This window comes from Amaranthus tricolor, chromosome 17 (assembly GCF_026212465.1).
Source record: "Amaranthus tricolor cultivar Red isolate AtriRed21 chromosome 17, ASM2621246v1, whole genome shotgun sequence".
Lineage (NCBI taxonomy): Eukaryota > Viridiplantae > Streptophyta > Magnoliopsida > Caryophyllales > Amaranthaceae > Amaranthus > Amaranthus tricolor.
The window spans coordinates 12,788,647-12,916,887 of NC_080063.1; the positions used below are offsets into that span (position 1 = coordinate 12,788,647).

The window sequence follows — 128,241 nt, forward strand, 5'->3', positions numbered from 1 at the left end:
TGGCTAAATCATATATATATATATATATATATATATATATATATATATATATATATATATATATATATATATATATATATATATATATATATATATATAACCCATTATTTGTATCTTTTGTTCAAATCAAAGATACAAATAACTGTTATTTGTATTTTTGGTTTACAAAAGATATAAATAATGTGTTATTTGTAACCCTCTTATTAGAAACTCTCAATATAAGATATAAATAAGCTTGAAACCAAGGTACAGATAAGGATTTTTTTACTAGTGCGCACATCCACCTCAACATACGCATTGATGTAACTTTTATATAATGTTCAAAAGTCTTTTTTACAGGCCAATATTCCGTCACATACAGCAAAGCAAACCTGATTGTAATTCAGTAACATCAATGTACCCCAGTGACTGCTCACCACTTGAGTCAACCTGCTTGTATTCGATGAGTAAGATTTTCATCAATCTCTCCATTATCGTGTATAATCCATCCCAAGTACTTGAACTTGAACGTACTTACAACAACTTTTTCACCATTAGTTATGCTTTTAAAACCTCATAAATTCAAGAATTACATGAACCTATAAATTCTTTCACCTACAAAACCCCATTCAAAATACAAAATATTGAAAAAGATTAAAACCTTTTCAAAGTTTATTATTGAAAAAAATTAAACTTACAACAACTAATGCCGAAAGACAAAAAATGAAGAACAATGGAATGCCACCCACTTTTTGCCCCTCAATTAGCAAGAAATGACCAAAAGTTTTATGTTTATTATTGGAAAAATAATCTAGAAAAATCTAGAAATTGGTATTCCAAGCAAAAAAATATAAATAAAGTAAGAGTTATGTAATGGAATATAAATGAAAGAAACTATAAAAAAGTTGGCGATACATGTGCCGACCAAGCAAGTTTATAAATACTACTTGAAATGCTTGTGAGGTATGTGCTCACAAAAAGTAAGTGTGTGAGTATACACAAAAACTTAATAGATTGGTGAGATATGATACGGAATAAGCGTTTCATAAAATATAAATGTACAATATATCATATATTTATACGTATGTAATAATTATATTATTGTTATTTTGGGTTTAATATAAGTTCTGTGTGCCACTAAAACTAAGATTTCTGATTAGGGTTTTTCTATGTTTCTTACAATCAATCAATGAGTAGGCCTCCTATATATACACGTTTAACCACTAAACTAATTATGGAAGAATAGTAAAAATGGCTAACAATCAGCCTAGAATAATTCTGTTGCCTAAGATAAGAGATCTCCTAAATATTCTATGATATTCATATATTCAGTTTCCTACACTCCCCCTCAAGTTAGGTCATAGGGTCTCCAATGCCTAACTTGCATAGAGCTTCTTCAAATGCTTCGGTTGTAACAGCTTTTGTGAGGATATCTGCAAGTTGATCTTTAGATCGGACCAGAGGGAGGCTGATGATCTGATTTTCAAGTTTCTCTTTGATAAAGTGTCGATCGACCTCACATGTTTTGTTCGATCATGTTGTACTGGATTATTGGAATTGCTGACAGATGCCTGGTTATCACAAATCAATTTGCATGCTCCTCTAGGTGGAAAGCCTAGTTCACATAGAAGTTTTCTGAGCCATAGGATTTATGTTACCCCTTTAGCTATTCCTCTGAACTCTGCTTCAGCACTTGATAGAGCCACTACATTTTGTTTTTTGCTTCTCCAAGTAACCAAGTTCCCTCTTACCAGAGTGAAGTAACCAGATGTAGACTTTCTGCTATCTTTGTCTCCTGCCCAGTCTGCATCAGTATAAGCCATGAGATTCAGGTGACCATTATTTCTAAACAATACTCCTCGATTACTTGTTCCTTTCAGATATCGGAGAATTCTCATTACAGCTTCCATATGTTGTACTTGTGGACAATGCATGAATCTACTAACGACGCCTACCGCATATGAAATGCCAGGGCGAGTGTGAGCGAGATATATGAGTTTTCCCACAAGCTTCTGATATTGTTCTTTTTCTGCCATTTCTCCTCCTAGTTCAGTCTGTAACCCATGATTGACTGTTATTGGAGTTTCTGCTGGCTTGCAGTCAATCATCCCAGTTTCTGCCAAAAGATCAAGAATATATTTTTTCTGGTTAATGAAGATCCCTTTCCTTGATCTTAGGACTTCAATTCCAAAAAAATATTTTAGGTTTCCCAGATCCTTCATTTCAAATTCCAAGAACAACCTCCCTTTTAGATTTTTAATCTCTTGTTCATCGTTCCCTGTGATAACCATATCATCTACACATATTATGAGACAAGTGATCTGATTTTCCCTTCTTTTGAGGAACAAGGTGTGATCTGAATTACTCTACTTGTACCCGAACTTTTTCATTGCAGCCGTGAACCTCCCAAACCAAGCTCTAGGTGACTGTTTTAGACCATATAAAGCCTTCCTAAGTTTGCACCCCTCATTTTGTCCAAAATCATCTGCAAACCCTGGAGGAGCCCTCATATAAACTTCTTCCTCGATCTCCCCATGAAGAAAGGCATTCTTTACATCAAACTGGTACAAAGGTCATTCTTTGTTAGCAGCTATAGACAGCAGGACCCTAATAGTGTCAATCTTCGCAACTGGAGAGAAGGTTTCAGAGTAGTCTATCCCGTATGTTTGAGTATATCCTTTCGCAACAAGACGAGCTTTGTATCTTTCAATTTTCCCATTAGCATGATACTTAATGGAGAACACCCACTTACAGCCCACAGTGTTCTTTCCTCTAGGCAAAACACATTTTTCCCAAGTATTGTTTCTATTAAGTGCTGTAATTTCATCCTCCATGGCTTTTCGCCACTTTGGATCTTGGAGAGCTTCATCAACGTTTCGGGGAATTGTATTGTAGTAGAGGGAGGCTTTAAAGGCAACAGCAGATTCTGACAAAATTCTATTTTCACCTTGACTTACTGGATATCGGGAGCGGTGTGCCTCATACTCTGGATCATATCTTTTGGGGGGAATTCCCCTGGTTCTCCTGGGAGGTAGTTCATATCTGCAATTCTCACTGGAGGAAGGCATACTAGAGGAAGATACATTTTCATTAGTAACAATAGGAACATCACAAATTGGATCAGAGTTTACCTCTATCTCGGGAGAGTCACGGGACGACTCAGACAGGACAGGAATGATAGGAGAAGAAGGTGGTATTAATGTGTCAGTGGAGACATCGGTGGGATTACCTACTTCCTCTTTGTAGTCTTTAGCAAAAGGATGTATTAACCAGCTTAAGTCTTCACCCTTAGTCTCCCCCTGAAGACTAAGCTGGGAATAGTAATAGGGTTCCTCAAAGAAGTCACAATCAAGGGTAGTATACATTTTGTTATGAATGGGGTCAAAACATCGATATCCCTTTTGTGTAGCCCCGTACCCAAGGAAAACACATTTGATTGCTCGTGGTTCGAGTTTGTGTCGAGTATGAGTGGGTAAGTGCACATACACAACACATCCAAAAATGCGAGGAGGAAGAGAATGAGAAGGGGGAATGGTAGTATGGATCGAAGGGTTTCAAGGGGAGTTTTAAACTGGAGAGTTTTGGTAGGGAGACGATTGGTGAGGTAAGCGGCAGTAGAGATAGCTTTGGGCCAGACATGTGCAGGGGTTTTGGCCTCGAACATTAAGGCTCGGGAGATTTCAAGAAGGGTACGGTTCTTCCGTTCCGCAACTCCGTTTTGTTGTGGAGTGTACGGGCAGGAAGATTGATGGATAAGGCCATGGGTGGAAAAAAAAATCCTAAAACTTTTGGTTTATGTACTCCCTCCCATTATTTGACCGAAGAGTTTTTGGTTGTGTTTGGAATTGAGTTTGAAGCATATTATAAAATTTGACAAAGGTATCAAAAACTTCAGTTTTATGTTTGAGAAAATAAACCCAACACATACGAGTGCAATCATCCACAAAGGTAATAAAATAAGAGAAACCATGAGTATGAAATGTAGGAGCTGGACCCCAAACATCAGAATGGATCAAATCAAAAGGTTTACTACTACGAGACATACTGGGAAAATACGACTGTTTGTGACTTTTAGCTAGCACACAGGATTCACAGTTCAAAGTTTTATTAGAATTATTAAACAATGGAAAAAGACGTTTTAAGTACCCTTGTGAAGGGTGACCTAGACGCCTATGCCACATCCACATTTGCTGTTCATTCGACCCATGAGTAAGCAAAGTATGACCCTTGTGAGTCTCCTCGTCCACATAATACAAGCCTCCTCGCTCAGTACCACGCCCAAGGATCTTCCCTGTCCGAGTGTCCTGCACAATACATGCAGTAGATGTCATAAGAACAGTACAATTAAGTTCTTTTGTTAATTGACTGATCGATAATAATTTATGAGATAAACTAGGGATTAGGAGACAATTCTCTAAATGTAAGGATGATGAAACATGAACCGGGCCGGCTTGGTGGACTTCTACACTCTCCCCATTGGCAGTTTGTATATGAGTTCGGGTTTTGTCCCCAATAGATACAAGATCGTGAGGATCAAATGTCATTGTGTCTGTTGCCCCGCAATCGAATATCCATTGTGATGAAGGGGGGTTACAAAGAAGCCCAAAACCAGTTGGGCTTGGGATATTGGGTTGAGTTTTTTTCGTGGGTGGGTAATTTAGGGTTTGGTTAAGTTTGTGAGTATAAATACTCACTTTTGGCAAGTTTTGAAACCCTCCCTCCCCTGTTTCTCTCTCTTCCGTCCCGGTTTCTGTTTCTCCCTCTTCCGTTTTTTCTCCTGTTTCCTCCATTGTTGTTTTACCTGTGTTACCTTCCATGGCTTTTTCTCCCTTAGTGTAGTGGGTAGTGTCAGGCGCCGTGGTGGTGGAGACGCCAGTAGTTGCATGTGCCTTGCCGCCGGTTCGTGGCTGAGCCTTGGTGGCGGCCTTCCTTTGCTTGTGTTCGTCCCACCACTCCGGAAAGCCTATGAGTTTAAAGCAACCCTTCTTTGTGTGTCTTGTTCCACCACAGTGGCTGCATTTGAGGTGAGATTTATCTTCATCCTGCCGGTATGATGGTCTTCCGGACCGGTTTCTTGCCACTAGCCCACTACCTATTTCTGAGGAACCTGGTCCCAGTGATGAAACGTGGGTCATGATCTCACGTCTGTTGATTTCTCTCCGGATGGTGGCGTAGGCTGCTTCCACGCTTGGTAGTGGGTCTTGATTGAGTAAGTCTCTCCTTTATTTGTCGAATGTGTTGTTAATTCCGGCCAGGAATTGAAACAACCTTTGTTTTTGTATAAAGGTGTTGAATATGGTTATGTCTTCAGCACATTTCATAGGGTTCGGCATACGACGGTCAATTTCTTTCCACAAAGTGTCTAGGCAGCCATAATACTCTTCTATGGTCCCTTGATTTTGTTTGACTGAACTTGCTTTCGAACTCAGATCGAAGATCTGAAGTTCGTCATGACCACTCGCCAAAAGAACAGAAATCCCATTCCATAAGTCATACGCTGTTGTGTAATCAAGGAATTGGTTTATGAGTTCTGATTCGATGTTCGATATGATCCAGGACAACACCATTGAGTCATGTTGCTTCCATTTCTGGTAATTTGCATCAGTTGATGAAGGAGGGGTTTTGATGATGTGCTTGAGACGCCCTCTTCCTTCAAGTGCAATTTTCATTAGACGACACCATTTAGAGTAATTCTGGTAATTCAATTTTTCAGTGACCCTCAGATCTGAGGTTGATTGTTCATTGGCTGTATTGAGTTTTTGCATTTTTTGAAACAGTTGGAACATTTGTTCCAATTGTTCCATGTTCATCAATTGTTGGTCTGTGTTTGATTTTGATTCTGATTCAGACATATTTGGGGTTTGTGTTTAGTTTGGGGTTTGTGTTTAGTAGGTAAATGATGATAACCAACAGTGTCGCCGGTCCCCGGAAAACACCTTATGGCTCTGATACCATGATTAAATTTATTATAAGCAAACAACTAAGATTTTTGATTAGGGTTTTTCTATGTTTCTTACAATCAATCAATGAGTAGGCCTTCTATATATACACGTTTAACCACTAAACTAATTATGGAAGAATAGTAAAAATGGCTAACAATCAACCTAGAATAATTCTGTTGCCTAAGATAAGAGATCTCCTAAATATTCTATGATATTCATATATTCAGTTTCCTACAACTTTTATCATTTTATTGCTTTATAATTACTTAGGAAACAAATGTCATCTTTATCGAAATTGGATTAGGAAGTTATAATCAAAATTCCGTACTTCTCCTTACTAATCCACCTCCCTAGTCAAAATGTGATCAAATTACTTTTTACACTTTTAATGTTCAATCCAGATACAAATTTATGTCTAAATCCTAAGTACATTAATAATGATGATCTAATTGTGGGTCATGTCATATGACCAAAATAGAGGAATAATAATAATAATAATAATAATAATAATAATAATAATAATAATAATAATGATCTAATATTGGTTGGGTTGAGAAATAGGTCGGCCAAAATGGTCTTCACGTGACTTGTTTAGGTGAACGATCACTCAATTTTTTTTCAAAAAATTTGGCACCAGTTGCGATTTGATTGGGCCTTGAAAAAACCAGTCTGCTGCCCCCTGCATGCCCCTGACACGCGTGTTGTACCAAAGCCAGCTGGCCGCTTGTGATTCGCTGCAAAAAAATATTCGTTTTTTGTAATTAACGGCTATTTTTGTATTTAAATAATTTTTTTTAAAAAAATTATACCCACGGACATATTTTTTTCGAGATCTATAAAATGAGACCCATATTGATATTTTTTGACATAATTTTATGTTTACATATTTTCTTCTTATTTTCGTACTTTTTTTGTTAAAAAATACCAAAATAATCATTTCAATAATTCCAAAATAAAATATGAATTCAAATAACCCAAATTATGGAAGAAATCAAAGTAAAAAAAAAAACAAGAAAAAAATCTTCTAACAATCAAAGTGCTCAAATTGAGTATCAAAATCCTCCATTCAATCCTCCATTTTCTCAAAATACTCCAAATTCTTCTTACTATATTTCTCAAAGTATCCCAAATTCATCTTATTATGTTCCTAAAAAAATACCTAAAATTCTCAAACTATGTTTCACCACCACCATCAATCTTACAATGTCAACTCTAATATTGATAACTATTCAACTCCGATAAGGGATGAAAGTTTAGACGAAAATGAGTTGGAGTATGATGATGATGATGATGATGAGGAAAATGAAGGAAATGATCAAGATGATCAATACGGTGAAGATGAAGGAAATTATGTTCATCATGTTGATGCTAGTCTCTACACCCAACCATCATTTCAAGATCTACTTTCACAATTTTGTTCAACACCGAGCTTCACTCAATTAGTTCAATTATCTTAACAACATCCTAATGATGAAGCCCCTATACCTTCAAAGAAAAGTTGGGATTTGATTGAACATATTGCTCTCGTATGCTCAGTCATGAACACAAGTACAGATCCAATTGTGAGCACCAACCAAAAGATAAGAGTGAGGTGGCAAAAAGATAAGGAAGCTTATGAAGCAGCGAGGATGGAACGACCCCATCTGATCGCACGAAGAACCGCCAACATGCTTAAATGTCATTGGGATAGAGTTGCTCCCGCATGTTTGAAGTGGTATGGAAGTTATGACGAGGCTCTTAGGAAGAAGAAGAGTGACATGAGTGACGAAGATGTGCTTAAAGAAGCACATTTACTCCATCAAAGAAAACACGGTAACTTTAACTTGATTGAGCAATGGAAAATTTTAGGAAAGTATAACAAGTGGTAAAAAGTAATCAAGAAAAACGATTGGATCAACAACCAACTGGTGGTGTTAGTAGTGAAAGTAGTGGGAAAAGATCAAGGACGAAAGAAGATTCTGAACCACTAACAAGTGAACCTCAAGGAGGATCATCTACTCGCCTTGAGGGTTTGAAGAAGGCTAAGGCTCGCATGACTGGGAAAATGGTTGTAGATCAATCAATTCAAGCTTTGAGTGCATTTGGAGAGAGTCTTCGACTTAATTCAGAAATAATGGAGAAGACAGAACTTCAAAAACAAAAAGAAGCTCGAAAAAAAAACAACTTCAAATGGAAGAATATCGAATGAATTGGGAGATCTATCAAACATTAAGCAAAAAGGAAAATCTTCAGCCATGGGAAGCTGATATGATGGTTCAATTTGGACATTACTTTCAAAATTACAATCGTCAGTAGATGGTTTGATTATTTAATGTCTTAATTATGTATTGTTTTTAATTTGTATATTTATTATATGTATGCGCATTGTAATCTTTTTATAAATTTAACAAATTTTCCTTAATTATTATTCATGTCTACATTTATATTTATTAAAAAATATTTGTTTTATTGAAAGAATAATTTTTTTAATTAATAAAAAAGTAGATCTATTTTAATCAAATAAAAAATTATATTACCTTTGTACATAAAAATATTATTAAAAAAAAATAAAGATAAATGTTAGATAAATTAAGGGAAAGAAATTATAGTGGGGTTGAAAAAAAGTAAGAAAGAGAGGATGATGACCCTTTAAAAAAGGTTATTGTTAATAAAATTAGGTTGAAAGATAAATTTTTAGGAGGGAGAAAAGTTGTGAAATAGTAAGATGACCTTTTTTTTAGGTTATGAGTAAGGATGCTCTGAGCAATAAAATTTTATTTTATTGCTGTCGATATCATTTAAATCTCAAGAAATAAACTTTTAAATTAAATTTCACCTCTATAAACCAATAACATAGCATTTGATATTTTTACAAAATAATATTTAGTCTGATCAGATAACAAAAACTAATATTAATATAACAAATTTTACGATCCCTCTTATATGAGACCGTCTCACCGTGTGACGAGTCTATATAAAAGGTTATTAAGCTAAAAATTTCTATTATTGGCCTATTTAGCTCAAGTATGAGGCACGTCTCACGATAAGACCGTGTCATTTAAGAAACAGCTAGTCTCTTGAGAGATCGTCTCTTTGAGAGACGTATCTCAAACCCAATTAATTAAAGATTAATGTCTACTTATCGTATTTTTAATGCCTACTTACATTATCCTTGATGCTACTTACGTATCCTTAATGCTACTTTCAATATCTTAAATGTCTACTTACATCATTTTTAATGTATACTTATAATACTTTAAAAAATATATAATAAACCGACCTAATTATAAATAGTCTCTCAAAAAGACCGTTTCTCATGAGAATTTGTGTTTAAAAATTTGTATAACTTAATCGTTAAATCAAGAAAAATCAAACTGAGAAATAAGTGTTGGTTACAAAGGGAGATGAAATTGAGCCTATGCTCAACATTTTGCAATGCCAAATCAACAAAGTTTGTTCTCGAAATATAATTTGTCTTGTAATACTCTCATGTCAGAACCACAAACAATTCGTATAGATCGTAGTCTATATAACATATTTGAAATATAATTTTAAAATAAAAAAATTATCAAAATTAATACAATCTTTTGCTTATTTTTCTATAATAATATTAATTTTTGATTAACCATAAATAATATCAGCTTAGGAATAATATTAAGTTTTGATTAAACATAAATAATAACTTAGAAGAGTATTTTTTTAGAATTCTTAACATATTAAAAATCAAATTATAAGAGATTATATGACAAAAAAATTGATAAATTATATTAAATTAAAGTTGGTATTATTGTAGGAAAAAACTCCCTTAAATTGGTGTTATTCATGATTAATAAAAATTTAATATCATTATAAAAAAATTAACAAAAAATTATATTATTTACCATAAATTTTTCTTTTTATTTTACCTAGAGTCTTAATCATGAATCTTAATTTATGACTATTTAAAAAAATATATATAATTGGAGCTATATTCCAAACTTATATGAAAATACATTAGACAGTTGGAAAAATCGTCAATGTCGGCCAATAAACAAATAAAAAAATAGGTAATTATTTTATTTATTTGAAAAAATCAAAGAAGAAAATTCTAATTGGTTTTACATACAAGCGCCTTCCTTGTAAACTTCCTACAGCCTTTCGTTTCACACATTCGCTGGCATTTGCAAATCAGGAACATTCTAGAATTGTAATTTTTTCCCCTTATAAATGCTCGCTCTTTCTCACACTACCAATAACTCATTATTCTTTCCAAATTTTCGGAAACCCTATTTCCAAAACCCATTCCTCTCATTCTTTCTCTAGATTCCTTCTCTTAAATCAAGTCTATAATGGCTGGTAAAGGTGAAGGTCCAGCGATCGGTATCGATCTTGGTACTACATACTCTTGTGTAGGAGTATGGCAACACGATCGTGTCGAGATCATTGCTAATGACCAGGGTAACAGGACGACGCCGTCTTACGTTGCTTTTACCGACTCCGAAAGGTTGATCGGTGATGCAGCTAAGAATCAAGTCGCTATGAACCCTATTAACACCGTTTTTGGTGAGTTTTCTGGTTCCTCTTTTCTCATTTTAATCGTTGCGAGTTTAGATCTGTTATTTTTGTTTTGGTTCTGATTTTTGTTAGCCTGCATTATTGGATTTCTGTTTGTATCTTTTTAGACGGCTTGGATCTCGATTGTTACAAGATCTATGTTTGTGATCTGAAGTTGTAGTTTCAGATCTAGTACTGCTGCTATGTCTGCGATCTAGTTAAGGTTCATTATATAAAATTAACCTAGATCTGAATTTTGAATTGATATTTACATTTACTTTTTTGTTTTGAGGTTGAGTTTCCTGGATCTACATTGATATTGGTTGTTACATGATTATAAATTGGAAGTAGTCTTAACTCTTGATGTATCGTACTTCTTATGTGGTTAAGTAAATAATTGGTTTGCGTTGGTTGCATATAGAAGAGTAAATGAGCTTATATTATGCGATGATGCTATGTTTTGTGATACTTTTGTGCTGAACTCGTAAGTTTTGAAAGTCTTTCATACTGAATGAATCATTGAAACTTGATGGACAATTTGGTGTGAGACCTCCTGTAGTTGACAATTTGGTGATGCTTTTGTAAACATATCCTTTTTATGTGGAAATATAAGTTAAGATTTTTCGTGAGACCTCCTTATGTTGATTTGGTTAGGCTTTTTAGTTTTCATTACATCAAATTATGTATCTACAATCTCTTATATGATCGATTATGTAGTCAAGTAGCGGTTGTTTCTATTAGAAATCGTGTTCATCAATTTTAAAGCTTAGATCTAACGTTATAAAGTATTATAGTGTTCTGTTAGTGGATGTTTGATTCATGCAACTGTCATTATCTTACGTCTATTTGGGCCATGATTTAAACAGATGCCAAGCGGTTGATTGGAAGGAGATTCAGTGATTCCTCTGTTCAGGGTGACATGAAACATTGGCCGTTTAAGGTTGTTTCAGGTCCTGGTGACAAGCCCATGATTGTTGTCAACTACAAGGGTGAGGAGAAGCAGTTTGCTGCTGAGGAAATCTCCTCCATGGTTCTTACCAAGATGAAGGAGATTGCCGAGGCTTACCTTGGTTCAACTGTGAAGAATGCTGTTGTCACTGTTCCAGCATACTTCAATGATTCTCAGCGTCAGGCTACCAAGGATGCTGGAGTCATCTCTGGCTTGAATGTTATGCGTATCATCAATGAGCCCACTGCTGCTGCTATTGCTTATGGTCTTGACAAGAAGGCCACAAGTGTCGGTGAAAAGAATGTTCTTATCTTTGACCTTGGTGGTGGAACTTTTGATGTTTCTCTCCTTACCATTGAGGAGGGTATCTTTGAAGTGAAGGCCACCGCTGGAGACACACATCTTGGTGGTGAGGACTTTGACAACAGAATGGTCAACCACTTTGTCCAGGAATTCAAGAGGAAGCACAAGAAGGATATTAGTGGTAACCCTAGGGCTCTTAGGAGGTTGAGGACAGCTTGTGAGAGGGCAAAGAGAACCCTTTCATCCACTGCTCAAACCACAATTGAAATTGATTCTCTTTACGAAGGAGTTGATTTCTACACAACAATTACTCGTGCTCGTTTTGAGGAATTGAACATGGATTTGTTCAGAAAGTGTATGGAGCCAGTTGAGAAGTGTTTGAGAGATGCCAAGATGGACAAGAGCTCTGTCCATGATGTCGTTCTTGTTGGTGGATCCACTAGAATTCCCAAGGTTCAACAGTTGTTGCAAGATTTCTTCAATGGTAAGGAGCTTTGCAAAAGTATCAACCCGGATGAGGCTGTTGCTTATGGTGCCGCTGTCCAAGCCGCTATCTTGAGTGGTGAAGGAAACGAAAAGGTCCAAGACCTCTTGCTTCTTGATGTCACTCCTCTCTCTCTTGGTCTTGAGACTGCAGGTGGTGTTATGACTGTCCTTATCCCTAGGAACACCACTATCCCTACCAAGAAGGAGCAGGTCTTCTCAACTTACTCTGACAACCAGCCTGGTGTGTTGATCCAAGTCTATGAAGGAGAAAGAACCAGGACCAGGGACAACAACTTGTTGGGTAAATTTGAGCTCTCTGGCATTCCTCCAGCCCCTAGAGGTGTCCCTCAGATTACTGTGTGCTTTGACATTGATGCCAATGGTATCTTGAACGTCTCTGCTGAGGACAAAACCACAGGGCAGAAGAACAAGATTACCATTACGAACGACAAGGGTAGACTCTCAAAGGAAGAGATTGAGAAGATGGTTCAAGAGGCAGAGAAGTACAAGTCTGAAGACGAAGAGCACAAAAAGAAGGTTGAGGCAAAGAACGCTTTAGAGAACTATGCCTACAACATGAGAAATACCGTAAGAGATGAAAAGATCAGCTCTAAGCTTGGAGAAGACGACAAGAAGAAGATTGACGAAGCCATTGACAATGCAATCCAATGGCTCGACAGCAACCAACTTGCTGAGGCTGATGAGTTTGAAGACAAGATGAAGGAGCTCGAGAGTATCTGCAACCCCATCATTGCAAAGATGTACCAGGGTGCGGGAGGTGAGGCTGGTGTTCCCATGGATGATGAAGTACCCCCTGCTGCATCTGGCCCTGGTCCCAAGATCGAGGAAGTCGATTAAGTTTCTGTATGTCCATTTCCGGAAGGTTTTTCTGGGATTCTTGATTTTTGTTTTACTATTAAGCATTTAAAACTACTTTCTATTTAGAATTGTAACACAATGCAGCCATGTTTGTTTTTATGATGAGCGTTGTGCTGCATTATCCCCGATGGATTGATTAATATGAAGACAGATTTTTGTATTTGCTTCTGTTATGCTTCTGTTTTTTGGCTCGAGTCTATTGATGTTTCCTCTTGTGATTAGGGTTATCTTTTAAAATTTTTATTCGATTTTGTGTGCATTCCATCATTTCTTTGATTTGGCAACATACTATTTGCTCAATGGACCAATATTGCTTGACATGGTGTAAACATACATGTGAATTCTGAAGACCTTAGTAAAAATTTTAATTTTTATGAGTCTTTTTTTTCTAAATAGAACTTATATTGTTAAATTTGATTTTAAGTTGACCTTAATTCAACTTTTGAATCTGGAGTTAAGTATAGAAGGTTGATAAATAAAGTGTGTCCAATTGACTATTTTTTGAGAAGCGAAGAATAATGTGATTTATTTGATCATTTAGTCAACTAACAGTTTAATTTACTACATTAACATTTTACAATCCAATCTGGGGTGATCTTAGGCGACCAACTCCTTAATGTTTCTGCTTTAAAGCTGGTGTTTTGATGTGAACTCGAGTGGACTGATTGTTGAATGAGATGGTTTGATCGAGAGATCCGCATAAGGGTTAAAATAGGTCATCCAATAGATATTATAAGAACATAAACTTTTTTTTTGAGATCGTTTAACAGAAAGATAGTTTCGTTTAACAGAAAGATAGTTTCTTACAAGTGTATCTCTTTATAAGAATTTTGGGAAAGTTAACGTAAAATTTATATATTTGGACCTAATGCCAGCCAAAATAAAGCTATCTCAAAGTTCAAACCAAAGGAGAAGGCGTAAGACAATCTTCGACTTCATGCTCATCAAGTATATGTTGTTTCGGGACAATGATTTCAAGGACGGTTTCCTTTTCGTCACAATAAGCTTCAATCTTCGCATCATCGGGAATTCGTGTAGACAAAGGAAACTAGCTGTTTGAATTCTGCAGGAGTGTAGTGCACAGTCATAGGGTAAGTTAGCTCGAACATGCTTTACTAACACAAGCAACGTTCACAATGCCAAGATAAGAGTATTCTTCTATGTAACTCTGGCCCTATGAAGATCAGCAAAAGTCACACCTACAATAAACAAGTACCCTTTACATCCAAAAAGTATGAGTTGCCCAAACTGGTTCGACCAAATGGGATTCCGCATCTAAATAGGAAGTAATGGAAAACAAACTTAATTAGATAGATGATAAAGCGATCAGTTAGCAAGTAATGAAAATTGGATAAAATAGCAATTAGTTCCAGATGAGGGAAATATTCCTTTATATTCATCTTTTGTAGTTTACTCTCATTCTATCTCTTAAACAACTATTTGAATTATTTTATTTGTATCTCTAATTAACTTTGTTTGATTAATTTGACTTTTTTCCTTCTTAAATATTTACATTTAATTCGAGCGAGCCATAATAGTTGTGTTCTTAGGTTAACTTTTACTTCTCTCATAAAATTTACTTTCAATACAACTATGCCCCACTATAAATTTATTTATACCCCACTTGATACATAAAACATAGATCCACTATTAATGATAAGCATATAAAAAAACCAAAATTTGGAGGACCAAGCAACATAGATAAAATTCACTTAGGCACATCATGATCCAGCCCAATCCTTCGAATTGAAGAAAATTTGAAATGAATAAGATTAGTTATATATAAAAAAAGCATTAAATAAAAGCAAAATTAATTTATTTTCAAATATAAGCGCCTAAATCTTAAACTTGAGGTATGGGTCTGTTCGCACTTACGAACTGCAAACAAGTGATTTGATTCAAAAAAAGCCAAAGAAGCTATTCGCACTTATTAACTGCGAACAAGATTATTGACTTTTTTTGACCAAATCACATGTTCGCAGTTAGTAAGTGCGAACAAGTATGTCTCTAACTACAGTAGCTTCTTCCTAAGTTCGAACTGAGGAGCCTAATTAAACAGAGTCAACCTTCTGTTTGACCAAGGAGTTGACCCTGGTTGACCCTGTTTGACCAGGTTTTCCTTTGTTCGCACTTAGTAAGTGAGAACAATTTAGTTGACTTTTTTTGACCAATTTGCCTCTGTTTGCAGTTACTAACTGCGAGCAGCACCGAACCTGAACTCTTGGACTGAAGGTGCTTATATTTGGAAATAAGTTAATTTTGCTCTTATTTTGTGTTTTTTTTTATTATTAATCTTATATATTTCAAATTTTTCGAACTGAACTAGTTCAAGACCCTGTTGTATTTAACAACCACAAGCCACGACAAAAAGATTTGAACAAAATAAGCATTTTTTCTAAAAATATTCTCAAATTATGTATGAGAAAAACATATTTCCCAAAATAAGCACTTCCAGTACATTTCTAAATAAGGAATTTGTTTGTTGTTAGTAACAGTGGGCAATTACTAAAACTGATCAGGAGATAAGTCAGCCAAACAGTCACCCGCTCTTACAAATAGGGGACAATCGGGTTGACTTTTTTTAATTTTTTGATCGTTGTTGACTTTTTTCATGTATAATAATCTACTATTACTAATAGCGAACGATTGTTTTCCCATATACCTTAAAAAAATTTTGGGTTTGGAGATCAAAAAGTTAAAAAGTTAGACTAAAAATCACCAACTATTAGTTATAGCGAACAATCCCTAATTTAGTTTTGGAGATTATTTTGGAAAGTAAGTTTACCTATTTTGGGATTTTTTAGTACTTTTTTGTCATTTTGTTCAAATTTTCCCTTGACTAGCTTTATTCAATAATAGAAATGTGGACAAAATAAGTTTCTTTTTCTTAAAAAAATTTCCAAAGTGAATTTAGAAAAATTTTATTTCTCAAAATAAGTGTCTCCAGGTCTGAGCCTAGGGAATGATATTGTTCACTGTTATTAGGCGATTATTGATTCCAAGTTAAAAAATCAGCCCAATAATCACCCGCTTGTGGTGACTACCCTTGACTTAGATTCAATGATCCGCTATTACTAACAACAGGCTATTGTTTTTCTATATACCTTAATCCTCTATATATATATATATATATATATATATATATATATATATATATATATATATATATATATATATATATTAAAAAAAGGGGCGACCAAACAGCTATGAAAATGTGGTCGCCATGCTGGCGACGTAACAGCTACGAATGGGTGGTCGCCAAACAGCTAGGAGGAGGTGGTCGCCAGCGTGGCGACGGGTAATGGTCGCCGATATTTTTGGCGAGGAAAGCGCGTCCACTTTGAGATTAGCGACGAAAGAAATAGCGACCACCTCGGATCCCGTCGCCAGCCTGTCGCCCGGCCTACTTTTTGACCGTTTAGCTATGAAATGGCGACGAAATGCGTTGTCGCCAATTCGATGGTTATTTGTAGTGTGTATATATATATATATATATATATATATATATATATATATATATATATATATATATATATATATATATATATATATATATATATATATATATATATATATATATATATATATATATATATATATATATATATATATATATAAGGTTTTGACGTGACGTTCTTGCAATGGGGTGATTGCATTGCACAATTGGTTATGATGGTCCTGCATTGTCCTGTGGAAATGAGGATACATCAAACTCATTTAGAAAATGCATGTCCATTAGTGAGGATGAGCTCGGCTTCTCATTAGTCAGGCTGAGCAGCGGACTCCTCGACATTAGGTGGGATTGTTTTTGCAGGTTGCTGTAAAAGTTATGGAACGCTATATCATCAAATAAGAACATATAGGAATGTAATGTATTGCTTATATTTGATGGGTTTTCTAATTTGTACTTGGCTTATCAAATCGGGGAATATGGTGATCATTAAGGAAGTGTAGATGACTAGATGTTTTTTATGTTAAGATTTTGTTGGGAAGCTAAGGAAATCTGTAATGCAAACTCAACTTTGATGAACACAAACCTTATAATATTTTTTGCTAGTTTGGCTCAATATCTATTTATAGAAGGCCAAGCTTAGAGTATGTTATTAGGTGAACCGTCCTTATAGTAGACTTAGTATATTTGGGTTTGTCGCGCTGTTTTAAAGGTTATTATGTAATTAAAGAAAAATTCTAAAACCAAGACAGCAAAACCTGAACACTATATTCTAAATTATATCTAAAATATGATTAAAATCAAACGTAAATATCAGCTTAATGCTAAGCTCAATTAATAAAGCAAAAATTATGCCTAAAACAATAATTAACAACATCAACCAACAATTTGTAGATGAATAAACAAGCAAAAAATTGATTGCCCTAAAACAAGTTATTATAAATTTTTTTCCCTTAAACAAGCAAGCATGAAATTGATAAATCAGTTAACTACTAGCAATATGCATATGCCCAAAACTAATCTAGTCTTCCAAAACATAGCTTCAGAATCTATAGAGGAGTATGGAATGGAAATAATTTGCCCTAACTTTTAAAACTAATAAAAAAATTATACCTTTAAACAATCAAAGTTTATCCCAAATGAATTTACAAGGATTAAATTGAAAGGAGATGTTTGAGAACTATATGAAGTTATTTAATGAAAGAAATGTCGATTTTAATTTAGGTAGAAAATGAATAAACTAAATTGGAGAAGAACTAGCAAAATATTTTGTTTGCATATGTGCCGTTAGCAGCAAGACGTAGGTCATTATTAAATAGAGTCAAAAAATCAACGTAGCAATCGCCTGCTATTAGTAACAACAAACAATCTCATTTTTTAGATTCGAGTTGAGAGAAACTTATTTGGAAAATAAATAATCCCAAACTCTTTTACGAAATTTTTAAGAGATTAAACTTATTTTGTCAAATTTTCTTAAGTTATCCACCGTAGATAAATTGCATCTTCCATGAAAACAAACAAAAGGAAAGGTCTTGTACTCTTGTTTCCGCGTACACTTTCCTATAGCCAACAGCTACAATAATTATTAGTACAGCATGTCAACAACTGTAGACCGCACAAATCTCTAATAGTTTACGCTTCGCTTTAGGATTTCTCCATTTCATATTATTTTTAATTTCTGATTAGTTTTTAATTTATAAGTTAAAACATATTCAAATGAAATCTTGTTTTATTCATCTTATTGTAAAAGTTACTATTCAAATTTTTATAATTTTTTATTACACATAACTAGAAATATTAATATTAAGGATTGAATTAGTGCATTGAACTGGGTGAAAGAGGAAGTACTACCCGGCCCTGAGTTCTCTTTAATTAATGTTTTTAGATATAATTAGAAGATAAAATCTATAATATTCATACGAGATATCATTAAATTGTCTTAATATATAATTTCTCCGTTCTTTTAAGTTTGTCCACTTTACTATAACGGGTAGTTTTAAAAATTTGTCCACTTTAGAATACTTTTTATTGTTGGAAATTTTTTTCCCTAATATACCCTCATTTCTCTCTCTCTCACTCCCTTATTTCTCTAGTATATTCACTCTCTCACTCATTTTTTTGTTTTTTAAATTTTATTTATTTTAATTGTCTCCCTCATACTTTCAATACAATCATTATTTTACACCACCATCTAATTAAAATAATATCCACTATAATAAAAGATTCTGTTTTTTCTTAATAAGTGTGAAAAACTTAAATTAGACAAATTTAAAAGAACGGAGGGAGTACTATACTTCAATGTTCCATTTGGATTGAATTAAAGAGAAAATGGCGGTTTTTAAAGAAAAAAGTTAGATAAATGTAATATATGAGATAATAAATTGTGTTGATGGAATTAAAAGAAAGTTAAATAGTATGAATGAAATTTAAAGAAAGTAATGGGTCATGGACTAAAAATAATAATAATGCAAGTAAGGTGAGAGGGACTAAAATGATAAATAATACAAATTAATGGAACAGAGGGAGCACATTGTGACCAATTCAAAATAGAGGAGGAAATAGTAATTTAAGGAAAAATCAGAGAAATGTACTTCATATTGTAATCAAAAACAAGTTTATTGTATGAATGAGATTTGAAATAAGATTTTGAGTTATGATCAAAATAAAATATAAGAATTTTTGTGACAGAAACATATGTTCACATAAAAAAGCCTTTTAATATCTAAGATGTCAATTTTAATATTTTATCTAAAACTGATATTTTAATATTAATAAAGTGCAAATTTAAATATTTAGATCAATTTATTGTCAAATACTTTTATATTAATGTGGAAGAGAGAGACAAAGTGAACATTAGGAACCCAAGATTGAAGGATCTTCCAACTTCACCGACCTGTTTTGAAGTGCTAATTATGACGGAAATTGATTACAACTTCAACATAGCTGTTTTACACTAAGCAGTTAGCAGAACTATGCAACTCTTAAAGCAAGACAGGCAGTTGAAAATATTAACCGTATTTTGTTGGTTTTTAACTAAGTCGAAAAAGTCAATTGTTAATGAAGATGTTTGGTAAATTCAGATATTAGTAATTGGCTATTTATTAGAGGAAAAGTTGTTCAATAAGCCAAAAGCAAGAAAAACTAATTGAAGTAGTTTATTTAAATATTTTTCTTGTTGTTTGACCAACCAACAAAATAACAGTCAAAAGCAAATTAAAAAACTAATATAAAAGCTAACATCAAAACACCCCTATACTTTAACTTTCAACCTTTAATTCATAAATTATAGGAGTATATCAACTATAAATTCACATTTTTTGATATTAAGAATTAGATAATACTCAAAGATAATATATATTTTAATTAAAAGAATATCATTTTGAGTGATTAACTTGTAAAAATTTTAATTTTTTCTTAAAAAAACCAGACCTCTGAAACTTGGAATAGTAGTGAATTTATGAAGTTTGGGTGCCAAGTGCCGACAACAAAAAATCTTAAATACACAATTCCTTATAGTTTTCACTTTTCAACCTCTTGTTCAAAAATTAGTTATTAACTAAATTCACATTTTTTGGTATTAATCATCTCATTTAAATAATTTTATTTTAAAAAAATTACTAAATAATTTATTTTCTTATCTACATTATTTAACTCTTGAACAAAGCTGGTTAATTGTGTTCATTAATGCTCTTTAACATATTGACATGTGGCATAGCCAAGCAAATGCTTTCGATATCAAATATTTAGAATTTTAGATACAATATTAAATTTAATTTATAAAATCCCACGTTGAGTAATTACGTTGTATATAATATATATCTCATTTATAGTTCAATGAAAACTTAATCTTTGTTGTCATTTAGAGCGTATAATGGTCATCGAAAATAATAATTAATTAAATTAAATTAATTTATTAATTAAGTTAAATATCCCAGTATTTCAAAATTGTTATTTTGTGCAAAAGTATTTTTGCGGATTGCGAGATTTCAAGACAAAGTTTCTGTTTTGGAATATGTTCAGGTCGCGGCCCGTGACTTTCGCGCTGGTTTTTGCAATGTTCGTTTCATTCGGTTTTGTTAGTTATGCAATAACTACCTATAGTTATATTAACTGAATTATTGGGATGAATTAATTTAATATCGACATTGATTCGTGAATCGATGTTGCGGTTCATGAAGTAACATATTACTTCATGAATGGTTGTATACCTTTCTATAAATATAGAAGGCATGTGTAAGTTATTTTTAGCATGAGATGTACATGGAATATACATGTAATTTCTGATTTCTTTTCTTGTCTAACACTTTACATAGAGAATTTGCAATCCTCAATTGTAAATTTTCGTTTCTTCTTCCACTTAAGTTTTCTCATTTCGTTCTAAATTCCTTATGCTAGGAATATAGTGTAATTCTTTGTATTTCAAAATATATTTCCGGTTTCTATTTCCAAGCATCGTAGTAGGGAGGAAATGATGTTTTAGAAAAGAGCATGTCGCCTAGATTTAATATCAAGTTCACATACAAAACCTTCTTGTTATTATGTTCGATATATGGTGTTCCCGATGATGAAGTTTAAATTTGATGTATGTAAAACAAAGGTTTGAACCTGTCATATGTTTTGTAACCTTCTAAGTTTATGTAACTTTATTTTACATGTTTGATTAATAAAATTAAAATCACATTTATTTTTGAAAGAATTTAACGTCATTTTTCCTATTAAAATCTAATCAATATAATTCACAAAGTCTTTAATGAGAAAAATAATACAAATACCTTATTTTTTTAAAGATCAATAAAAAAGAGATTTCTTAAAATCTAGGCATGTAAAAGTAAGATTTTTAGTATTAATTTTCGTAGATTTTATCAACATAAATAGACAAAAATTTAGGAAAATCAGGAGTTCATGGGGTCACGCCTTTATGAAATTTGTGCCCATGAGTCAAATTTTGAATTAGAGTTTACATATATCAAATTTTGTTCAAATGTACAAATAAGCAACAAATAAATAAACACAAATACACAATTTCTTTTTATTTCTATTGAATTTAAATAAATACAAAAATTATAAATTAAAAGAACGTTAATTGCAAAGTGAAGCAATGATAAATAATCAGTGTACATTAATCTTTGCTGTAATAACAATGCGAATACACACATAGATTCCATTCACTACTATCTAATACAAATACTAGTATAAACAATACCCAGAAACAAATTAAATTTCCCAGATCAAAAAATAAACATAATAATATCTTCAAAAATGTAATAATAAATTATTACAAATTATCATCAACTCTTTGTTTATACTTAATTTTGTAAACTATTTGAATTTTTATTTTTGATCAAGTTTTAATTATTAAAAGCATCACATCTTCGCCTAATCTCACCATGTCTTCCAGTTTTAACCCCAACAAGACTCAATTTCTGCATAGCTTTAACAAAATCATTGAAAAACGCGTTCTGATCTTGTGCATACAAATCTACAAATGGTCTAGTTCTTGCATCACTATACAATACTCTGTCTGAAGCCAAGATCCCCAATCCTTTAGGTATGTTCTGAAAATAAACATTGTCGAATTTACTAGGCGTCATTATATCATTGAACACAGATAAACTCGGATCCTTTTTGTAATTTGCACAAGCATTTTTCAATCCTTGAGCCAATCTAGGGTTATAAGTCGGGTCAAATTCCTGAGTTGAGCTATAATTATAGATCCCGGAAGCAAACTCGGAGCAATGAGAAAAACCTATTGAGTGGCCCCCGCTAAGAGCAACCATCTCTCTTGCAGAGAAATTATGACGCTCAAAAATAGAGAGCATTTCATCTATTGACATAGTAGGTTTAGGCAAAGTGTTAGGATAAACTAACGACGCTTTTGAAATGAGACTATCTTTGCGACCTAGAAGTAGAGTGTAGTACGGACCACCGACGATTGAGACGAGGTTTCGAGTTGCGACGGCGAGGATATCGGCGCAAGAAACGACACCGGGACAAGACAGCTCAAGTGCCGCTTTAGCGCGTACAACGACGTCAAAGCCGTCGCCGGGAAGAGAGAGGTTGATGTCGGCGTCACGCTCGGCTTTGTTGAAGGGAGTGGACGAGATTAACGCCGAAGCATCGCAGCCGGTGACGAAACAGTCATGGAAAAAGAGCCGGAGTGCGGCGCCGGCGGTGGCTGGGGATTTGATTTGTTTGGTTTTTGTGGTATGTTGCATGATTTCTTCGAATTTGGGGCATGATTTGGAGTAGTAATTTGTAGATAGGCGAGATTCTGAGGAAGGGATAGTGAAGAGGAGAGAGAGTAAGACAATGAGTATGAAATTGGAAGCCATTGAAGAGGAGGAGAGAGAAAAAAGAGGAGATTGGGTGGAGTGAAAAGGAAGGAGAGATAAGGATATGATGGGGATTTTAAAGTAAAGAGTGGGGGAGGTGGTGGGTGTTTTTTGCTTTTTAGGTTGTCGTGTGTGGAGGAGAGAATAATAAGACTTAGTTTGAAAATTTGCTATTGAAAATGATATTTTTTATTATAATATATATTTTATTTGTTTACTTATTTGTGTCAAAATAAAATTTTAAATTATTTATTATATTATGACATTTTACATATATTTTACAAGAAAATATATATCATGTGAGATTTTATTTTGTTCATCTTGTTGCATATTTTCTTAATATTAAATTTTTATAATTTTTTAATTGTGTGTTACTCTAAATAGAAATAATCCTACAGACGCATTAGACTGCGTAATGAACTGTTTGAAAGAAAATTTAAAAAGACAAAGAATTAATGAATATGATACATATTGAGATTTTGAGAACTATTTTAATTATTTAGCCTTATTGCAAAATGATATAAAAGTTCAAAATTAAATATAATAAATTGAAGTAGCGAGATAATAAAAAAGAAAGGAGAATATAAATAGTAAATGTTATGAGGATATATAAAAAAAATATGATAAATTCTATATTAGAAAATAGATCAAATGGCAAAAATTCCTAATTAATAACTGTGATTTGTAAATCACAATAAAAAGACAAAAAGAATTATATTAAAATAAACAAAATAAAAAATATAATTTTAAAAAATAAAACTTTCATCTTATCACATCTTACCACATGAGAGTAATTTATTAAATTTACAAATAATCGTTATTTACTAAGATTTTCTCGATTAATTACAACTATGATTGGTGATAGTATATGTTGTTATGAAGTGCATTTGAATTGAAAAAAAAATATCTTACTTTTTAAAAATAAAAGTTGAGGTTGTGAATTTGTATACTACTCGGAGGCAATTCACCATTGCAAGTTTTGATTGATCATATGTCGAAATTGAAGGCAATGAACAATACCTAACGTTAATGGAACAATTTCTTAAAACCTTGTTGTGGAATATGCTAAGAAATCTTAATATCCAATGATAAATTTAATGTTGAGCTTGTAAGATCGAGTATACAAGATAAGATTTGACTCCACATAAATCCGAAGAGATTGATCAAAATTTTATTCTATACTATGATAGTTCTGATAATCAGAAGAGTAGTCCATCAAACACTTAACTAATTCTAATTATTTATTTATTAAATGTGAGTTATTTTTCAATAGAGAGATCTATTCAAAACCGACTGCTATTGTAGGTATGTATTAATAAAGTTGTTTTCATTGCTTCTATTCAAACCTTAAATATTAAAAAATGTAAAATTGTGGGATTTTGCTATCATCATTTATACATGTTGTAGTAAAAAATTTCTTTGTATCATTTCAACTTTCAAGTTCGAATGACCTATTATTTTATTACAAATTCTTTTAAAACCCTATTATTATTAGATAAATTCAAATTAAATTAAATACTCTTATTAAATTAATTAAAACATTCAAATTTGATATATAATACTCATTTGTTGAATTTGAATTTTTTTATAAATCTTATAATAAAACGGTCTCATATATTACCTGAAAATCATATTAATTTCATAAAATTGGTTACTTTATTATCCCATTGAATGACCGGGAAGAATACAATTTGGTTATGAGTGGTGCAGCGGATCATAATTCATGGACAAGAATATTGCCATGGTGAAGAAATGATACTCAAACTTTAATAACAAGCTGAGAATCTAAAAAACTGAGTTATGAGTTATTGTAGTTATTGAGGATTTTCTTTTTTATTCGTATGATATATGTTCTTCCTTTTCTCCAAATCTTGATTGAATAAAACTATAGATAGAGTAAAAAGGGCTTAGAAATCACGATTTATAAGCTTATTAAACGAATTACGAGTCAATATATGAGCTTAGAAAGTCTATTAAAAAGTTAATATTGATTTTTAAGGAGAATATCGAACCCACCGAGTTCGAGGGAGTAGTCTAAATAGACCCGTGTAACGGGTTGGGTCAAGGGCTTGTTAGAGATTCAAATTCGTCTTTTAATTGTGTACACTTTAAATGGGTCGAGTTTTAAAGGAATTAGTCTTCAAATAGACCTTTTATTTACATAATGAAGTGAACTAAAAACGAGTTCTATACGAACCCTAAATAGGCCTTGATTATCATTGATTTTGGCATTGTTATATATCGCCACCCTTTTCATTTTATCGCCACCCTCCTAATGAAATTACGAATTTGCCCTTGGACTTAAAACTTGGTTAACAAATGTAAATCGCACTTAATAACACTATTATCACTTAAAAAACATTAAACTTAAAGTTTAAACGTAATTTCGAATATTTTTATCGCAACCCTATATATATTGAATTTTCAGTAGCGCCCTTGTATGATATACGAATTCAAACACCGTACTATCTCTCTAAAAACGTTATTCGATTTTAAACAAGCTGTTAGTTGGAATCGATTAACTATGGCTAACGAAAGCGACTATGAATCGAATCCGGTACATACTTTAATCGATTTGAATCGGTGTAATTTTTATAAAAAAAAAATTGCAGTCGCAAAAACTGGGCGACTGGACCACGGAGGAGTCGAACATTTGCGACTTCTTCGTGGTCCAGTCGCCCATTTTGTGCAAGTCCTCCATGGTCCCGTCGCACGTTTTGTGCGACTCCTCCGTGGTCCACTCCCCAAGTTTTTGCGTACTCCGTTTTTTTAAAAAAAAATTATTATTATTATTATTATGTAAATTATATAAATAGTTTTTTATTTATTTAGTAATTTATATTGTTGTTATGTTTTAATATACGTTGTAGTAAATTATTATTATTAATATTATTATTACTACTACTACTACTAATAATAATAATAATAATAATAATAATAATAATAATAATAATAATAATATTATTATTATTATTATTATTATTATTAATATAAGTAATTTGTATTATTAACATTATTATTATTTTGTTATTGTTTATTTAAATAATTTATAATTATATATTTTTATTATTATTTTCTTATTATTTAATATTAATATGTTTTATTATTATTACAATTATTTATATTGTTATTATTTTAATATTATTTATTGAAGTATATTATAAATTTTAATTAATGGTAATTTTTATTACTATTATTTTAATATTAATTATTAAAGTAAATTATAATTTTTATTTATTATTGAATATTTTTATTATTAATGCTTGTATGTATAATTTTTTAATAATCTAATGTATGATTTATTTCATATTTCAAATTTGCATGACTTTGAAAATTTAGAAGACAATGTAGATTACTCTGGTAGATTTGTTACGGATAGGAAATTTGATTCCATAGATGAATTACATAGTTGGGCCGATGAGATAGCATTGACAATTGGTTTTCAATTTACAAGTGCTTCTTATAAACAAAAAGAAGGACGTTCTAGAGTTAGTTTGTATTTAAGATGTCACCGCTATAGTAATATTAGGGGTGATTTGCATAACCTAGATAATGCTGCCCAACCTGATTTTAAAAGTAGAACATGTCAGTGTAAATTTATGATTGTAGCAAGTAGTCGTAAATCAGGAGAAAGACCTTGGACGGTGAGGGTTTGTCCGGGGGAAAAAGGTAGACATAACCACTCGTTTTTAGTGTACAGAGATGGTCATGTAAGGGCAAATAGGATGAATGTAGATATTCGGGAGCACATACGACAGCTTAGTGCAACCTGCCTTTATCATGACTTCAATTAGGGAAAATTTTTCTGGGTGTTTTTTACTAGTATGAATCAAATATACAATGCTAGACAATCAATAAGGAGAGAAGAGATGGACGGTAGTACTCCCCTTCAACACTGTCTTTATATGGCCATAGAGCTTTATTACGTGGTCTGGATAGACTTGGATAGTGAAGGGGGATTGTGCAGATTATTAGTTGCAAATCTTACCTCTATCCAAATGATACGTACGTGGTCGTATGTTTTGTTGATAGATACAACGTATAAAAAAAACAAACAAAAGTGGCCACTGTGTGAAGTAATAGGAATGACGCCAACCAATCACATCTTGGTTGCGTTCTGTTTGATGCGAGATGAGGCGACTGTGTCATATTCGTGGGTGTTACAGGGATTGAGAGATATTTTAGGCACAGCTCAGACTCCTAGAGTCATCGTCACTGATCGAGATGAGGGTTTATCTGCAGCTATTCGTGATGTCTTCCCAGGTAAAAAAGTTTTGTTGATTAATTATTGTCGTTCTCTTTATTGAATATGTCTTAATTACGTTCAATGTTGTGTTTAATGTAGATGTGCGACATTTGTTATGCATTTGGCATATTGCCAACGACGTTGATAATATGGTGGACAAGTCGTGTGGCGGGAAAAAAAATCAACAAGGCAAAGTATTCAGGAAAAGTCAATGGAAACCCCTGGTTGAAAGTTCTACACTCGACGAATTCGAACAAAGATGGTAATCGATTGTGACTACCTGGTCGGTTAGAAACAGAAAGGTCGTTCGATATTTGGCTGGAACATAGATTCCACTTAAAGAGAACTTTGTGCGTGCATGGACGAATGAATGTTTACACATGGGTAACCAGACTACCAGCAGAGTTGAAAGTCAACACTCGTCTTTCAAGTATTATCTTGGTAGTGGTAATAGCTCATTTGACACCCTGTTTAAAAGGGCACACGCACAGATAACAAACAGCAAGCTAGGATCCGACAAGCGCTACAGCAATCTATGAATTCTTTTTCAAGGTTGTTGCGACATCATTTCTTTAGACCTTTATATCACCATGTATCTATTTTTGCCTTGGAGAAGTTGCAGCTTGAGCATAACCGTATGTTAGATTTGGGTGATTATGTATTTATATCGACATCATTTCAAGGTCGTCCCCTCTGGGCAGGGTAGGCCTAGAACTATTCCCGCTCAACAAGTTTCTAAAAAAAGTCTTTCCTTTCCCGTGAGTACCAGCCATTCACTACAATTTATGATAATTTAATTAACTATTGTTAATAAATAAAAATCATCAAACATTACGTTAAATTAACCACATGAACAACAATATATATAAATTAACTACTCATTATCAACATATATAAATTAGCAACAACAATATTAGCTAATCATTATCAACAAATATAATTTAACAAAATATTTATTATTAATATTATTGTAATTACTTTTCTAAATTAACAACAATCATTATAATAATAATAATATTAACAAAAATAATAATCATAACAATAATAACAAAAACAATAATAATAATCATAACACTAATAACAAAAACAATATTAAAAAATAAAATTAAAGAAAAATTTACTAACAATAACAATAACAACATCACCAACAAAAATAATAAAATAATTTTAAAAGAATAAAAAAAAGTTAATAATAATAATAATAATCACAGTAGTAATAATGATAATAATAATAATAATAATAATAATAATAATAATAATAATAATAATAATAATAATAACAATAATAATAATAATAATAATAATAATAATAATAATAATCATAATAATAAAAATATTTAAAAAAATAAATTAAATATAATAATTAAAACAAAAATAAAAATTTAATAATAATAATAATAACAATCACAATAATAATAATAACAACAACAACAACAATAATAATAATAATAATAATAATAATAATAATAATAATAATAATAATATAAACAAAATTAATAATAATTATTTTTAATTAAAAAAAGAAAAAAATAAAATTGGGTGAGTCGCACGAAATCCGCGACTCGACCACCGGTCAGTCGCGCGAAACCCGCGACTCGGCGCGGCTCAGTCGCCCAAAACGTGCGACTGAGCTGCGGTCGAGTCGCGGGTTTCGTGCGACTGACCCGCGGTCGTGTCGCGGATTTCTTGCGTCTCACCCAATTTTTATTTTATTTTTTTCCTTTTTTTTAATAAAAATATACGATTCGAATAAAAATTACCTCGATTATTTGTTTGCGGATTGAATTTCTTAGCTTTAGCTCCAAAAATTTTATGTTGTAATTTTGTTTTTTAAGTGTGGTAAAGGAGTTATTTAGTGAGGTTAGAGTATAAATAAGAAATTTGAAGTCCAGTGGCAAATTCGTAATTTTTTAAAATTCAAGGGCAAATTCATAATTTCAATGGAGGGTGGCGATAAAATGAAAAGGGTGGCGATGTTTAAGAATCGAGTTGATTTTTTGATTAAACTATGATACAAAACTTCTAGTAAAACCAGTAATGAAATTATAGGACATTTTAGTTGATTTAACATGCTTATTTCGATCATAATTTAAAAGAACAAAATTTTAAATGGATCAAGTGTGGTTGGAGCGAGTTGAGAGGGACTGTTCCGTTAGAGCTCGTTTAATTTTTAACAAGGGTCGTCCGAACTTAATTTGTTTTGATTTAAGCTCGGTCTAATCCATTATACAGGTCTAATTCTAAACACCTGCCGAACAACATTTTTCATATCACAAATTCTTGTGAGAAACGGTCTCTTTGAGAGATCATTTCTAATTGAATCGGTCCATTATATATTTTTTTAAAATAATATAAGTAGGATTAAAAATTATGTAAATAGATATTTAAGATATTAAAAACAGATATTAAAAATACGATAAGTAAGCATTAAGGATAATATAAATAGGCATTAAAAATATAATAAATAAACATTGATATTTAATGAAATGGATTTGAAATACATCTATTAAAGAGTGTAGCAGTTTTCACATAAACATGGAGGACCCCAAAATGGTTGGTGCATGAAATTGGTTCTAGCTATCTAGACTTTTAGCCTCCAGCGAATACTGCATAAAAATTATTCTATTTCATTTGACCTGATTACTTATAGTATATTTGTACCTATTCTCAAGAAATAAAAACTAAAAATAATCATAATTTTTCTAGTTCCATTCTAATATTGATCTATTATGGGCTTTTGGCAATCGTTGGTTATTGGATTTTGGCTTTTTTAGTTGATTTTTTGACTAGTTGAAATGTGGGTTTTTTTGTTGCCTGAAAAACCAGCTGTCTATGGATATGTTTAGTAAATTTAGACATCGGTTGTTGTCTGTTTATTAGTGAAAAAGTGGGTCAACAAGCCAAAAACCAACAAAAAAAGGTAAACTGGAATAACTTTTTATTTTGGCTTAAAAGCCAGCTTTTCAGCTGGCTTAAAAGCCATTTACCAAACACTTTTTTTAACTGTTTGACCAACTAACAAGTCAAAAGCGAACAAAAAACCAATATAAAAACTAACTACCACACCCCTCATACCAAATAGTGAAATTTTCTTATATAATATGTCATAATTAATCGCAAATATTTCAAAACAAAATTAATATTTAATAATAAAAGTAGATTTAATTTTGGACTAATTCATAACATGTCCTTGATATTATACATCTATTTTATGTGTAAGAGAAGATGAACCTAACATGACTAATAATTGTATTTAGGATGAGTAATTAGAAAAGAATTCCATATAAGCATAATACATGGCGTATTCTATGATCCAAACTTCACTTACAACTATTTTTTTAATGACTTGACATGCCTAATTTCCGTATCTATGATTAATTGATTCCATGCCAATACGTGTTTTGATCATGATTAACGTATCACAACTCAACACAACCTAATATCGGTTAGCTATTTTTTTTATATGCTAAAGAATCCCAGCAAAATTACATATAGAAAAGTAAATGAATTAATTTTTTATATAGATAATAATAATCAAATTTCCGCACAAGAGTCAAACAAAAAATTGTTAACTACTACATACCTATTTAATTTTATATTCTAATTTCTCTTATTTTATTGACGACTAACAAGGATAGATATGTATTTAATAATGTCAATTGACATTGCTTCACTTAAAAAATAAGTAATAACAAAAATTGGTATTAATATCATATACATCAACTTAATCTAAAGTGGACCTATGCCCAATTAATGTTGTCCACTGACACCATTCAACTTATGTATATAACCATATAACGACCGATTTCAAGTTAAGTAAATCACACATATTGGGTTTTGATCCCTGATCACCTGTATAAAAGATAATACACTGATCAACTCATTTAGAGTGTATTTACACGTAATATTTGATTTTATTTTGAATTGATGTGATGTCAACTAATTTTACTAACATCACGCTAAATCTGTCACTATATTTAAAGATATTAATTTATGTATTGGTTAAATTGATATAAGATTTATAAATAATATATTATCAATATTACTTGATCTATTTTCTTGACATTCTTTTCAATTATTTCTATCTAAGCTTTAAAAACATGTTTTGGTAGTGGATTCAAGTCAATGATCTCCAGGCTGAGCGAAGTTCAGTTAGGTCAATATCTGTCATTTTTCCTATTAGTTGTATAACTTTTTTAAATATTTTTTCTTTATGTATTTTTTTGTTATCTTGTTGATTTATGGTATCAACAAAACACAAAATAGCTTGGTTGTTGAATGATGAGCTTGTAGAGATAAATGAAATTCATTTTTTCTTAGAAAAATTTGTTGAATGAGATAGAAAAGCCTTGAAGTTTAAAAATTTTGTGAATTACAAATGTTTATTTTTTACGACTTATAATCTTTAATGTATCAAAGTTTACAGTCTTCAGGCCAAAACACAAAATTCTGACCCCTTAAACCAAAGTTCTGACCATTTAATTGGTCGTAATTATGTGATTTGACTTGAACGCTGTAGATTTTGATACTTAGGTGGCTGTAATTTCGAAAAACAAAATAGTATGGCTGTAATTCACAAAATGCTAAATTTTAAGGCGATAATTCGCAAATTATTTTTTTCTTTTCTATCTAACTTGTTAGTAATAGTATCTTCGTTGGTCAATTGATTGATATTACAATTACAATAATTATTAATAATTTACAATTTTTACAATAATTAGGGGCCCAATTTTGAATATTAGAAGAGGGCTTTCAATACGTTTAAGATCGCCATAATTTTACTATTGCAATTTATTTTGAATGTGAGTTGTTTCAAAATTTTACAAACGATTGCCTTATACGCTGCTTTTAAAATGCAAAAAAAAAAAATTGTGGAAATTTTCGCTAGTAAAATGTTATTAAATGTAATTTTTAAATAAATTATCGATATTATTTTTTTTTTCCATCACGTGAGTGATTGGAAACCCTAAGTTGATTTAGGTAATGGTGGTTACTTAAAGTCGCCTTGAGGATGGATTCCGATTAGATTGTTTGGTTGTATTTTTTTTTTTCCTATTAGCGCTTTCATAGTTATAGTTTAAGAATGAGCATTCCTATCCTTTTTTGTACATGCTTAATCAATTCTTAATTTAAATAGTCGAGTATCTAATGATTGCTAAAATTACTTCCATCATTGTGATGTCATCATGGAGGATTATAAGTATTACTCCATCTGTTTCTAAGAGATTGCACAATTTAACTCTAACATGTGTGAGAGTTTTTTCTAAGTCTAATAATACTATTTCACAGGGATTGAGAGAATATTTGAGGCTTCGCCAGTAGCCCTTGTAACCATATATAGCAATATAGCATCCAAATGTGGCAAATGTCAATGTTACGTATCAATTGCACGTTCACCTTGACCACTACAACACCAACCTTTACTATTTGGGTGGTGACCTTAATGCACAATCGAGATTCAAGGGACTCTTCACCCTAAGTTCTCCCTATTTATTTGTATGCCTCTTTCTACCCATTGATGTTCCTTGTAGATGAGTTGAACTAACTGATGCTTATTAATTCTGTTATGGATAGATAGACGGCGTGGATTAATCGAGAAATACCTGTTGAATTTATTTTCTAAAAAATTATATAAAAACTATATATCATTGTTTTTTTTTTTTTGATTTGGAACTTAGTTATATTTTAGAATATTATGTGATTTATTTTTATCGATTTATGTAATTTGAAATATAGTCGTTGTTAAAATTGAAAAACTTGATAAAATTTCGTATTAAGAACTTAAAAGTTGGAAATTTTCATTATTTTGCCATTCAATTAGCATTAAAGTATTAGAAAATCGTTATCAATTGAAACATTTTGAGTTATTTTATAGGAGTGGAAGAAAAATGCATACTATATAGTATATATATTTTTAATACTTTTTAGAAAAAAACAGTTTTGTAACCATATCTAGACTCGTCTAACCCTAGGGTTTAGGGTAGGAATGGACATAGGTCGGATCTGAGTCGATTCCAACAAGACCAGATATAGATCCTAATTTTTTTATTAAACCCACACTCAAATCCGTAGGGTCTGAAAATTTTAGACCCGCATCCAAACCCTTAGGGTCTGGATCTGGGTCCAGAATAATTTTATTTTTTTTATGAAAATTTTTAAAACATATATTATGAAATACAATTTTCGAACTCTCGCATAAAATTATATAAACATTTTTAACTAACAATGATCTTCTAATACTTTATACTAAATGAGCGAAATATATAAAGTTTTCAAACATTTAAATTTTTGTAAAGAAATATTTATCAAGTCTTTAATTTTTAAAGTATAAATACAACAGCTAGTCGACTACATTTTAAATTACATAAACCGACAAAGTTCAAAATCAGGTAATGTTCAAAAACATATCAAAATTTCAAATCAAACAATTAAATACACATAATAACTAATATAAATTTTTTAAAAAAATATAAATGGGTAGGTCAATGAGTCGAATCTAAGTCTCGAACATATAGACCCAAACCTGAACCCTGAAGTCTTGGATCCGAATCCGACCTAGATCTATAAAAATAAATGGACCCAGACCCATAAAATTAGGGTCGGATCAGGTCAAGACCCTTAAAATCTAAAAACCATGCCCATCCTTAGCAGTGCCTTTGTTGACAATTCCTGGGTCCTAGAAAAAATAAAAAAACAGAGCCCCTTCTATATTATTTCTCTAGTAATCGGTGCAACACAAGTACACAAATATTTTTTACCTTAAATTCAAACCATTTCAAAATAAGTATAAATTTGAAGTAAATATCTCCTGAAAACCCTAAAAATATTCAAAATTTAAGACTGTAACACGAAGCAAAATCAAAATGATAGGTTAGGAACATGAATTCAGATCCAAAGATAATCGAGAGAAAAATTAATACTAGAGCAAAAGTGGATGAGGAAACCCGCAACCAGAGCAAAATGGACCAGTGGGTGTTCAACTGTTCAAGTGTTCATCAATGGCTACATTTTTTCTACATTTATGTTGCAAGTCTAAGTAACTGTTTTGAAAATTGAGAGTTGTAAATTCGTGTTTAATTGGAAAATGGGGATAATTGATGATAAATAAATGAGATTGAGAAGAAAATAAAAAAGGTTAGAGTTAGATGAATAGCCATGGTGAAAAATGTGAAATGGAAAGCTGAGAAGGTGAGAAGCAAATAGAAATTAAAGAAGGTGAGAAGTCAGGAGTAATGGGGCGGCAGCGGCATCAATACTGCTTTACGCGTGAAATTAGTTTTAGGTTTATTTATTTTGTTTTTAATATTAAACTACTTGCATATATAGGCTTTGCCTACCCTAAAAATCGGAAAAATTTGAAATGTTTAATCCAATTTATCAAAAAAATGAACAAAATAATACAACTTTTAACTTTATTTTAAAACTAAATGTGAAATACCCACAAGAACGTCAAGGAGATTACGGGACCACTAGTCATATTACAGATAATAACAATAACATTTAATTTTAATCCGTTGTTGTTGAATTACATACTAATTATATTTCCAATGTTCAGCTGTGGGCGTGGGAGCATATCCTTATCGGCCAATCTTACAGAACCGTTGGTCGTGGTGATGCTGTTCCTCCGTAACAACCCCCACCAGATGCTGCGTATGGTTCAAGGTGGAATTTTGCACGCCGAACGCGCAAGCACACCGGGACCGGTCTCGGATTCTACCAAGATCAGTTAGACCTGCTATCACCCAACCAGGTAAATATTTTAGTACTCATTAACATTAGTGCAATTTAATTAACACATCACTTATATTTTCATAACATGTATTTTAGTTTTTGTGGGACCCGTATCTTGCGGAAGCCTACGCAGCCTACCGCCAATACGTACGTCTCATCTCTTGGTTATGACTATCATTTGGAGGAGATGGACCTTTCATACCCCGTTGAGTTGCGGGGACCTTGCAGGCTGGGCCATCACAGCTATCACAGTACCAGTCCCCTACACTGTCAGAGCGACACCCGAATCGTAAGAGGCGTAAGAGACCAACTCAGTTGGATAGGGTAGATGAGGGTCGTGAGCCTTAACATTTCGCTTTTGTGTATTTGGATCGACTATGTATATATATATATGTGTGTGTGTGTTTATTTAGTTGTATATTTCAAACATTTGTATATATTTTGTTGTATATATATGTTTATTTACTTTATCATAGCCTCCAAGCTTTGACTTACGAATGTTCGGAGTTTTGGCGATTTGGCGATGAATCATTTCGTCTGAAACATACATTGACTTGTAATTACTTATTGTAATGTCTCTAATGCCAAAACAACAAATAACAACTGAATAATTAGGCAGGTCAAAACTGGTCAAACAACCGTTCGCAGTTAATAACTGCGAACAACTATCTTTTTTTACTTGTTCGCAGTTATTAACTGCGAACAATCCCAAACCTTAGGTTTGGAAATTTCACGCTTAGTTTTAGAATAAAGTTGAAAGTCGAAAACTGAGTCCAACAATAAAAATAAGATTTTGATCTAGGTATTGCTGGACTCGACCCAATTCCACATGCCCATCCTTAGTTTGGAGCTAAATGGCCCATTAGCATATTTAGGAAGTGAATAGAGTAACTTAAGCCCATATAAGTGCTGTGTGGTCCATAAAAAGTATTTGAATTAAACTCTTTTGACCATTGGTCACAACTCAAAAGGCTAATACAAATTGTTGTAAGAAATGGTTTCTCCTACAGACGCATTAGATATATGGGCTAATTAGTCCAACAAATACAAATTAAAGAAAAAAAATAAGAAAATCGTTTCTTTGAGAGCCAGTCTCTCACAAGAGTAGATGAAAGGCTAATTAAGAGAATAGGTTCAAATATCTCAAAAAAAGTGTTTAACCTTATTCCAATCAATTTCATGGTTATTCCTCTTGATTGTTGGCTATGGAAATAAGTCATGATACTTGTGATTAGTATATGAGTAATGAGTTGCCTAGAAGCCATCCTCCACTCTATTGCCTTAGAAGTGTGAGGGAAATCATCATTGGTGGTCATAACCTTGATGATAATATGCCCTTCTTGTGGTCTTAATGATAAATTTCTTTAAAAATAATAAACAAGCAAATTATAATCTATGGTAATGTTTTTATTTTGATATTTGGTTTACTATTATTACAATGAAAAAAGTTTCTACTAATTTTAATCTCAAATTCATTTAATTTTGTAATCTCTTTTTTGTGTCTTATTTGTTATTTATTTATTTACCAATTACAAGTTAATATTCACCTTTATAAAAAATAAAAATCAAATGAAACCAAAATATTAGAGGTGCTCATTCAGGTCATTGAGTTAATTTCAGATTGGATGTTTCGGGTCAGTTCAAAATGAGGTCTTGCGTCCATATTGATTTTTACATTATTTAAATTCATTTTGAAGTCAGATTAAGTAGAGTTTCATTCTAAAGTCGGGTAAATATTAAATTATCAGATTTATTTTAAATACTTCTTGAAGATAGTGTTACTCTAATTTCAACTTTATTAATAAAAATAACCCTTGGAGAAATATAATAATCGAGGGACAAAAGTAGTAGGTGGTAAATCCAATGAGCAGTCATAAAATCATTACAAAAGTGGGGATACATTTAGCAATTACATACCAGAAACATAACGTGGAGTTGTTGGATGTTGAAGACCCATGTTTGTCAAAGTTAACGTTAAAACTCTGCCAAAACTTTTTTTTTCAATCTATAGTAAACCTTATCTTTATGTACAATTTTCCTTTTTTTTTTTTTCAACACCAACAATGTAACGAAACAAAATAATCATATTATTTTTGTACTACTAACAAAAGAAAACTAGAAAATATACGAGTTTTTTTTTTTTGGTTTTAGTGAGGAATTATTCATCAAAAATATTGGTATTATTTAAAGGCCCGTATGAAATTTTGCTCCAAACCCCAAGACATTCAAGATGGCTCTGATTGCTTTTGCGAAAGACGAAAAAAATATAAATACTAAATATTTCTGTAAAACAACCACAAAAAATAAGTGCAAGTATTATAAAACAGAGAGAGTAACAAATACACACCGTATTATAATTTATACCATAATATGAAACTAATACATCGATCATAGATCTATTATATATTTGAAAACTTCATCGCCATGAGAATCTAAAAAAGCCAAGCCACACAACCGACATACAAAAATCTCCTAACAAATCTTTGGACAGTAATAAGATAGGCCACATCAAACACTCATATGTCGACAAAATTAAAGCATGGTACCTCCCATTAGGGACTATTATTTAAGTACTACTGATTGCTTAGGGTACCAATTCCAATACATAGTCCTACAATTTAAGGGCACTTTAGTCGGCCTCCATGGGTAGTCATATCTGTGTAACACCTACCACATACTTCCTTGTTTCCGTAAGTTCCTGGTGGTACACACTTGCATCTCAAGCAGCAAGTCGAGCATGCCCTTACGCATAGTCGCTTCCTCGAGTGCAACGAACACCTTTTCTCACATAGTGGCACGCAATCTGGAGAATAGTCGTTATTAGATTAGATATGATTTAAAGGACACAAAAACTGTTGGAAAATAACTCACATTTGATTCTGCATCGAACAATTATAGGGATCAGATTGACTAACCTACAAGCTAATGGGCTACTCGTCTTATTACCAATTGGTTTTAGGATGAAACCTTATCAGTTTTTTGTGCAACTAATTTTTCTCTTATGTGGAACTTGTTGTGTATAAAACCGTTAACAAATTTATCAAAAACTTGCTTCTTGCAATTTATAGTGATAGATATTGAGATAGTAACGTGTACTCATAGTACTACAAGTCAACTGAAAGTACTAGTATATATTACATCTCCTATGAAATACTTGCAACCGATTCTGACATGTTGTATGAGAAAATGTCGATATCAGTTGCAAGTATAATGGAACGAGGAAGTATTTCATGGGGAACAAAGTGGTGGAAAACAGCTTGAAACATGTACCTTCTTTCTTAACTGGTGGCAAATGGCCATAGTATGGAGTAGTTGGGGCAACTATCGGAGCCTTAGGTGGGTAAGGGGCAACCACAGGCGCTTTAGGCGGGTAAGGGGCAACCACGGGTGCCTTAGGCGGATAAGGGGCAACCACGGGTGCCTTAGGCGGGTAAGGGGCAACAGCGGGCGCTTTAGGCGGGTAAGGGGCAACAACGGGCGACTTAGGTGGGTAAGGGGCAATCACGGGTGACTTGGGAGGGTAAGGAGCAACCACGGGTGACTTGGGTGGGTATGGAGCAACTCCGGGTGACTTGGACGGGTATGGGGCAACTATGGGTGCCTTAGGGGGATAAGGGGCAATCACAGGAGCCTTGGGTGGCTGATAGCTCTGAGGAGCTGGGGGTGTGACTTCAACACCCTACAAAGTAAAAACATAATTCAATCATGGAGTCCAATGATTGAGAATTAGGATAAAATATAATTAGCAAAGCACACTAATCAATGTTAAGACTTAAGAGTACTAAAGACTAACATTTAAAGTTGAAAACTAGTACAACTCTACAAGTAATAAACACTCAAAACTCAAATGACTCAATTAGTAGTTCATATTAAATGGTATAATATTAATGGAAATTTAGTATAATTTTAGTCGAAAAAAATTTCTTTACAAGTAATAAACACACTCAAAACTCAAAAACTCAAATATTTTTTCCATAAAGTTCATTCTAATCATTACTGAAAATATGGTATTAAATCATAATGACATGATAAATTTCATGTAAATTTACATTTAAAATCATTTATATTATCGTTATTTAGTATCAAAAATCAAACGGACAAAAAAAACTTATGAGTATAATTTTGGGCATCGCCTAAGACTTTAGAGTCTAGTCGAGTCTAGTTTTAACTCATTATGGTAAAGATGAAATTAAACAAATGAACTAACGGCTGAACACTCAACCTTAACTCAAATTAAGTTATATATATATATATATATATATATATATATATATATATATATGAAAAGTGTTGGGTGAGAACGACATTTAGACAAGGTGCGTTATATTCGTAACACGACCTACACCTTTTCCTCCGTGTTGTCGTATTCTAACATCAATTGTTTTATTGATTACTCCTATTTATTACTACCCCAATACATGATGTGTACAACATCACAGCCTTATTTATTTTACTATTCAACTAAAATATGTCAAAAATTATATTTCTTTCCTATTCACTATGTGTCTCATTTGACTTTTTACTATTTTTTAGGTAGTTTAATGGGATCACATAAAAAAGAAAAAAATATAGTGTTTTTAAATTTTTATAGGAGTAAAGTGAGGTTAATAGGTGTAAAAAAGCTAAAGTTTAATAGGGGTAAATTAAAAAAGTAACATACCAAAAATAAAAATGAGATATTTAAGGAAACTTAACCGACACTTATAGGATGAATAGGAAAGAGTATTATTTAAAGTCGGGTACTAATGATTCAATTTTAGACTCAGGATAAAGTATCAAATGTCATGCCAATGTCCGAATATTAAAAATCAAATATGATTACGCGAAGTAAAATAAAGAGTCCGAATAAGCATAAGCTTATTTAAATTATATAATTAATGACTCTGAACGATAAATTTTTATTTTATACTAGATTCATGAGAGGTACTGCTTTTTAGTATGTATTTTTCATAATACCTAAATTCTATTATACTTATTGTTATTAATTATATTTTCTTATATTGTAAATATTTCAAGACGGATGAATTAATTTTTAATATTGTAAATTAACAATTTATTAAGATTTAAAACTTATTTTGAAAATTGTTTAAAAAGTTTATGGACAAACAAAAAAAACAAAGGTACTTGATCATAATGAAGTTGACACAATTACACAAGTAGGAGTAATTTAACAAACGAACATGTATTGAAGAAATGCCCCATATTTAATCTCACATCGGTAATTATCGGTGACTAAATTGGATGTTTGACTACACACTTCCTATTATCATCTGACTTTTAAGAGAAACCTTGTGAAATTTATATGTAGTCAATTCTGTTCTTACGTAACCTGCTAAACATCAGTCTAGTCTAAAAAAAATTTAATGACTTGTGGACGTAGAGATAGATCTCATGTTGAGATTATTTTTGTTGGGCTGATATGTATAAATTTAGTGTATTAATTAAAGTGATCATTTATATTTACTTTTTCTCCGTTTCATTATATTTTATTATATTTGATTTTTTACGCAATTTAATGTATTATTTTGTTCATTTATATGTTGAATTATACACATTTAAAAATTTTAAAAGTTAATATTATAAAAGTATGCGATTAGACGATTCAAAAAAAATCTCACTTAACTTTATTTTTACTTGCATATTAGCCACAATATATACAATAAGTCTGAAAAAATCAAAATATAACAAGTATTTCAGAACGGAGGAAGTATAATTATAAAGTAATCAATCAAAAAATAAATTAATTATATAGACTTATCTCATGGTAAAACGGCGTGATACAAAACTAACCTTACTAAAAAAAGGAAAGTAAGAAAAGAGAGAAAGGGACGCACCTTGGTAGCAACCAAAAAGAGTAAAATAAGGAGGGAGAAGAAAACATGTAAGCAAGCCATAAGAATGAGGAGTATTTATGTTATTATGAAGAAGTGGAAAAATGAAAGAAAGTGTGTAAAAACAACACCAAAAGAAGTTACTTGAAGGAAGATTGTGGAAGGATGGGTGGAAAAGACAAGTGATGAAAGGGTGCATAAATAGAGATGAGTTGCAGAGTTGGGTATTGGGCAATGGGAAATACCAAATGGGCATGGGTGGATATTTAGTGTTTACAGTAAATTGCAAGCTGTAGTTTTTGTCAGACCTGCACCATTTACACTTACTCTCTGTCCCCATAGATTTCGAGTAATGAGAAATACATATTTTTGATAAATAAAAAGAAAAAATAAATTATATATTTAAAAATAAAAAAATTAAAATGATAGGTGAGATTAAAAAAAAATAACAAATTATTATTTTAAAATAAAAATAATACAAAATAAATAAGACTAATTAAAAAAATAATTAATGTAAAATGAGCAGGATGAAAGAAGAACATTTAATAATACTACTCCCTATCTTTAAATTAGTAGTGTTACTCTCTTCCTTCTTTTTTATCTTTCATTTTGCTTTTTACATTATTTACAAAAGTAATTTTTAAGTTTTAATATTTTTTATTACGCATTATAAAAAATTATAAAAAATATATGATAATAAAGCATACATTATATCGAATTTAACGAGATCTCACATGGATATATTATATATTTTATAAATCTCTCAAAAATTAGTAGTCAGACTTGTCTCTCCTTAAAGTGGAATATCCTAAATGATAAAATCATTAGAAAATAAATAGAGTATAAATGAAGAGAGATGTTGAATTTTGAAAGCAGATAGTTGGTTATAAATGAATAGAGATGCTAAATTGTGTGATTGAAATTATAAAATAATTAATTAAGATAATTTAAAAGTTTGAATGAGATTAAAAAAATTAGTAGACTATTGTTTGAAAATATAAATAATGTGAAATGACTACAACAAACTAAAATGAAAATAGCAAATAATATATTAAATAAGTGGGGCAAAGGAAGTACTACTATGCCTAAAGATGGAAGTGGGTCTAGTTAGTATGTGGGCCGTGTAGACATAGCATTTGAAAAACATTAGAGAAAAAATAAAAAAAATTAACAAAATAAACTAAGAATTAAACTTATTCCAAAAGTAAGCGTAAAATTTTCAAATTTGAGGTTTGGAGCTGTTCACAGTTACTAACTGCGAACAGGTCAAAAAAGACAAAATAGCTGTTCGCACTTACTAACTGCGAACAACTATTTGACCTGTTTTGACCTGTTCGCAGTTAGTAACTGCGAACAGCAACAGGACAAAATAATTGTTCCCAATTACTAAATGGGAACAACTATTTTTGTCTTTTTTGACCTATTTGCAGTTACTAACTGCGAACAGACCCAAACCTCTGGTTTGGGATTTTCACGCTTACTTTTGTAATAAGTTTAGAACTTAGTTTATTTAATTAATTTTTAATTTTTTTGCTTTAAGTATTTCAAAAATTCGTCTAAGGCACTATACGACACTGATGGACTCTATTTACGGGTATGACTTGATATGAGGTATGATTGGCACGACACATGGGTAATATGACTTTCATGACTAAACCTTATTTTTGGATTTCTATGCACAACATGACGCGATATAATTAGACACAGATGAGACACAACACACACAATATATGAGCGAATTTTTGAATGAGTTTTGGGATCAATGGTCATATATACTCTATTCCTTGTGAGATTCTCCCTAGGCGACTTGCAAACAAACCAAGAAGAAAAAATTCGATATTATGTTGAGTCATGTTCTTTAGTAGAGTAAATATAGGTTTTTAATATAGAAAAAAAAACTTAAAATAGTACATTAAGTAAAATCAAGTTCACCTCATCGGTTATAGATAAGGTATGATTGTGATTTTCAACCTAATTATTGAACGGGTTAGGATCTCTATCCCATCTATATATAAACTAAATATAAATTCAATCCAATCTGATTTGTATGACAAACCTACTTGCTAGGATATAAAGTTTGTAAGTAAAATGTGTTTGAGCTCATAGAAAAACCTGATGTTCTTACCCACAACCCAAAATACTCTATTTGAATTCTTCAATAGTCAATCTTCAAATACTAAGAAAAGTTAAACTCAACTTAAAAAAAAATGTATAAACCCATTTTAAGAGAAATCAAAGATTGTTAAGAATGATAAAATACTTGCATAATAAATATTGTTCATCAAATAATATTATTTTATTTCTTAGTTTAGGAGCATTAGTTTGGGAAACATTAGAATCCAAATTTCACCATCTAGTTAAATTGAATTTATTAGAATCTTTAGTTTTGATCAAGATTACCCGTTAGACTTAAAATTTAGCCATAACTAACCCCAAGTGCCTCTCTTTATTACAATCTACAAAATTCATGACATCTTCATCTAATAGCGAATTTCACATTTTCTGTAAACATTGTGATTTGCATAATGATGCAAATTTACAGAGACAGAGCAGTATGTGAGAATGAAGATACTCCTTTGATCAGTATTAGCCCCAAAGAATGCTTGATGCAAGCAAATCAACAATTAACTTTTTCTGTACAATTGACAGGTTCATGACTGATTACACCCATCAAATAACATTTGTTTTATCATGATAGATCTTTAAGGGTTAAGCAGTTTAAGAACATAGACTACTATGAAGCATTAGAGTCCAAAATCAGCAAACTTACAGTAATCCCAATTCAGCTTGAACTACAAAATTACGACGACACTTTGTACCTACTTTAGGGTCAGGACCTTGTACGGTGTTACCCATTTAAGCCTTCATATGGGCAAACTAAGCGCGAGACTTTGCCATCTCAACTTCGACTTGTCCATCTGTGCAACACGTTACAAATAAGTGTGAGACTTAGCCATCTCGACTTCGACTTGTCCATCTACGTAACACGTTACAAATAAGCTTATGTGGAATGTACATCTTAAAAACAGCAAGCTCAAACAGCAATGATACATTAGATTCACTCACCTTTTAGTCTAATGGCTCGATTTGCCTGAGCATCGGCAGCAGAATTGAGCTCCTGACAACAGTGAAACAGTAAATTAATCCTGTTATTTTCGTATTGCCTGTATTGGGTTACGGAATAAATCACTCCATAGATCCTAATGTTTAGCAGGTGTCTATGCATTTGAGTTCATTCTGAACATGAGATCTTAACCTCGTTTTCCTTCTTCCTTAATTTCCTTTTTACTTTCCACTTTTCGGCACTGATGAGAAGGCTAGATACACCATTACTCTTTTAGTTTCTATTTAGGAGGAAAGAAAGAGCACAACATTTGCTAACAATGGTCTCTTTTGTTTTGGCACGGTAATTATGAACCCATATTATGGATTAAATATTATCACATAGACCTTTTGCAACCTAACCCATATATTGAGGACAAAATGAAAAATAATCGTTTAAGATTTTTTTGACATGTGCAAAGATAGGATATTAAAAAAAAGGTAAGGAAGATAAAAAGTTGAGACTCAGGAGACTTAAAATGAGGGCGAGGAAGACCAGAGTGGAAAGGGATATGAAGGAGCAGAAGTCACCATGTGGAGGACCACTGGAAATGATCTATTGGTTCATATAGCTGACTCAATTTTTGGGATTATAGACTTTGACATTGTTGTGGTTGTTGACCTTTTGTAAGCTATGGGTACTGTTATAGAATAAACAAGAGAACTCACCCAAAAGACTAGCCTAGTAGGTGAGAGAGCCCATTTACTCTATATACCGCAAATTAGTTGCCTATAAGCCTGATGTAGGACAAAGTCCCTTAACCTTGTAATGGTCTCAAATTCATTCCATTACAGTGACCCCACAACAAAAAAGCAATGGAAGTGTGGTTCATGACATAGAAATACTACAAGAACGCATTTTGTAAGCAACCAAAATATTCAAAATTCCGAGCTCTTACCCTAGGAACATGTTCAATAGTAAATGATAGGAACTGTGTTTTCAGCTGCAATGCATCCTTGCAAAGGCTGGCCATGTTTTCATTCTTTGTTTTCCATTTACCCTGAATCTGTTGCATGCAGTATAATGCTCATGTAATTAACAAAAGTCTCGAGTTTTTCATGTCCAAGATTGATTGCCCAGTTTTGTGCTTGAAATTGAAAGGACGATAATATTACATTAAGACAACGAAATAAACCTGATTGCAGACCAGCATAGAGTCGCCCCGAACTTTAACATGCTTAAATCCTTTCTGTAAAGCTGTTTTCATACCTAAAATAACTGATCGATACTCTGCCACATTGTTAGTAGCAATACCGACACCTTCTCGCAATAGCCAAACCTGACGAATTAAACAAGATCGTGAAAATAATTATCACAGGAACGTGATATTGGCGGAACATGAAACACTTCATACATCATTTCCATCTCTTGCACGCAAAATAGCTCCAGCACCAGCTTGACCAGGATTGCCTTTTGAAGCTCCATCAAATTCAATTGTACAAGATTCCTGTACATATGAAAAAAATATAAATCATTGCCTTCGCCATACGGATACAGTATACTTACGGTATATTCTTTTGTCCCATTGAATTTGCTACTCCTATATTATTATTTTGTAGCTTTCTGAAAATTTCTGTTGGTTGTTAGTGGGTGAATAAGATAAAAAAGAAGTGGGGGAAAGAAATGTGTGGATGAGACAAGGAATGAGAAATATGGGGCCATCGCCAATCAATAAAATCTAGCAAACTCATTGGAACATCCCAAAGAGAAAATTGTGGCGAATTCGTGGATACGGATGAAGTATAAAGCGATAGAAAGGACAGGATGAAGTTTCCTAGACAACTATACCCCTCTAACTACACAAAGGCAGTACACTCGTAAGGTTGACCGACTGTTCTGGGTTTGTGATTCTTTGGCTTGCTAACTCTCTTCTGAGGATTGGGTAAGAATGAACCTCACTCAGCAAAAAGCTGTACACACAGGATAGTTATGAACTATTTACACACGCAACTCGTTTTACTCCATTCTACAATAAGAGTCCTTGGTTATTGTGTTGGAAATATGACATTTGTACTTGAAAAGTGCCAAATAGCATGACATTGATGATTTAAAGTGACATTTGTACTCGAAAAAACATTGTAACAGTGAAATATCCAGCATTACACATTACATAATGGTCAACATGGAGTTTTGACCGTGGAAATGCATGTGCTGTTATATATGGGATTCAACGTCACAAAAACTCTCAAATAGGTTGCATAACGGCCATTACATAACGAAATGGACGAGTTTTTATTCCATGATCCAATATCTATTCAGAAATGTCGATTGTCCAGCTTATATCAACATATCTACAGCATGTATCATAAAGGAACTTAGTCACTTACACATGACGGACGCATTTGGTCAACAGGTTTGACATAGTTCTCCAATTTGCCACAATCATGCAGCAGAGTTGTGGGAATTTTATTCAATCCAGTATCATGCTTCAGTAAAAAAAAAACAGCAGTTAAAGACTTTTCAAGTTTAAAATAAATCAATCAAAGACGATGCTTCATTAAATACAAGTAACAGGTCTGAACACACATGTTTTTGAATCCTCCCTTTAGGAGCAAGAAGGGCAGGACTCAGAGACGCTTGATTTTCCACATAATTCTCCAACTTGATAGGTTTAGTTGGAGCATTCAACATAGAACAACTTGATTCACCAGCATCCTGTAAATCACAGATTTACAGCATTGAGCATGAGGGAATGCAGTTACATACACATGGAGGACAGGCAAAGTCGACAGGCTTTCCACAGTTAATTGATTGTAATTAATTGATTGTATTAGTTATAAAGCATACATGTTTCGGGATTCTTCCATTTGGAGGATTTCCGCTGGCACGTCCAATAGAAGCTTGAGTTTCTACATAATTCTCCAATTTGACAGGTTGATAAGGAGCATCATGTGCAGAGAAGCTTACTTCGCCAGGATCCTGAAAATCCAATTCTCTAAACAGTTAGACAATTCCTATTTGAGCACTGTTGTGAAACGGATTGGACTTCATTGGTCAAAATTGGATTAAATAACTGTCCATTAAACTACGATCTCATAGCACAAAACATGGACGTAAATAGAGAAACCATCAGCACTTAGATGGTGACATTTTATTAACCAACAAGTACAACATTGCATTACTCCAATACAACAACTGAAGTGAACTAAATGGACTAATGAATTATGAGAGTAAAAAGTACTGTGTTGAGCTGAATTGAATGAAATAATGATTTGTGAGAATAAAGGTATTCTTTAGAACTAAACTCAATTGAAAACAATTAAAATGAATCATAGCTCTTAGTAGTTGGGAAAATAGGCCCTCACTAGCTCCGCCCTTGTTTGACCCTTTCTGATTGACCCTTGTTTGCGAACATCATCTCCAACTACACATAAATTATAGGAAAAATTACCTAGAATAATCCAACATTTTCATGATTTTCCTGTAATAATCCCGTCTATTGATTAACCATGAATAATCTTAACTTTTGGGGTATTTGCCTAGAGTAAGCTTGGGTAACTCGATGACCTGCTATAGTAGTTAATTCACCAGAAAAATAAAATAAAAATTAATGTAAAATTAGAGAAAAATTTTAAAAATTTATATAAAAAATTATGATTAATTAAAAAAATCAAATTTTTTTTTTATATTTTTTTAATTTTTTTTTCAACGTTTTATTTTAATTGATCCTTTTTTAAAAAAAAAAAATAAAACTTGCTATAACAAGTCATTCGGTTACCGAATTTACTCTAAGAAAATACACTCCAAAGTTGAGATTATTCATGGTTAATCAATAGGTGGGATTATTGTAGGAAAATCATGAAAATATTAAATTATTCAAGGTAATTTTCCCTAAATTATAAGCCCACATAAATGAATGGCCATTTTACTATCTTCAATGTAATCCAAGACCAAAGAAAATGAATCTTTATTATTTAGCTCCTTAAAAAATAGGGTATCTTTTTCCTTCTAAAATGACTCCAAATTTGGAAACATTTGGTTTATTACAATAGACTATAGAGAAAACAATGAAACCACCATGTTTGTTTTCTTCCCTTCCATTCCTTGTTAAAACATCTAGGTAGAATATATGAATTCCTAATTCTCTTATCTCTCCCATATCTTCCAATTTTCTGAGTCGCACACATTGTTAATCCTGAACACATTATCTCCGTTATTACTCACTTATAAGAAGATGACTCTTCAATTTCTCAATTAAGGCTATTTTTATTTTACCTTTTCAGAAACATTGTATTTGATTTAAAAAAGGACAAAGCACTCAAAAGTTTGAAATGGCACAATTTTAGTGTAGATTAAAAAAGAATAATGATTTGTATGTTCAATATTTAATCAAAGAACCAGATCTCATAATATAGGAACATAGAGACCAACTTTTGATTCTTGAAAGGGTGATTGATCACAAAACCTCTTATTAAAAGGAAAAATGCCAATGTCTCGCGCCATTAACTCAGGAAAGCAATCTATAACATGTTCTTTTCCACTAAACTGAACAAATCCTATTAGTGGGAACAAAATTGAGTTTGAAGTAAAAATATGAGAGGATTAAGAATTTTACTTACTAATTAGTATTGAACTGAATTGAAATGGGTTAAGTTAGGAAAAACCTCCCTCGATGTTGCAACGTAAGGCAACTGAATCTTTATATATATGTGTGAGATTATTTTCTATGAAGATCTAAAAAATCAGCTCTATTTGAAACAATAATCATTACTATACCCTTTTTGAAGCTCATGCCCAAAAGATTGACATTTCAACAAAGATCATGCCCAAAATTTACAAACAAAGATGTTTGAATGTGCGAGTTATTATGTCCAAGATTAAAAGTCAAAATTGCACCACCAACAAAGACCTAGGAATTGTCGTATTAATATACATTAAAAGTTTCATCTACGGTATAGAAGATGAAATGGAAGGGCAAGCAAACCAGAAATGAAGTTAAATAATGTCTTCAAGGTTTATTTTTCCGTCCTTGCTGCTACCAACAATAAACAAGAACATATATTTGATGGAATATAAATGTTGAGTATCAAAAAGAAACTTTAGACTACAATTGGTTAATGCATCAAAATCCTTACCTGAATTGGGCAAACGGAAAGATGACCAAACAGTCCATCTTGCATGTCACAGGCACTGATTGAAAAACCAGCTTGTTGAAGCCCACGAGAAACAAGGTATGATTCTGCATCCTTGGATAAACCATATCCTTTATATACAGATATTGAAGGGTCTAGCGGCTGCAATATTCACAAGAATTATCAAAGTTGAAAAATCAGAAAGGAAATGCAATGATTTACTCGTTATGAATCAAATGGCATAACACTATTATGTCTGATTAGAAATGAGCAATTAGCCAATATGACAAAGATCAATTAATAAAACTCATATCAGTGACAGCTGCATAAAATCAATGAGCTGCATGAAATTTCTTGGTTCTCCATTCAAATATCATGTAAAATTACATTACTTGGCCAATAGAAGATTTAAACAGTGTATCCTAGGACAACTCACCCCAACAAAAATATGGTAAGTGTTTCTTTCCTTAAGAATTGGTTGTGATCTAATAATAGCAACTTAGAATCTCCAAAAATGCAAAATTTTTAAGGATATGAAATCCTACAATCCTATTTTCCTATCTCCATAATCGATGTGGCCAAAGATTAGTGCTTCGGTAGACTATATTAAAATGGCTCATCAAATCATATACACTTTTATTAATGTGACATCGCACATGATGCTTGCTAGTTGCTACTAAGGGTCAATTGGAAATAACCTAATAAGAGTAAGGTGGCATACTTCTAACCCCAAAATCACTCCTAGGTGAGAGCCTAAGAGAGAGTCACATAACGCCATTAGTGTAATCGAATAAAAAATCAAAAATTAAAACGAATTCCTTATATAAAAAAATCATCTCAATCATTAGAAGTTTATTTTAAGTGAAATAAACAACCACAAAATCCAATCAAGTCTAATAGCATCAAAATTTCATTACTAGAATGTCAATGATTAGCCTTCAACTAAGTGGGGTTTGGGAAAATCTTGAGACCTTTGTCTTTTTGTAAACTCTTTTAGTATTTGGAGTAAACTTAAGTCATCCATCATAAGCAAATCTAAATGTGTTCTAGAAAATCACAGTCCTCAATTCTAATTTTGATTGGGTAATGTTATTTTATCCTTCACTACAAAATATTCATCTCATGCCATCTTCCATATTCACCATCTCCATCAACATAAACGTCATTCATCATCCTCATCCACATTCACAATCTTCCTTTTCTTCCACCACTAAATATGAATTGCTAACCATTTATCACTTATCAGAACTCAAAGTATTGGAAACATCTCTCCATCTTTGCATCTAACCATAACCCACAAAAATTTCTATTTATCTTGACATTTTCATCCAACTATCTTCAGATTTTCGTCTCTCACCAAATTATTGGAAACATCTATATCTTCATGTTTTATTCTCTCACTGAATTCCCCACATACAACTCTATCTTTTTTTCCATAAACAAAGATCAGTTCCATCTTTCATGATTAATCTATCATATTCTTATCTTCCCTCAACGACCATTCTATCTATTCAATCCATTCTCCCTTCACATAGCTTTTCCCTAACAAAGATTCTATCTTTTCCTACTTTTCTTTTTGTTTTCCTTTCCTACACATCCTATAGCCATGCTCATCCCTCTCACTCTCCCTTAAGGCCCCATGCCAACTCAAACTCATGTAACCACCCACCATTCGTCCTTCATCACATAACCTTCAAATTCCAATCTTGATTCTTGAACCATTCATATGCCTAACATAACCCCAAAATCCTAACTCTTAATAATCGGGTCATCAACCATTATTCTTTTCTCTTCGTTATTCTCTTCCTAAATCCTTCCTCTATGCATCCTTCAGCTAAAATCCACAAAAAGTTTCTTCCTTTTGCCTCAAACCCCTAATTTCAAAACCCTAGAACAAAACAAATCATTACCTTCCAAATCTTTCAACTATTGGAGAAATTTGATCATCAACAAAATTATTAGAGTTAATCCCTTCAAACCCCTTTTTTCAAATCTCCTCTCCAAAAGTATCCATAATAAAGGGAAATACATCCCTCCCCCCTATTTCTTTCCCTCCAATTCCTCAATCCAAACACACCCTAAAAATGCGTTTGGATAGCATCTTAGGGGGAAGTGAAGCGGAGGTGGAAATGGACAATGGTGGTGTGTATTACTTCCGGGACTTTTAAAAATTTTCGCTTATAAAAAATAATGAATGAACTCTTCTCTTCGGCCTCCCCTTTATTTTCCTCCTCCCCCAAAGAAAGCACATCCCTCTTATTCCCTCCTCTCCCTTTTCCTCATTTCCTCCCTTCCAAACATAAGTACATAACATAGAAGTCTCCGGACACTAATTCTCCAAGTAAGCATCTAAAATACAACAGTTAATCTCCCATGTGTGTAAACGAAGCAAACTCAGTTTTTCAATCTAAAACCAAAATAACATTCACCATTATGAAAATTGAAAAACTCATCCGTCTTCCATGATCATCGTTTCCTAGGTTCATAGGGTTGCAATTCTACCAATTTCTTCCTAAATTCTTAAATTACTCAATTTCATCAAAAAGATTAAAAGGTGGGTAAATAAGAATACTTAACAATTGTCAAAAACAAACATTAATCAAAATTAAATTCGCATATTTGAAAAGGTAACATTGAAATCAAAAAAAAAAAAAAAAAAATTACAGAGGCGGCAGCTTGAGCTTGACAATCAGCAGAGGATTTATAAATACCGATGATATCTCCCTTCCTCACCACGTAAAAAGCATCTTTTTCATCACCCATCCCTTTCATAAATTAAAAAATAAATAAATAAATAAATTAGAACTACAACTAAACAATCAAGTAAATCCATCAGGCATCAAGTAGAAGTAGGAATACCAGTGAAGTTTCAGATGATCATACAGAAAACAGGAATGATACGGTTAGTGGGAAACAAAGGTTTTTGAAATACAACAGGTTTGATGTGACCGTTTGATTTGAAGAGAAATGGGTTTAGTCTGGCGGGAGAACAGTAATCCATTAATCCTGAAGCCCTAGTTAGCCGGTGTGTTATGTTTTGCAACATGCGCGTACGGCTTAACATTATTTTGGGCAAACTGATTTAGGGTCTTATTAAACATTGCCACTTCTTTTTATTTTATCGCCACCTCTTTTATGAAATTATAAATTTGTTTTTGGAGTTTAAAAAATTACAAAATTGCCACTGGACTTAAAATTTACTTAACAAATATAAACCACACTTAATAACACTATTATCACTTTAATCCCGAATGTTTTTATCGCAACCCTATATATATTGAATTTTCAGACGCATTATTGTATGATGTACGAATTCAAACACGGTATTATCTCTCTAAAAACTCTCTAAAAATGTTCTTCGGTTTTAAACAAACTGTTAGTTGTAATCGATTAACTATGGCTAAGGAAAGCGACTATGAATCGGATCCGGTACGTTAATTTTTCGATTTGAATCGGTGTAATTTTTTTTAAAAAAAAGTTGCAAAACTGGGCGGATAGACCATGGTTCAGTCGCACAAAACTGGGCGACTGGACCATGGTTTAGTCGCACAAAACTGGGCGACTGGACCATGGCATTGCTCAGTTTTGTGCGACTGAACCATGGTTTAGTCGCCAGTTTGTGCGATTTTTTTTTTTTTTATTTACATTTTTATTTTTTTATTTGTTATTATTATTATTAATATTATTTTTTTTATTATTATTCTTATAAATAATAATAATAATATTATTATTATTATTATTATTACTGTTACTATTATTATTATTATTATTATTATTATTATTATTATTATTATTATTGTTATTATTTTTAGTATTATTACTTTTATTAATTTATGTTATTATTATTATTATTATTATTATTATTATTATTATTATTTATATTTTTATTATTAATGTAAGTAATTTATATTATTTTTATTTCAAATTTGCAGGAGTTTGAAAACTTCGGAGACAACGTTGATTACTCTGATAGTTTTGTTACGGATAGAGAATTTGTTTCCTTAGATGAATTACATAGTTGGGCCGATGCTATAGCAATAACAATTGGTTTTCAATTTACACGTGCTTCTTATAAACAAAAAGAAGGACGTTCTAGAGTTAGTGTGTATTTAAGATGTCACCACTATGGTAATATTAGGGGTGATTTACATAATCTAGATAATACTGCCCGACGTGGTTCTAAAAGTAGAAGTTGCGGGTGTAAATTTTTGACTGTAGCGAGTAGTCGTAAACCAGAAGAAAGACCTTGGACAGTAAGGGTGTGTCCTGGTGAAAAAGGAAGACATAACCACCCGTTCTTAGTGTACAGAGATGGTCATGTAAGGGCAAATAGGATCAATGTAGATATTCGGGAGCACATACGACAGCTTAGTGCAACGGAAATGCAACCGACCTTTATTATGAGTTCTATCAGAGAAAATTTTTCAGTTTTTTTACTAGTATGAATCAGATATATAATGTAAGGCAATCAATAAGGAGAGAAGGGATGGAGGGTAGGACTCCCCTTCAACACTATCTTTATATGGCCACAGAACTTAATTACGTGGTTTGGACAGACTTGGATAGCGAAGGGGAATTGAGTAGATTATTAGTTGCAAATCCTACCTCTATCCAAATGATACGTACATGGCCGTATGTTGTGTTGATAGATACAATGTACAAAACGAACAAGCAAAAGTGGCCACTATGTGAAGTGATCGGAGTGACGCCAACCAATCACAACTTCTTGGTTGCGTTCTGTTTGATGCGAGATGAGGCGGCTGTGTTGTATTCGTTGGTGTTGCAGGGATTGAGAGTTATTTTCGGCACAGCTCATAATGTCATTGTAACCGATCGAGACGAAGGTTTATCTGCAGCTATTCGTGACGTCTTCCCAGGTAAAAAGATTTTGTTGATTAATTATTGTCGCTCTATCTTGTGAATATGTCTTAATTACGTTCAATGTTGTGTTTAATGTAGATGTGCGAAATTTGTTATGCATTTGGCATATTGCAAACGACGTTGAGAACATGGTGGACAAGTTGTGTGGCGGGAAAAAAAAAATCAACAAGGGCAGGTATTCAGGAAAAGTAGATGGAACCCCTTGGTTAAAAGTTCTACAATCGACGAATTTGAAGAGAGATGGCAAGCGATCGTGAATACGTGGTCGGTTAGGAACAAAAAGTCGTTCGGTATTTGGCTGGAACATGGATTCCACTTAGAGAGAAATTTGTGCGTGCGTGAACGAATGATTATTTACACATGAACAGAGACCAAATCCTAAGTTTGTATCCATCCCAGGAATTGTTAGACGATGCTATATTCAGAATAGGTTCACACGGCAATGGACCTGCTCCTTATATTCACTGGATGGATGCACCGATGGCATTATACTCTGCAGCAACGTTTCTTAACATTGGCATTGTTTATTATGGCTCTGCTGATAGTAACCCGATGTACAACTATTTGGTTCTTTCGTTAAGGAAAGCATCGGGCGTACATAGTGTAAATAAAGTTATACATATATATTGGGTGAATGGAAATTATTTTGTTTAACTGTTAACGAACGACGATTCATCCCCACTGCAGCCCGTCCATCAACGTTGGAGAGAAGCAGTTGACAAATTTTCTAGGCATATAGAAACACATTTTACTAGTAGGATTATGCTCTAGAATAAACTATGCGGGCCACGACCACCACAATGTAATAACACCGCTGACGATGCTGCAAATTTAAATAGTCCATAGTGTAACGTGATGTGTAAATCATTATTCAGTTGTATTATAGATAGTCCATAGTTATACTATTGTGTACGTTATTACTATAGAAATTGTAGATTAAATTTTTTATAGAAATTGTAGATTAAATTCTTTATAGAAATTGTAGATTAAATTCTTTGTGTATAGTAACGATGTAAGTTAATAAAAGCATGCATTGATGTAAACATGAATTAAATTTAATGTAAAAAGCGTTGACGTAAATAAATAAACGCATTAATGTAAATTAGTTTAGATACAGACTATGAAGGGCCGTGCCCCTTAAACGCTTGCCATTCGGCAAATAAATCTTTACAATCATTAAGGTACACATCTAAGGCATGTCTTTCCCGAGGGTTCATTTCCGCGACAGGAGGCAGTCTCGCCAATGGAGCGAATCGACTCGGCCATTCATTGACAAACTGAAAAAAATAAGGAAAAGGGGGGTGAATATGAATTTAAACAGCATTTAAATAACATAACGACATAATAGAAGGCTGTCGACTGGGTATCCGTGGCCTGGAACCTATGACACAGCTGCATCAGTTCAGCAACGTTCACGCAGCCGCTGGTGAATACACCTCTCCGCCGTAGCTCAGACATGGGCTCCCCGAACAGATTGGTGATACCGACCTACCACTCCACCTCAGAAGGCTCAGCGGGTAGAGAACCTTCAATAGCAATGCCCAATATGCGTTGCACGTCGTGCAACATAATCGTCATTTCCCCCATGGCATGTGGAAGGTGTTCGTATCCGGCTGCCACCTCTCCACGAAGGCCGATATCAAAGCACAATCGATGTGCTGGTGCATAATGTACGGTAAACGGTCGAGGGGAATAGCAAGTAGAACATCGTACAGCGCATCGGTCATATCCCTCAGACCGATGATGGCCTCCAACGGCCTCTTCCTACTACGGCATTCCAGAAGCGGAGGCGTACGCTCACAGCCGTCAAAAATAAGTTTAGCTATCTGCTCCCCATAGCTAGGTATCAGTCGCGTATCTGTCGGTCCCCCGGGCTGGGGCGATGTGACTAACCAGTCCGTGCCAGCAAACTGTGAGCGCCTACTCTCCCGTGGCGGCTCATTATCAACGAGACTATGTCTGGCGCGCTCAGATGCGCCTGAAGAACTAGGGTCGGCACATGCAAAACTCCCGTCGGGCCCCCAGACAATAGTCCAGTCCACTGAGCGAAAATCACGACCTTGGTATTCAACATCATCAGCATCATTATCCTCATCACTAGAAACCCCCAAACTACTCTGGATGCTGCTAGCCTGGTCATCAACAGGGGTTCGCACTTGGTCCAGCGTACTCAACCTTTGGGCCAAATTGTGTCTGGCAGCCTCTTCCTGCCTAGCCCTCCTAGCAGAACCCGTTACCCCCCTCTCATGCGGGTCCCCTCTGAGTAAGGTAGGCCTAGAACTTTTACCTCTCAACAAGTGTCTAAAAAAACCCTTTCTTTTTCCTTGATTACCAGCCATTTACCACAATTTTTGATAATTTAAGTAAATATTAATAATAAATGAACATAATCAAACGTTACGTTAAATTAACCACATGAACAAAAAACAATAATTAATTAGCAACAACAAAATTTAACTAATCATTATCAACAAATATAATGTTACAACATATTTATTATTATGATTATTAATAATATTATTGTAATTAGTTTTCTAAATTGACAATAATCATAATAATAATAGCAATTTTAATAAAAATAATAACATTAATAATAATCATAACAATAATAACACAAACAATAATAATAATCATAACACTAATAACAAAAACAATAATTAAAAATAAAATAAAAGGAAAATTTAATAATAATAATAATAATAATAACAATCACTTTAATAATAATATAATAGTAAAAATAATAAGAATAACAGTAATAATAATAATAATAATAATAATAATAATAATAATAATAATAATAATAATAATTATTATTATTATTATTATTATTATTATTATTATTATTCCAAAAAACAAAAAAAAAACCCCACCAACAACAATAATAAAAATAATATTCAAGACAATATAAAAAAGTTAATAATAATAATAATAATAATTATAATAAAATTATTTAAAATAATAAATTAATAATTAAAACAAAAATAAAAATTTAATAATAATAATAATAATAACAATCATAATAATAATAACAATAATAATAATAATAATAATAATAATAATAATAATAATAATAATAATAATAATAATAATAATAACAGTAATAATAATAATAATAATAATAATAATAATAATAATAATAATAATAATAATAATAATAATAATAATATAAATATAAATAAAAAAATAATAATTATTCATAAAAAACGGAAAAAAAAAATTTTGAGTCGCAGGAATCTGGGCGACCCAGGCCCCGTTTAGTCGCAGGAAAAATCGCGGCTGGACCCCGTCAGTCGCACGTTTGCCCAGATTCCAGCGACTGACTTAATTTTATTTTTTTTTTAAATTAAAATAATAAGATTCGAAAATAAATTACCTCGATTATTTGTTTGCGGATTAAACTTCTTAGTTTTTGCTCCAAAAATTTGATTTTGTAAGTTTGTTTTTTGAGTGTGATAAGAAAAGTTTTTAGTGAGATTGTGGTATATATAGAAAATTTTAAGTCCAGTGGCAAAATCGTAATTTTTTAAAATCTAGGGGCAAATTCGTAATTCCAATAGGGGCGACATAAAATGAAAAGGGTGACGAAGTTTAAGAATTGGGCTAATTTAAACTGCTAATTTAATTCGAATCTAAGCTGAAATATATGGGTTTTAGGTTGATCTGACTTGATATGATTATTATTTTATTAGGTTAATGTTAAAATTTTAAATCTAAAATAAACTTATATAACTCGTTTAATCAAACGAGATAATTTTGAGGCAAATAAGTTAAGTAAATACGAAATAAACAGCTGATAAATAAAAAATTTTAAATTAAGGCCAAAAAATAAAATGTAGTTGATTTTAAAAAAACATTGACTAGAAAAAAGAAAAACTAAAAAGGGTTAAATGGATCGAAATGAGGTCAATCTAATGTGTTACATATTAGATCATTGTAACACCCCGAGATTTTAATGAAGTAATTATTTAATATTTTAATAGTTTTTAAAGACTTTACAATTATTTATGAAATTATTTTAATAAATTTCTTTCGTATACGAATTTAAATGTTAACTTATATATATATATATTAAAAATATAATTACGATTCAAAAATAAAGAGGTTCGAATTAAAATGATTATTTTATTAAAACGTCTAAGCCCCCGAAGGTGAGTCTCTTAGTTAGGCCTCGCAAGAAAAAAATGAATCTAAATAAATAAATAAATAAACATGATAATAATAATAACAAGGATAAAAGGCATGAAACCCTTTTTTTTTTTTCTTCTTGCTTGAGCCGTCACTCCTCCCTCCCCTCCTTCTCTTCTCCCTTCCCTCTCTCAATTCCCTCTCCCTCACGGCCCACAACAGCTGCTGGCACACCAGACCACCAGCAGACCACCGTGAGTAGCCCGCAGCAGCACAGCCGCGTTTTCCCTCCCCCACGCACTACAAGCAGCAGCCTCACCACGAACGACCACAGCAGCGGCTGTTTCGTGAGCCACCAACAGGTATAGCAGCCGCAAGAGGTGGTTCCTCCACCATTTTCGTGCTCCACACCACTACAAAAACCACTTATACCCTCACCCATTTCTAGTTCCCCTTGTGAGCAATCTCTTACCCAAATTAAGTTTGTATGTGTTGATATTTGATTTCTTATTATTTAGAGTTCATCTTTGTTAAATTGGAGTATGAATATCTTGATTTTGTTATGGGTTTGATTATTATGGTGATCTGAAATTAGATAAGTTAGGGTTTATATTATGATGAATTTAAAGGTAGTAATTTGGGTAAATTCATGAATCTTAGCTTGGATTAAGTTATATCTTAATAGGATTTAAAGTGGGTAAGCATTTGAAAGTGTGAATTGAACTTGAATAAGTTAGGGGTGGATGAATTAAAAGTAGTATATACTATTTTTGTGGCTTGGATGATGTTTTGTATTGGAAATCTTGTATAAGCTTGTGTATGTGACACTTTGGATGAATGGTGACTAGTATTGTTAATATCCATTGTTGTAGAGTAAACGATAATAATAATTACTGAGACGGATTAAGGTAGCGATTGTCATTAATGAAAGTATTATCGTGGTTATAGTCGTTGATGAGGTGGTTAGTTTTGAGCTCGGTTGCTATACTGATATGTTCAATTGTGTCGCTAAGTTGGGTGACTTTGACCCAAATTATACGAATCGTTATTGATTCGCCAAGCTACAAATCTAATTTATTCTTAATCGTTTCACTCTAAAAACCTTGGAAAAATAATAAACCACTACTATCATAGGTGATATGATTGTTATTAAGTGTAACGTCATGTATTACGTGTTCTTGAACATATCTTGATATAAACCTGACTAGAATCTAATGTTATGGTTTGATTGGAATTGATGGCGTAGTTCATGTATGAACATGGGTTGAATTTATTGCATGAGTATGCGTAGAATGCGTATTAGCTTGAATCGAAACTTAATTGGCTAATAGCGTAGCTTGTATGGAGTCGGTGCTTCGTAAATGATGTGAAGTAGGCTTATTAGTCTTACTTTAAACGTGTATAGGTGCCCGGTTCATAAGAGGGGCGTAAGAACCCCTTCGAAGCGATTTTTGTGGCTTGTCATCTTGCAGTGCAGGTAAGTACACGCAGTAACTGATTCTTGCATGCATCTTCAATATATTTTCCTTGCGTGATAATATTATACGAGCTAGGTTGAATATGATTTGCTATTTAAATACTGTTAAGTTTGTGTTACAAGTGAAAATCAGTTGTCAAGATGGTAGAGATTGAGTTCTGATATCGCGAGAGTAGAATGTTGGATTATATGAGATGGAATGGGAATGAGTCCCTTATTGATGAGATATTAAGTTGGATGTTACTGTGACTCCACTGGATTGGTACCCCAGTTGGTTTAGTTCCCGGAGGCATGGATCATCTATATATGGTCGCTGTACGGGGGTATGATCATACTTTGCCATTGGGCGCCGGCATGGCCGTCACCGCCCTTGGCTGAGGTGTTGCCATGTGGGTCTTGCAAACCCCAATATGGTGGCCTCTAGTCACAAAAGATGATACGTGGAATTAAGGAAGAAATAGAAAATGGTGAAGGCATTGAGAAGTGCACAGAAGTGAGGAATGGTTGGAGTAGATTTTTATACATTGGAGTGTCTTTCTTCCCTCGTTTTGTTGAATTGATTGTTGGTTGCATGTATAACTTGTTGCTAGGTACTGACGTGTACTGCTTGTTTCCTTGTTGACGGCTTGTCTCTGATGGCCCTGCTATGACACGTTTGGTCTATGACTTTACGTTGAGCAGCAGGGGCGTCGTAGATAGGTCTTGCAGGTTTTGGAGTTTCCTTGCATTGCATATGGGGGGGGATCGAGTGAGAACCTTGACGCGTGCCGTGTTCGAACCATTTTTGACGCTACATGTGATTTCGAATTGAAAGTGTGTATGTTTTGGTTGAGGCATGAGTCCTCCTTTTGATGTAATTCGTTCCGCTGCAAAGATTTATATCGTTTTATATTTTGTTATAGTATCTTGAATGGCTTGTACAGTGGATTATCTTTTTGCTTGGAAAACCCAAGTGTTTACATGGGAACCACGATCCATGCTTAGCATGTCGACAGAGGTTTTGGCGATGACCTTTCCGCCGTGATTCTGTTACGAGGCCATTGATGCCTCTTCATTATGATGATTTATCGTTTGTCTAAATCTTCGGCGCGTCAAATTTCAAGGCAGATGCTGCCGAAATTTCCGTAGGATTTTGTTTGGAAGTTTTCAAACGTCATCTCTTTCTTTTCCCTATTTAAATAATTATTTATTTCTACAAGTGACACCCTTGAAGGGTCTGAAATTCAGGGGTGTTACAATCATAGTTGTAATTTCAGCCTAATTAACTACATGAATTAGGTTTGGATCAAAGATTTCAGAACCGCAATCAAACCCTCTATTACTTTAATGTGTAAAACTACCTACTTTATTTAGTTAAACTAATAATACATTCCTATCTACATCAAACTTATTATTCAATAAAATAATATATTTACTGTCTAAAATAATATTGCAATTATTTTAATCTCTGTGAACCTTCTTCATGGAAACTTCATTAAGGAACCGAGATTAAAAAGTTAATATTAAGGACACGTGTAGAAATTAAACAAAATGCCTAAACAAAATGCCAACATATATAACAGAAACATAGTCCAAAACTGAAAAGTACGCCTCTTTGTGCGCTTTCATCCCTTCATATCACAAATCACAATTCACAACCAGCTTCTGGAAGGACACTGGAAATACTGAAAATTTTCCTAACGTCAAATTGAAGAATCAAGAAAAGTTGATACACCCAAATTACTTTTTTCCTGAATTAACTCCATAAAAGTCAAACAATTTCTTCCATTTTCTCTCAATCACTCTACACTTTTAATTTGTATGAAATCCAAACTAAAAGATCAATGAAGGTAAATACAATAAACCCATCATCATTCAATTATGAATTTGATGAGAAAATTCATAATCATCCTAAAAAATACTATTTTAAAGGAGAATTTGGAATACCCTTTTACCCATGTTTGATATGTTTTTTGGGTATTACTTCCATTTTTAGCTTCTTTTTTGTTTATTTTTATAACCCTTTTCATTTCTCTTCTCAATCTATTAAGCAATTTCCTCATCAACCAACAAATTACATCAAACCCCAATATGGTAATTCTCTATTCCATTATCCCCTTTTTTGTGAATTAATTAATTAATTTTACGTTAATTCTTGTTGCATGCATGTTCTTGTTAGAATTTATCCAACCCACTTTGAAAGTTTTCTTGAGAAATATGTCGATCTCAGGATTATGTCTGAAAAAATTATTTTTTTTAGGGTTATATATAATAAAGAATGCTTCTTGGCGTTTCTTTTTGGGTTTTATGCGTTTATTATATTTATGTTACGAGATCTGATCATAATTTCTATAAATGGGATGTAATGAATGTGATGATGGTTTCCTAAATCGATCATTTCGGAGTTTTTGAAGTTTTATGAATTTAAGCTTGTATGATACGGGCTTGCGGATTCAATCATTTAGCCGTCTATTCTGAGGATTTTTCTTGAGTTGAATGACCGATCTTGGGAATGAGTTGTCGTCTTCCTTCCCTCTTTAGACTTTGATTATAGTTTATATGTACGGAATACACTGTGTACGATCATGATTATATTATACAATGAAAAGAAAGGAAAAAATAGGGTATTTAATTTTTTTACTTTTGCACAAAAAAATTATTAGATGATGAAAAATGTGACTTGTTCCCTGATTTTTTTTTAATTTTAATTTTGAATAGATGAAGAAAATTGTGACTTGTTCAAGGGGAAGTGGGTAAGAGATGAAAATGGAACTCAATACACAACAAGTAGTTGTCTGACAATTCCAGAGTCAAAAAATTGCTTCAAAAATGGAAGAAATGACACTGATTTTTTGAATTGGAGATGGAAACCATATGATTGTGAGCTTCCAAGATTTGATCCAATTAAGTTTTTGCAAATTGTTGGTGGTAAAAAAATGGCTTTTCTTGGGGATTCAGTTGCTAGAAATCACATGGAGTCTCTTCTTTGCCTATTATCTCAGGTATTTAATTTAATTATTTTATTTATCTCGTTTTTTTAATACAGGGTAGACTATAAGTGTTCATTCGGGTCATCGGGTTGATTTCGGGTTAGTTTGAAATCGGATTCGGTTATAAGGTCGGGTAAATTTCAGGTTATAAGGTCGGGTAAATTTCAGGTTATCGGGTCTATTTTGAACACCTCTACCAAGATGAGGAGGCACAACGAGAATCAAACACAATCCATTCATTCTTTTTTTTTTTCTCATTTACTTTTTACATAATTTTCAAAGTTAACATTTAAGCCTTAATATCTCTAAATACGCATCATAAAGAAATCATAAAGAATTAATGATAAAAAATACACATTAAAATGAATCTAATAAGTTTTAAATATCTTAATCAAATATATGTCGTTTTAATATGAAATATTCTAAACATAAAGAGCATTAGAAAAAGAAAGAATTATTTTTTAAATAAGTGGTTAATAGTAGATATTGCTTTTTGAGTTATTTTTGGTGACCATATAATAAATGGAATAAGGCGCAAAAATTGTTGAAAGGAAATGCTGCAAAATTAATGGATGTCCTTTGCGTGAATGATGAGAAATGGCTTAATATAGATTCCATGATTTATTTGCAAGCAAAAGTAATATGGGATTTTTAGGTGGATTAGTTATTAGCTTTTAATTAACAATTTTATTTTGTATGAAACGTCTAAACTAATCTAATTAGTTTATTTTTTTAATCGATTACTTTAAAATTATAACTGATCACTTTGCACACTAAATGTACATAAATCAATCCAATAAAAAAATTTTTACCATGAAATTATCTCATTTAAAAATTTATCTTTAATAAAATAAAAAATTTGTGTTTAATATATAAAATTATATTTATTTATCTTCTATAATTAATACAACTATTACTATAATAAAACAAACTAAGAGCATCCACCCAAAAAATGCATAGGTGTTGATTTATTATGAAAAAATTTCGTCCAATTTGATATGATGATATCATTATTGACTTTTTAATATATTTTTGAAAACATCAATTTTGTTAAATCAATAAATTTAAAAGGTACTTGATAAACCAATTTCTCACACATTTTTTACGCATGCATGCTATGAATGGTTAATTGTTAATTACCGGTCAAATTTTGCAATATAAACGCAGCTGTAGTTTATGAAAAAAATCAAGTATATTAATGATGGATTGTAATTTTCTACTACTCTTTTTTGATTGGTTGTTTAAAATATGTGTGACTATTATTACATTCATATAATGAAACGGTCTCGTTGTGAGACATTTCTCATACATGAGTGTAATAATCCGACAGATGGCCTCTCATCAAACTAACTGATTTTTTAATAATACTTCTTTTGTTAACTAATACTTGTTGCATTTCTTTTTGCACATAATTCAATGTATACTTTGAGAAGAATTTAACAAAATCCCACAAGAAAATATTTTTTTCTTATAGTTCGATGAGAAAATTGTAGTCAAAGTTTGACATTAAAATTCGTAAATTCTATTTGAGAAAAACATATAAAAACGGGGGGAGTATTAAATATTTTATTTTGACTAAATGAAGAATTACGAAAAATTACATATTAAAAAATTAAGTTTTAAGAAGAATAAAACAAGATCCATACACATGACTATATTATTTCTTATGTCTGAATTGAAATTACTAGAATAAAAAAATAAATAGTGTTATATTAAAATGTAACGAGTATTATGAAAATGAAAAGGAGTAATTACAATATACTTATATGCATTAACATGTTTGATCTAACATTAATAAGTACATTATTAAGATTCAGTTCATTTTCTTCACTACGCGAAATTCATGACATGCCGTGTTTTCGGAGTAAATTCTTTGGAAAGTGTGTGCATAACGTTCATAGTAAGCTAAGCTTCAATAAGCTAGCTAGATTATGGTTTAGCATCGGTATGGACACTCAAAGTGCTGATCTGCTATAGAAATTAAGATTTTGTTTCCTTTGGAGAGTATGAATTATGTTTCTAAAAAGATCGTGAATTTGATTTTTCACCTAATTCTCTCATCTCTTAGCGGCTTAGTCTACCCTCCAATGAAAAAGGTTTTGATTTACTATCAATACACGAATTATCACCGTATCAAATAAGCAACTCAACCAAAAATAATTAGTAAATTGATGATCATAGACCCATGCTTTGTTATATTTTCTCTAGTTTAAATTAGTTGCTAATTACTATTTTAACCTCATCAATAGTTGTGCATGATGAAAAATTATATGTATTGAGACAATTTGAATAAGACTTCAATTGACTATATTCTTACTTATACACAACGAATAAAAAGTAAATCAATAATGATTGATAATATATACTTAAATATACATTGAGACGAATTGAATAAGATATCATGAGTTGACTATGTTCTTATATTACACATAAAAAATAAAAAGTGAAACAATAACGATTGATAAAATGTACTTACAAATTACAATGCTGTGGGTATATGAGATTGAACTCATAACCTTTCGTTACATTACCTTCTTATACCATGCATGTCAAGGAAACAATTCAACTTAAGAATCATAACTCCATGAGATATTCTATATTGTACTACAAAGAAGTATTATTTGTCTAAGTTAGTATTCTACTATCGTAAATATGTGCATTAGACAATTTATACTGGCAATAACTGTTAGAGTATATAATATATTTAGAGGTTTTAACCATCAGTTTAAGCTTTGTTTAAGTTGGTTTCTTGACATGTATAGAAGCTAGCGTGCCAAGAGGTTACAGATATGAATCTCAACCACCTCTCAAATTCATGTGAAATATTTTGCATCAGGTAAGAGGAGGATCTGTGTTACGTCTACATTTTTAGTCTAAAGATCTCTCATATAGTAAGGGAGGGTGTTAGAATATATAGCATATCTTCAATTGGTATCTTCACATCAACAAATCATGAAAAACTCTTGAAAACATATCTAAAGATTTAATAAATGACTTGTATATACAGGTAGAAACTCCGGTAGATGTATACAAAGATTCAGAGGATCGATTTAGAAAATGGCATTTTCCATCCTCCAACTTCACTCTAATGACCTTCTGGTCAAAATTTCTTGTACAAGCAGAAGAAATAATGGTAAACGATTCGGGTACAGGCAGTTTCAACCTGCATTTAGACAAAGTTAACAAGAAATGGGCCTCAAAACTTTATGGTTTAGACTATCTCATCATCTCAGATGCTCACTGGTTCTTTCGAAAAAACTACTTATACAATGAAAACAAGCTAATCGGGTGCGTGTATTGCAACGAACGAAACATAACAGAATTAGGCCTTAATTACGCTTTAAGAATAGCATTTCGTACGGCCATGAAATATATTAATAACTGTAAGGAATGTAACAAAGGGATGGTGACCTTAGTAAGGACATTTTCGCCAGCTCATTTCGAGAATGGGGGGTGGGATAGTGGAGGTGGGTGTAATAGCACTAGGCCGCGTAGCGACGAAAAGGGGAAGGGGATGGAAGATAGGTGGTTTGAGTTGGAGGTAAGGAAGGTACAAGTAGAGGAATTGGTTAGGGCAAGGGAAGAGGCAGGAGAAGAAGGGAAAAATAAGTTTAGATGCTTGGATGTTACAAACGCAATGTTAATGAGGCCTGATGGGCATCCTGGTGAGTTTTGGGGTAATAAATGGATGAAAGGGTATAATGATTGTGTACATTGGTGTATGCCTGGTCCCATTGATGTTTGGAGTGATTTCTTGTTTGCTGTTTTGTAGAAACATAATTTGTTTGGTTATAAGAAATAAGAAACACATATTTTTTTGAAATTTATATGATGATATATTAATTTTAACTCTAAAACAACAATTATTAGAGCTTTTTATTTTATTTTTTTGATAGTTAACTGTTTTGACTAAGATATAATGCTTGTTTCTGGTAGTTTCTCTTATTAATTAAAGTAATCTTGTAATCTTGTTGACCTTGTGCTATATTTCTTGGATACGACTTACATAGTATTTGTACCAGGACATGATTCAAAAATGGAGATTTGAAGTCAAACGGGTTGATATGATGGTCTTCAAAATATGAGAAGTAGAATAGGGAAAAAATCGAAATTTTAGGGGATCTAAAACAAATATAATACCACATCTAATTCTATATTTATTGTTTTAAACTTTTTTATTAGTCAGATTTTAGTTAACAATAATATTTATATTTATTCATTTGCTCTCTTTAATACCATCTAAAATATCAATACCACTTTAATAATCACCAAACATAAAACACGTTGAAAAATTTTATATTAATACTGTCTAATATGCCTCGTGACACTATTTTATTTTTGAAATGGAAAGAGAATCTGTGATCATTAGGTATCCCGGGGAACACAAGAGGAAACAAAAACTATCATAGCAACTACTACGATAAAATTTAAAACTATTATAAACAAAGTTTTTACACTACAAATAAACTTAACTTTGCACGATATAGGATTTAGCGGCATTAAAAAAATATTACTAATTTATATTTTTAGTGTAATAATTTTTTGTTTTTATTTTAAATTCCACAATAAAGTGATTTAGTGACACTTTATTTTGCCTTGAGTGACATATGTAATTGTACATTTACGAAAAATGTTACTAAATTCTATGCCGTGAAAAGCTTTAGTATAATTTTTTTAATTATGCTGTTAAAGGATTTAATAAATGTCACTAAATCCACTATATATACCATAGAAAATTTAAACATTTAAATTAAATGTTACTAAATATATCCCACTAAAAGTAAATTATGTTGTATTGATAATATATCATGATCAATTTTTGATTGAATCGACATTCTAAATGAATTGAAATCAAAAAAAATAAAAGAAAATTTATATAGACAACTACAAAAACTGATTTATTAATTTATATAGCAGACTCAATCTTAATGGCCGTCAAGAATCAAAGGAAAAAAGATAGGAGTAACAAGGAAGTACAATACTAATAATCAATGATGTACAAAAGATGGAGAGGAGATAATTAGGCATGTTAGATAATGCTAATGACATCTTTACTAATCTCTTTACATATATATACGTTACTCCCTGCTGGTTTTTGTAATGTTGGTATTATGGTATCAATATTCCTTCACAACTTAGTGATTTATTAATAGTTATTTATAATTTATTGATAAAATAATTAATATATACAATGAAAGATTTTGACATTAAATGATTTTTTATGTGTAGTGTTAAAAAAATTCTTTGTTTATCGATGTATAATATATAGGCATGAACAAGATAAACAAAATTTTCATTAACTAATATAATTTTTAATAAGAAAAATATATATCAAAAAAAAAAAATTAGATATGTTTAGTATAAGGTCAAATAGTAATATGCTTTTGATTTTGCAAGGAGATTTCCAAGTTTAAGGCCAAATAAAATTTTATTTTTTGAAGTACTTCTCTAGCATCAATTTCTTTAAAACTACTTTTAAAAAATAGTTTTCAAAAATTGGCTAAAGAAATCCAAAGTCTCTATGATTTTTTTTAATTATTATAAAATAGGCTCGAAGGAGAAGAGTTAGGTGAGATTAGATCTCAAACTTTATTGTAACATTAATTGCTTATTAGCATATAAAAATGTTACATTATTCTAATAATTTCATATTTTATTGAAGTAACTAAATGAATAATATTACAATCCTAATGAAGTATTGGTTTAATAATTTTTAAATAAATTCAAGAAGCTAATGGTTTATTTGGCAATATTAAATAGATTTGAATGAATGGTGAGCACAACATTGCCAATTAAATCCATTAATTTTGCTAGTTTTTATTCAAATAACTATTTTTAGTACAAATTTAACCCAATTTTAGTACTTAATTTTCTATTTTCTCTATTTTTAAAATTTTATGTCTCTTCATTCTCTCTATATTATTGAGAACATAGGAAAAAGAGAAAGAAGAAATAAAAATGGCAAGATATACTTGTATTATTTTCATTTTATTTCATCTTATTAAATAGCTTTAACAACATATGCTCATACTATAGTTCCAGCAGATAGGACAAAAATTAATACTTGGTTTCAAGCTGCAATCAACCCAATTGGGTAAACATATTTTTCACAATTTTTTTCTCTATTAAGTTTTTTATTAGAAAAAAGATAGCAACAAAAAGAAGGCATAAATGTATGTATAATTTATTTATCTTTATACTATTTTATTTTATAGTCAACAAAAAAATGTTGGCTCGTGATGTTGTGGAAGCAGAATTAGGTGATGTATAAATTATCGAAGTGAGACAAGATGGGAATGGAAAATTTAAAATAATATTTGATGCTGTTAAACATGTTTAAGTAGGAAATAAAAAACGTGTAATCATAACATTGGATATCATTTTTGAATATAAGAATTCTGCTCCAGGGCCTGATGGTAAAGCGAAGGGTGCACAAGCTGTGGCAATGAGAATCTCTGGTGATAAGGCGGCATTTTGAGAATGACTGCCCAAACCTTGTCATTCTCAAATCTTTATTTATAATTTCATAATTAAAATTTATAATTTGAAATGAAATACTTATTTCGAAACACTACATTATATGAATTGACAGAACTCTGAAATTCCTGTCTTATCGGGCGATAATATAGCAGTGATAGTTGCCCATGCAAGGAAGAATAAAGATGAAGATGGTGGATACTCTTTTGTCCATTGTAAAGTTACTGGAACAGGTGGTCATGCAGTCTTAGGTAGAGCATGGTTTGAAGCAGCTCGAGCAGTTTACTCTTATTGCGACATTGGTAATGCCATTAAACCTGAGGGTTGGCTGACAACAATAAATCACAAGCTCAAAAGTATAATACCTTTTTCCATCTTTTTTATTTTGTTAATAACTTCATTTTTCATCAAATATTATTTAAGATAGTATTTTATTTCACAAAACTAATTTGTGAGCATACTAATTTTCTTGCATTTAACATTATCTATAATAGGACTGTCTACTTTGGAGAGTACAACAATAAGGGTATTGGTGCAGCCTTGCATAAAAGAGTTCCATACGCTAAGAAGTTAAGTAATTGTTAAATTAGGCTGGACTTATTGTGAATGCAAGCATATTAATGGGGGATACAAGTGCACACACTTCATAAGCCAAGGAGATATATACCATCTCAAAACCATATGGCTATGGGAAGAAGGTCTCTAATAGCTTAGCGTGCACACCATTTTCAATTTACCGATGTGAGAACACTCATCTCAACAGTAATGTTGAAGCTGAAATATTTCTCGGTTTAGAGTATATTGATGCACCAACGTGGCTACTTCCACCACCCAACCTATAAAATTTGAAAAAGTAGAGAATTAAGTCTTACCTTACTGGTGGCAAGTACTACATTTTTTAGACGAAATCTAAATTTAATTTTCATTAATTCCTTCATTAAGCCTAACCAAAAAAAGGAATGGAAAAAGTAGATTATAATCAAGAATGCTTTATTATAAATCAATAAGTAGCTTATTTTTTGAAACTAATTAATAAGCTACTTTTAGTTATAGTGTTGTATTTTCATATAGAAATGTAAAACTAATGACACAAATTATATTTTTAATGGTCAATGATGATTAGTTTTTTTTTTTTTTTTTTTTTTTTTTTTTCTTTGTGACTATGAAATTTAATGAGTTTATATAAGATAAATACAAATATATGATCCTTAAACATAAAACTCAAGTATATTAAAATGTTGCACTTCAATTATATTATATGGATCAACGTACACCATTGCATTTTTTAGTTTTTAGTTTTTAGTTTTATTATAGTCAAATAATATAATATTATGTTTGAGAATGATGATTTTATATGGAAATTTGTATTGGATCAAATTAAATGTTTGACAAATCAAAAAACCTTAAATTTGTATTTGAGTTAGTTCCATCCTTGTTTTCAAAGTAGTTAAAATTGAGAATTGAGAATGACTTGTCAAACCTTATCATTCTCAAATTCCCCATTTATGATTTTATAATTGATATTAAGAATTTGAAATGAAATATATGTTTCCAAACACAACCCAAGAAAAATTATCTACAATAATCATACATTTTACATATTTTTCCACAACAATCTCATCTATTTATTAACTTTAAATAATTTGTATTCTGAATTTTGAGAGATATTTACTTAACCAATTAAACTAGTGACCTGCTACAACTGTTTTTAGCCCAAAACGAATTCAAGTTCCACCCATTATCAAAAACTAATTCAACCATTATATTAACGGTCCGTTTGGTTAGTGGTATTAAATAGTGGTAATGAGAATGATTTTTAGTGTAAACTTTCATCAAAAGTTCCATATCATTCCCATGATAATGAAACTTTGAAATGATATGGAACTTTGATCACAAATTTTTTTTTTATTTACAAATTTCCATTATCAACTAATACCATCTCTTTCAATGGTAATGCACTGGAATAATTTTATAAAGAAAATGAGATGATTGAAGTTGGACAAGCATGACTAAAAGGTAATTTAGAGATTTTTCAACCAAAATTACACCAGTTTTTCATTCCCGTTGCCACTGTTCATTACCACCTACCCAATGGGCCGTAAGAGATTACAAGAGAGTATAAATGCAAATTTTGGAAATCAAATAAACAGAAAAATACCTTGATTTTGGTACTTGTCATGCAATTCATTCAACCATAGAGATTCTGAGCATGTTTAACATGTTTGATCGCACATGCCTCCAAAAATTAAGTTATTAAAGTTTCAAATTTTTATTAGAAAATCTCATAGTTTTTGAAATTGCACGAAGTTTTCAAAAAAATTGTCCATTTTTGCTCCGCCTCTATATTTAGCTCAATATGACTATAATTTGAAAAAGATAACTTAAGGTTATAGTAATTCGCAAATTATTCATAAATTTCTATGCAATAAGTCAGATTTTTTAGGGTTTGAACCTAAGCAAAAAACAATATATTATACTCTCTCCGTTTTAGTGACTTGGTTGAAACAGCCCAAACCAACGTAAACAATATAATAATACTGTCTACAAAGCACAACGAAAGACTTATAGAAGTTTGGGCTGAATCCTACCTGTGGCTCGATAGCCACAGCAGCCAATATCAGAGCATTTAAAAACTTTACATAACTGTAATACAATTAATTACAAACCAGTTATAAACTAAGTTAATACATTATAAAATATCTAAACTCTTTTTAAATTTTTACAACACATGATTTGTCAAAATATCATGATAAGTTAACTTTCCAAAAACGATGTCCTCGCTATCGCAACACATGACACATAAAAGAGCAGCACATCCATCCGCACTAAAGTTGGCTACCTGAAAGTGGATCTATCCCCCGTAAGAGATAAGCTCCATAAAAACTGTCAACAATTGAATTGTTAAGTAATCCAACAAAATACTACATTTATATGCAAGTCATTAACAAACATCTCCAATCAAAATCCGTGTTCACTTGGTAACTACTTATAAACTTTATTTTATCCAAGTCCAAACTCTTTTAAAAGACCATTTGATATCGACATAAATACGGCTATGAACCTTTAGTTCATAACGAATCAAAATACGGCTATAACTTTACAAGTTAATAGCGAAATAATACGGCAACTGAAACGTATGCTTTCATTGCAAAACAAACAAAATTTTATATACCAAACATATTTATTCAAAACTCATTAAAAACAATAATGTAATAACAGTTTAAAATGCGGGAATATAATGGACCGTCAAGAAGTAGGCTTGATCTAAATCCTGAGAAGACGGGTGATCGTCATCACCGAAAATACGGCTCTTGTAAGAACGAAACGGGATCGGGGGTTCGAGACCGATCCGAATAACCATTACCTATTATCAAGCTATAGGATTTCACAATAATCCGAATATAAATATCCGTTGCCAATTCCCGAAAACGGACATTTTTCAACGTCGAATATTTCAATATAAAACAAAACAATAATTCAATTGATTTTCTTTGAAATCAACAATCATACCTCATTTTCATAATATAATATTTCAAGACTCATATTTTATAAATTAGTAACATACAAAACATTCTTTTGTAATCTCTTTAAATAAATGCAATGTTAACATTTTTTTTTAATCAAATATAATTTTTATAACACGATTAATTTTTAATAAAATCATTTTACAATACTAATAATATTATTACATAAACAAAGCAATCAAACCAATATTTTTTCCATTATCAATTAGCATAAAAATACTTAAATTAGCTTAAAAGATAATAGATGTTTGTAGGTTACCTTGATGATTACAACTTAGCTTTCTCCCCTTGAATTATTATAATTAGCACTAAATACTATTATTAGGAATTTTTCTAGGGTTTTTAGAATTTTTCTTTAGGAATTAGCTTTTATGAATTAATTTTTCTGATTTTTTTTTCTTATTTTTTCCTACCCACGGTATGCTTTAGCTTATTTATAGGCTAAAGATTTTTATTATTTTAATTTTTTCCTTATCCTTCATGAGCAAGTAATTAATATAATTACCCCAAGATTTTTTTTTCTTCTTGGTTTTATCCTAAAGATAAGACTAAACTAAATTTAGGCCACCTAGCCACTTTGCCGCCAGCACATTTTACTATTATTATTATTACTATTCATTTTTTTATTATCATTATTATATATATCTTTATTTTTAATAAATTAATATAAAAAATAAAAAGATTAAGTTATTGTAGGTAATTTAGCTAGACTTAACAAACATCAATTTTCCAGATTTTGAGTTTATGCTTTGGAAGAGGATTAATTTTCAGAAAGTTTACTCTAATTGATAGTGAAAGAGAAAGGGGAATGAAGTATACAGGTTATAAATAAGGAGTTAACTTAATGAGTCATAAATATCGTGGCAAAATTACGGGTGACTCAACTTTATACTCATACTCAATTAAATATGTGATGGGTAATATATTCATATTTTTCGTCGTATAATTTATTTGGTCCCTACAAATAATAAAACTAATATCTAAAAATCGTAGTAAAATTTTTCTTTTAGAATGACAAATTTATTTTACTTATTAAAATAGTAAATTTTTAACAGAGACGTTTTTATAACTGTTTCATTGGTACCATTTGGTTTGAGCATGTTTGCCAAGACAATTATTAAAACCTTAATATTTCTAACTAGTATAAAAACACGTGCAATACACGAATTTGTTACTACAAAATATAAAACAAAAACAGTTTTAAATAATAATGCAAGTATATACTATCGTTATTAAATTTACCAAAACATGACTTTTTTAATTAAATCATAATTATTGACTTTTTTTAAAATCATTTATCCAATATGTAATTTTTTTCCATTCAATTGAACATATTAAATTCTAAGTTAACTAAAGAAAATTATTATAATAAATCATACAAAAACTTTACTTAATTTAGCTCCAATTTTAAACAAAAAAAATATTAGTTTAATTAGACAAATATTATCGTATAATCGACTATTATCTACTGTACATCATGTTTTGATCTTATTTCCCATCCTAAGACAAAACATGTATTAAGTCAAAATTTTTCCGATATTTATTTCCTAAAGTATTGTTATATGTTTCAATTTATTCATTTATCATTTTTACTCATACTATTAATAAATAAAAATTAATCAATATGACATGTAATTATTTCACATTTTATGATATTTTTCCATTTGTCATGCCTTTTTAGAAGATCACACTTGAAATTTTCCAACACTTTTATAGTATTGTATGAATGTGCACCTATACTAATCAAATAAGATCTGACTATGTTTTAACTTATAAATTTAGAATAAAATTCAAATTTAAAAAGTAACTATAAATATTATAAAAACCGAATGAGATAAAATCACCCAAATAAATAGTCTTTCCGTAGGGAAAAAGTCAAGAAAAGGAAAAAAAAAAAATTTTGAAAAAAGTAAATGGATTAGACAATATAGAGAAGAACATTGAAAATTTGAAATAAATGAGATTATTTATCTACTTAATTCCAATTATAAGATTCGGGAAAACTTATGTCCCAAAATAAGCTTTCGTACGTCCAAGCCTAGCCTCGGGATAAGTCGCTGTTAGTAACAGCGAAAGAGGAAAAAAAAAAAAAAGAAAAATAAAAACCCCAAAGTTGCTGTTAGTAATAGCGACTTAATGTTTTTTAAGTTTTCAGTTCTCAGTTACTTCCTCATTCCAACCTACGAGATTAAAAAGTTATCAGTTAATCTTAAAGTCGCTGTTACTAACAGCGACTTTGGGGTTTTTATTTTTCTTTTTTTTTTCTCTTTCGCTGTTACTAACAGCGACTTATCTCGAGGCTAGGCTTGGATGTACGGACGCTTATTTTGAAAAATAAATTTTCACGAACCTTATTTTTGGAATTAAGTTGTTTATTTATCTTACTTTTTTCAAATTTTCAAGAACATTCGGAATACCAAACTGTATAACTTGTACATACGAGAATCGGAAACATTTTCATCAACTATTCCCAGGAAGAATGGGAGTTCATGGTCTCTGGGATCTTCTCGCGCCCGTAGGTCGTCGTGTTTCCGTCGAAACTCTCGCCGGGAAACGTGTTGCAATCGGTACTCATACTTCCTCTGACTCGATTCAATTTTTTTCTGTTATCGAAACCCTAACTTTTGGAATTTCAATTCAGACGCAAGCATATGGATGATTCAGTTCATGAAGGCTATGCGTGATGAAAGAGGAGAAATGGTGAGAAATGCTCACTTGTTAGGATTCTTTCGCCGCATTTGCAAACTTCTCTTTCTTCGTACGAAACCGGTCTTCGTTTTTGATGGTGGAACTCCTGCTTTAAAGCGAAGAACTGTTATTGCTAGACGTAGACAGCGAGAGAATGCACAGGCTAAGATTCGTAAAACTGCTGAAAAGTTGCTTTTGAATCATGTAATGTTTCCTTTTCTCTTGTTTTTTCAATCATTCTACTTAAATGATGTGATGAGCAGGTACTTATACTGAGTAAGTATGCCGATAAGTCGATAACAACCCATTTGAAGTCTTGTAAGCGTTATTTAATTTTGTATGATTTCACGTTTAGTGATATGTTCAAATTTTTGTTCAAGTGGAGTGATGTTTAAAATCCCAAATTCCCCCCTTTTAATGCCATTAATTTATGAATTCCCGTACTATAGTCCACAACTCCACATAGGCTCAGAAATTTCTAGAAAAAACGAAGCCGGTTGAACTTTATTCATTTTAACGAAGGGAAATGGATGAGAAGAGAAGACGGAGTAAAAGTTTCACATATTGTTCATTTGAGTGACGATGAAGAATTTAATCAGAGCTTCGTTTCTTTCTGGTAAAGCTCTATTCAAGTCGATCATTTCATTATTCAAAACAACTAAATGTGCTATTTTCTACGCCTTCTCTTCTTCCATTTCCCTGAGGACATCATCTAAACGACCATACCCAAATTGAGAAAACATCAACTAAATCCTACTCTACATAATTAACTAGCTAAATCAACTGTGTAGATGATTATAATTACCAAGAACAATAAGTTATACCTTTATCATCATAATAATAAACGATGTTGGTGTATTTGACCTAACATTTAAAACTGAAGTTGAAGTTCAAAACCCTTAACCTACAATTCAAGCATATGAGACCCCAAAATTACTACATTTAATCCGTCAAATTCAAGAAAATAAAGTTGAAAGAGAAGATTACACACCGGGGAAATGGAGAGAATGGAGGTCGAATAAATTTGGGGTTGTCGAAATGAAGAAAAAGTTCTAAGTTCTGATTCTCTTTTAACTGAGCATAAAACCACGTTGTAGTGGTTATATATATTATAGATTTGACAAGATGAAAGATCAAATTTATAGAGAGGGAAATGGAGAGAATGAAGGTTGAAAATTTTAGGATTTATTTTTTTGTTAAAATGAAGAAGAAAGGGTCTTGAGTTCACTTTTCGAAACAAAAAGGGTCTTGAGTTAGGGGTTTATTGATCAACATGTGGAACTTAGTTTGGAATTAAATGTTAGGTGACATTAGTCTAGGAATTTAAGCTTATTGAAGCATTACTTTGAGCAATAATTCAATATGTTCTTGTTACTTGCTCTTGTTTTTTTTACGGTTGCTACAATTTCTTGTTTTTACACTATTCAATGCACTAATTTGGCTCTCAGATATTATTAGTTGCGCATATTCAAATATTATAAAGATAATATCACGAAAATATGCACTCACACAAATTTTATAAAATCTCACTTGGCTATTCTTTTTTCTTAAACTTTTTTCTTATACCTAAAGAGCAAGATGTAAGAAACTATTGCTTGATGGATTAGTGAATATGTGTTTGTTGCTTGATGTATGAGAATAGTGTTGGAAACACTTCCAAGGGTGTTCCTTACTTAATGGAGGGATTGAGAATTCGTGAGTGTCATTTTGTTGAATATGAGAAGTTATGACAATGTGATGATTAAATTTTGGGGAGATAGAGCATGAGATGTAAACTGTTAGGGTATCTTAAAATGTTTACCTTTTTCATGAACTATTTGTATATGACCTGATATGAAGTACTTATGTGCTGGTACTAGACCTATGCAATGGGCCAAAGAAGGATCGGGTTGGGTAAAAATAAAAATGGGTTGTGCCTTGGTCGAGCTCAAATAAGAAATAAAATTCCCTAAATTGGGTTGGTCCCTCTCGGCTCTCTTCGGCCCGGTTTGACTCGTTTATAATTTTATTCTTCTAAGTCTTCATTAAATGAGCATGTCAAATTGAGTAAAATGCCTTATAACTTAATTACTTATTTTTGTCTATTATAATTAGACTATTGATGATTATAAATCAATAGTCATGTATCATAATTCAAGCACAAAAGAAAAAATAAAGGCCCGTTTAAGGCTCATTTTTGCCTCGTTTTATTTTTGTAAATAATGGGCTATTTAGTATGGCTTTTGCTGGATCAGTGTTGTTGGCTGTTGCAACTTGCAACTTTCAAGAAACAAAATCCTTTGCCTCAAAAGTTGGGGGAGTATATTTTGGTGTGTTCCACCATCTTCATGGAAAGTTCATCTTGCGAATGTCAATGAGCAAAAAATAAATTTTGCTTCGTTAGAGGCTGGGACATGCATTAACCCTTTACGTTGTTGACACTGCATTTCAGGGAAGATCCACTTTTGTACTTTTTTGATCTCTGAGTTTTTATTAGGGTGTGGTGTCTTTTGTGTAATATTTCAAAATTTTGTATTACCTAATTTATTTAATTATTAAAAAAAAGGATTTCATAACTTATTTTAAATCACCCACTTTAATCCAGTTAACTTCCATACTCTAATTTTAGAACCTTGCACTACACCTTAACTTCCCTCAACCATTCATTTCTCAACTCCCATTCTTATGTTCTTATAAATTAGAATGTTTTAGTGTCGTTTTCTTTCATTCACATCATTTTCACTCTCTACTCTATTCTTCCATTCAATCTATATTTTCATTTTGGTTTTCATGAACTTGGTTCTTTTAAAACTAGTATCTTTTGTAAACCATTGGTTCTAAAAGTTTATGTTTAATGATTTAGGTACTTCAAAAGGTAACTCTCAATGTCCATGTAATTAGATTTTTTTTTTCATTAGTATTACGTATTATGTGGTAATGTGTAAAAGTGTGAAGTATGATTTTTATGTGTTCATGAACATTAATTGTGCAATGTATGCTCAACCACATGATTGTATGTTTATCAAATACTATTAAAATATATTAATCACTTAAAGTGAAACATAAGAAAAATGAACCCCTTCTACTTGTTACATGGGCAAATCAAAGATATTGGAGGCCCTAATAATATTTGCGATGCCTTTTAAAATGGGGTCCTATATTATATTAAAAGATAAAATTTTTTCCACTTTAGGAAAAATAATTCAAGACAAAATGTTTTATAACATTATATTACTTCAAATATAGAAAAGGTTTACAAACAAATCACTTAAAAAATGTTGCTTGGAACCGGGCCTGAATAGCATTATTTAATATTTGAGGCCCTTATTTAGAGGGGCCCTAGGCAGTCGGCTACTCGGAACACCCCTAGATCCGACCTTGACTTGTTATGATCCAATATAGGGATATTGAAAATGTTGCCCTATTTTATTAGTATAGTTATACTTCATACAAATGATGTCCAATCTTTTTTTTTTCTTTTTTTTTTATGATCCAAGTAGAATGGGAATACACACTAGGTTTGCCTGAGATTATTTTGTTGGTTTTAATTATTTAAGGGGACGACGTTCTTGCTGAAGTAGGTATAGGGGTAAAGCTTCGACATACGGGCGTTCTCGTTCCCTCAAATTAATAATTGAAAAATATGGTTGCTCATCATTAAATGTCAAATTAAAGAAATTTTCTTATGTGATGTTATCTTATGTATACATATAATTGTTTGGGAATTAAGTGATGTTCACCTAGAATTCAGATATCATATCAAATTAGATCTAGTATTCTAGATTATATTATTTTAGTTCTAGTTGTTTAAATATTTTGAGGATTGAATTGGAGTTTGAGATTCACTAAGCTATACCTTTAATAGACATTTGTTTAGTTTGATTTAATTTTGAAGCTTGTTTAGCCTTACATGATTTGGGTTTTCCCTTGAAAGTGGTTTGGAAAATTAAACCAATTATGGGGGTGTTGCATTTTGGATTTGTGAGTTTTGATTAAGATGTGGTTTTTCGGCTATGTACTTTGCCTATGCTGATGACATTTGTACTTGTCTAAAGGTTAGCCATGACTTTGTTCTGATTTATGCAAATTGTGTTCGATCCTTCTCATTGCAACTTAATCATTTAACAACTTGTTATGATAAGATATGGTTTCATCCCCTTTCTCTCTCTCTCTAAAAATGAGGAGCGTCTTTTCAGAAATTTGATTTGATTTTAAGATGTGTAAGTTATAACAATTAACAACACGTGCAACTATGTAAGCATATAATCTTAGAAGATTAACAACCATAATTTATGATAGTATGTTTTCTATTCCGTTAGATTTAGGATTATAAAATCCTTATTCTTTTCTTCTTTTTGTTAACCTATTTTGGAATGTTGATATATGGTAATTGAAGATTTGTTCTTTCCTATTTTAAGAAAAATTTTAAATTTGAAATCTGGGCCTCACTTTTGATCTACTGAAGTACTTACAAACTAACGAAAAATTTCATAATAATAACATTTAAGTTTGTATGTGCTTTAGTACTGATCTAGAGATCGTTGTTTCAGTGTTTACTATTTAGACATACTCCCTTCTATTGAATATTTGTTGTAAATTGTTTATATGAGTTATATGAGGAGTTTTTCGCTTATGTTTATTATTTTTTTTGATTTGTAGGTTAAAGCAATGCAACTGAAAGAATTGGCTGATAATCTCAAACATCAGAAAGAAAACAACAGTTCTAAGGGCAAGGAAACTTTGTTAGAAGAATCTGACGCTTTAGAGATTAATAGTGCAGCATGGGAAGGTCGCAATCAGGAAATGATAGATGAGATGTGAGTGCTCTCAAACCTCATAGTTGTGTTCAACTTAGGAATTTGTGAGTTTATAGAGATTATTGGTAAATAAATCAGGGTGGCAGCTTCAATACTAGCGGAGGACTCTGGTGAACTGGGAACTATATTGAGTTCTGCAGCTGAGATTGGTAGCTCGAGTGGAAATACATCTGCTTCTGCTGCTCTACTTTCCAAAGAGGATGAGGATGAGGATGATGAAGATGATGAAGAGATGATACTTGTGCGTATATTTAACTCTGTTTGACTGATGTATGACGATTTTCTTTCCTTCTCTATTCAATCGTGAACATGAATTTTGTGTTCTTTGTTATTTCTTGGATTTTTTTTTCTTGAAGTCTTACTAATAATGCGACTATATCTTGCAATAGTATGCTTTTGTGAACATGAATTTACACCTTTTAACATACTTTCCTCATTTCAAATTAGAATTAACGTATGTTTTGATCTGTAAGGACCCGTGGGGCAAGGTTAGTATGCTTTGGTTGCTTTGTCAGAAGATATTGTCGTTTGAATTTTGATATGATGGATAAACATATAGTTCTATAAAATGATTGGAATCTAATGTTAGGGTCAACTTACTTGTCTCTTAGAATGTGGGATGCCAAAAGGCTTAATCTATGTAACATCTGGCTATTAATTCTTATTTTTGAAATGGTTCCAGTTATGTTGCAAATTGATAATATCGTCGAAGTTTTATTTGATAATAAATGCGTCTTCTAGAGGATTGATATAGTGGTGATGTTGCTATCTTCCTTATCGACGAGGGAACATTCTATCATTGGTTAGGAAATCTTATCAATATTGATAGTTGGTAATTTCTTTTCATTTGAATAGAGGTAGAAAATGTTGTCACCACTAGCCAATTGACCGTAACTTGACACGAATTTAGTGGGATTGGTTCTCATCTACGTGAATGGGTCGACTAGATTAGGGTTGTAACTTATGAATACATATCCGATTCAACAACTTATTATCTAAATGGATTAGAGTTAAGAGTTTTTCCTATACAAATTTCAACTTTTTCGTTGATTTGTAAACTTAGTTTATTGGATATTCATTTTTCTTCATGATTATGGGCTAGTTCAATTACCATACTAATTCCTTTTATGTTAGAACTTATTGAGCTGAATTTGAAAACTTAAATGTATGTTTCAAAGTAAATAAATGGGTTAACCGAACTCGATATGTTTATAGTCAAGGGTTTTTATATGTTTTAAGTAAATTGGTTAGGTTAGGGGTAGGGGGAGATAAGAGTCCAACTTGACACAAATTTGACCCGCAAGTGCTAGACTGCTAGTATTCTGTGCTGAGTTTTACAACTTTTCTGAGTGTTTTTGGTATTGTTCTCCAGCAGAATCTCTTACTGGGTAAACTCTAATGTCTTATAATCTGTAAACTCTAATCTCTAAACCAATGTAAACTCTAATTTCTAACCAATGTAATTTTTTTAGCCTTACAAAGCATAGAGCATTTGTCTTATAAATTGTAAACTCTAATGTCTAAACCAATGTAACTTTTTAGTATCATTTTTTTTAGCCATACAAAACATAGAGTATTTGTCTTATAAACTGTAAACTCTAATGTCTAAACAATGTGATTTTAAAATTTAAGCCCTGTGTATGTAAGGATTTTGGTTGGACAGCCTGCAATTTTTAATGGAACTTTACCGAGTATAAGTCATAAAATTTATCGGTGAATGTGCCCTTCTTGGAGTGCATTGATGCCTGGAAGTCGTTGCCTCAACAATTTTTTATTGGAAAATTGAAATACCATGTAGGTGAAAGACTTGGTTGAACTGTGGTTTCAGTGGAACTAATAAGAGAATTAGTTGTAACTCTAAGGGTCGATAATCTCTTTCGGAATAAGATAGCGTGCTGCCGTTATAAAACTGAAAGCAATGTATTGTAGTTGCATTTGCATTGTTCCGGTATAAGTTTTCTAAGGTGCCACAGTGCAAGAAATTGTAAATCCATTTATGTGTTATGTTCAAGATGCTAGGGGTAGGATGTTGGAACAAATTTGCAAATTGAATGGAAGGCATTTCTATGAGGAGCTTTTATGAGATTTCTATGTATTTTGTGGTTGGATAGAAGTATGGAAACTTTAATTTCATTTTCGGATTTGCTTTGGATGATGCATTTTATTCGCTCTCTGTATAAATTTAGTTCTGACACATTCTTTTTAAATTGTCCCAATCAGTTCTAATTATTTTTTTGGCGTGGATCCATCAATTAATTCACTATTTCTTACATTTCTCCTTTGCCCCACCTCATTCCCGACTTGCTCACATATTTTCCCTCTTCCTTTTGTCCACATGAATGTAATCTTTTAAAAAAGTAACCCACTATTTCCATCCAAATGAATTTACTACACAACAACTTGTCTTCTAAAGATTTGTGTCTTTGCAAATGTTATAATTAATTTGTTAAAGAGGGATATATTTCTGTTGTTAGTTCATGGTTTTTACTTGGGGTTTATATATTTAGAAATCAAGGATTGCTGCTTATATATTCTAGAAATAAAGAAGTACTGGTGAACCAGAAAAAAAGTTGCTTAGCTAGAGGATTCTGGTTCAATTAAGGCATAATTTTTATATTATCTTCTTCCTGAACCAGCTCTTCTCTTGATGCATCATATTATATGAGTTTGAAAGAAAGAAACAAAAGCTAAAGCAGTAAATAGAGAAAGAGAATAGGATACTGGGTCACAATACACCTGAATAATGCTTTTGAATATTGCGAATGCCATTATAGATTTTAGGAATCTTGTTGGAGACTTTGAGTTTGGCTTGATAGTATACTCTTCTTTTTTTCTTTTTTTTTTCTTTTTTTTTTTTTTTTTTTTTGAGAATTTAGACCTTTAAATTAAGGTCACTGTTTATGCTGGATGATGAAATGAGATTTGTGAGATTGGTCATTTTGTTGATTTTTATTAGTCATCTTATGCAGCCAATAACTGATGGAGGTGTGGATCCAGCTGTATTAGCTGCTTTGCCTCCATCTATACAGCTTGATCTACTTGTTCAGGTAATCAGATCTGAAGTTTCATGGTCTATTAAAGTCTGGTTTCAATTTTTGACTGAATGACTTGCTCATTTAACTCTTGTTTTATAGATGAGGGAAAGATTGATGGCCGAGAATAGACAGAAGTATCAAAAAGTTAAAAAGGTAGCTTTTCAAAGTTTATTTATTGTGTGCAGAAGTGTTTAGAAGATTAATTGAAACTTGAATTTGTGTTTTGATTTTTTTATCCTTATTATGTTACATTTTTCTGCATAATATTTGTATGTATTGTTAACTAATCAACTTTCAAGTTGTCTTGTACTTCAAAATTTTTTAAAGACATTTTACTTTCTATGAAATTGTACCACCTTTTAGAAATTGTTTTGTTAACTTGTAGTCGGTGAATTAGATAAAAAAAGTGGGTGGGAAAATAAGTGGATGAGATTAAAAGAGAGAATGAATATGTGGATAATTTAAAAAGATAAATGAGATCATAATTTCCAAATAAAGAAAGAGAGCAAAGTAAGTGAGACGAATTAAAATAGAAAAGGTGCAAATTCATAGGGACTTTTGGACAAACTAAAATGACTCATTGATCTAGGATTTTGCAACTCCATACTTCTATGTATATGCTTTCTTTTCTCATCTTTGTTTTATATTCACTCTGCCTAGGGAGCCACTTGGCATTCGGGTTATGGCATGCCGTTTTCTTGATGGAGCCAAAGATTTTTAGCTCTTTGATTCCTAGTTATAATAAAGTTTAGTTAAATGACTTATTATATCATTTGTGCTTCTTATTTAGGAAAAAAATACCGTGAATAGTACAACCTTTCAACATTTTCCCTACAATAATACTAACAATTGATTAATCATAAATAATACTTTGGTGGTTGGTGGTTGTGTTGGTTGTGGAGGGGCTGGGGTGATGTATGGTGGGTGTAGGGGGGGGGGGTGATTCACCGGTGGGAGAATCGGGAGAGGGTGGGATTTTTTATAATTTAAGATGGTTTATACATGTGCAAATTAGCGAATTGGCAAGGAGGGTAGAAAGTTAGATAAGAGACTTAAAAAGAGGACGAGGAAGACTAAAGATACTTGTAGGACAAGGGTGAAAAATGCTATGAAGGATCTACACTTACAATTTGAGATGGTACAAAATTAAAATGAATGTTGTTCAAGAATCCATGTGGACAACTTTCGAAACATGTATATTGGTTTATGTAGCCGACCCTAATAGTTTGGGATCAAGGCTCAGACATTGTTGTTGCTAATCACTTCAATGGTTGTACTAACTACTAGGCATATTAAAGTTGATTCCTGGAAGAATTTTGTCTGAAGAAAAGATTGATGAGTTAGCAAATTCAAAATTATTAATTTGGGTCTAGCTCTTTATTGATGCATTCTGTTAAAAATTGCCTATATTTTGAAGATATTTAACTGCAAATTGTTAGAGGTAGATGTCCAAAAGTGGTGCCAAAGAAGTACTTAATTAATCCTATAGATTTTTGGGCAATTGTGGATTTTAGTGTTGTGGCTCGAGTACTCTTTACTCTGACACTCTGAGTACTCTTTTTTGTTTCGTTGCTGTGAATTAGTTTCTGAGAACTATGCTCCCTTGTCATTAAGTTTGCCTCTCTTATCTTATTTGATTGCCCATTTGAGTTCCTTTACCCAATTGGGTATTTCGGGAGCATTTGTTTCTCTCTATCAAATTAAAATAGTAGCTTTTAAGCAAGGTAAAACTCAACAAGTTGGAGGAGTATATAATAAAAGGGCATCAAAGGGGTGTCACCCATGACCAAAGAAGCACTGAGGACAAAAAGGCTCAAGCCCTTAGACTGCAATGCTATTATATGGCAATTTATTTTCTCTAATATCAAGATTCTAGAAAAGTCTTGCCATTCCACAAGATAAAACTTTACTCCAGCTTTTGGTAAGTCTTGAACCATGAAACTTACAAGAGGAAGTTAAAATCTGGTAGATACTCTCTTTATATTTGCGCCTCAAATTTCTTAAATAACTCTTATTCACATTTTGGCAATTTACTTTTTGACCTTCTGAAGGCCAAAAAGGAGCATCAAGGTTAAAAAGGTTCAAGCCCTCAGGTTATCTATGCTATTACATGACAATTTACCAATATTGACTATAGTTAAGTCTCAAACCAGAAAACTACTTGAAAACTTGACGAGGGGAAGTTGAACTAATAAGAAGTGTGTGAGATTTATTTCTTTCCAATTGCACAACCAAATTGCAAAAAGAACGATTTTCTAAACTTTGACAAGCCTACCTTTCGGCCTTCTTTAGGCAACAAGAATATTCTTAAAAACATAAATATGGGCAATAAAAATATACTTAATACCAGAGAGAAATAACTTTAGACTGGTAAGCACTTGCTCATTGGAGATTTATTAGGGATGTTTTTGGGTCATGAAGTATCGAGGTGTATTGACCAGTTGTTTCTTGGTGAATTGGAATTTGGAATGGACTCTGGATATAGCTTTTTGAGTTGTATTTGTGGTGAATTGAGAATGGCATGAACATAATCCACCCCTTTAATGATGAAAAAACGAGTAATATTTGTAAGAAATGGACTAGTATTTGATTTGTCCTTTATGTTAATTATGCAATTTCATGTAAATTTTCTTTTTTTTTGAGCTTTTATTCTTGTTGGATCCCCAAGTGGAAGCTAAAAGCGCTATGTTCTTTTTGTATTTAGGAGAATGTTCCCTATTTTCGTCAGGCTGAAATTCTTTTTTTGGAACTTGTATTCTTGTTGGATCCCCAAGTGGAAGCTAACAGCTATGTTCTTTTTGTATTGATGAGAATGATCCCTGTTTTCGTCAAAAAGGGTTTGATATGTTTTCTCATCAGTCTTTTGTCTGTTAATCTATTATTTTACAGTTGCTGGTTTGTTTTGTTTTTGACCATATTTCTCCAATTTCCTTAAATATGCAAGCTTTTACCTGAACCTTTATAGTTTCATTGTGGTCATTTTTATTATGAATGACACATCTCACTCTTACTATGTGTGTGTGTTAGTTCTCAAATTATTTAACATTTATTTCTTTGCCTATGATTCTATATAGGATGTGGTTATTTGGTAAGTTTCACTAGTTCACAAATCAGTGTTTATGTATTCGCTCATGGATTCTTACGACCTGGTACTTACAATTTAATTTGCATTTGTACACTTCTTGCTCTTATTAGGCTCCTCAGAAATTCTCTGAACTCCAAATTGAGGCATATCTTAAAACAGTAGCTTTCCGGCGTGAAATTGATCAAGTTCAAAAAGCGGCTTCTGGGAAGGGTGTTGGTGATGTTCAGACTTCTCGCATCGCATCTGAATCTAATAGAGAATACATTTTTTCATCATCATTTTCCGGTGATAAACTGTAAGTTCTCAGTTATCTGTCTGTTGAAGGCTTGAAGCATACTATAGTCCCTACCCTTTACTAATAAAGTGCATTTATTCCTGTATTTTTGCTACATGTGTTATAGACTTCTCGCGTCAGGTGGAGCTGAAAAAAATCCTGTGGAACAACAAAGTACAGAAAAGAAGGATTCTTCATTTGATATTCTGAATGCCATGGTTTCTGCTACCAAGTCAAATTCAGAAGCTGGATCAGATGTTGATGGAACTGTTCAGACTTTCTTAGATGAGAGAGGGCGTATGCGTGTCAGTAGAAGAAGAGCTATGGGCATTCGTATGACTAGCGATTTGCAGAGGAACATTGATTTGCTGAATGAACTGGAACAGGAGAGAACAGTTAGTACTGAAGCAAATGCTCGCAAAACTCTTGATATGGAGGTTCATCCTGGAAAATCTAAATCTTTGGAGGCACCGAATGAATTTAATTGTAGCATCATGCAAAATAGCGAAGTCAAATCATTAGAGCCTGAGATCCCTAAAGATACGCTAAGTGAAACTTGTATAACGATATCTTTTGATGATCATGATGGGAAGCAAAACTCTCTAGATGGTGTTGATGACCTTTTTGCTCATCTGGTGGCTGGGGATCACGTACCATTTTCTTCTGATGACAATTCTACCTCAGATATTGAATGGGAAGAGGGTACGATTGGTAGGGAAAGAGGGAGTTCTTCTGACGGTAATAAACTTGAAACAAATTCTTTTTATGCTCTATATGAAAATGACACGGGATCTGATGTGGAATGGGAAGAAGGTACTAGTATAATGCATGATAAATCTTGTATAAAGTCTCTTGATGTAGAAGAAATCAGTGGTAAAGAGACCGTCATGAAGTGGCCGGATCAACCATCTGATGTTCGTGAACATGTGCTATCTTTTTCAGCTGATGTCCAGAAGGCTATCTCAAAAGGGTCTGCTGAAGAAGAAGCTGCTTTGCAGGAGGCTGTGAGGAGGAGTATCCAGGATCTAACTGATGGAAAGGCAAGTTCCACCTGCAATATAGAACAGCAGCTGGAAAGTTGCAGTCCTTTGCCTAGCTCACATCTGGATAGGGTTTTGGATGGTAATCTGCAATCTCAATCAACTTTTGATAATCAGAAATCTCAATCAACAATTGATGAGTGTGACCGATCTAATCTCCTTACTGAAAAGAATACATTTGAGTCTAGCTTTTCTGGCACACACTTGACATCATCTGATCTTACTACTGCTGGACCAGTTCATTGCATAGACACAAAGGACCTACATGAGCAGCAAATAAATACTAGCACAGAGACTAATCATGATAGTAATTTTGAGAGTGGTTTTGTTACTCAAACAGACATGGCTACTGATTCTTTAAATGGTACCATACCCAAAAAGTTAACTGATGACAAGGATAATGATGAAGCTATTCCCATGAGCAATCCTAATGAAGTATATGAATATTTCGTTGGACAAACAACATCTGTCTCGGCAGAGCAGACATTACACGGTAATTCCAAAAAGATAGAAGGTAAAGATGGTATCTATCTTGTTGGTTTGAACGAAATATGCCATGATATGAACTTCGCTTCCAAAGATGAGGAAAACACTCTTAAACCTCTTGGATCCTCCTTGGAGGATGAATTATTAGTGCTTGATCAAGAATTCAAAAGTCTTGGGGATGAACAAAGAAAACTTGAAAGGAATGCAGATTCTGCTAATGCTGAAATGTTTGTGGAGTGTCAGGTGTTTGCTTAGACTCTACTGTTGCTTTTTTTTATGAAGTGTTGAAGATTTGTAGCTCCTTTGTTTTGAATTATACTTTATAGTGGACTATAGTAAAATGACTTATTAAGTCATTTGAACCTTACATGGCGAATCAAATGCTACCTCCTTGTTATTTCAAGGGTAAGGCTGCATACATTCGATCCCAGAAACCCAGCCTATGCGGAAGCCATCAGCCACTTGGCATTGGAGTAATGGTATGTTATTGTAAGTTCTAGACAATAGTAAGCTTTAGAGTATTTTCTCCTTTTATATCAATGCTTTCAACTAACTTCTCTAAGATAACCAAAATTCTTGCTTTTTCTGAATGAGCCATTCAAACTAGCATTTTAGGTCTAATATTAGGACGAGGTTTATATGTGCGTTCTTAGTGCCTGTTTTTTCTCTGGTGTGTAATGATTCATTAATCTCAAATGTATTTTACTACTACAATGTTTGCGAATATGGGGGTGAGTGAAGCACTATGAATAAGAATTGATGTCTTACCACTCGCCCTGCATAAATCTCATGAAAATTATTAGGTTTAAAGATGATTTGCTACCCCTCATCCCACAGTTGAGGTGTCGTAATGCTATCATTTTATCTGTGTGGGTATAAAGGTCCAGAAATGGGATTCGAGAAATGGAGCTTTAGGAAGTGACTACTGGAATATGTATATCCAATTTCAAAGTGTACTATCCTCTGGTCAGACTTCCTCTATCCATACTCTAGTTCTCGTTATGAAGCTTTAATTCTATTGAAGAAACATCATAACTTAAATTTATGAAGCTTTAAAACTATTATAGTTCACTTTCTCCTCTTTGGTTATCGTATAGTCATAGATGATGTGCAACTTTTCTTCTTTATTGTATTCACAATTTCCATCCACAAGTATTTTTCTGCAAGATTATCTATTTCTCCAAAAAGTTCTAGAATGCTTTCTTTTTAATGGTTTAAGAATCCTTTCTTCTTCATCAATAATTTCAATTAATTTCTCTGACCAAAAATTTTGCTTTTTTGAGATTTTTTTTTGGAAATAGAAGATGTTTGAGATGTTCAAACAAAGATTTTTGGTATAATTGAAGGGCCATGTTTTTATGTGCCTTCTTGGTGCCTATCTTTGTTGTTTGATAGTTCATTACTCCTGAATGCATTTTTTTACTACAATGTCTATGTTGGTGAGTGGAGCACAGATGGTTTTGCGGCTATCACGGCTTATGTTGAGCACTTCAATGCATAAGAATTTAATCCTCCTTGGCCCCTGTATAGATCTCAATCCTCATGAAAATTTTAAGGTTTGAATTTTGAAGGTCGGTTGCCACACACCCAATTGACGTGTTTTGATGCTATCTTTTTATCAAAGTTCGAACGATGGTGTAGAAATGGGGATGGAGAAATGAAGTTTGAGGAAGTGACTAGTGGTAGTTATGTATATGCATTTTCATACTGTGCTATCCGCTAGTCAGATTTTTGATGCCCATACTCCTTTTTTGGAACTTTAAATATATTATAAAACATCATAACTTACTTTTTGATGAATTTTGAACTGTATAATTCACTTTTTTCACTTTAGTTATGATAGATGATGTGACCTTACTGCTTTCTAGTATTCACAATTTTACACCCACAATTTTTCTTACAAGATTATCTGTTTGTCCAAAATCAGGAATTGCTCCAAATGTTTGGCTTACCATATATAATTGCACCAATGGAAGCAGAAGCTCAATGTGCTTATATGGAGCTTGCAAATCTTGTAGATGGGGTTGTCACCGACGATTCTGATGTTTTTCTCTTTGGAGCCCAAAGTGTCTACAAAAATATATTTGATGACCGCAAATATGTCGAGACCTATCTTATGAAGGTTGGCATTGTAATTTTCTTATAAGCTGCAGTATGTACTTATTGAAACCTTAAAAGAATATCAAAATAATATTGATGTGGTCTTGTTTGAATAGAAACCACCCTTACATCCTCACAGAATGTATAAAACTATGCTGACACATTGGTTTTTCCAGGATATTGAAAGTGAGCTTGGGTTGAACAGAGAGAAATTAATTCGCATGGCTTTGTTACTTGGAAGTGATTATACCGAAGGTGTAAGGTATGTGAGTGGTTATTGTGCCTGATGTCTCTGACTTTTTTTATGTTGTCTGTCGCTGTGCTCTTTTAGATTCCTTTTTTTGTTGAGCTTTGTATCTATTTTTATGAGGTTTTTACATTATCCTTTGTTACCTTTTTCAATGTTTTTAGTGGAATTGGTATTGTCAATGCTATTGAAGTTGTAAATGCATTTCCTGAGGAAGATGGGCTCCAAAAATTTCGTGAATGGATTGAATCACCTGATCCCGCAATTCTCGGAAAATTAGGAGTGGAACAAAGATCGAGTTCAAAGAAAAAAGGATCAAGAACTTCAAAGAAGGGGACGAACAATTCCAAAAATAAAAGGGAAGGTTCTGCAGCTGATTATAACCCTGGGCAGGAAGATGACGACATTGAAGCTAGGAATGATGTTCAAAATAATAAGCTTTCATTCATGAATAAGCATGTAAATCTCAGTTCTAGATTCAAATGGTACCTTATTTGCTCATTTTTATCGTTGTTGACTTGCTTTATTTTCCCCCTTTGTGATACGTGCAGAGAAATGTAAGTAAAAATTGGCACATACCCGCTTCATTTCCTAGCAACGCAGTGATCTCTGCTTATGAAGCTCCACAAGTTGATAAATCGACCGAGCCTTTTGCTTGGGGAAAGCCTGATATTTTTTCCCTCCGCAGGCAAGTTCTGTTATATTTGGAGCTTAGTTCGACTTTGTCGTGCTATTATTGGCTTACTGCATTTTTCGTATTGTGATAAATTGGTATAATATAATCTTCAATACTCAGCTCTGTTTGCTTCTCATTAGCGATTTGTTACTTGCTCAAATATTAAGATTTTCTTTAATAACATTTAAAAATTGGATTATATTTTTGTTCTTTTCTTGGCCTTTTGTGAAGTATCAGAGAAAGAGAAAGGCGTGGCATAAAGTAGGGAAGACAATTATAATATATTACGTTTGACTGCAGATTGTGCTGGGAAAAGTTTGCGTGGTCTAGCCAGAAGGCTGACGAGTTGCTTTTGCCGGTATTAAAGGAATACAACAAGCATGAGGTCAGTCACTTTGTAATGAGATTGAGAGTTTTTCTTCAAGCATTAAGCATTCTAGTAATTTGTCTCTGATACCTTGAAATTGTTTTCCACAATATATATTAACTTGATTGATGTGAACTCTGTTCACTTAAATTTAATGATGGTTTTATTTTTGTTTGTATCTGTGCTTGTAAAATGGATGCCAAAGGTCCCATGTGGATTGGGCTGGGACAAGCTGCTGGATTGATAGGAAACAATGTCGTGTTGTGCTGTTTCTGAGCTATCCCCACTCCCACTCTGTCAAGAACCCATTTACATTGCATTGCTCTGTAATTCATCGTCTGAATAGAAGGAAAGGGTTCCTTGCTGTTATTAAGGGTTGCAAAGAGCTGTACGTACAATCTCTTTTCTGAGATTAGTTGTCAATATGATGCTATAAAGAAATTAGACCATAACTGTGCCGAATAGGAATGCCATTTTATCTTTTAGGTTGTGGTTGTGGGCTCGTGGTCTTGCACTTGTATGAACCCTTGGTGGATCTTGAATTATTTGACGCTTAACAGCGTTTGCAGACTCGAACGGAGCTTTTGCCACACAAAACTCAGTTGAATTTGATAGGTTTATTGTGACTTTTTGGTGCTAGGATGTATGACTGTTTAATGAGGGGATCCATATTTCAACTTTTAAGTTTGCATTTGTTAGGTTCTTTTATCAATGATAATGCGCTGTATTTTTTATTTATCTTTTTGTTTTAATAATTCTTATGCCTTTGGATGCATTTTCTGCTAACCATTCTATCCGCAAGAGCGAGGTCTTTGTGTTCTTAAGAGTTATTAATTTGAGTTTTGAATCTCTAACTTCATTGTTTTTTGTAGACTCAATTGCGGCTTGAAGCTTTTTATAGTTTCAATGAACGATTTGCTAAAATCCGCAGCAAGAGAATACAAAAAGCCGTAAAAGGCATAACTGGAAAACAATCCTTGGACATAGATGAAGCTGGTGAGCACGAAAATCCTGCAAAACAGAAAACTGAAGGACGTGCCTTTGGGAACAAAAGGAAAAAATCCAATGTTGGCGAAAGAACAAATTCAGCCAAGGGGAAACAAAAAGGGGGACTGTCTACTGAAGTCAGAAGCACTGGACTTTGTACAGAGGCTGACAAACAGGGTTTGAGCCATGCCCAAAGCAGCAGATTGAAAGGAAGACGGAATGGAACAGCTTCTGGAAGAAGTAAACAAAACGATAGTTCTGATTCTGAGCTCAATGATACCAGTACACGTAATTACAACAGCAGCAGTGATGAGCATGAACATGAAGCAATTGCTCAAAGTGTGCGGAGGGTATACTTACTTTCTTGATCTCTTCCTGTTGTATAGGGTGTATGATTGTTATTAGATGAATTGAGTTTTGGAAAACCCTAAGAAAGTATTAAAATCGCTTTTTGTTCCTCGCAAAACTTTTTATTGAAGTGCTTTATTGGATCTTGCACCAGTAAACTGGACTTTGTAATTTGCTAAATAAGGTAGCATAGTTATTCTTCCTTTCTCTTGGTTAGGCTTTTATGGAGGATAGTGTTAGGTGTGCTGGCCCGAGTGCTGCTTTTTCTGTCGGGTTATTTTTTAGTTTCATACTCTGATGACTATCTATTAATATACTTTGTTTTACTTACAAGACAGAAAGTGCCTGTTATTTTGAAAAAAAAAAAAATTAACCTGAAAAAGAAAGTAAGCAGCGTAACCAACTGTAATCGGAAATTGAAATTTGCAAGTATTAGTTGAATTGAAGCTGCAAGTAGTGCAGTCTAGTTGAGGACTTATTGCTAAAAAGTTTTTGGTTTAAAACCAAATGATCTTTTGTCCATTCCCAGGGGTTCTTTTATTCTTTGTCAAGTTCCGTCTTGTTCTATCTCATGACTTTTTTCTTGTTTTTTTTATGATCATCTGCAGTCTAAGCGAGCCCGTAAACCAGCCAGCTACTTTGAGGAAGAAGAGGAAACTGATGTTTCGACCAAGAAATGTCGCAAGGAAGATTTGGAAACTGCTGATTATATAGAACAAGATTTGGCAACTGAAGATCTGCTTGAGCAATCCTTTGCTGGAGACTACCTAGTAAATGGTGGTGGATTCTGTGCTGAAGAAGAGCAAGTCGAAACGGAGAGTGATCAAATGAGTTCAATCCAGAGGGATACTAGTAGCATCGATGCCAATAGGGAATACTTGCAAATGGGTGGTGGGTTTTGTGTAGACGATGAGGATGATTTGGGTCTTCGAAAATACGATGAAGGTGGAGCATCTGCTTGTGGAGAATACGATGAGGATGCTTATGCTCCCATTACTACTTGTCCAAGTGAAAATGTTACGGCTTTACCTAGTGTTCCAGATACTACAGTTCAGGGCGATCTATATATGGGTGATCAACGCAAAACTACGGATGGAAGTCTATCGACTTTGGCACCAACTAATAACAAGGGTGCTCCGACTTCTGTGAACCCGTTTAGCGCTATTCCATATCTGAAGAAGAAGAGAAAACGTTGATGCAAGAAAGTTCTGCAATATCTTTTAGTTGCTTACTTCAGATCTTGCAACTCTTGATATGATAATATATTAATATCATAGCACTTACTAAATACTTTTTTTGCCGAAAGCAATATCTTTTTATTTTTTGACTTTTTGACCAATCAATAAGTCCAAATCAATAGTCAAAAAAATGGCAACTAAAAATTCCTTAACATTCCTTAAATTCACTTTATCTTTTATGGTGAAATTCAAAGAGACAAAAGGAAATAAACAGGTCATTTAAAGATAACATACGTAAGTAGGTAGAGAATATATAGGGTTATAAGAGAACTCTAAGAAACTCGGCAAAATAGCTCGGTAACTTTGATTAAAGGGTGTTGTGTTACCAAACCAGTTAAAATTGTTTTATAGACGTGTTTGGATTGACTCTTTTTTAGGTCGAATTGGAATTGAGTCAACCCAAACTGCTAGAGTTTAAGATAACTATTTTATCATTGAATGCTTTTAAAAAAATATGAATACTAATCTTTTTATTTTTATACAAAAATGTCAATATATCCATTTTAGGGTTATAATAATAAAATGTTGACTCAAAATAACAACAATTTGACTAAAAGGTAATGGGTCTCATCAAGAATAATGACTTAGAACGAAAAACAGTCAAAACAGACAGGCTGAGATGACGGTTAGACTTATCCTAAATTCATTCGGTATTTTAAATTCATACCTTTTCCGATTACAAATCAAAATTTTCAAATTATGACTTACTTATTTTAAATCGAATTCCGTTCATTTTCGAATCAAATCCTTGGCTATTTACCCAAACACAGTTGTCCACAAAGTCGTGAGGTTTGTGATTGGATGCAAGTCGAAACACGTGACACTGACAAACAGACCCCCAATTACCACAATTGAAATGAGTCATTATCATAAAGCATCTTGAACAAATAGAAGTATAACATAATCTCTTTCTTTTCCATCTAAATCCCAATTTTGAATTCATAATCTTCTTTAAAGTCAACTAAAAAATCCCAAAAAATGCCATAATCACAGCCATAAACTCTGCCAAATTAACCTGTTCAATCTCATCTTCCCTAAATCTAATCAGAAAAAAAATGGGTTGGATCAATTTTCTGAAAGCGGCAGCACCATTTTTGGTGATGATAATAGTGGAGTGTGTTGAAGTTGGTTTATCCACTCTAAGTAAAGCAGCCATGACTAAAGGAATGAGCAATTTTGTATTCATTGTTTACTACAATGCTCTTGGTACCCTTATTCTTCTACCTGTTTTCCTCTATAATATTTTCAGGTTCTATTTTCATTCTTTTTGCTATTTTTTTTTAAATTAAGATTTTACCTTTAATACTAAAATTGTATCTTGTATTGAGCAGAGGGAAAGGAGTTCAACTCACATTTTCATTGCTTTATAAATTCTTTCTTCTTGGATTGATTGGGTGAGTCCTTCATTTAATCATTTGTGGGTATTTTTCATTTTTTTGTGCCTTAATTTTTTGGAAAAATTGACATTAATAATTAAACTTTTTGCTCGTCCGCTGCGAAAATTCACCAATAGATTATTTTCTAATAATTCAAGCTGCCCTTATTCACTATGAATAATTCACCTTTTGTATTAGTTTGCTATTTATATTTATTTACGGCAAACGGGTGAAAGGTTGGTTTAATAAAGTCAATTTTTTCTAATTCTTTTTACTATTTATAGGGTTTGATTCTTTTCTAAATTTCTTTACTATTGATGCGGTTTGATTCTTTTTAAATATTTGCTTGTGTTTTAGTTTATTTTGCAAAAGCAAGGTATGAAAGTTAGGAAAAATTGTGTGGATTAATCCAACCAAAACTTTAGGATGTTGGCCAAGTGTTTAATCTAAGCTATTATTTGTTGTTAATCAAAAGTTGGGATCAAATGCAGTGAAATTAGTGAAAGGTTAAATTATAATTATCGACAATTTTTCCTTAAAATCATTGCTGATTATTGGGTTTTGATTTATTTTTTTCTCTAATGTTTGGCAGGATTTGTTTGTTGCAGATATGTGCTTATGCTGGCATCAACTACAGCTCCCCAACTCTGGCAGCAGCTATTGGCAATCTTATTCCTGTTTTCACATTCATCCTAGCTGTAATCTTGAGGTTAAAATTAAAGCTTTGATTTTTTGAATATTAGTTGTCATCTTCTTCAACCAGCTTTCAGAAAATGACAGGAAACTTGTAGTTAGGGACTTAACTTAGGGTTTGAAATCAAGGACTGAGGTATTGAGGTTAACTTTTGGCAATGTTTGCAAAATAGTTTGTTGGACAATTCTGGTTATTTATGACAAATAGATGATTTGGTGATCAAACCACCAAATACTAGTGTTTGATAATTTAGCTGGTTAAAACAACTTGTTATGAATCTTACTATTTTAGAATAAGTTGCTCAGCATGTTCAAAGTCTACTAGTCAACCGTATCAGCTATCTTCTAATTACTATCACTTGTTTGCTAAACACCCCCTTGAATTAAATCTCAGAGTATTTCAAGAGCAAGGAAGTCCATAATCTCAGTTCTTCTTTATCATTGTAAAGATGTTTTTTTGGCCTATGGAGAACCACGTGGAGATGTGAAAATATGTGATCATGGCATAATTTAATCTCATGTCATGAGCACTTGCATGTACTCTGTCAACTAGTATCCATGTCAAAATAAGACTTCTCAATAGCTCTCATATGGGGAAAAAGTATGGCAATCTTAGTGGGACAAATGAAATATCTAAGATTTACCTATGAAAACTGAAATTGAAGGATAATTTAAGTTACTAGATTGAGAAAGCAATCAAGAACTCTATAAATTATTTCTGTAAATGACTATGTTGTTTTTTTTTTGTTATTTTGAGATACTAAGATTGAACCAATGTTTCTTTCCCAAAAAAAAAAAAACAAAAATATTGATTATTTTTCAGATTTTTCCTCAAGGTTGAGATGGAGAGTATTGAAGCAGTATAACGAGTGTCTTGGGGAAAAACACTTAAAATAACATCGTGTTGCAAAATAGTTGGTGAGCATGATTCAGATTATCACGTCATATTTTGTCTTCAGTACTGGCCTTTTATCAGTTCTACAGAAGCTTTGAATCCTTTTTACGATTTTTTATAAACATTCCGCAACTGCTATGGAATAGATAATCTACAGCCACATAGAATCCTGTTAATGTACTCTGATTAACTTAATCCTCAACTCTTATCTATGCATTAGTAACTTTCATCTGGTCCTAGTAGATGTAATATGTTCAGACTTATAAGACTTGAGCTAAAAAATGTATTCATATTTCACAATTACGATGATGATGATGAATGAATATATTGTGTGCAAGTTGTTGTAACTGCAATGCACAGTACTGTCGAGCCACATTGCTTAGCTTCTTGCTTCGCTTTGCTCCTAGCTTGTCTTACTCTCTTTGGAGTTCACTTACCCCGTGGACTTTTTTTTGTTCGGGGGTAGGCTAGGGAATCCTTACAGGTAAGGGTGAGAGGGATTTAATTCTTCTTGTAGGTGTTAAGGATCGGATTCTAGTCATAAGGATGAAACAGAAAACCCTAAACTACTAGGCTAACCCATGATTGTCTATCCAGTGGACTTGAAAGTTGAAACTAAACCTTTTTTATAGGGCACTTATGATTATTGTAAGGAATTCAAATTTGGTGGTTGTAGCAGGCTGCATGCAGTTATGATTGTTCCGATATACAGTTAGACAAATGTGGAATTTATTGCAAATTAATGGAAGGACTTATTTACACTTCTATTTTAATCAGTCATTCCATTCTTTTTAAACTCTTGTGAGAGTTAACTCTGTATTTTTTCCTTATTTCTTAGTTTTATCTGCCAACCGAAAAACAAGCATGATTCTCGCATATGAAAGCTTATACATTTGCTTGTGGTTCATTTTTGAAGGATGGAGGTGCTTGATTTAAGGAATCCTAGTAGCCAAGCAAAATGCTTAGGTACCATTGTAGCAATATCAGGAGCAATGGTGGTAACTCTCTACAGAGGCCCTCCATTGATAATCCAAACACCTACTGGAGCTTCAAATAAGCTATTTTCCGTGTCTTCAAATTGGACTCTTGGTGGTCTTCTCTTGGCAATTACTTCTCTTTTGTCGTCAACAGGCAACGTTCTGCAGGTGAGTACTGATGTTTCACTTCACCTATGACAATAGAAGGGTATCAGAATTTTACTCCGTTGTTGAGTTTGGATTATTCAAAAATGCTTATTTAAGAATCATGGCATTCTGTATATGTTTATACTACGAATTCCAATTTCTCGACTATTTATCCTGGTGCTTTAGGCAGCTACTGCTAAGGAATGCCCAGATGAAGTGACACTAGTCTTCTTCTACAGCTTATTTGGGACTTTACAAGCTGCTGCTGTTTCCATTTTCTTAGAGAGTGATCAAAATGCCTGGATTCTGCATCATCGTATTGAGATCATTGCTATCGTATATGCGGTAAATTAATTATACTTTACTTCCAATAATATCTTTATCCATCTAAGGTGTTACTTTTAGGCAGAAAAGGGTTATTTTTTTTAATAATAAAACATGATACTTTTCAGCAAAAAAGTGTTACTTTCAGAAAAAAAATTCTGAACAAAACTCACAAAAAGATGTTACTATTTATATAAAAAGGTGTTAACTTTTCAGAAAAACCAGGTTACTTTGTATTATTTATTTTTCTGAAAAATATATTTTTTTTAAAGTAACACTTTTTTTGCTAAAAAGTACTAGCTTTTTTTAAAGAAAAGTAACTTTTTTTGCCAAAAGTAACACCTTTTCTGTAAAAAAGTAACACTTTTTATCAGGTAGATTATTTCTCACGGTTCTCATATAAACTTGGTTCTCACAGGAACTAACTAACTATATATATATATATATATATATATATATATATATATATATATATATATATATATATATTTCTGACTTTTTTTCTTCAGTTACTGATTCTATAGTATTTTTTGTTAACTGTAGGCTGTATCAACCACTGTTTTCCGCAATACTGTTATTACATGGTGCCTACGAGAAAAGGGTCCGGTCTATGTTGTTACATTCAAGCCGTTGGCAATCATTATTGCAATGATCATGGGGTTGGCGTTTCTTGGGGATAACCTTCATCTTGGAAGGTCAGTATCTACAGTATTTACTGGAATTTTAAATTATGCATTCGGAGTTATTAATTCATTTGTTGATTGTCAATGGCACGCCAAGAACTCGCACCAGTAAAAAGTAATAAAACTAGGGTATAAACAAACAAATCAATTCTAATTCTAAGGTTTGCTATACTGACATATTGTATCGAAATTTTTCGCATAAAATTATATACTTGAGGTGTTAATACATGGGTGTGCAGCGTGATTGGTTCAGCTGCGATTACTGCTGGATTTTACTCCGTCATTTGGGGACAAGCGAGAGAAAAGAAAGACGATATTGCTGCAAAATTGGAGTCCACCTGTGATCAAAATGCCCCATTGTTAAAAAGCAGTGATGATAGAGTTTAAGGAGATGCTTGACATAACGGAAATTTGAATGCGGCATTGATAATGGTATTGCGGATTCTCCAATACCCTCCGTCTCAAATTTATATAGAATGTGAGTTAAATTTTAGTCGCATATGCGGCAATGAAAAATTTTCTATGGAGCTATTCTCCTATATGCTGCTTTGTACTATATTTTAGGTTAGTTTTTCTGCGTTCTATCGAATAACCATGGCTTTACAAGATTTTGGTTTAGACTCGATATGCCTTGGCAGTTCCTTCTGCTTTCATTGCTGCAGCTACTACTCGACTCCCCGTTGCACCTCTTTTTGTGTATGAAACGTCCCCGGATGTTTAAAAATTCACTTTGCGTCCGTCATGACAAGGCTGGCTTTGTTTCGGTTGTGGTTGGGAAAATGATAGAAGTTCTCGTTTCTAATTGTTAAGGGGTATCTCGTATACTACATTGGCCAAGAAGGATATGGATGCCCATCTAGTTGCTGAAAATGTATGTAGGTCCTGATGGTGTGGTTTGATCTTTGTATGTAGTATCGTAAATAAAAACGACAAGCTCAAGAGGAACTTGATTTGATTATAGGTCTTCCAACCGAGAATTATCATTGTCTTGTTCTTATTTGAATTCGTCTCCTGTTAGTTAAGTGATGGCTTCGTTAATTTTGAAGATCTATGATATGTTGTTATAGCATGATTGTGTGATTACTTCTATTTTGCAGTCTCTAATCCTAAACACCAATTATAGATTCTTTAAATGGTAAGTTATATATGAGAATTATCAATTACGGTTTATCTTAGTTTGAGCAAGCATTCTTTTCTCTCTTTATTCTTATCAATTTGACATCACGTTCGAGAGATGTGGTGTCCGATCTCGACATGTAACGTGAAGCATGAAGCTCTTGCTTATTGGAGATCATATTTAGGCAATGTGGCTCTTTATTTCTAGGCGATAATTTTAGAACCCTAGCATATGTATTTGTAATCGGGTCTAGGAAGTGCAGCACATCGTTATAATACCTCCCATCCACCATTAACAACACATAGCATTTCAAATTCGACATTATTTAAGTTTCTAATAATAAAACAAATTAGAAGTCAAATAGTCAAATGTAACACATTAACCAAGTTTGAGGTCATTTTGTCTTTTTAAAGAAAATAATCTTAAAAACAGAAAAAAAAAAAAAAATTGAGATGAAAAAGTTTTTATTCGGTTTTCAAATTTGGATAAATAATTGTTTTAAAGCTGTATATCGAATATTTAGATCGGATATTCTTTCACTCTCCTAGTTTTACCGGTACCTATAGAAACTCTTCATCCATCCCAAACTAAAGACATAGAAAACACTTTCGTATTTTCCAATGGAATACACGAATGATGAGTAATCATATTTGTTTGATTTGATGGAAAATTTTTAATTTGGTATAAAGAAGAAAAAGAAATGAAAAGGAAATAGAAAGAAAATGAATTAAAAAAATAAAGGTAATAATAAATATCACCAAACCATAAAATTTACCCATTTTCTATCATTAATCAACAAATACTACCATTTAATTTTCAAATTTGAATTTAAGATTCTAGATCTAGAGTCTTATTTATCAAATCTAACTATTATTTTGATTGAAGAGCTTAACTTAGGATTATCTTTTGCTATTTGTGAAATTGATGTTTTTTCCTTAATATTATTGTTGATTGTTGACGGTCACCAATAGTGGAGGTGGTAAAATTGTGAAAATTTAAAATAGATAAGATTAATTATTAAAAAAAAAGCACAAAATAAAAGTAAAATCAAATTATTTCCAAATGTAAGCACCTTCAACCCCAGAGCTTAGGTTCGGTGCTGTTCGCAGTTAGAAACTGCAAACAGAGGCAAACTAGTCAAAAAAAGTCAACCAAGCTGTTCCAACTTACTAAGTGCGAAAAGAGAAAAACCTGGTCAAACAGGGTCAACCCCCTATTCGCAGTTAGTAACTGACAACAGGTGGTTGACCCTTTTTGACCAAGCTCCTTTGTTCGCACCTAGTAAGTGAGAACAGCCTGTTTGACTTTTTAAATTTGGGGAAAATGAGGAAGAAGGGACCTACAGCTTATTTAGGCACGATGGTGTTCGTAGTTACCAACTGCGAATTAGATATTTGGTCAAAAAAAGTCAACACCCCTGTTCGCAGTTAGTAAGTGCAAACAACTTCTTTGGCTTTTTTAAAATCAAACTACTTATTGGCAGTTATTAAGTGCGAACAAATCCATACCTCAGATCTGGGATTAGGCGCTTATATTTGGAAATAAGTTAATTTTGCTGTTATTTTGTGCTTTTTTTATAATTAATCTTATCTATTTTAAATTTTCCAAAATTATGGCATTTGTGATGGTCATAGGTGGTGGAGTCGATGTTTGCTAACTCAACAACAATGGTTGTAATTGTGGTCCTTAGTTCCAGTAAATTGATGGTGGAATTAATTGCTCATAGAGTGATTGATAATGGTGAGAGAATAGATTTGACAGTCTGAAGAAAAAAAGTAATTGTTTTCACAACATTTTTAAAGGTAAGTAAGAGATCTTGAGGTAAGGATTATCAATTTTTATAAAAACAAATAACAAACTGTGTTAATGTAATCTGTTATCTGAGCAAAAAAGTAACAAACCAAACAACCCTTAATAGAAATAGAGTTGTTGGGAATGATAGAGGCTAGAGCAGATGAAAATTGATTTTTTTTCCTTTTTTGGGAGAAAATATTCAATGTAATGAAAACCTCTAGTCCACCCAAGTTTTCCATTTAAATTTCCTTGTCAAACCGAACACCCAAATGAAAGTTCATATAATATTAACCCAAATGAACGGTCATAAATTTTTTCTGGATTCGCACCTGTATGTAATACTCTATTCAAAGGCCATTCATACATACAGTTGCCATTCCATCTTGTGTTATTGCAGAAACTTAAAAACCATGCAATTTGTAATCATCTATACGGCCTCAAGAGTCACGACTAGTAGCAGAACGCACAAAATAAGAAATACTTGGGCTTCAGATAACAGATTAGTCGAAATATCATGCAGAAAATTACAAAATTACTACTATTTAAAGAATCGCATAAGCTATGCAGCGTATTGTATTTTGCAACATTTCCGTGTACTCTTGACTCGACTATGTCCTCAGCTCGCTTCTGAGGTTCACAACACCAACAAAACAGCTATATAACTGAAACAACTCCAGCAACTTGATACAACATAGATATATCTTATCATCACTTTGAACACCTTCCAAAATTCATCTTTCCATATTTTTCCAAAATACATGAGAATCAAAATATAATGTACATGGACCACTAAACAAAGTTAAAATTGAAAGAGGGAAAAAGCGGAGTAGAACAAACCGAAAATGAAAACACATGGAAACCCGAACTCAACAGGAAAATTCCAATTACTGCGAGCTACTTTGCAATCATTTTGAAGAATTCAAAGAGACTATCGCCCCAGAATGGCGCAATTGCGGAGTCACTCCACTTGAAGAGTAGCTTGAACCTATGGAGCTCACTTGAAAATTGCATATGGACACTGAACACTACAAGTTACGCGGGAAATTACTAATTGTCCCTTGCTCCAAAACATCTTTTCCGTTTACCTTGTAGCCTATTCTTATACGCATAGCCAGGTGTTTCTGAGGAAACAAACAAGTCATTTTTAATATCAAATCAAAAGACTACATCAAAAAAATAATAATAAATCAAAAGGCAGAGCAGGGGTAAAAATAGTATATAAAAAAGCTTTCATGATATAAAAATACAGATCTTCCGACACATCAGCTATCTTTAAAACAAGAAAAGATTTTGAAGGTATCAATGCTTTAAGATCTAAAAAATGCAAGCAAAGTCACGCAGTAGACTTGCACAATCAGATTAATTTTAATGCAACTACTCAAATCAAATGCCAAAGCTGTTGATCGTGGCAAAGGACACTAAATCAAATTTTAATAATCAATAAATAAAAAACATTTAGTGCATATTATATAGACATGAAATTGTCTTGAGGTATATTTTGATGATTTACAAGTTTTGGGAGAAACATGATATAAGTACAAGTGAATAGCCATATGTCAACACATGAACAATCACATGATGTCCAGAAAGTCTACTGGTCTCTACTTCACTAAGCTATATAACACGCGTGTTCATCTATAGTTTGCCTAATATATACTCCTTCCATTCCCCTAATTATGCTAAGTATACTATTTTAGTCCATGTGCAAAGAACTAGGGGTTGCTCCTATTTCTGCAAAAATGCGCGAAAATAGATCGAGATGGTTTAGACATGTGCAGAGAAAAACTTTTGACGCCCCAGTAAGGAGGATTGAAAGCTATCATAGTAGAGGGTAAGAGGAGTCGAGAAAGACCTAGGAGAACTTGGAATGAGCAAATAATAGTTGACCTGCACAAGTTACACCTCTCTGTGGACCTGACCTGAAATAAGGGTAGTTGGAGGCGCCTTATCCATGCGTTAGACTATTGATTTGCTCTTTACTTAATAGTCGGTGTTCTTGTTCTCTGGCTTTTACTCGCTCTATTATTATTATTATTATTATTATTATTATTATTATTATTATTATTATTACTATTACTATTACTATTACTATTACTATTACTATTACTATTACTATTACTATTACTATTACTATTACTATTACTATTACTATTACTATTACTATTATTATTATTATTATTGTTTCCTTAATTATTATTTTTACTTTATTTTATTTATATGTGCATTGTATTTATCTTTTTATGTTTAAGGGTCACGCCTGGGCGATACGATGCAAACCTGTGGAGTCAGCTTTAGCCTTACTCAGCCCTAGCCGTTGCAGAAACTGCTCCTATTCTTTCTCGAGTCGAGGGACTCTTTGGCCGCGCTCTCCTTTTAAGGGGATGAGTTGCCGCCGTCCTTCCCTCCTCTGACCCTGACCCTGACCATAGTTTTCTATGGGCGGGATACACAGGGTATGATGATGATGATACTATTTTAGTCCATCTTACATGGTTTCCTACATTACCTTTTTGGACATTACCTCACCTACAAGACCCCACTAAAACCTAAACCTATTTCTCTCCTAAATTAAAACCTATAGTTACTCCAATAAAGGATATGACCCCACCTACAATACCCTACTTTCTTCCTTTTCCTTGGTTAGTGTGCAATCCCCTGAGTAGCAAACTTCGGGGGACAAAGGAGTATCTTTAAACTCAATTCTGCAAAATGTTGACAGGTCATGAATGCTTCACCATTAGAATTCCTTTCAACCATCCTACCCATAATTTTTTTTTTCTTTTTTATTATTCTTCTTTTCTGTCTGTGATCATGCTGGGGGTGGGGGCTAAAGAAAAGCTTTACACTCAAGAAATAGCTAGGCAAGTAGGGAAAAGTCAAAGCCATAATACCTTCCCATGCTGGCTGTTAGTAATTTGCATACTCTGAGTTATAGAGCCATTACCGCTGGCTGGAAGGGTAGTGCTGCTAGCTGGATCAAGGTGCAGCTGAAGAAACTGCGAATGAAAATGTCGATATGCATCAAAATGCTGCCTAAGAATGCCTTGATGGTGTATATAGTTCAAACAAAAAATATAGGTAAGGGTATAAATTGAACCAATTAAATAGAGGAATATCTAAATATAACACTTTTAGCTCTGTTGTAATTCATGGAATCAAGAAACACTAGATAGAGAGATGATGCATATCTTAAATGGCAAAGCTCCGTAAGGCCTAAAATGTCAACCTAAGCATATGTAGAAGCAAAATCACTTGTTCATTGCACATCTGTTACCTTGGGAACAGCAGCCTGGAATAGAAAATCAGTATAGATGTCGGCTGATAGATTTATAAACATAGCCTTGATTGACGTCAGATGCGAGTTCAAAGTAGACTTCGAAAACTCAAAAGTCAGTTTTAGAGAACTGCTCTCAAATGCCACAATGGACGGGAATTGCAGACCATTGATCTCTGAAATAGAAAATAATAACAATGACTATAATGCAAACAGAAGATTTGGCAATTGCAAACAGAGAATAGCATACCTGATGTTGGTGGATTCGAAGACAAGACATCCAATAAATCAACAATAGGAGCAGCTCCACTAGGAGACGACCCTTGCACAGGCAAAGGTAGAACAGATGACAATTGATCCTGCGGTGATCCAGAATTTTTGCTTTCTAAACTCAAACACAAAATGTCTGGAGTTGATGCACTATTCGTGGTAGGGGGACTCCCAATTGATAAGAGATCTAACAGGGCATCCGTTCCTGATTTTTGATTCTGACTAGCACCTTCAAATGAAAGAAAAATAATAAACATGCATGCTGAGACATTAACCGTAAGCGACAACGTTTTCTATCATCTGGGTGTTTTTTAAAATATCAGAAAATTCGTCCTTCAACACAAAATAAAATCTTTTCTTTATAAACAACACTGAATAGAATCATTGAGGTTACTAAAGAATACCATTTCATTTAACAAGTTAAATCTCACAGAATAGTATAGAAATATAAAAAATTAAACATATCAGAGAGCAGACATAATTGATACTAGCATACGTTCGTTCATAAGACAATAAAAGCTTAGTTCTGGGAAGTTAACTGAACTGCATACCACAATTTGCCAACCAGAACAATTATAACAGCATACGCACCCACCAGAATAAAGAGTCCAGACACACCATGTCAAAGTTACAACATTCAACTTCTGGGCCACAAACTAACCTGGTTGTGATGGCACTGGTGACAGATCAACACCAAGGAGGTCATGTAGAAAATCACCACCACCTGATGAGCTAGGTGCGGGTACATCATCCGAGCTAAGATCAAGCAAATCAACAAGAGGAGCAGCAGGCTTTGACACACCATTTGGAAGATTAACAGAAGGCCCGTTGGAGCTTGAAACTGTAGCCGGCAAAGAGCCAGATCTTCTTCCACTGTATGTTGCCTCATCCAACACAGGCATCCGTTCGACTAATGTAGACCTGCATATTTTTTCAGAACTCAAACTTCATATTTCATTGGATTTCAACCACATAAAAAATCGCGAGTTGAAGAATAAGAAGGTGCGGGGAATAAAAGCAAAACAGCTAGATACCTAATGTTTTGATGCTTTTCAATAATAGAATTGAACTCCAGTGCTCTCTGCTGCAATTCAAGGAGAAGGCTTCCTTTATATTGCACAACTATATCTTTTATCCTCCTGCATATGACATTACCATTAAATAAGTTCAGACTTAGCTATTTTATCATTTACCACCATGCAACATCCATGAAGATGTCCCTCAATTTGCAGCAAAAGGGTCATTACTTACGAGGTGTAAACCATTCTTCAGATGTGAGAACAGCTCAACTAACACAACGTCGTTTCATTTATGTAGTTATACCATGACAACCCAAATTCCAAAAAGAATGACAAATCTTGTTCTAGGACTAGGATGATATATTAGGACTCCTTAACCCACTAAAAACATGTTGATCATTAATTCCCCCTTCCTCCTAGCGTGTAAGGGATTCTCCGGCCTAACTCCAATCAAAAATAAATATAAAATAAATAAAATAAAATTTACATTTGATTAGATCGAGGTTGTGTGTGAACAAAGGGTATACTGAATGAGCATGAGTACAGATGATCCTGAATAAATATAAAAATGCTGCTCCATTGAACAACTGATACTTTCTAGATAATTGATAAGGCTATTTTTTTGGAACCGATGTAAATCTAGTCAGAATAGGTCAACCATCAGAATATCAAGAAACAACTCTCTTTCTCAATCTGAAACCCACAACCATTACTGCCACTTCACCCCACGGGTGCAAAAAGTTTCACACATAATTACTGATGCAAATCTAGTCAGGAACAGGTCAACCATCAGATCAAGAAACTAAACTCTTTCTCAATGTGAAACCAACCATTACTGCCACTTTACCCCACAGGTGCAAAAAACTTTACTCATCATTCTTATTAACTGGTTAATCAATGTCTAGATGATTGTCAGGACATTGGAACTAATAGAAAGAATGCATTGACATAGCCACCAGTTGCCAATAGAAAAACTTACTGCGAACAAGCAGGAAATCGAGAGGAAAACTTCAATAGAGAAACCAAACACATAGCACGAGTGGTGATATCTGAATTGTGGCGCTTGATAGCAATCTCAACCATATCCACCGCATCAGACTCTGTTACCTGTTCAAAAAAACTCAAAATCTTACACTTATTGTAACACACATACATATATGAATAAAAGGAAATGACTAGATTGAGTTCAATAAAAATTCATAAGCGAACTACAATCAAATGAACTCATGTACCCATAAGGCCATAACAAACCAACATGTTTAGATTCTCAGAACACTACATACAATTACAGGTAGACTATCACTGTGTTGACCAACATCTGGTATTTGTGCTGTTCATACTTCATACCATAATGCAAAATATCGTCCACATCACCGTATTGCGAGCATATTGTAAAGTTTTGAGCTTACCGAATCCAACAACAAACTCTTAACTCACATGCCAAGGTTTTACGAGTTGGGGATTTAGATTTTAGAATCAAATTCAAGCAATTTAATGCATTTATTAAGTTTCAGGATTGAGATTTCTTGTAAACTCAAAAACTGACTTTTAAACAATAAGTAATTAGTTTAGGCATACTTTAAAAAGAACTCTAACCAATCCAACATTAAATAATAAGCCATTTTTGAAGTATAAGAAACAGTATAACTTGATTTAAAAACAAAATTAGATGTCAAATACCCCTACACAAATTGCAAGAAATCTCAATCCTGAACTGCAATAGGAAAACGTAGGTCATTACCTAGAAGATGGACAAAAGAGGAGTGAGTTTTAATCTAACAAGAGACTAAAAAGTTATGAACTCACTGTTATTGGATCCTCAATATCTAGCACCCCAACATTGTTGACCAACATATCACCATATTCACCAATGCACCAAACTGCCACTTTGACAAGAGTTTCCTGGAAGAACAAGGATCAAAAATATCTGAATGTTACAATTTGTCAAAGAGAAAAGAGGATGATGACATGAAAACTTATATTATGGGGATAAAGACAAAACCTGCTCATTTGATGCTTGAATAGCTCTGTACAGGGACCTAACCGTGTAGCCATGGAGATTCAATGCGTTACTTATGACAACGACAAGGCCATGCCATACTTCATCCTTCACATAATTTCCAGCCTACTAAGCAAAACACAATGATCAGATCTTTCAAGAAATGAAGAAAACATCCAAGCATAACCCACCAATTCCAAAGCCCTCAAACTCTCAAACCTTTCAAAGCCCCAATACTGCACACTGACCAAGCAGATGTATACCTCACAAAGAACCTTCAGCATTTGATCAATGTACCATATCTTCTCAGGTGAAAACCTGAAGCAACAAAAACATCAACCAAATAAAGTATCATCATCCAAATTCCAGAACTCTTAGTAAACCTAGAAGTAAGTAGGTGCGGAAAAAGGCTCATTCTACTAAATTCACACATCTTATCATAATACATAAAAGTATGACAAGAGTCACTACAATCTTTTCTGTTCCAAAGCTGACAGTGACAATGATTAATCTATTTCAAATCTATCAAAAGGAAACAGAATCAATTGGTTAAGAAATTTATTTTGAAATTACGTAAATCTTAGCAAGTGCAACAAAAAAAAAGGAAACTGGAAAATGAAAATTATTTTGTCATTTTGAATATCTGATATTGATCCAAAATAAAATATTTACCGAACAGGAAAACAAATACAACATTTTCTGCATAGAATGAGTTGGTTCCAAAATAGGCTTAGTACTATCGACAGAGTCTAAATGGGTAGTTATTGTGATTGTCTAGCTGGTTCCAAAATAGGCTTATAGTACTTAAGGAAGAGGGAGCTTTTGTGATAATGGAGGGCAATACAATAAACAAAGATAAAAATGATATATTCAAAACCTTCTAGGTAACATCATTTGAAAATCTACCTGTATGGCAAAGCTATAGCTCGGGGTAGATTAATTGGTTGTGTTCACTCCAATTAGTCATCCAATATAACTATGATAAACATGAATTTTCCTGATTCTACTATTTAAAATTATTCAAAGTTGAAAAATTAGGTCCCATCCACAAAACATTAATTGAATTCTTTCTTTTCTTTACAGTTCAGTGTCACATGATTCGCTAATTGCCTCGCGAATCGCGAATCGAAGAAAGTGAATTATGGTCGGTTTTAGGCTATTTTTGAACCATTTTGAACGAATCACAAATTCAAAAGGCGAACTAACTAGCGAATTGATTTTCATTGTTACAGTTACCAAATTTATGATGAGCTTATGACCTAGTGAACTTGTAAGAATGCATAATTATTAAGTTAGAATGTTTTCATAACACAGGAGAAGAAACTTTCCCAATCTGGTATCTGGGTGTTCCTTTACGCTTCAATAAGCTTAATAAGCATGATAGGAGGCCTCTCATTGACAAAATCGCATAAAAAATCTGTTCCGCTTATTTCTTATGCAGGGAAGGTACAACTAGTGAAAAGTGTAATTGGTAGTATGAACTTTTGGGGTCCAATATTTTGTTAGCCTAAAAACCTAATGAATAGATACTTGTAGGTCTTTCATCTGGATTGAGAAAATGAGATATCAAGAAAGTCAACACCTCTTGGGAACATATGTGCTTTCCTAAGGAGTGTGGAAGGTTTAATTTTCGTGATATGGTTAAGTGGAATAGAGTTGAAGTGACATAACACCTCAAGAACATTGCTTGGAAAAAAGGATAACCAGTAGGTAAAAAGGGTGAACAGCTACCTCATTAGGGATCAGGTGAACCTGTGTTTGTGTTTGACCTTTGTAGGTTTGTTATCGAGGGATGTTTTGCTTTGCTTGTTTAGGTTGGAGCTGTTGTTTGTGGGCTATTAGGGTAGTGTTCATTACCATTTATGTTAGGTTGTATATTTCTCCATTGGTATATAATAATATCTATATTTGCCAAAAGCAAATCTGATGAGAATTTCTTTCACAATAAACTTCTTTTTAATGTTCAAACCTGACTTTACTGATTCTAACAGATTAAAATTTACTATACCTAGTTCTTGAAGTTGAGTAGACAACAAGACCTCTCTTTCTGGTTTGAATTTCCAATATGCACATTTTGAAAGTCCGCTTTGTGCACAGTCAAGTCAATTCTCATTTATGCACTGACGGCTAAACAAATCCATAAATCATAATCCAAAGAAGAGGAGTCATGGTAGATAATTGATAAACAGTAGAAAAAAACTTTCAAGTAAAAGTGAAGAATTCTCAAGGTTCGGCCTTCCAGAGCCTAAGGAGGTCCAAATTAACCAACCTAGAACGCTGAAAAACTTCCAAGACCCCAGATCACGTCTGTGAAACCATGATTTTAAAGGGTTAGGATATTAAAAGCAATTCTTTTGTTCTTCTTTCCAAGAACCTTGTCGGCACTCTGGTCATTTTCAATGGGGAAAGGAAATAAATAGCAATCTATAATATGCATACCAACATAATTATACAGTTAAATAAAGCAATTACATATTAAATATCAATATACTTACTTTTCAACAATGGAGCAGATTTTGTCTGTAAGATCCCCCTTGAATTCGAGGTCACTAACTTCCAAATAGTCAATTAGCTCTTTTGTTAAAGGCTTTACATTACTCTCATTCACTAGAAGATATACAAGTTCAAGAGCCCTCTTCCTAATTGAAGCATCCGAATCCTGGAAATGAATGATGGTCCCAAATTATTCTTCCATAAATATAGAAATTTTAACACCTATAATCCAATAGCACATGCATACAGTAGCAAGAAAATTTAAAGGAGTATCACTTGATTGCGACATAAGTCTGTATACGTGTTCACAATATAAGAATCGGACTATCAAAATTGGCCTATACTTTGCCAGTTTAAGTTAAAAATTCACAGAAGAATTAGTAAATTAGGAAAAACTGATTAAAAAGTCATGAATATTAATCCTTAGTGCATTTATGAGTAAATACATACATAAAGCTATTGTGACACACCAACAAAGCTTGTTTGTGTCTTCCCGGAGTTAGTAAGAAGGTTAGACAGAGTCACAAACTTGGCAGTCAAATATTCCCAAATTCTAGTACACATAATTATTAGTCAAATTTCCCTTTATGTTATAAAAGACAACGAATTACCATTCAAATGTGAAGAAGTTCTTGTTGAAAAATACTGTTATAATGGTTCTTAATGTGGCTCAATTCAAAATAGTGAATGGGCACAAAGAGAAAACCATGGTAGTCATCGCATATTGTTGAGTTCAAGGCTTTGGCAATGTTGTAATCAAAATAAGTTATATATCCCTATTCTAATATTTGCCTAATCATAATGCTAATAGATAAAGTTCAAAATGACTGATTTCAAAAAAATAATTATCATAAATGAGCGGTCCAAATTTATTCACCAGAAAATAACAATGTGTAGGATTTATCACGCAAGAAATCAGAAAATTTTCAGAGACCAATAGAATATACCTTGACACATTCCAAGATTGTCGCTCGATGCCTCTGAACTGCTTGAGCGTCAAAACTTATAGCCCTCATCAGCATATTCAAAGCAACATATCTGGTAAAGAAAAGGAAAATAAAATGAAAAGATCCTAAAAACACCAAAACCAAGCAGGAGAAAGAGCACAATTTATGTTTCTCAGCCAAATCATTTCCATTTCCACGGAAAGTGAAGAGACATGATGAAGAAAGCATTATTCTAGAGAATAGCATTTGGACCTCAGAACTGCAAGATAGAGTTATACAAGCAACTGACTAGTAAAGAAAAATTTAAGAGAACGCAAATTTTCATCTAGAATTCAGCAACAAAGTGTACTTTGGATGACTAGAGTCCTGTCCACCAGAATGCTTACTACTTACTATGCATGTTGCTAAGGTGGCAAAAATTGCATCCCATTAAACGCTATCGACACTTAGACTTTATTGAACACTAACAAAAAGCCCATTTAAGATCCACCCAAAATAAGCTTTCCAACCACAGTCCACAAGCACATAGTTGATAGAAGAAATTAATCTTGACATTGAGACAAACAAATCACGGCTTTACCCAAAGAAAGCCAAATTTATTTTGCATGCATGCTGCCTTCAGTTTCCATACATTTCAAAGAAAATAAGAAAAAGAGGATTATCAAAATGTTCATCAAAGAAAAATCGCACAAGTGTGAACCTCCACATCTCCTTTCGGTGAAATTGTAATCTGAATATATTAAAAGATGAATCACCTGAAACATTAAATGGAAAGTACAATCCAAAATTAAATACTCAATGACTAGGCAAAAGCCTCAATCCTAAAAGATGTGTTGGACGCATGAACCATGAGTGTGTCTCTTGTAGCTCATGACAAAATTTTCAACTTCGATGACATAATCCACAAGTCTATTTTCGTTGTAAGCACTTTTTGCTCCATCCAAGTCATGTTTGACCTCTCAACTTCTTTACAAGATCTATTGCTTCCAATTATCACATCTCATACTTGGGCACATGTGCTTAAACTAACACAAATTCAAATCCACCAGTACCTATAACTGTGCCCTTTCTACTCATTTTACAGCACATAGACAGCATTCTGTGTGATAAAGAGTTAGTTCACTAGCTGCCAGCCCATCACCCATGCCTCAAACCTCAAGTGCACGCAAATTAAGGGGAAAAATTCATGAGTTCAGCTCGTTCTACCCCCTACTATCTTGCTCCTAAATGAGCAATGTATCATAAATAATATGAGAATAAGCTATTAATCAAATATTCTATAGGTAATTTTGAATAAAATGTGTGCCTCATGATAATATGTAGATCACATCACTTCGTAATTTGTTGTTTTAAAACTAATTGGTTTGGCATATATGATGAGTTCTTCTCTTTGATACCCTGTCCCAGAAAAATGACTAAACAAGGGTCGTCGCTGATAAGCATTATCCAACATAGATTACGGGCGATACCTAGCCTCCAAGTCAACGCTCCAGTCAAATCAAGCCAAGCTGTTGCAAGTCAGCAGCAACTGATGTAGAAATATGTTAACTATCAAGTGCCTTTACGAAATATAGAGCATGTTCGAGAAAAAGATAAAGTGTTGGCCAGACATCCTACAAGTTCATGTTACACTAATCTTCTCACCAGCACCATTTGAGAGTGGGAAAAGCAGTCTAGGAGAAAAGGAGAAAAGAGAAAAGAAAGCCTGATGCAAACAGTGACACTGATTACCTTTGTAAATAAATTCAACATAACTTTCAGACAAAGCATGCCCAAGATTGATCCACATTACGAGACTATACTAAACTCTTAATCCACTATGATACAGAAAGCATATCAGATGCTACACTTACAGTTAGAAGGAATACTATATTTTATAGAACAACTAAAATCAAACAATCAAAGGAGTGAAGGAGATCATGAATGAATCAACCAAAGACATTGTTCTAATAACAAAACAAAACAGAAAAAAAGATCCATCGTTAACCATTGCATAGACAATATTGTATTTCCCTCTAATCCAGTTTAAAAAAAAACTAATGTAAATGATAGAATTCAACAGGTTTCAAATTAGCAAGAAGCAACACTAAACGGGTAGGGGTGATAGAAAAAACATTTGAAGTTCTATACTCATTTGGAAAAATGTTATGAAAGAAAAGTATATATTAAGAACATCAGTCATTTTTGCTACAGAAAACAGCATACGACAACCAAGCAAGACATAAGGCTTACACCACATAGTAAACCAAATAAAGAAAGTATACCTAATATTATTGTCCCTGTTTGACAAAAATCTTCCAAGAATATTAATGGCCAGAACACGCAAACCGCTATTGTCTTGAATGCTCATGATAGTTTCAACACACTCATATAGAATGGCATTTCCTGCATTCTTGTTGGACTCGGTTTTTGTTGCCACCTACAAAATAATGTGAAATCATATGATGTTGTTTTTCCAACATCATATTGAAGACAATTAGGGAAAACAAAATGCCACAATACGTAAATAATAGACAATTATTGAATAAAACATGACCCAACAAGTATAAAAGGTTTATGACATTCCCAGCATTGCACACTAGAACGCTATAATCATATACCATAAAATCAACTCAGCATCTTGTTACTGTCCGACATCCATATAGACTGAAAACTGTGCAAAACTGCAAATAGAACGTAAGAGAGGATATCAATCAACCTGCGCAAGTAAGTCATTCATGCAGTCGCTAGCATCTGCATCACCATGGCCTAAAACACGCAAAAATCTCAGTAGTCTGATGTGGAGGAAAGGATCCGTAATACCAGCAACATCATACTCTGGAGCATAAGGACTGTTCACGAGGTCCTTTAGAACTCTCACCACAGAGTCGGTGCATTTCTGAAAGATCAGATAAACCATATAGGTTAAAGTGCAATTGACTCGACTGGTGAGAATCAGAAAAGAAAAATGATGAAAATTGCAAGCAATCTATTCATGCATAAAGACCACTCAATCAAAACTTCACTAAACAAGAACATTTGTTTGAGATGTTTGATAAATCACATTATAATAGTATAATAAGTTAGTTATACCATTTGTAACTGACATGTTTAAAACTTAATATGTCACGTAATCAATTCAGCATAAACGTAACTTAACTCGTCATCCCCATGAATTCCAATGACAACATATTGAAGACAAAAATGATACCTTTCTAAAGTACTCGAGTGCATCTTCACTGATTTTACACAAGTCTGTACAAAGTTGTACTCCGGTTATTAGGACTCCATGGTGCTTTTCTTTCAGCAAAGAAGCAGCAGGATTGATAAAATTCTCCGCCAAGTCCGGGACTTTCTTTATAATCCGAATTGAGCATAAAGCTGCCTATTTGACAGTGAATTTATGTCAGCTTACAATGGCTTAGAAATCAACGACATCTCAAGTAACAAGACTTTCACATTGCAAAATATTCAGCTCAACCTGGATATTTCTATTCTAATAGAAGTATGACAAATGTAAACATATTCAGCTCAAAATAAAAATTCATTTCTCACTAGACATAATTAAATAAGATCCCGTTAAACCACATAGAAAGATACTGCCAGTCTGCCACATATGTTTTCAATGGAATGCTGCCACACTATTATTTTTTCAAAATTGACACCCAAAAGGCATTAACATGATAAAATTTGTACATAGAGATCAGAGAATTAAGCGACAATGAAAGAAAGAATTTTGAAGGAAGGTGCCTTAATGAGTAGCAGAATCATTTACTCCCTTTGCGTTCTGATAATGAAATAAGGGTAACAAACTCATGACAGATACCCCAGATGTATTGGTAAAAGCAAAAGTTAAGAATCAACAAATAACCATATACATTTATTCAATGATGTACCCACTAATTGGGCATATATCCATAGAGTTCAAACATAAATATGCTCCTTAACATAAGCGTACATCCGTACAAATGACAGTGATCTTACTTTCTTGCGAACATTTGGATCACGAAACTGAAGCAATCTCTCTACTTCAGGAGCAAGGTCACGAGCCATTTCAGCAGAGCATATGTTCCCAAGAGCACAAAGAGCAAGTCCCACGATGTACTGATTTGTGTGGTTCAGGTCTCTATTAAATGTTAAGGATGCAGCATTTCAAAGCATTTAATTACAGTCTTACAGATATAAAGAAAATCATAGCAGTCTATTAATTCAAGAACCAAAGCCCAGTGAAAACTATCATAGTATCAGGATACTGTTTTAAAGAATTTGTGACCAGCATAAGAACTTCTTGTCTTTCATCAAGAAGTAACATAAGTCCCAGGTATCCTATTCTTTTCTCGGGGAATCCGGGAGATGCAATTAACTTTAGGCATTCCATTTGCCCAAAATGTGTTGGGTAACCAAGCATGTGAATAAACATGAGCTTCGCCATGTTACGATGCCTATAATCTGAGTCATTTTCGCTAATGGCAGCACGGATAGATGCACATTCTTTTCTGACAACTGCACGTTCTTCAGCTGCCGTTTTACAAGCACGTATAGAGCGAATCATGTCTCTGCATTAAGGAGCACATTCAAAGATAAAAGATGATTTATTTTTAGCGAACATCATTTGACATATATCTTAATATCCTAGGCATGCAAAATTTTTAGGCAATCAACATGACAATTAATAGAGAAAAGAGAGAAACAAAACATGCAATTATGTACAGGTAATACTAATTGAAACATGGTTTTTTTAATTCATTATTACACACTACTTCTGAACACTCCACACCCTGACTACGTCACAGCTTACTCCTTAAACACAAGGTATATGTGGGTATAATTATATCGCACATCTCTTTTACCACCTTTGAGCAATTCTATAAAGCACAGCTGAATATTAGATTTTGGAAATATACCCATTAACAATGCCAAAGCATTAATCCCTAATACAATAATGTAATACAAATAAAAATCTAAAAGCCTACAACAAAGGATGACAATTTGAATTGAATGGGATCCCAGTTTAATGCATCTCCCATGAAATCCGTATGGTAAACAATGACAAAGCTGAGTGGTGGCATTTCAAGCTATAAACCTTTCAGCTTACAAAAATCTACATATCTTTCAATGACAAAGTGGCAAGTCCAAGAAATACGTGCATCATCAAACATCACTATCTCAATTCTCAGAAGTAAAATTTACTTCCTCCGGCTACATCTCAAAAAACAGTGAATGAGGGGACAATGTAGTTACACACCTATAGCTAACAAGTAGCAATATCTAGAACCACTGCTTTGGACCTAGACTTCTTATACTATAACATAGTCAAATCTCACAATCTCATGACCCCTCTTCCCCGTCCCGCTAAAGAACTTGGAAGAAGGAAACACAAGTATTTTCTACATATATGAACTTGCAAGCATTGTACGCAAGCAAAAATCATTCAAAAAGAACTAGAGGAACATGGATATGAGTACAAAACCACCCATCAAAAACCAAAACAAGATAACTTTATTACAATAATAATAGCATTCCACTAGCCCAAATACATTAAGTGGCTCCCAGGTGGATTAAGGGTCAAATAAAAGCAAACTACACTAATAATAACAAAAAAAAGCTATTTTTTATTAACCCTTAGTACATTACATCATATGTAAATTCACATAAATAAGTACATATGATTTAATCAATTTATAGTCTATTATAATCTGAATCTGAAAAAAATTACAAATATTTGGCTGATCAAGAATAAACCATTGGATAGAACTTCATTGTAATCTTCATTTCATCAAAATGAGAATTGCAAAAGACTAGCCTTATCACACACATTATCTCTGAGACATAATATCATCGCCTTCCTAACAACCATTTTGTCTCTGGAAACATCTCTCAAACTTCATCAAAATGGGAATTGCAAAAGACTAGCGTTAATTCAATGAAGTCCTTTTTAAAAAGGATCTGAACCATAGTTATAGGGATATTCAACAAGATGTAACTCATAGAATTAAATGTTGGTAGTAAAAATAAAGAGTGACTATTGGGATTTTACGTGCTCGTGGTGTGCCTTTGAAGATAAAGGGTAAGTTTTAAGACTAGCGCTACTTTATGGATATATGTATCAGAATTATGGGTTTTCATAAAGGATAACATAGAAAGATGGGAGTAGCGAAAATATGATAATTTTGATGGATGAGTAGGTATACCTTGAGGGATGAAATTCAAAACAAAAATTAAGGGTTCCGGAGTCGCAAATATTGAGGAAAAGATGAAAAAAAATTTTCAAGATTATTCAGGGATATGTAAAGACGTGATATTGGAAAACAAAGTTGGAACTCGGGGGAATTAAAAAGAGGGCGAAGAAGACCTAAGATGACCTAAAGGGTTGGAGTGGAGAGCGATATGAAGGATGCAAAGCTGGTTGAGATACTAGAAAATTTAAATAAATGGAGAAGAAGAATTCATATGGACGGTCACTAGAAATGATCTATAGTAGACCTCAATCTTTTGTTATTGACTCTAGCATTGTTGTAATTGAACAATAAATAATTAAAATTCAAGAGAATGATTAACAAGAAAAAAGAAAAGACAATCAAGAGTGAAGAATCCTTTCTAAGATTAAAAACATAGTGGTAAAAGAATGTAGTTATATCAACCAGATGCACCATAAGTAGTCAAACAATGTTCTACATTTGTAGAATTTACGTTAGTTAAAATTGTCAATTACCCCCTGGAGCAACCCATTCTAATCACAATTCCAAAATTCCAACCCCCTTTTTGGATTATCAAAAGATTCTGGCCCCTTGATCTTTAGTTTTATACCGGATTCTCAACACAAGGGGTGTTTCTTGGCAGGTGCAAAGTGTTTGACCGCACAAGGCCCCTAAATTAAGGGGCATTAAATATTCATTTTTATCTCTTTACAAACTTTTTCTTTAGTTTCTTTTGTCACTTATTTTTAGACCCCAAAACATAAAGGGTCAAATAATTTTATGTATTTTTACGCTGCTCAATCTCATGCTACACCTAAGGATATCTCCAGATTTAACTATGATTATCGCATAAATAAAACAGTTGTATAGCCATACTGAATAGTGAACATTAGCAAATATGCAGCCCCCAGATTCCTAGCTACATCCCAGACCCAGTTGACAAAATGTAGCATATTAATCCGCATTAGAAATCACAATTGTGATTCCGCAATAAAACATTTCACTACAAACCAAAATAGAACTTGAACAACAATAATTTCTCAAATCCATGTCGTAATAAAGTTGTATAGCAATAAACAAAGCAAAACGTAAAATATAGAGTTGATCTAATGGAATCGAAGACGCACCTCAAACGGGTTCCTGATGAGAACGGATTCATGATCGGGTCCAGTATTGAAGCTTCAAAAACCTTGGATTAGATTGCGATTGTTCCGAAGCAGAAAAGCAGCGATCAGAGCGAAATTGTTGAGAGATCCGAATGGAATCGGTGAGATCTACAGATCGGAACGACAGAGAAGAAAGAAAAAACAATTAACAATTATTGGGAGATGAATTTGGTTGAGATGTGCTCTGTACAATGTAATATGCTCTTGCTTCGTTTACTTGGGTTTCAATTTCATGTTGCTCTATCTATCTCTTCTCTTGTACTATCATATTGAAGCTCGTCTAGGACTCTCGGCATATTGGACAAAATTAATTAATTTAACTAAATTAAAATAATTTTTAAAACTAGAAGAATATGAGGAGAAAAGTCGTATAAACTTATATCAGTTTGTCTTAGCTTCAATTGCATTGTTTCAGCATTCAAGATCTTGCACATATATATAGTGCAAGATGTTGTAAGGAGACAAATATATTACTATTGAAAGAGATAGAAACCCACAAATCTATGAATCTCACAAATCTATGCATTCAGGGTATTGTTCCATCACAACACCCCTGAATGCATATTACATATATGTGGAAATTTTATTATGACATTCATAATCCTAAAAACTGTCTCATTAAAAACCTTTATCAGGAAAAACCCTGTGGGAAAAAAAAAACTGATCAAAGGAAAAAAGAGTACAGTGAGCATATTTCTCCCCCTGAAGTTAACATATGTCTCGAAAATGGCACATCTCAATCTTGCGTACCAAATACTCGAATTGCTTTGACGGTAGTGACTTTGTGAACAAATCTGCGGGGTTTTCATAGGATTGAATTTCTTGGACTTTCATCTTTTTATCTCTCTGTAGATCATGTGCGAAGAATAATTTTGGTGACAAATGTTTTGTTCTGTCTCCCTTGATGTATCCTTCTCTGACTTGGTTGATACATGCATCATTATCTTCATACACTGTAGTTGGTGCCCTAGTTGTATCGTTTAAACCACAATCCTTTTGGAGTTGGCCGATCATGGATCTCAACCATACACACTCTCGGCTGGCTTCATATAAAGCTATCAGTTCTGCATGATTTGAGGATGTAGCCGTTAGAGTTTGTTTTGTTGATTTCCAAGATATTGCGGTTCCTGCATATGTAAATACATATCCAGTTTGTGACTTGGCCGTATGTGGATCAGATAGATACCCTGCATCAGCATACCCAGTGAGTATGGTATCATTTCCTGACCTGAAAAATAATCCAAGGTCTACAGTTCCCTTTAGGTATCGAAACAGATGTTTTATCCCATTCCAATGTCTTTCTGTTGGTGCATTACTATACCTAGCTAATAAATTTACAGAAAATGCTATATCAGGTCTTGTATTATTTGCTAAGTACATTAAAGCACCAATGGCACTCAAGTATGGCACTTCCGGGCCTAAAATTTCTTCGTCTTCTTCTTGTGGACGGAATGGGTCATCTTTTATATTTAGTGATCGTACCACCATTGGGGAACTTAGTGGATGAGCCTTGTCCATGTAAAATCGTTTCAAAACTTTCTCAGTATAATTGCTCTGATGGACAAATATTCCACTTTTCAAATGTTCAATTTGTAGACCAAGACAGAATTTAGTTTTTCCCAAATCCTCCATCTCAAATTCTCTCATCAAATATTTAGCTGTTATCTCAATTTCTCTTGGGGTTCCAATCAAATTTAAGTCATCTACATACACAGCAATTATTACGAAACCTACTTGAGATCGTTTGATGAATACACATGGGCTAATTTGGTCGTTTTTGAATCCTGCTTTCATAAGATATTCACTCAAACGATTATACCACATTCGCCCAGATTGCTTTAACCCATACAATGATTTCTTTAATTTTATAGAAAACATTTCTCTGGGTACATTTTTTATTGGTAAGTTTAGCCCTTCAGGGACCTTCATATAGATGTCTGTGTCGAGTGACCCATATAAATATGCAGTTACGACATCCATCAATCTCATGTGTAGGGATTGAGAAACTGTTAAACTTACCAAAAATCTAAGTGTGGTTGCATCAACTACTGGGGAATAGGTTTCTTCATAATCAACTCTTGGCATTTGAGAAAAACCTTGAGCTACAAGTCTTGCCTTGTATCTAACAATTTCATTTTTCTCATTTCTTTTTCTTACAAATACCCATTTGAAGCCTACGGGTTTTATGCCTTTTGGAATTTGTAAAATTTGCCCAAAAACTTCTCTTTTTTCTAATGATTTTAATTCTACCTCAATTGCTTCTTTCCATCTTGACCAATCAGGTCTTTTTCTGCATTCATTTATTGATATTGGCTCAAGATCATTTTCATCATTTATTATTTCAATAGCTACGGAATAAGAAAAGGATTCATTTGGAATGATCCCTTTTCGATTCCATTTTTTCTTGGAGAAAATATAATTCATTGAGATTTCATAATTTTCATCCTTTTCATTATCGGAAATGTCTTGATTTTTTCCTTTATTTTCTTCTTTATTTTCATTTTCATTTTGAATATTATTTTGTGCACCTTCTAGTTTTCTCAATTTTCTTGGTTTTAAATCTTTTGAACCAAGTGGCCTTCCACGCTTTCTTTGCACGACAATTTCATCACTTTTTGCTTTTTCATCAGGAATTTCTATTCGAGCTGGAGTATTTGCTGCTGGTATATGTGATTTTGTAACTCTCTTAGTATTTGTGAATGCATCAGGTAATTGGTTAGCAACACTTTGAAGGTGAACAATTCGTTGTACTTCTTGTTCACATGATTTTGTTTTTTGGGTCTAAATATTCTAAATGTGTTGCTATCCAAATAAGTTCCATATTTCTTTTCTGTAAGTCCACATTCTCTCCCCCTAAGGATGGGAATATTGTCTCATTAAAATGGCAATCAGCAAATCTAGCTTGAAATTGATCACCAGTTAATGGTTTAAGATATCGAATAATTGATGGAGATTCAAAACCGACATATATTCACATTCTTCTTTGTGGACCCATTTTTGTACGTTGAGGGGGAGCAATGGGCACATATACAGCGCATCCAAAGATTTTCAAATGTGAAATATTTGGTTCATGACCAGCTACTAATTGCATTGGCGAATATTTGTGATAAGTTGTAGGTCTTAGCCTAATCAATGATGCTGCATGTAATATTGCATAACCCCAGGCCGATGATGGTAAGTTTGATTTCATTAGCAGTGGTCTTGTAATTAATTGCAATCTCTTAATTAAAGATTCAGCAAGACCATTTTGTGTGTGAACATGTGGCACAGGGTGTTCTACTTTAATTCCAATTGACATGCAATAATCATTAAAAGTTTGAGATGTGAATTCGCCAGCATTGTCCAATCTAATACTTTTTATTGTAATCAGGAAAATGACTTTTCAATTTGATGATTTGTGCAAGTAGTTTTGCAAATGCATTGTTTCTACTTGATAGAAGGCTTACATGTGACCATCTTGTGGAAGCATCTATTAAGACCATGAAGTACCTAAAAGGTCCACATGGTGGATTAATTGGACCACATATATCTCCTTGAATTCTTTCAAGAAATATAGGAGATTCATTAACAATCTTATTTGCTGATGGTCTAGTAATAAATTTGCCAAGAGAACAAGAGGTGCATAAGAGCTCATTCAACTGGGGAATCTTAATATTTCTTAGTGGGTGCCCGACTGAACTTTCTATTATTTTATACATCATCCCAGTGCCAGGATGACCTAAGCGGTCATGCCATAAAGTGAATAGCTCCTTATTGTCTAATCTTATCATATTTATTTCTATCGGGCGGATATGGGTGAGATACAACCCCGATGAATATGCTGGCATCCTTTCAAGGATAATTTTCGTTCCATTTCTTTCTGCTGTAAGGCATAAGAATTCTTTTTCATTTATACTTTTGGTTTCCATATGGTAACCATTTTGTCTTATTGCCTTGAAACTTATAAGATTTCTTCGAGATTTACTCGAGTATAGTGCATCATTTATTTCTAATTTTGTCCCCATATGGAGTATGATGCATGCTTTTCCAGTGCCTTCGATTAATTTTGATGTTCCTGATATGGTATTGACATTTGCCTCAAGCAATGTTAGGTTTAAAAAATATTCTCGATTTTTCAATATCGTATGTGTTGCTCCACTGTCCAGGAGGCAAGGAAATGTTGATCCATTTACTGACATTTTCTTTTCTAAGATAAGAAAAAAAAATTATATTATTAATATAAAGCTAGAATACTGAATACAAAAACATAAGTAGAGAATTACAACTTAAAATGAAAAACAAGTTAGATAAACAGAAAAATGCATCTAGTCATCTCAAAAGATGTAATTATCTTCTTCTTGGGGATCGAGTTTGTGGAGGTTCACATCCTCAGTAAAGAAATCGGAGACATCTAAGGTGGGTCCAGATGTACTTGCTTCATTTAAAAAATTTGCTTCTGCCCCTTTTCCTTTGTTTTTCTGGGAAGCTTGATATAAATCCACTAAATGTTTGGCTGTACGACAAGTTCGCCCCAATGTCCAGTCATGCCACATCTATTACATGTGCTTTTGTATTTTTGGACTTGTTTAAAATTATCATTTCGGGGGGGAAATATATTTCTTTCATAAACGTGGCTACATCCACGGCCACGACTAAGTCCATGACCACGACCATGACCACGACTACGGCCATAGAAATTTTCTTGTTCGAAAGTATTCATGCCGCTCTTTTCGTGATATTTTCCACGACCTTTGCCTCTTATAAAATAGTTCCCACGACCTCGATGGCGCACATTCCTCTCAATCATATTTGTTTCATTAAAGGGCATAGTCCCAACCGGTCTCCTGTTGTGATTTTTCAATAATAGTTCATTATTTTGCTCCGCAACAAGAAGTGTTTTCAGCAATTCATGATATTTCCGAAAATGCCTTTCACGATATTGTTGTTGTAACAAAATGCTATTTACGTGAAAGGTTGATTATGTTTTTTCTATCATTTCTTCATCTGTTATTATTTGTCCACAATAGACTAATTTTGATTTTATCAGATGAAGGGCTGAATTATAATCACTAATTGATTTGAAATCTTGAAATCTTAACTCTCGCCATTCATCTATAGCTTTTGGGAGAAGTACACTTTTATTATGGCCAAATCTTTCATTTAGCTCTTCCCAAAGTAATTTTGGGTCCTCATAATTGGTGTATTCATGTTTGAGACTGTCGGTTAAATGATGTCTCAAAATTGATGCAGCTTTTGCCTTATCTTCCTCAATTTTTATGGGATCTTTTTCAATACCCTTTCCTTTGTCGGTGGGATTAAGTTCAATTATTGTGCATAATAAACTTTTTCCTTTTAGATATAATTTGACATCTGAAGCCCATTGTATAAAATTGTTTCCTGTTAATTCCAGGGCATTGAACTCTCTCTTTTTGAGATCAGCCATTATTTTCTACAATTGAGAAAATGACAAGGTTATTTATTAGGGATATTAAAGCATATTAGTCTTATCTCCCCCTGTTTTAATATCTCAAATATAATAAGCGTAATATAATCATAAATAAAAATAAAATAGATAATATTAATAGATGATAAAACAGACAAAAATAAATAAATAAATACATGTTGCTAAACAAATGCAAGATTTATAATTTATTTTTGGATAATTAGGTAGATCATTAATGCTACGAGTAATACAATTAAACCCATAATAATAAGAAATGCATCTAGTATTTTACTTATATTGTCGGCAATTGGATTGATGTGGGTGTTTGTAGATGTATTATTTGCCATCGATGGTTGAAGGAAGAAGAAGATGAAGGAGAAAAAAAATTTATTATGTTTGGGATAAGGTGTGAGTGGTGTGTGTGTGTTTGTTGATGGTAGAAAACCCTATTTATGAGGGGTAAAATTTTTATTTTTTATTATTATTATTATTGTTATTAAATAAATTTTTTTCCAGAATCGAACCCTTGACGATTTACTTTAATTATAATTTTCGGACCACTCTGGCATTCATCCTAGGGTGTTATTTTTACAATTAGAAAAGAATTTTATGTTATGTAGAAATAATGTGGTCATGTCTGCTAATAATCTGTGTTATAGGTAAATTTAGACAATTTATTTATTATAATGTTAAACAAAACGGAATCAAATAAAATCGTTATTTATTATTATTTGAAGGTGAAAAATTAAATTTTATGAGTTTATTAAGTGATTATATAATTTATAGACTAAAAATAACCAAATGCATATGCACATAATATGATGACATGATCAGATAAATAGAGATAAAACCGTCCATAAAGGCGATAACAATGCTAAATTAACCAGTCCATAAAGGCGGTCATTACAAAATAATATTAGCCAGTCCATAAAGGCGGCTGGAAAAGTAAAAACGAACATAAAGATTAAATGACATTATTAAAATAATTTATTTTATGGGTCATTTAAATTTATCTTGCAACGTTTAGTACTTGTTCCTCCCTCATCATCTTTGGTTCTTTTATTACTTGATGAGGGTTTATTTTCAGCTGTTGTTGTTGGAGCATTATTAGTTGGTTGCGTTGATGGATTATTTGTTGGCCGTACCGGTGGAATATTAGTCGGTGGAACTGGTGGATTATTAGTTGGTCGTACATGTGAATTACGAGTTGGTGGTACAGGTGGACCATTGGTATTATTGGGATTATTATGTCGGAGCTGATTTAAATCAGTCCTTGCTGGTTTTGTAGTGAAGGGTATGGAATTATGCTCAATTATAAAATATAAAAATGTGTTAGAAACACCTTGGATGATGATGTTGACACCATTTGATTGTTGGTCCATTTGTGGATACCGATGAAGGAAAAAAAAATGCGTAATTAGGTTTTTAAAAATATTACCTTCTTGATTATTTAAGGGTAGAGCTGGTGCTGATAACGTGTTAAAAGGTAGAGAGAATATGAGGAGAAACTTATATCAGTTTGTCTTAGCTTCAATTGCATTGTTTCAGCATTCAAGATCTTGCACATATATATAGTGCAAGATGTTGTAAGGAGACAAATATATTACTATTGAAAGAGATAGAAACCCACAAATCTATGAATCCCACAAATCTATGCATTCAGGGTATTGTTCCATCACAACAATTACATATATATAATATTATATATAAGAATCATTCATTATATTATATATAATACGGGATGGATTCAATGAGAATGGTGTTGAAAATGAAAAGGTAAAAAAGGATTTTACACTCTTGATTTCACTAAAATAAAAAAGAATTATGGTCACGATTGAGCTAAAAACACATATTTGTAAAAGTAACTATGTTACACAGAAAAGTAACTATGACATAAATTTTTTAGAATGTTTTTACTTTATAACATAGTATCACTTTTTGTATATATAGTAATAAAACAAAATCAAACAAAAATACTTTTCATCCTTCTTATTTTAAAATCCTTCTTATATTAAAATCCTTCCTATTTGATCCTACATCATATATAATATTATATAATATTATACTCATATTACTTTCATTCATTATTTATAGCGGTAAAGTTTATTTTTTATGGATTATATTATATTATATATAATATAATATAATATATAATATAAGGGTAATCATTCGGGTAATCGATTTAATTTCATGTCAATCGGTTTAAAGTCGGATCTTGGGTCCATATTGCTTTTTACATAATAATGAATTCATTTTTTAACTCGGATCAAATTGAGTGCTGCTATAAGGTCGGGTAAATGTCGGATCATTGATTTGTTTTGGACATCTCTAATGTATTATAACCGCTGAAAATAAAAAAAAGCAGCACTTGTAGCCAAGTGTCTAGATTCCAATGACCGGGTTTTTTTAGTGACGTGTTGAATGGATTTTTACCTTTGACTTTACATTTTTACCTTTGACCACCATAATAAACACTTTCTACCTAACCCTAGTTAACTCAGCATCCATTTCTTTTAAGAATGCCCCTGCCTTAATGTGTAGGCCTTTGTAACACTCTGGCCCCTCAGTCCGCCTTTGTCTACCTATGGAGACTGAAGACTGGCCCCACAAACCAACATAAGTCTTTCTAGCGCACTTTGGCCTCACTCGTGCGCACTTTGGAAAACTTCCTAGGAGGTCACCCATTATAAGATTGCTCCCCACCAAGCACACTTAACTGTGGAGTTCTTAACAAATGGGCTCCTATGAAAAGAAGATGCACCTAGTTGATATGAGTAGTCTATCAATCCTTTTTAAAGCTAAATTTGGGCTTCAATCCCCTTCATCTTTTTCAAGCGACCATTATCTCCCATTGTTGGATGCAAGCTTTTTTTCATAATTGAATGTAAATTTCTTCTTTTTATTTTTTGAATTTCATTATAGTTTCCTTTTATAATTTGTAGTATAGCCAATTAAATTTTTTAGAATAGAATTGTTCTTTATTTGTGTAGATGTCAAGTTTTTCTAAGAATGTTGAAATTTCAAAGGAGTCTATTGTGGTTGCGTTGTGTTTGTGCAAAGGAGTTGGACTAATGATAATCCAGGAAGAAGATTTATGGCATGTCCTAATTCTAATTGTGAAACAAATACAAGGACTTGCAAGTTTTTAAGGTGGATAGACAATCCAATGACTAATTGGCAAAACTGTGTTATCATTAAGCTAATGAATGAAAGAACTAAAAAATAAGTTGAGCACTTTAAGAGGAAAATGAACTTGGCTCGTCAAAAGCTTAGGAATACAACAAATAATCAAATCATGATGAATATGACTTATCCAAATGTTAAAGCTTGAGATAAATTAATATTTCCTTGTGTGGCAGCAACTTGTTGCCTTGCTCTATGTTCTAAAACACTCACAATGATAGTCCATGGAGCATTTGACATTGGCCTTCCAACTTTCCTTCTTATGACATAAGGATTAGATTTTGCCATTTTCTTAAATTTCTTCTCACTAAGCTTTGTTCTTTTCTTTTTATTTGAAGTTCTACCAAGAAGCTTTTTGTTTGAAGGTGGGTTAGGTTGAGGGTATTGTGCTCTTTCCAGTTAGCAGGACCAAATATCATTGGTTCACAACAAGAGCATAGGCCTTAGCATACCAAGCCATGCTATAATACTCATGAAAAGACGTATTAGGACAACCTCTATTATCTATAATTATTGCATATACGTACATGATGGCATGGTATACTAATCAACTATCAACAATTGCAAGTGCAATTTTTTTCCATCAAATGAATCAAACATGTATCTTCCCTGTATTATATTCAACTTCAAAGAGTGTGTTACTTGCTACC

General features: G+C 32.8%; 10 protein-coding genes, 1 long non-coding RNA gene and 1 pseudogene across 15 annotated transcripts; 8 read left to right on the forward strand and 4 right to left on the reverse strand.

Annotated features, from left to right (window-relative positions):
• Positions 1-7,096: 7,096 nt before the first annotated feature.
• On the forward strand, positions 7,097-8,109 carry LOC130803757 (uncharacterized). The gene is made up of 3 exons (XM_057667956.1): positions 7,097-7,292; positions 7,398-7,733; positions 7,784-8,109. Exons 1-3 carry the CDS (start codon positions 7,097-7,099, stop codon positions 8,107-8,109), a joined length of 858 nt encoding a protein of 285 aa, XP_057523939.1.
• Positions 8,110-10,018: 1,909 nt separating this feature from the next.
• Positions 10,019-13,210, forward strand: LOC130803997 (heat shock cognate 70 kDa protein 2-like). The gene is made up of 2 exons (XM_057668263.1): positions 10,019-10,442; positions 11,300-13,210. Exons 1-2 carry the CDS (start codon positions 10,229-10,231, stop codon positions 13,027-13,029), a joined length of 1,944 nt encoding a protein of 647 aa, XP_057524246.1. The 5' UTR covers positions 10,019-10,228; the 3' UTR covers positions 13,030-13,210.
• An 8,301-nt stretch (positions 13,211-21,511) lies between these two features.
• LOC130804445 (peroxidase 31-like) lies at positions 21,512-22,949 on the reverse strand. The gene has a single exon (XM_057668877.1). It carries the CDS (start codon positions 22,831-22,833, stop codon positions 21,850-21,852), a length of 984 nt encoding a protein of 327 aa, XP_057524860.1. The 5' UTR covers positions 22,834-22,949; the 3' UTR covers positions 21,512-21,849.
• A 3,284-nt stretch (positions 22,950-26,233) lies between these two features.
• On the forward strand, positions 26,234-27,798 carry LOC130804305 (protein FAR1-RELATED SEQUENCE 2-like). Its single transcript, XM_057668694.1, has 2 exons — positions 26,234-27,096; positions 27,179-27,798. Exons 1-2 carry the CDS (start codon positions 26,658-26,660, stop codon positions 27,343-27,345), a joined length of 606 nt encoding a protein of 201 aa, XP_057524677.1. The 5' UTR covers positions 26,234-26,657; the 3' UTR covers positions 27,346-27,798.
• Positions 27,799-37,096: 9,298 nt separating this feature from the next.
• LOC130803990 (gibberellin-regulated protein 14-like) lies at positions 37,097-41,083 on the reverse strand. The gene is made up of 3 exons (XM_057668254.1): positions 40,645-41,083; positions 38,081-38,489; positions 37,097-37,613 (listed from the first exon to the last, which is right to left on the reverse strand). The coding sequence occupies exons 1-3, from the start codon at positions 40,702-40,704 to the stop codon at positions 37,429-37,431; spliced, it is 654 nt and encodes a 217-aa protein (XP_057524237.1). The 5' UTR covers positions 40,705-41,083; the 3' UTR covers positions 37,097-37,428.
• Positions 41,084-42,093: 1,010 nt separating this feature from the next.
• On the reverse strand, positions 42,094-51,851 carry LOC130803989 (uncharacterized). Of its 2 annotated transcripts, none has more exons than XM_057668251.1 (11): positions 51,676-51,851; positions 51,481-51,581; positions 48,820-48,978; positions 46,532-46,663; positions 46,271-46,399; positions 46,072-46,170; positions 45,099-45,191; positions 44,880-45,023; positions 44,643-44,750; positions 43,708-43,759; positions 42,094-43,618 (listed from the first exon to the last, which is right to left on the reverse strand). In XM_057668251.1, exons 2-11 carry the CDS (start codon positions 51,577-51,579, stop codon positions 43,572-43,574), a joined length of 1,062 nt encoding a protein of 353 aa, XP_057524234.1. In that variant the 5' UTR covers positions 51,580-51,581; positions 51,676-51,851; the 3' UTR covers positions 42,094-43,571. The 2 variants fall into 2 exon arrangements, with proteins under 2 accessions (XP_057524234.1, XP_057524235.1); XM_057668252.1 differs by having other exon boundaries at positions 42,096-43,559.
• A 6,108-nt stretch (positions 51,852-57,959) lies between these two features.
• LOC130803991 (uncharacterized) lies at positions 57,960-60,622 on the forward strand. Its single transcript, XR_009039967.1, has 3 exons — positions 57,960-58,278; positions 59,228-59,299; positions 59,981-60,622. It is a non-coding gene; the product is annotated as an uncharacterized LOC130803991 (long non-coding RNA).
• A 239-nt stretch (positions 60,623-60,861) lies between these two features.
• Positions 60,862-66,431, forward strand: LOC130803992 (xyloglucan O-acetyltransferase 4). Its single transcript, XM_057668255.1, has 3 exons — positions 60,862-61,372; positions 61,997-62,280; positions 65,276-66,431. Exons 1-3 carry the CDS (start codon positions 61,123-61,125, stop codon positions 66,038-66,040), a joined length of 1,299 nt encoding a protein of 432 aa, XP_057524238.1. The 5' UTR covers positions 60,862-61,122; the 3' UTR covers positions 66,041-66,431.
• A 1,603-nt stretch (positions 66,432-68,034) lies between these two features.
• LOC130803758 (pectinesterase PPME1-like) lies at positions 68,035-69,675 on the forward strand (annotated as a pseudogene).
• Positions 69,676-74,675: 5,000 nt separating this feature from the next.
• On the forward strand, positions 74,676-93,686 carry LOC130804694 (DNA repair protein UVH3). Of its 3 annotated transcripts, XM_057669234.1 has the most exons (15): positions 74,676-74,836; positions 74,911-75,161; positions 79,596-79,753; positions 79,832-79,994; positions 82,723-82,800; positions 82,888-82,941; positions 85,984-86,168; positions 86,275-87,916; positions 89,601-89,795; positions 89,950-90,035; positions 90,185-90,479; positions 90,572-90,708; positions 90,997-91,081; positions 91,936-92,400; positions 93,007-93,686. In XM_057669234.1, exons 1-15 carry the CDS (start codon positions 74,749-74,751, stop codon positions 93,592-93,594), a joined length of 4,470 nt encoding a protein of 1,489 aa, XP_057525217.1. In that variant the 5' UTR covers positions 74,676-74,748; the 3' UTR covers positions 93,595-93,686. The 3 variants fall into 3 exon arrangements, with proteins under 3 accessions (XP_057525217.1, XP_057525218.1, XP_057525220.1); XM_057669235.1 differs by lacking the exons at positions 74,676-74,836; positions 74,911-75,161; positions 79,596-79,753 and having other exon boundaries at positions 79,886-80,023; positions 82,710-82,800; XM_057669237.1 differs by lacking the exons at positions 74,676-74,836; positions 74,911-75,161; positions 79,596-79,753 and having other exon boundaries at positions 79,963-80,023.
• A 716-nt stretch (positions 93,687-94,402) lies between these two features.
• LOC130804695 (WAT1-related protein At5g40240-like) lies at positions 94,403-99,814 on the forward strand. Of its 2 annotated transcripts, XM_057669238.1 has the most exons (7): positions 94,403-94,885; positions 94,968-95,030; positions 95,605-95,721; positions 97,517-97,745; positions 97,911-98,069; positions 98,592-98,743; positions 98,971-99,814. In XM_057669238.1, the coding sequence occupies exons 1-7, from the start codon at positions 94,692-94,694 to the stop codon at positions 99,116-99,118; spliced, it is 1,062 nt and encodes a 353-aa protein (XP_057525221.1). In that variant the 5' UTR covers positions 94,403-94,691; the 3' UTR covers positions 99,119-99,814. The 2 variants fall into 2 exon arrangements, with proteins under 2 accessions (XP_057525221.1, XP_057525222.1); XM_057669239.1 differs by lacking the exon at positions 94,403-94,885 and having other exon boundaries at positions 95,012-95,030; positions 95,621-95,721.
• A 2,509-nt stretch (positions 99,815-102,323) lies between these two features.
• On the reverse strand, positions 102,324-119,357 carry LOC130803480 (AP-1 complex subunit gamma-2-like). Its single transcript, XM_057667592.1, has 18 exons — positions 118,948-119,357; positions 115,877-116,179; positions 115,608-115,749; positions 114,835-115,008; positions 114,343-114,522; positions 113,909-114,063; positions 111,645-111,735; positions 110,700-110,863; positions 108,468-108,522; positions 108,208-108,330; positions 108,012-108,107; positions 107,185-107,312; positions 106,221-106,325; positions 105,848-106,107; positions 105,167-105,415; positions 104,917-105,092; positions 104,534-104,638; positions 102,324-102,763 (listed from the first exon to the last, which is right to left on the reverse strand). The coding sequence occupies exons 1-18, from the start codon at positions 118,977-118,979 to the stop codon at positions 102,668-102,670; spliced, it is 2,634 nt and encodes an 877-aa protein (XP_057523575.1). The 5' UTR covers positions 118,980-119,357; the 3' UTR covers positions 102,324-102,667.
• Between the last annotated feature and the right edge of the window lie 8,884 nt (positions 119,358-128,241).

Excerpts from the sequence above, each read along its gene's own strand:
- LOC130803757 (XM_057667956.1), top strand. The coding sequence starts at position 7,097 with ATGTTTCACCACCACCATCAATCTTACAATGTCAACTCTAATATTGAT. Across the intron at positions 7,293-7,397 it reads TGTTCATCATGTTGATGCTA|CCCCTATACCTTCAAAGAAA; the intron begins GTCTCTACACCC and ends CTAATGATGAAG. Across the intron at positions 7,734-7,783 it reads ACTCCATCAAAGAAAACACG|TGGTAAAAAGTAATCAAGAA; the intron begins GTAACTTTAACT and ends AAGTATAACAAG.
- LOC130803997 (XM_057668263.1), top strand. The coding sequence starts at position 10,229 with ATGGCTGGTAAAGGTGAAGGTCCAGCGATCGGTATCGATCTTGGTACT. Across the intron at positions 10,443-11,299 it reads CCCTATTAACACCGTTTTTG|ATGCCAAGCGGTTGATTGGA; the intron begins GTGAGTTTTCTG and ends TGATTTAAACAG.
- LOC130804445 (XM_057668877.1), bottom strand. The coding sequence starts at position 22,833 with ATGGCTTCCAATTTCATACTCATTGTCTTACTCTCTCTCCTCTTCACT.
- LOC130804305 (XM_057668694.1), top strand. The coding sequence starts at position 26,658 with ATGAATCAAATATACAATGCTAGACAATCAATAAGGAGAGAAGAGATG. Across the intron at positions 27,097-27,178 it reads TATTCGTGATGTCTTCCCAG|ATGTGCGACATTTGTTATGC; the intron begins GTAAAAAAGTTT and ends TGTTTAATGTAG.
- LOC130803990 (XM_057668254.1), bottom strand. The coding sequence starts at position 40,704 with ATGGCTTGCTTACATGTTTTCTTCTCCCTCCTTATTTTACTCTTTTTG. Across the intron at positions 38,490-40,644 it reads TCTTTTTGGTTGCTACCAAG|GGTGTTGAAGTCACACCCCC; the intron begins GTGCGTCCCTTT and ends TTTACTTTGTAG. Across the intron at positions 37,614-38,080 it reads GCCACCAGTTAAGAAAGAAG|ATTGCGTGCCACTATGTGAG; the intron begins GTACATGTTTCA and ends ACTATTCTCCAG.
- LOC130803989 (XM_057668251.1), bottom strand. The coding sequence starts at position 51,579 with ATGGGTGATGAAAAAGATGCTTTTTACGTGGTGAGGAAGGGAGATATC. Across the intron at positions 48,979-51,480 it reads AAGCTCAAGCTGCCGCCTCT|CCGCTAGACCCTTCAATATC; the intron begins GTAATTTTTTTT and ends TGAATATTGCAG. Across the intron at positions 43,760-44,642 it reads CTATTGAACATGTTCCTAGG|GAGCTCAATTCTGCTGCCGA; the intron begins GTAAGAGCTCGG and ends CACTGTTGTCAG.
- LOC130803992 (XM_057668255.1), top strand. The coding sequence starts at position 61,123 with ATGAAGGTAAATACAATAAACCCATCATCATTCAATTATGAATTTGAT. Across the intron at positions 61,373-61,996 it reads TTACATCAAACCCCAATATG|ATGAAGAAAATTGTGACTTG; the intron begins GTAATTCTCTAT and ends AATTTTGAATAG. Across the intron at positions 62,281-65,275 it reads TTCTTTGCCTATTATCTCAG|GTAGAAACTCCGGTAGATGT; the intron begins GTATTTAATTTA and ends TTGTATATACAG.
- LOC130804694 (XM_057669234.1), top strand. The coding sequence starts at position 74,749 with ATGGGAGTTCATGGTCTCTGGGATCTTCTCGCGCCCGTAGGTCGTCGT. Across the intron at positions 87,917-89,600 it reads AAATGTTTGTGGAGTGTCAG|GAATTGCTCCAAATGTTTGG; the intron begins GTGTTTGCTTAG and ends GTCCAAAATCAG. Across the intron at positions 90,480-90,571 it reads TTTCATTCATGAATAAGCAT|AGAAATGTAAGTAAAAATTG; the intron begins GTAAATCTCAGT and ends TGATACGTGCAG.
- LOC130804695 (XM_057669238.1), top strand. The coding sequence starts at position 94,692 with ATGGGTTGGATCAATTTTCTGAAAGCGGCAGCACCATTTTTGGTGATG. Across the intron at positions 95,722-97,516 it reads ATCCTAGCTGTAATCTTGAG|GATGGAGGTGCTTGATTTAA; the intron begins GTTAAAATTAAA and ends TCATTTTTGAAG. Across the intron at positions 98,744-98,970 it reads GATAACCTTCATCTTGGAAG|CGTGATTGGTTCAGCTGCGA; the intron begins GTCAGTATCTAC and ends ATGGGTGTGCAG.
- LOC130803480 (XM_057667592.1), bottom strand. The coding sequence starts at position 118,979 with ATGAATCCGTTCTCATCAGGAACCCGTTTGAG. Across the intron at positions 116,180-118,947 it reads TCATCAGGAACCCGTTTGAG|AGACATGATTCGCTCTATAC; the intron begins GTGCGTCTTCGA and ends TCCTTAATGCAG. Across the intron at positions 110,864-111,644 it reads CAATCTTGGAATGTGTCAAG|GATTCGGATGCTTCAATTAG; the intron begins GTATATTCTATT and ends ATTCATTTCCAG.